Source organism: Sorex araneus, chromosome 3 (assembly GCF_027595985.1).
Source record: "Sorex araneus isolate mSorAra2 chromosome 3, mSorAra2.pri, whole genome shotgun sequence".
NCBI lineage: Eukaryota > Metazoa > Chordata > Mammalia > Eulipotyphla > Soricidae > Sorex > Sorex araneus.
In genome coordinates, this window is record NC_073304.1 from 217,641,816 (window position 1) to 217,780,568 (window position 138,753).

The window sequence follows — 138,753 nt, forward strand, 5'->3', positions numbered from 1 at the left end:
TTCTTTTACTTTTCTTTGGGTGGGGTCACACCCAGCAATACTCAGTCCTGGCTTTTTGCTCAGGAATTACTCCTGGCAGTGCGTGGGGGACCATATGGGATGCGGAGGGCAGGCGCCCTACCCGCTATACTATAGCTCTGGCCAGGACCTAACCCTTCTTATTCCCCTTTAAAGGCTAATCAGTAAGATGCTATGGTAAGGAGTGGTGCATTATATATATTTATATGGATCAGTTTCTCTAGGCAAGTTGTCGGGCCCACTACAAATATGGATGTATATACATACATATACATATATACATATATATATATATTCACATTTGGGGGGGTAATAGAACTATACCAAAAACAGGGTGAGTGGATAGAGCTGCCTTAAAAGGCCGAGCACATGCTTTGTGCTTTGCATGCGGGAGGCCAGTGTTAAATCCCCCACACCTCACGGTTCTTACAGCACTCTGGCAGCAATACCCCAACACAGAGCCAGCTGTCCAGCACCTCTGGGTATATCCTCCACCACTAATGTGCTGTGCTCTCTAATTCGGGTTCTGTGTATTTGTTTCGTGCCTTATAGGGTTGAGCATTACAGAAGTTTATAGGATCATGCCTGGCACCCAAACTGCCCAATGAATAGTAGGTGCTGTAGTAGCATCTCTGTTAATCTGGCCTATGAGCATAAAGAAAATAGACAAACGGCCGCCCAAAGGCGCGATCTCAGCTGCACACCTCCCTTCCGAAAAAGAGCGCGTAAACGCTCGGCGCGTTCAGCAAAGACTACATTTCCCGCCGAGCTGTGCGGCCAAGCCGGCTCGCGTGCGTGACCCAGAACGGCCGCTCCCGCGCGTCTCTCCGCAAAGGCCCCGGATGCAGTAGCCGACCCGGCTAAGTGGGCGTGGCTCTCGGCGGCGCTGAGACTCGGGGCTCTCCTATTGGTTGCTGTCCTTCCAACTGGATTGGACGCGAAAGAAGAGGGCGGGGACCTGTGTCGAGCCGCGCTCTATCGACAGCCAATGAGAGCCCGGGCCGGACTTAGGCGGGAGGCGGGAAACCGGAGCTGTGCGAATTTGGCGCGAGCCGTCCTGGGTTCTGCTGTTGCTGCTGCTGCTGCTGCTGCTGCTGTTTCTGCTGTTTCTGCTGTTTCTGCTGCTGCGGCTGCTTCTGCTGCGGCTCAGTGCGCACGGGGACTTGTCTGGAGAAGCTCTGTGTGCTAGAGACCCGAGCATTGAAGTGACGCACCTCGTGAGTTGTAAGAGGATTGCTCCGGGAGGCGTGAGGTCTGGGGTGGCCGCAGAGTGGGTGAGGGGCAGCGCGTCCCGGTGGCGCCGGAGGCGGAGGGAAGGGAGACGATCGATCAGATCTGCGGACCGAGGAGATCCGGGCCAGGGGCAGCAATAGGTGCACCTCGGGGCCAGTCTGGCCTTTGGGCATGGGGCAGAGTTGCTGAACATCTGGAGGCAGATGTTCGGGTGTGGGTCTGCAGTTGAGGGCGCCGAGAGCAGGGTCTCGGAGGGCTGGAAACGCGGGACCGTGTTGGGACCGGATGGTGCTGAAGCTAAACCCCATGAGTGCAGTGAGGGACTTCGAAGTATTACAGAAATCAAAGTAAACTTGCCGCGCCACTTAAGGGGTTAAGAACCCGGAGTGGAGGGCTGGACGGGGGTTAAGAACATGCCTTGCACGCGGCGAACCAGGGCTTGATTTCTAGCACCCCATTAGATACTCCCGAGCATAGAGCTAGGAATGATCCCTGAGCTCAGAGCCATGATCGTCCCCGGGTATGGAGTAAAAGTCCAAAACAACAAAAACCAAAGAATTCGGACTATGGAGCCAGAATGCTTGGAATTGTACCCCTGCTCTGGGGTGACTGGGGGCCCGTGTATCACTCAATTTTCTTTTCTGTAACTACCTCTATCACCTACCTCTAACATGACTGGAAAACTTTAAAAGTCAGTTCTTAAAACGCTGTCACGCTTCTTACACAGACGAAGCGGACAGGATTGGATATTGCTGTAATATGGATGTGAGCAGATGTGAAATATTTGTTGCAATAATTTACTTATGAGTGTTGCTTATCAGTCTAAAATTCCATGTGTTGGTTTTTTTTTTTTTTTGTCTTCCCTTTCACCTAATAACTATCTGGTTTCTTTTGTTTGTTTTATTTGTTCCCAGTTGTGCTGCCAGCATGCCTCGAACTAGATCCCAGTCGCAGGCAACGATCACTTTTCCAAAAAAGAAAATATCCCAGACACTGGACAAAGTTAAACTCTCTAATGATACCAAACGAGAACTGACAAATATCCAGGCTACACCCCGTTCTCCTTGTGAAAAAATTCTGCCTCTCAGCCCCAGAAAACGGCTGGGTAAGCTATCAGTGATCTAAGTACAACTTGTTTGTTTTTGGTTGGTTTTTTTTTTTTTTTTTGATCATTGATCCCTCTCTCTCTTTCCTGGATGAGATACCTAGTGCTTCGAGGCTGTTTTCTAAGTTCAATTAAAACCACCATTCATTTTGTTTATTTTCAGAAAGATTTAAAAAGCTTCAGTGTAACCCTTGCTGAGGTCACGATTCTGACCTAGGAATTACATCTGAACTGCAGTTCCTGCCTATGGAATGTAGATTTCTGTTATTGCAGTTATAGAGAGTTTTGAAACTCTCCTCAGTGGTGGTAAAATTTTTTAAAAAATGGCATTCTCTTTTTCAAACAGTGGTTGCTAATCTGCCCTTGCTTCAGAGCATTTGGTTTCATGGTGGGTGTTCTGGTGGTCTCTGGACACCTTTGTAGCTGCCCTGCAGGGAGAGTACACAAAGCTGCTGGTGATCTTCGTGCATGCTGCAAGAGGCAGTGCCCACAGGGAAGAACTTCTGGTCCAAGAGACCAGTGGAGCAATGGTGGAAAAACTCTTGTTCTGAATCAGTTTTAGGATTTCATCTCTCTGAAACACGTCTGTACTAAGGAGCTAGTGGGGCTCACTGTTGCCATCTGCTGGCCAGTTTGTGTTTCTAGAGAAGCAAAAACATTTTCCTGGGCTGTTTCCTGGCAGCAGTTAGAAAGCACCACCGAGGGCCTGAGGGATAGACCAGCAGTTACAGCGTTTGCCTTGCATTCGGCCAATTGAGGCTCTACCTCTGGCATCCCATATGGTCCCTTGAGCACCATCAGGAGTGATCCCTGATGGGAGAGCCAGGAATAACCATTGAGCATTGCCGGTGGTGGCCCCAAATCCGAAAGAAATGTCCCACCACTTTCTCAAGGAAGCAGGAATCTTCGTGATCTTTGTGAGTTCTTTCACTGTCCACTATGCTTGACGGCCACATTTTGGTTTGTGATGTTTCAGGTGATGACAACCTGTGCAACACTCCACACTTGCCTCTCTGTTCTCCGCCAAAGCAAGGCAAGAAAGAAAATGGTCCCCCTCGCTCTCGAACCCCGAAAGGACGCAGATTGGTATTTGACAATCAGCAAACAGTGAAGTCGCCTGGCAAAACCGATCAGACCAGGCTTAGCCCCGACAAAACCTGTTCCTCTGTTCAAAAAGATCAAGAGATTACCAAAACGGAGTCTGCATGTTTGAGGCTATTCCGGCAAGCAGGTGAGTTAACTTGCTGGCTGATGGTCCAGCCTTGGAAACGGGGCTGCTGACCCCGGAAGAAACTCAGCCTGTCTTGGTCACTTCTTTCGCGTCTGACTGTGCTTTCGTGTCTGGCTCAGGCACTTGCTATCAACAAGCCAAGTTGGTCCTGAATACAGCTGTCCCGGATCGGCTGCCGGCTAGGGAAAAGGAGATGGATGTCATCAGGAGTTTCCTGAGGGAGCACATCTGTGCAAGGAAAGCTGGAAGTCTTTATCTTTCTGGCGCTCCTGGAACTGGAAAAACGGCCTGTTTAAACCGAATTTTGCAAGACCTCAAGGTACATGAGTCTGAATTCGAGTGTGCTTGTTCAAACAACTCTTGTTTGTTTATTTTATTTTGGGGCCACACCTGGCGATGCTCAGGGCTTATTCCTGGTTCTGCACTCAGGAATCATTCCTGGTGATGCTGGGGGACCATATGGGATGCCAGGGATTGTACCTGGGCCGGGCGTGTACCAGGCAAGTGCCCAGACACGTGGTTGTTAACAGCTCAACATGCTTAGGGGATTGACGTTTTCGGCGCTTCTCCTGTCATTACATAAAACTTTCCATATAAAAGTAGGGCTGGGGGGCTGGAGCAATAGCACAGCGGGTAGGGCGTTTGCCTTGCATGAGGCCGACCTGGGTTCAATTCCCAGCATCCCATATGGTCCCCTGAGTACTGCCAGGAGTGATTCCTGAGTGCAGAGCCAGAAGTAACCCCTGTGCATCGCCAAGTGTTACCCAAAAAGCAAAAAAAAAAAAAAAGTAGGGCTGGTTCTCTGTTCTGCTGTGAACTCCTCAAGCACTTCAAGTTTCATCGAATTTGTACCAAAAACTAAATACCCATCTTACACTTTTTTTTTTTTTCTAGGACCAGCTGAAAGGCTTTAAAGCAGTCCTGTTGAATTGCATGTCCCTGAGGCGCGCCCAGGCTGTGTTCCCAGCCATTGCTCAGGAGGTCTGTCCGGAAGGAGCAGCCCAGCCAGCTGGGAAGGACATGCTGAAGAAACTAGAAAGCTCTATGACGGCCCAGAAGGGCCCCATGATGTAAGCATGACTCTTGCTGCCTTGTGGCTCTGGCAGATCTGCTCCCCACAAATTCCCATTCCCGGGGGTCGAATGGATGGGCTGTGTTTATGCTCTAAGCAGCGCTTCTGTGAGCTGAAGCAGAAAGGCAAGCTATACACCTTCTGATTTTAATTGAGGAAAAAAAAAAAGTCTTAGAATGAATTGCTTGGAAAGCTCGTGTGTTACTTATGTTTGGGCGTGGGGGAGGCGCAGAGCACTGGAGCGGTCACTGGGGCTGGACAGACTGTGAGCTTCAAATTGGTCTCAGCTGTAGGAATGTGACCTAGAGTTAGCCTAGCTAGCGCAAACAAGCCGGGGCGCGGAAAAGGTGCCAGGGACACTAATGACTGTCTTTGTGTGCAGCGTGTTGGTGCTGGACGAGATGGATCAGCTGGACAGCAAAGGGCAGGATGTGTTGTACACGATATTTGAGTGGCCGTGGCTGAGCAATTCTCGACTGGTGCTGATTGGTTAGTGCTAAATTGTTGCCTAGTAATTCTGTTTGTTTTTAGGGGCCATACTTGGTAGTGCTCAGGCCTTATTCATGGCTCTGCACTCAGGGATGACTCCTGGCAAGGCTGGGGGGGGGGGGAACCATAATTGTGGGGGGCCTGAAATGGTAGGGACATCCTATGGTGCTCCAAGCTGGCGTTGCTCAAGGACCACCACAGGTATGCCCTGAGGTGCCAAGTATTGACTCAAGGTCTTAAACAAGCAAGACATATACTTACCATGTGAGCCACATTCCTGACCCTTAGAAAAGAATTCTAAAGTCCTTTTTTTCTTTTTGGGTCACAGCAGCAATGCACAGGGGTTTCTCCTGGCTCTGCATTTAGGAATCACTCCTGGCTGTGCTGGGGGGGGGGGGGACCATGCTGGGGATCAAACCTGGATTGGCCACGTGCAAGGCAAACGCCCTACCTGCTGTACTATCACTCCGGCTCTTTTCTTTCTTTCTTTCTTTCTTTCTTTCTTTCTTTCTTTCTTTCTTTCTTTCTTTCTTTCTTTCTTTCTTTCTTTCTTTCTTTCTCTTCCTTCCTTCCTTTCTTTCTTTTTTTCTTTCTTTCTTTTTTTCTTTCATGAGCCACATTCGACTGTACTTGGGGCTTACTCTTGCCTCTGGGTTCAGGGATCGAGCCTGGGTCAGCCACATGCACTTCACCTACTATACTACCTCTCTGGCTCCAAAATAGCAGTAATCTTAATCCAGAGCAAGTTCATTGTCTTATGGCAGTTCAGAAATGACACATTCCTCTATTTCTCTTCTAGAGGAATTTGTTTCGCTTTTATGCTGACCTGGCCAATGATAATGAGTGTCACTGATTTCCTCTCCAGGGATAGCTAATACTCTGGATCTCACAGATAGAATTCTGCCCAGGCTTCAAGCTAGAGAAAAATGCAAGCCACAGCTGCTGAACTTCCCACCGTATACCAAAAATCAGATAGCCGCTATATTGCAGGATCGACTTACGCAGGTGAGTGCCAGCTATTGTAGCATTGTGAGGTCTTGGCTCAGTTGTGTTGGGAACTCCAACTATAGTTTTTTTTTTTTTTTCTTTTTGGGTCACACTCAATCATGCTCAGGGATTACTCCTGGCTCTGCACTCAGGAATGACTCCTGGCGGTGCTCGGGGAACCGTATGGGATGCTGGGGATAGAACCCAGGTCAGCAAGGCAAACACCCTCCCCACTGTACTGTTCCTCCAGCCCCCAACAATCGTTTTATTATTTGTTTGTTTTAAGGAAGCCAGGTCATCACACAGGCGAAGCTTGATCTTGATTACTCAGCCACAGTTCCGTAGCTTCCCTTTTTCCCCCCCCTTGGTTTGGGGGCCACATGTGGCAATGGTCAGGGCTTACTCCTGGCAGTGTTCGGGTCAGTATGTGACGCCAGGGTTCGAACCCGAGTTGGCTGGTGCAAGGCAACTTAGGCAAGCACCCTACCTGCTGTACTATCACTCCATCTCCCACAGTGAGAACATTTTTACATGAGTTCCCACCCATGGCTCCATTTACTGGACGCCTCTCTGTTGAAATAATAGAAGAGTCAGGTGCTTCCTTAATGGCATCTAGAGACAGGACCTGGGAGCTGGATAATCCGGGGTAGGGCACTTGCCCTGCACATGGCTGTCCCAGGTTTGATCCCAGGACCCTGAGCTCACCCGAAGTCATCCTCGAGCTTCGCCAGTGATGGTCCCAAAACAAAAAGAAAATTTAGTTTTCAAAAAGACCGGGCGGGGGGCTGGAGAGATAGCACAGCGGGTAGGGCGTTTGCCTTGCACACGGCCGACCCGGGTTCAAATCCCAGCATCCCATATGGTCCCCTGAGCACGGCCAGGGGTGATTCCTGAGTGCAGAACGAGTAACCCCTGTGCATCGCCAGGTGTGACCCAAAAAGCAAAAAAAAAAAAAAAAAAAAGACCGGGCAGGGGGCTGGAGCGATAGCACAGCGGATAGGGTGTTTGCCTTGCACGTGGCTGACCTGGGTTTGATTCCCAGCATCCCATATGGTCTCCCAAGCCCCGCCAGGAGTAATTCCTGAGTGCATGAGCCAGGAGTAACCCCTGAGCATTGCCAGGTGTGACCCAAAAAGTAATTAAAAAAAAAAGATCTGGCGGGAGGAATATTGGGAATATTACTCCATAGTTGGAAGCCTGTATTATGAGCTGGGGGAGAAGGCAGCTGGAATAGAGAGGGGGTCCCTAAGACAATGATGGTTGGAGGAATCATTCAGGATGGGAGATGTGTGCTGAAAGGAGATAAAGGACCAAGCGTGATAGCCTCTCAGTATCTATATTGCAAACCATAATGCCCAAAAGTAGAGAGAGAGTATGAGGGAAATTGTAAAATGACCTGGCAGGGTGAGAGAAAGACCCACGACCAAAGAGACAGTACAAGGGTGAGGCACTTGCCTGGCACAGGGTCAACCCAGATTCTACCCCCAACACTGCCCGGATTGAACCCTGAGCCAGGAGTAACCCCTGGGCACTGCCAGCTATGGGCACCCTTTCAAAAAAATAAAAATTAAAAATAAATTGAAATAGGAGTTATGAGGTGGTGGTGGTGGTGGTGGTATGTGTGTGTATTTTAATGATTAAGTAGACTTTTATTTTAGTTTTGCTAGTTTACAAAATAGTATGTTTAAAAATAGTATGTTTGATTCTATTCTGAGGCCACACTCAGCAGTGTTCACGGCTTACGCCCAGGGCCTTGGGAAGTCCAGATGCATAACTGGGATTGAACCAGGACTGCGTGCGTGCAAAGCAAGTGTTTTCACTCCTAAGTCTGACCCACTAATGGTGCTTTTTCATGAATTGACCACATTTCTTTTTTTTTTCTTAATTATGCTGTTTTGGGGTCACACCTGGCGATACACAGGGGTTACTCCTGGCTCTGCATTCAGGAATGACTCCTGGCAGTGCTCGGGGGACCATAAGGGATGAGAGGGATTGAATCCAGGTCCGCCGCGTGCAAGGCAGATGCCGTACCCGCTGTACTTCCTCTCGGCTCCCTCTACCGTATTCCTACAGCTTGCTTAAATGTGTGGAATTTGGGGCCAGAGCAACAGTACAGCGTGAAGGGCGTTTGCCTTGCATGTGGCCAATCTGGGTTTGATCCCCGACACCCACCAGGAGTTATTATTGCTGGTCCTCTGAACACCGCCAGGAGTAATTGCTGAGTGCAGAGCCAGGAGTAGCCCCTTAGCCTTGCCGGGTATGACCCCCAAAAAGCAAAAAAGAAAGAGAGAAAAAAAAAATTTGGTCTGTAGATGAGGCAGCTGAGACCCTCACTGGTGGCGACGGATGGGGTTCAAGTTTAAACAGGGAAATATTTATGTCTGGGACCTAAATGATGGGAAAAAAATTGTCCAACTGTTGGGTATTCCGTCTTGTCCAAAGGCCTCGCGCGACCAGGTTCTGGACGATGCTGCGATTCAGTTCTGTGCCCGAAAAGTCTCAGCCGTTTCGGGCGACGTTCGCAAAGCACTGGATGTTTGCAGGTGAGTTATGGCCCTGTGGGCTGCTTGTATTAAAAGAGAGAAATGCTGTTAATTGTCTCCCGTAACTTATGTGAATGTGGCTTAAGAGGCTCCATTCCGCCACTTTCTTCCGCCCAGAAAGGAGGACTTGTGTCTCAGCAGGGAGCCCTGCATTTCCACGTGTTAATGTCTGAGACATTATCAGTCCATTACCTACAGAGGGAGAAACAAATGAGATGTTGCTAGCACTCCCTGTGGTGATTATAGATTGGTTAATTACATTTGTATTAAAAAAGACTCCAGTTTACTTTTCCATTAGCTGGTCTCAAGCAGGTTTATTTATGGACCTGAACCATCTTTGCCTTTAGACTTTTTTTCCCCTCCTTCCTTTGCTTTTGTGAGCACCCCTTCCACCAGTTGGTGGTCCCCCACAGTTGTACTCCAGACCCCTCTCCCTTCCCTTCCCCTGCCCCTCCTGCTGGGGAAAGCCTTGTGCTGACTGATGAAATTTCTGCCTTCCCAGTAGGGCCACTGGGCCCATTAAAATGAGGCTTGCTGTGCTGGCCCGCTGGTCCCACCTCCCCTACTGCCTTGCAGAAGACCCAGGTCGGGCTTATGGCTTCCCGTGGGCAGAGCCCTTTGGAGCAAGCGGTGGGAGAAGCAGCTCTTCCTGTTGCCAGCTGACATAATCCTGGGTTTGAAAGTTTCCCCTACTCAGCAAACTTCGCGGGTAAACACTCCAGCCGTGAGCATCGTTCTGCCGGCTAGTGTGTGTGGATGCGACTGGCTCTCTTGGGTCACCCTACAGAACCTCTCTCTTCTCCGGGACGTTTTTCCCCTCATCTGAAATGTTAGCATCGGCTCATGTATGATGACCCACTTGGCATCTCCAAAGGGGAAAGGAAGCATGTAGTTAAGTTTCTCAGAGTCTTGGGTTCATGAATTATTCCAAGGCAATTAAGTCTGCTTTAGCTGAGACATAACCCAGTTTGGTTTGGGTTTTTTTTCTTTTTTTTTTTTAATGATACGGTATGGCTTTTTGTTGTTGCTGTTTCATTTTGTTACCATGCCTGCTTTTTTTTTTTTTTTTTTTTTTGGTGAACTTGGTGGTTTGGCGTGTTTGATTGTTTGATTTGGCTCAGCCTTAATTCATTGTAGAAATATTCTTTTCTAGGAGAGCTATTGAAATTGTGGAGTCAGATGTCAAAAGCCAGACTCTTCTTAAACCACTGTCGGACCGTAAGTAGTTTATCTCCTTCCTGTGCACCTTTCTAAACTGGAAACTTGGTTTCTGGGGAAAGAGGTAGAAAGAGGAAATGAAATGAACATTGTTCAATCCATTAAACCCACACAGGGCTGAGAAATTGTACAGCAGGTAGGGCACTTGGCCTTGCACGAGGCCAACCCAGGTTCAATCTCCAGCACCCTGTCTAGTCCCCTGAGCCCTGCCAGAAGTGATCCCTGCTTTACAATGGGGGTCCCTGGGACCCGATTTAAGCCCTATCACCACGAAAACCCTGAGAACTTCTGAGCATGGAACTAGGAGTGGCCCCAAGCATCACAAGGTATGAGGTATGGCTCCAAAACAGACAAGGACCAGAGTGATAATATAGCATGGGACACTTGAACATAGCTGACCGAGGTCCTATCTTTGACACCCCTGACGGTCCCTTGAGTTTAGAGCCAGGAGTTAGCCCTGAGCACTGCTGGGTGTGGTCCCCCCCAAAAAAAAAAGCCAGACAGAATCCAGCTGTAAGATTTGAGTTCAGATTAGGAGACTTCAAGCCTTTAAGCAGAGATAGGAGGGCAGTTCACTTCCAGTACACTGTATTACTAAAATGACAAAATTAGTTTTCCTTTCTCTCAGCCTTGTTCTCATATAGCCACATTAGATATAAAATGACCGTGAACTACCTATCTTGTCTGTACTAAGTAACCAGTGGGTTTTTATTTGCGTGTTTGGTTGGGGGGGGGTGTAATACTGGCAGTGCTTCAGGGGCTACTCCCACCTCTGCTCAGTTGGATCATTTGGATCATTTGTTTTTTTGTTTGTTTGTTTTTCTTTTTCTTTTTGGGTCATACCCGGTGATGCACAGGGGTTACTCCTGGCTCATGCACTCAGGAATCAGTTCTGGTAGTGCTCGGGGGACCATATGGGATGCTGGGAATTGAACCCAGGTCGGCCTTGTGCAAGGCTAACGCCCTACCAGCTGTGCTATCACTCCAGCCCCTCACTCCAGCCCTTGTTTTTGTTTTGGGGACACACCCAGCATTGCTCAGGGATAACTCCTGGCTGGCTCTGTGCTCGGGAGTCACCTCTGCTGGTTCTAGAGAGACCCTGCGGCACGCCATGTACAAGGCAAGCGCCCTCCCCAGCCCACTCAGGGGGTAGCACAGATAGAAGTGGCCGTGTGTAAGCCAGGTGCTTTAACTCCTGTGCCGTCGCTCCGGATCCTGAATAACCAGTATTGGTCTAAAAGTAGGGCAGGGGCTGGAGCGATAGCACAGCGGGTAGGGCATTTGCCTTGCACGCGGCTGACCTGGGTTCAATTTCCAGCATCCCATATGGTCCCCTGAGCACGGCCAGGGGTAATTCCTGAGTGTGGATCCAGGAGTGATCCCTGAGCATCGCTGGGTGTGACCCAAAAAGCAGTAAATAAAGTAGGGCAGTCTCTTTCATCATTCCTATTCTGGTGGGGGGTTAATTCAAAGAGTTCTGCAGGAAATGCTTTTTCTCGTCAAACTGTTGAAGGAAAAGTCATAAAAATATCGCACAGGTAGCCGAGTGCTCGGGCTGATAAGAGGTGGTATCAGCTGTCTGCTGACACGCAGACCACATAAGGGCCCCTCAGCAACTACTCAGGTTCTGGGCTACTCTGGAAAACAAAAATGCGGGGCTGGAGTGATAGCACAGTGGAGAGGGTGTTTGCCTTGCACGCAGCCAACCTGGGCTCGATCCCCAGCATCCCATTTGGTCCCCTGACTACCTCCAGGGGTCATTCCTGAGTGCAGAGCCAGGAGTAACCTGTGAGCGTCGCTGGATGTGACCCAAAAGGTCTTTTTTTTTGCCAAAAGGCAAAAAAGAAAAAGAAAAAAAGGAAAACAAAAATGCTGTCAGCTGTCATTTCTGAAGGTGCTCAGGGATCCATATGCCATGCTGGGGTTCAAGCCTAGGTTCGCAGCATGCTGTCTCTTGGTTTTTGGCTTGGTTTTGGCTTTTGGGGCCACACCCGGAAGTACTCAGGGACCACTCCCAGAGAGACTTGGGGAACCTTTCGGCGTGCCAGGGATTAAACCTGTGTCAGGTACATGGTAGGCAGGCTCTGCCCCCTGCCCTATTTCTCTGGCTTCTGGGTCACTCTTTCCTTTATGACATTTACACTTGTCAGTAGCCCCTGTCAACACCACCAGCGTGCAGACACGTTCCTGGCAAAATCTGTTCAATGAAAGGGTCAGCCTATGCCTTGCTGTTATCAGAACCACTATTCAGCTCACCTGATTGCTGTCTTTGGATACCTGTATGTGTGCGACTGACATTTGGGGCAGGGGCGTAGGGATGTGGGGCCACATCCGGCAGTGCCCAGGGTTACTCCTGGCTCTGCACTCAGGGATCACTCGCCAGCAGTGCTCGGGGGACCATTTGGGATGCCGGGGATCCAACCCGGATTGGCCACATACAAGGCAAGTGCTCTACCTACTGTACTATCTCTGGCTCCAAGGTGCTGGGGCCACACCTGGAAATGCTCAGGGGTTGTTCTTGGCTCTGCACTCAGGAATCACTCCTGGCAGGTTCGGAGCACTCTACGGGATGCTGGAGATCGATCCCGGGTCAGTCGCACGTGAGGCACTCGCCCTTCCTGCTATACCATGACTCCGACCCCACTAGGGTTGGCTTTAGAGGCTCCTGCAGAGCTGGCCGGTTAGCTCAGTGGCTTAGAGTGTGGTGCTGGTAACGCCAGAGTCGGGGGCTCTGAGCCTGTACGGACCAGCTGCATGTCACACGGGGGCCAGAGCAATAGTACAGTAGGCAGCGCGTTTTTTGCCTTGCATGTGGCCGACCTGGGTTCGATCCTCAGCATCCTGTACGGTCCTCCCAAACACCACCAGGGGTGATCCCTGAGTGCAGAGCCAGGAATAACCCCTGAGCAATGCTGAGTGTGACCCAGAAGGCCAAAACATTTTAAAAATGAATAAGTTAAAGGCGCATACAAGGGGCCAGACTTGGACCAGATACAAGAGTCAAAGAGCACGCTTGTTCTATAGCATATTTGCCCGGGGGTGGGGGGGGCTCACCTGGTGGTGCTGAGGGCATTGCTCCTGTTCCTGTGTTGGGGGGGTGGTCACTCCTGGTGGTACCAGGGTCAGCTGCATAGAAGGCAAGTGCCTTTACTGCTGTACTCTCTTGCTTGCCCAAGAAACACTCTCCCCCCGCCCCCCCCCCCCCCCCCCCCCCCCCCGTTTGGTGTCATTCCTGAAGGTGCTCAGGGATCCATATGCCATGCTGGGGGTCGAACCCATGTTCCCCGAGACTTAGTATCTCCCCAGCCTCAGGGAGCAGCGCCAGCATTGAAAAGATCCAAACAAAAGCTCATCCCATGACCGCTTCCTTGGGATTGTTTCAAAGGACCGGGTCTCTGCAGAGGGAGCCGACCTCGGCCAGCCTTTCATCTCTTGGGATTTTGTTACTTGGTTTCCAGTTTCAATCAGCTGCCTGGGTCCTCTGCTGGTAATGAGAGAGGAACAAATTGTTTTAGAGCCACGGGCACAGGGTCCCAGGAAGGAACTGGGAGGCAAAGATTGCTACAGAGCCGAGGCCCTCCTCTGTCTCTGAGTCAGGCAGCTCTGGGAACAATGAGGCCACAGTCCCGGCCGCCGCTCCGGCCTCTGAGACGGCGCTATCTGCCCCCCTATCCAATGCCGCTGTCTCGAGTGTTACTCCTCTGCGGATGGCTCGCCCAGAGGTCATGTGGGGCGGCTCCCGGGAGCACTTCTGTAGGATGCACTTTGCTGTCCACGTTTAGCCACTTGTTTGATACCAAATATTAGGTGATCTGGCCAACTTATTTTTTTTGCTTTTTGGGTCACACCCAGCGATGCTCAGAGGTTACTCCTGGCTTTGCACTCAGGAATTGCTCCTGGCAGTGCTTGGGGGACCATATGGGATGCCGGGGATCGAACCCGGGTCGGCCACATGCAAGGCAAACTCCCTACCTGCTGTGCTATCGCTCCAGCCCCAATCTGGCCAACTTTTTAATTTTTTTTCCCCCTTTTTTTGGGCCAGACCTGGTGATATGGACCATATGGGATGCTGGGAATACGAACTCGGGTCGGCCTCGTGCAAGGCAGACACCCTGCCCCGCTGTGCTCTTGCTCTAGCCCCATCTTTTGAGGGTAGCACTGCATCTTACCCTTGGGCTTCCAGCTGCACTGAGAACTGTGGCTTCGCCCGTCGCATGGTTGTGCTTGAATTGATTTAAGCATGAATGTTCCTGTATGGTGGGTCTTGATGTCTACCTCACTTCGAAAATCAAATGAAATGTCTGTCTGCTTTACAGGTCAGTCACCCTGCGAATCCCCGGTCCCCAAGCGGGTTGGTCTCGCCCACATATCCCAAGTCATGTCGGGCGTGGATGGGAACAGAATGGGTGTGAGCCCCGCCGGGACCCCCGACTCCTTCCCGCTTCAGCAGAAGATCCTGGTCTGCTCTTTGCTGCTCCTCACCAGGCAGCTGAGAACCCAAGAGGTCACCCTGGGGAAGGTTAGTTGGGAATCTTCGAAGATGGAGCTGGGGTGAGGAGACGACACTTTCCAGAGCAGGTTCCTGGAAACCTACCATGCTTCAACAGATCGGGAGTGAAAATGGATTCTAAGAGTGGGAGTAAATCCTGGGACCAGGGAGAAGGCTGCTGGTTTTATGTCCCCCGGAAAAGAACTGGGCTATTCATGTCATGGTGTTTTTGTTTTTGTTTTTTGTTTTTTGCTTTTTGGGTCACACCTGGCGATGCACAGGGGTTGCTCCTGGCTCTGCGCTCAGGAATTACTCCTGGCGGTGCTTGGGAGACCATATGGGATGCTGGGAATCGGACCTGGGTCGGCCGTGTGCAAGGCAGACCCGCTGTGCTATCGCTCCAGCCCCTATTTATGTCATGTTCTGTTTTTTAACCATTACGAGGTTAGACGGAGATAGAGCGCGGGGGTGAGGGGTGGGGCACAGCCCGCTCTGCTCAGGGCTTACTCCTGGCTCTGAGCTCAGGGGGTTGGATATGGTGTCAATGGTGGGACTCAGGTTGGTTGTGTGCAGGGCAAGTGCCCTACCCGCTGTAGTATCCCAGAGATAGGACCTTGAAGTGACATTTGTTTTCCTGCTTTCCCGCAGCTGTACGAAGCCTATGGTAAAGTCTGCCGCAAACAGCAGGTGACGGCCGTGGACCAGTCTGAGTGTCTGTCGCTTGCGGAGCTCCTGGAAGCCAGGGGCATTTTAGGACTAAAGAAAAGCAAGGAGACACGCTTCTCAAAGGTACGGCAAGGGGCCGGAGCGATAGCAAAGCCGACCCTGCATCTCATATGGTTCCCCCAAGCACCATCCGGAGTCATTCCTGAGCACAGAGCCAGGAGTAACCCCTGAGCATTGCTGGGTATGAACTTAAAAGAAAAGAAAAAAGAGTACAATGAGCTGCTAGTGTGTGCCATTGCTCTTTACCTGGCTTTGGAAACTTGAAACTTGACCTTTGGTTGAAATGAAGGTTATGGGGTTGAGAATATAGGAGGGTGTAGCTCAGTGGCAGAGCATGTGTCTCTGGTATGAAGCCCTGGGTTTGAACCCCGGGCACATGAGAGAGAGAGAGAGAGAGAAAGAGAGAGAGAGAGAGAGAGAGAGAGAGAGGGAGGGAGGGAGGGAGGGAGGGAGAGAGGGAGGGAGGGAGGGAGAGATGATAACGGGGCCTCACTTAGGTAAGCAGTTTGGAGTTTGTTCAGTCAAGTTACAGCTTTGAAGCTGGGATTGCAGTGTGACCGTAGAGGAGGCAGGGGTGCTCTCAAAAAAAAAAAAAATCATTTGGGGTAGGGCACACCCCCAGGTGCTCAGGACCCCTAGACGGTGCTGGGATTTGAACCACAGCTGCGTCTCTGTGCTGTCGGCCCGGAGCTGTGTGATTCACTGGCCCTTTGTGAGAAAGGCTGAACTTAGAAGTTGGAGTACTAACGAACTGTGGTCCTGTGACTTCACCATGAGAAGGTTTATTTTCTCTTCTATCTAGGTATCCTTGAAGATCGAAGAGAAGGAAATAGAGCACGCTCTGAAAGACAGGACTTTTATCGGAAATATCTTAGCTACTGGATTGCCTTAAATTTCTTTTAAACTAACCCCCCCATCTGAAAGTATCGGCCCTCTTTTAGAGAGCTGTGGAATCTTCGTTTTAGTGCTTGACACATATTCGGGTCTGGAAACAAAAATGACCTTTTTTTAAAAAAAAAATTGGAATTGATACGTTTAAATCTTTTGATTTGCCAATATTCTCAAAGGACTTTTACTGTTTTGTTTTAGGGCCATGCCTGGCAGCCCTCGGGACCTACTCCTGGCTCTGTGTTGGGGTGGGGGTTCACCTCCCCAGTGGTTCTCAGAAGACTGTGATACTGGGGATCAAACCCAAGCCTCCAGCATGTAACGCATGCACCAGGTCCATCGAGAGCACTCTCTGGCCCACAAGACATTATCTTTGGGTCTTCCTAGTTTTACACATTAAGATATTAACAAGCAGACCCTCTTATTTTATTTTTTTATTATTTTATTTTATTTTATTTTTGGTTTGAGGGCCACACCCAGTGGTATTCAGTATTGACTGCTCAGGAATCACTCCTGGCAGTGGTCAGGGGGCCATATAGGATGCCAGAGTTTAAATCTGGGTCAGCGGCATGTAAGGCAAATGCCTTTCCTGCTGTACTATCACTCTGGCCCCAGCAGACCTTTTTAACTAAATGTTCACTGCCACAGTCGCCTGGTGTCTGTCACCCGTGAGCTTGCAAATAGGAATTCATGTTGGTGGAATGTGCTAGAGAGTGACTTTCTATTTGCTCCAACATTGCTGTGGTTTTTGTTTTGTTTTGTTTTGTTTTATGAATTTTGAGAAGACTGGGACACAGGAAGGTAAACAAGTGCGCGTGGAGATTTGAAGGACACTTTGACCCAAACCTCCAGGCCAGAGCGGACTGTGCCTCCTTGCGGATGCTTCCACATTGTGACGTTTTTAGAGACTCGTGGTTTCTTGTTCACGCCCCAGGGTGTAGGGGTGGCGAAGAGAAAATGACTCTGTGGATCGTGAATATATTTATTTTCAAGTTGCGTTCTTTTGTCTTTTCTTCACAAGAGTACGAGTTTTCAGAAGGCTACGTGAAAACTATTCCCTCAGACTGCCCTTCGATAAAACCACTTGTTTCCAGGTGCCTGAGTCTGGGGCTGAGTTTTTCATCCTCACTTCCTGTGCTTTTAAGCTTATTCGCTAAATGATTCCATGTGGTTGACTCCAGTCTGGCTTCTTGGGGGTTTTGGTTTTCAGTGGCATCCCATGGCAATTTGAGACGCGGCCACCAGGGGGCACCGTTACAACACTGCCTGGAAGTGGCGGGGTGGTACTGGGGTAGTTTTGAGGGAAAGGGATAAAAATCTCCGTTTGATTCATTTGGGGGATTGCTGGGCTTTCTGGTTCAAGCAAATGCTTGGACTTCAAACCACGTGTGGTGTCTGCGAGCCCAGTGGCCAAGTCTCTGCCGGTTCATGCGCTCTCCTGCCCTGGACACAGACTTGAGAGTGGGAACTTGATACACCTTCAGGCGATGGATCTGTTGACCAGCGTCCATTCATGCAGCCCGCTGTGCCTTGCAATGTGATCTGGGTGACCACAGGTGGTCTGGGCTAGAGACCGGCACACAGTCCTGGGAACTGGACACTCCCCCATGGCCGTGCGGTACAGCCTGGGGGACGAGAGTCCGCATGTCCCAGGCCACGAGCTCCTGGCTCAGAATAGTTTATTCCCGGGGAGATTTGCGAGTGGGAGAACCCCGGTCCGGAACCCCAGAAGCTTGGAAAGCGTTTGGGGCAAGAAGGGTTAATGATCATAATTGCGAAGATTGTCCGAGGGCTGATGGAAAGCAGAGACGGAGCGGGATTGAGAACAGATGCGAGGCTTGATTTAAATTACATTTTATTGGATGCTGCAGCCTTAAGAGACGTGACTGCTTTACAGTTTGTTTCCACACTGTGGGCAGCTGCTGTCTGTTCTGTGTCCACAGTAGGATCCTGCCCAAGAAGGAGCAGCCGGCCCGCCTCGCTGTGTTGGGGCTTGGCGCCTTCCTCCTCTGCCCGGCTTGTGTCTTGAATCCGGGACAGGCTTGACTCGAGGTGGATCCTCCCTGGCCCGGCGCCAAGCTCCCGTGCTCAGCAGGCGCGGGGCTTGGTCCCCCCAACCCCCTTTCTCTTCTCCTGCCCTTTCCCCTGGCATTTGGGAAAATGGGGGTTTCGGTGTACTGGTTTGTTCGTTTCTGTTCTTCCTTCGCTCCCCCCCACAGTGGATTTCTAGGTCATTGCTGCTCTTAAGACCTCAGCAATTGGAACAGGGTTGGTTCTGCCAATGATGCGTGAAGCCGACTTAGAGTCCCCGCTTGGTTTCCGCTGCCCTTGTGGGAGCAGGAGCTGATGGATGTTTGTCAGGGAAGTCTTAAGTGTAATTCAGACGGCTGGGAGCCTCTGGAGAGAATGGCGGAGGCCCTTGACTCACGGAGGCCGAGCCCAGGAAGGTGCTAGGGTCTGTAGCCGGCCGGGCAGGGGAGGCCTTCCTTATTGCTAAGGCCTAGTGGAGCGGCAGGGAGGATGTCCATCCTGCATTCTCCTAGAAGATGGGTGTGTTGTGAATGTCAGTATTTCTTCCAAAGAAGCAGATGAAGCTCCTAGGGAACTTTTGTGGGTGTCTCCAGGGACAGACACAGACAGACACAAAATCAGCCCCTTGGTAAGTTTCAGCCCCAGAGCTGCCCACTGACTTTACCTGCTGGATGAAGACTTGCCTCCCACCCCCTTGGCAAGGTAACTGGCAGGAAATCCAGAGACCAGATCTGGTGCTCTCCCGCCCCCCATCGCTTCCCACCTTCATTCAATGCCCCTTTGTGTGTGATGGAGGGTGGTACTGCGAGGTCACACCTGGGAGTGCTTGGGGAGTGGGGGGTCACATGGTGCCAGGGATTAAGCCCATGCGTGCAAGGCATGCATTCTACCGCTTGAGTCAAACCCCCAGCCCCCGAAATGCCTTGTATTTGCAAGGCTTGCTTTGGGGTGCCTACTTGGCAGTGCACAGGGGTCTTTCCCGGTAATTGGAGCGGGAGGAACCATGCAATGCCAGGGATTGAACCAGGTGCTTCCATAATCAAAGCACGCACTGTAGCGGCCAGAGCCATAGTACAGTGGGTAGGGCGTTTGCCTTGCACGCAGCCGACTCTGGTTTGATCCTCGCCATCCTACATGATCCCCCCCCACCCCTCAGCACCGCCAGGAGTAATTACTGAGTGCAGAGCCAGGAGTAACCCCGTAACCCCTGAGCATCTCCAAGTGTGACCCAAAAAGAAAAAAAAAAAGCATGCTCTGTAGCTCTTTGAATTTTGAGTTATTTCTTTGTCCTCTTTTGGGGTGTTGGTTTGTTTTGTTTTGTTTTTTGTTTTTTTGCTTTTTGGGTCACACCTGACAAAGCACAGGTGTCACTCCTGGTGGTGCTCAGGGGACCATATAGGATGCTGGGAATCGAACCCGGGTCTGCTGCGTGCAAGGCAAATGCCCTGCCCACTGTCACTCCAGCTCTTTGTCCTCTTTTGTTTGTGTGTTTTGGGCCACACCCCTTGGTGCTAGGGTCTGACTCCTGGGTCTGGGTCTGTGTTCAGGGGGGGATCACTCCCAGCGGGGCTCAGGGTACTCGATAGGGTGCAAGGAAAACCCAGGTTGACCTGGTGCAAGGTGGGTGTCCTGCCTGCTGTACTGTATCTCCCTCACCCTTTTTTTTTTTTTAGAATCCCATGTGAAGCTGGTAGCATTGCGTGAAGCTGGTAGTATTGCGTGCAGGGTTCCATGCTAGGGGGGCGTGTGATGCCAGGGTCTGAACTTGGGGCCTTGTACCTGCAAGACATCTTTCCTACCCCTCAGCCCCCCAAATTCCCTTCTTTTTTTTTTTTTTTTTTGGCTTTTTGGGTCACACCTGACAATGCACAGGAATTACCCCTGGTGGTGCTCAGGGGACCACAGGGGATGCTGGGAATCGAACCTGGGTTGGCCTTGTGCAAGGCAAACGCTCTCCCCGCTGTGCTATCGCTCCAGCCCCTCTTCTTTTTTTGACCTTGGGTCACACCTAGCTGTGGTCAGGACATCTGGTGATGCTCAGAGATCACTCCTGGTGGGCTCAGGGGACCCTCTGGGGTGCCAGGGATCAAACCCTGGTCAACCACGTGCAAGGTAAATGCCCTCTCCTCTGCTAGTGCCTCATCCTCCCCGCCCCCAGTTCCCTTTTACTAAGATACACCGATAAGGATCAAAAAAATGAGAGTGAGGATTAAAAGAAAAAATCTCGCTGACATGATACCTTGGCAACTGAGGGGAAGACCCCAAAAGAGGGAAACTGAGATTTTTCAGGGCTGGAAGGGTGCAGGGAGGGCACTTGCACACGATTAGCCTGGGTGTGGCCCTCCGCACCCCATATATATGGTCCCCTGCATGCTGCCAGGAGTCATTCACCCCCCCTCCTCCCGATTGCAGTTGTGTGGCCCCAGAACAAAACAAAACAAAGCTTGAAGGGTTTTGTTTCCATTTGAGCACCAGCAGTTAGCCCAGTGAACAGACGATGAGCAGTTGTTGGATGGGCACTAGGTGCCCTGGCACACTGCTGCCCTTCTCGCCTCCCTGTGCCAGGCCTGCTCCCAGGCTGGGGGGCACGTGGCTGGTGGTCTGGTGTGGGTCCCTGTCTGCATGAGTCCGAGCGGGGAGTTGACTCGGAAGGCCAGAGCTCAGGTTTTTTTTTTTTTCCTTTTTGGGTCACACCCAGCGATGCTCAGGGGTGACTCCTGGCTCTGCACTCAGGAGTCACCCCTGGCAGTGCTCAGGGGACCACATGGGATGCTGGGACTCGAACACGGGTCAGCCGCATGCAAGGCAAACGCCCTACCCACTCTGCTATCACTCCAGCCCCCAGAGCTCAGGTTTTACCTTTGGGAACCCCAACTTGACTCCACACTCCCTCACCTGGTTCCACCACCTGGGCAGAGCCAGGGCCAGCATCTCCCTCCTCGAGCGCCGCCCCCCAGAGTGCCCCCCAACCAGAACAGCAAAGAGATTAGCCCACCTTGGATGCCCGGTTCAACCTTGGGAGGGGGACTTGGGAGTGTCGGGGTCCACCGGAAAGATAAGGAGCCCTGGGGCCTGAGCTGTGTGGTCCAGCGGGTCAGGTACCTGCCTTCACTGGCCAGCTTGGATGCAATCCTGGGCATTGTCTACAGTCCCCTGAGCACCCCGCGGGGAGTAGTTCCTGAGTGCAGAGCCAGAAGTTAAGTCCTGAGCATCTCTGGGTGTGGCCCACCCCCCCCAAAAAAAAATCAAACAAGAGATAAGGTGTTATCTCAGATGTTCTCTCAAGCACAAACTGCGCAGGACTCCCTGGCCTCTGGCTGTGAGGTATGTCCTGCAGGCGGGGAGCGGGGTGCCCTCTGGCTTCCCCTTGATTCCCAACCACCCCCCCACCCCAACGCACCGGCCACAGAAGCTAATTGGCTGCGAGGGGCCGGGGTAGAGGCCTTCTGAAGGCTGGCGCGAGGAGAGCAGAGAGCGGCAGGCAACTCCTCTTTAAAAAAGCTCTAATTGAGTTCTGAATCAGCCTCCCGCCTTTGATCCCTCCTCTCTTTCCCACACTGCCTGAAAAAGCCAGATCAGCACTTCTCAACCAGGGTGCGCCTGCACCCCACGCCCCGCCCCCCCCCACGCTGCTGCCGCCGCCGCCATCCACCGCTCGTCTCCTTCAGTTAAGATAATGAAGATGCTGAGAGATAAAATGTGTATTTAATAAGGGTGGGGGGGAGGGAGGCGGGAAGGGGCAGCCAGGGCCGTCCCCGGGCTGGGGCTGAGCCAAAAGACTCGGAGCTGAGAGCAAAGCTCGAGTAAGACTTGGCCCCGGGCGGCGGGGGTTTCTGGGCCTCGGTCCAGCTGACTTCACTGCTGTTTGCCCTAAATTCCCCCACCTCCACCCTCTCACCCCCACGCTCCTTGCCTCCCTCTTCCCTCGCTCCCCAGTGGGAAAAGGGAGGCTGCCCGCCTTCCACTTTATTGTCAGCGGGGATCTCTCGCTCTTCCCGGCGGTGCCCCCCTCTCCCCGCCCCTCGCCCCAGAGTCAGCTGCAAGGTCGGGCTGGGGCAGCCCCCTCTCGCCAGGCCTGTAGGAGCTGTGGGTTCGCCGTGGGGGGTGAGGAGCTGGAGCTAATGGAGACCAGCTGCTGTCTGCGTCCTGCCTGCCTGCCCGCCGCTCGCTGGAGGCCAGGCTGGCCTTGGGTGGTGGCTGGAGGCACCGGGGAGCGTGACCTCCCTTGCTGGGCACCCGGACATCCTGTGGCAGCGGAGGAGGCTCCTTGTGCGTCTCTCTCTCTCTCTCTTGAGAGAGAGAAAGAGAGCCGGGTTGGAGCCCGCCTGCGCCCGGGCGTCCTCAGTCTCCCCCGGGCTCCTCCCTAGCCCCGATCCCACTCGGCCCTGCCGGCTCCCTCGCTGGAGTGGTAGCCCAGCTGAGATCTGAGGCTCGCCAAGCTCTTTTGTAAACACTCATTAACTGCCTGGGAAGACCCAGGAGCCCTGTTTAACAGCTGGGAGAGAACTGAGGCACATTAGGGTGAAAGGCTTGACCTGAACTCACCCCTGGACTCCACCCTGGGGCTCCATCCCTACAGCACAGCGCCGGCCCCGCCGCTTCCTGCCTGCCATGAAGAACCCTCCCAGCCCCCGCCCCCACAACCGCTGCCCCATTGCCCCTTCTAAGGGGAGCCCCTGCTTCCCTCCAGCCTGGCCCCCGGCTTCCCCTGGCCCTTCACCCCATTGACACTCTTCCCTGCTCTGCTGCTGTGCAACTCTCCTTGTCAGATGCTCTCTCCTCTCCTCCACATACCTCCCCCCACATACCAGCAGGGCCCTGTCCCCCAAAACCTGGCCTCTCCCTCTTGGGCCCCCCTCTCCCCACGAGGGGGTGTGGTGTGCCCCTAAGCTGAGGTCTGTGACCTTGAAGCCCCCCCCCCGGGGGTCAGACCCTCTAACTTGAGCCTGGGGAAGTGTCCTCTCTGGAGCTCACTTCTGGGGGGAGGGGGGTTTGGGGTTCCACAAAGGGCTCTCCTTGACCCGAGGGTCCGCAGACTGTTGCTCCAAGTGCCTCCAGTCCTGCCAGCTACACCCCTCCATCAGCAGATTGCCCCGTCTCTGCAGCCCCTCTCCTCTCCCGGCTGCTGGAAAGGGTTTGACCCCACCCTGGGGTGACCTAGTATCGGGGAACACTGGGAGGGGACAGGGGACGGCTGCTCTCCTGGGGAGGTGGGTGGAGAGGACACCCCCTCCCCCAAATCCTCCCCTGCTGGAGAGATAGTGCAGTGGGTAGGGGAGGGCCTTTGCCTTGCCTGTGGCCAACCCAGGTCAAAGCCCCAGAATTCCATATGGTCCCCCCAGAACTGCTAGGAATGATTCCTGAGCCCAGAGCCAGGAGTAACCCTGAGCATTGCCGGATGTGCCCCTCCCCCCCAAAGAAACTGAAATCCTCCCTCGCCAGTGGCTAGGCAGGAGTGTCCAGAGAGCGACCCCAGACCCAGCTCAGGCCTTGGCACGACCCTCCCTCCCCGCAGCTTCTGGCTGCCTGCTGCAGGGGGGCAGATGAGATGTCTGTTTGGTCCTGTCCCACACCCTGCCGCCTCCGCCGAGCTCCCCCAGGTGCTGTGCCAGTCCCCCGCGCGTGACTCAGACCCCCGTCGTCTCTCTCCCTGTCAGCCCTGGCTCGTCAGTGGCCTCAGCCCTGCCCGGCTGACCCAGTCCCAGGGCAGGCAGAGGGCGGGGAGAGCCGGGCCGGGAGAGAGGGCTTTAGGACCCAACGGGAGCCCTGCCTCTTGCAGCAGCCTAACCCAGAAGCAGGGGGGAATCCTGAATCGAGCTGAGAGGGCTTCCCCGGTTCTCCTGGGAACCCCATCGCCCCCTGCCAGCCGCAGCCTGAGCAGGTAGGACCACGCACACCCCTTCCCCACTCCCCGCGGGCCGCCTCGCGCCCAGCCTCTCTGCGGGGGATCTGGCCGGTTCCCTGCTGCCCGCTCAGGCTTCCCCATCCCTCCTCCCCCACCCTCGCGGTGGTCCTGGGAGGGGGAGCCTGAACCTGGGAACCGGGGGTGTCTGCGAGCGTAGCACCCCTGCACCTTTCGTCCCCGGGCCCCCGCACTTGGCCCCCCGGGGGGCTCCCCTAGAAAGTGGGGGGCAGGTCTGCCCAGGCCCCACGCCCTTGCACCCTCCTTTGCAGTGGTGTTTCTTGGTACCCCTTCCCCCACCTCACTCGCCCGAATTGGCAGAGCTGTAGGATGGGGGGGAGCAGGGAAGGACCCCTGGCTCCCAGGGTGGGGTGCCTAGGGGGGGTGTTTCCTCTCCCACCCCCTCTCTGCCTCCTTGTGGCCCCAAGAGCTCAGGATTTCAGCCTGGGGGTGCGGGGGGGCTTCTCACCTTGTAGGGTGCTAATGGCCCTGTCAGGCCGGGCTCACTGGCCAGCTGGCCAGATGCTGGACACCAGTGGAGGCTGTGAGCTGGTTTACTGATGACCTTTTCTCCAGGGAAAGTTGTTTTCAATGTGGAGCCCCCTCCCTGCCAATACCTGAACCCCCTCATCACCTATGGTAAAGTGTCCCCGGGCCTGAATGTGTGTGTGTGTGTGTGAGTGTGTTTAGACCATGTGGCCGTGACAGCTGTGAGCTCTGCCTAGAGGTGGCTGCGTGCATCAAGGGGCCGGATCCCAGAGTGTGACTGACCGACCGGGAGCCAGAACAGGCCCAGCCCAGATGGCTGGGGCAGGGGGTGGACCAGAGTAGGGTGGCCGCCCTGTCCTGCCCGCCAGCTCCCTGGGCTCCTGGTGTTACCCAGAGCCTCTGCCTTCTTGCCGGCTCTCTGGGAGAGGCCGGCTGGTGCCAGCTATTTGCAATGGCTTCCTTTTCCCATGCCATGTGGGGCTGGCGGGGGAGCCCCCCCTCCCTCCTGGAGATCTGGGGCACCTCCGGCTCTGGTGGGCTAATGGGAGGGGTGGCACCTCAGGCAGCCTGTGCCTGGCCTCTGGCTGGTGGTTGGGAGGGGAGTGGAGCAGCGAGCGAGCGGCAGGCTTTGGGGGAGCCCTTCTTGCTCCGTAATGAGGGGGTGGCAGGCTTGTCCCCATCTGGGAGCTGTAGCGGGGGGTGTGCACCCCTCCATAGCTCAGGAATCCCCTGGGTAATAAAGTGATGTTAGATTCCGCTCTATCCTCGGCTCGGGGCTGAAAGTTGAGGTTCTAAGACTTGCCGGGGCCCCCTTAATGGTGCATCTTTCTGAGCCTCAGTTTCTCTTTAGGTAAAAATGGCCCGAGGAGACTGATGAGGCCCTCCCCCTCCCTCTATGCCTCTTACCCTGGTCAGCCTCTGCCCTGTTTCTGTCCCCCTGGGGGTGAGGGGGTGGAGACACCAGGCAGGGCTGCTGCTGCTTCGGGGGGTGGTGGGGGAGGCTCAGAATCCCCCTCCTGGGGGGGTCCTGGCTGCCCCCAGAGAGCAGGTCAGGAAGGACAGACGTGATCGTGATCTCCGGTCGGTCTCCGTCACCTCTGGCTGTCTCCTGGGCCTCCCCGCCTTCTCCCAGCACCCCTTCTGTCTGCACCTTCCTCTGGCCCCTCCTGCCCGGCGTCCTTGTCCCTGCGTCTCCCCAGCCCCGTGGCCTCCTTGTCCGGCTCACTGGGCAGGCGCCCTAATCGGACTCGACAGCGGAACTATGTGGGGCGGCTGGGAGCAGGCGGGCAGGCGGCGGACTGTGAGGGCGGCCCCTGGCACTGCCCAGGCCCCCCAGGTACCAAGGGCTGCTCTCTCCCCACTTGCCGGGCTGCTGGCAGGAGCTTTGCGGGCAGCAGCTCACCTCTGGGACCTCCCTGACACTCTGTCTCCCTCCTGTGTGTGGTGTGGCAGGACCGGGAGGACCCCCTTCCCGCTCCCCCCCCCAGCTCCCACGCTCCCTCGCTTGCTTGCTTCTCTCTTAGGAGAGATGCCCCTTCCCTTCGGTGCCGGGTCCAGCTGGGCGCCGCGGGAGGCAGGGCTGTGAGGTGGAGGTGGAGGCACTTCCCTTGCTCTGGGCCCAGGGCCAGCAGGCCTGGGCTTCCCGCCTGCCCCTGGCGCACGCTTCCCTGCAGGCCCCAGAGAGTCGCTAAGCTGGTTTCCTTCCTCCTTCTCCCGGGGCTGGGAGGTGTCTGGAATCCCAGGTGGGCTTAGGGTGGGAGCCCCTGAGCCCCTAAACCACAGCCTTCCCCAGCCTCCTCCTCCCTGCCCACCCCCCAGCCTCTGGCTCAGCTTGGGGGGGTGCACGTGCCTGTGGATGCCCTCTGCCAGCCCCTCATCTTTCCAGGAGAGTCGCCCCCAAGCTCCTGTTCTCTCCAGCATCCCCCCAGCCCCAGTACCCGGGGGTGACTCTTGAATCCCCCCCTTCCCTTCCCCGTGCTTGCACCCCCACCTCCTGAGGGGGAAGCAGTGGCTGCTCGGCGGGGTTGGGGCACTAGTTTGTCTTTGCTCCAGCTGGGCCGGGATGAAGGAAACTGGCACCAACTTCCCCAGCGCCAATTCCCTCTGCCCTCAAAAGACCAGTCAGCGGAGCCAGCCCTGCCCTCGCGGCGGCCACGATGTGGTTGGCACTGATTTGTCAGAAATTGGGAAGGTTTCCCTCCAGACCGCTCGCCTCCTCTCCCGGGGCCACGGACAGCTTTGGGACTTGTGGGCAGGCCTCCCCCCCCACCCCGCCCCGGGGGAAGGGGTGTGGGATACCCCTGAGGTGGCCAACTTGGCAGCGGCCCTGGGCTGGAGTGCTGGACAGGGCTCTGGGCCGGCAGTTTGTGGGGGAGAGGAGGACGGGGGCCTCCCTGCCCCCCTCATTTCCTGCACTTCGGGCAGCTGTGGGCGAGAAAGGCTGCAGGGATATTTTTAGTCGGTCTGTCCCCTGGCAGGAGGGACGTGCAGAAGAGCACGGGCAGGCGGGGGGTGGGGGGGGTGCTGGCCAAGGTGAAGGGGAGTGGGCGAGGGCGGGTGGCTGGTGGCACCCTCTGAGCTCTCTAGAGTAGGACCAGAAGGCACTCCAGATGCCAGGCAGGCAGCCCTGCTCCCCCCCCCCCACTGTCACGGGGAGAGAAACTGAGGCCCAGAGGGAGGACTTGCCCAGGGATGCTCCATCAGTTCTCATCTGCAAGGGGACAGGACCCCAGGCCTTGAGGGCCATTGTCTCCTCTCCCTACCCCTCAACCCCACCCTGGGCCCCTCAGCAGCAAGAGGACCCAGGCCAGGGTACAGGGTCCCCCAAACCCTCTGCTGGTTTGTCTGTAGGTCTCCACTGCGGGGCTGGAGCTGGAGTTCACTCAGGGGCCTGTGGCCGTTGACCCCGCAGACTGGGGCGCCTGGCTCGGCCGGGCCTCAGGAAGGGGCGTTGCGCTAAGTCCACCTTCGAGACCCTGAGTGCTAGGGATGAGTGGGGACAGGCCAGGATGAGACTTTCAGACCCCTCATGAGTTCCTGCGCCATGGCACATACCACCCATGCACGTATAAACATACACTCATACACAGGCACACTGACACACATAGTCATATGCATACAGGCACACTTTTCCATATACACACGTGTGCAGAATATATACACAGAATACACATACATCTCACACACACACACACACACAGAGTCACAGGGCGTTGGCTCGGAGGGAGGGAGTGAGTGGAGTGAGCACCCCAGGCGGGCTTAGATGGTCGGATGGTGGGGCGGATGGTGGGGCGGGCGCGAGTTCAGGGGAGGTTCGGGGTCCCTCACCTCTGCCCCTGGGTTATTGTGCACCTGCTGGAGGCGCTTTCCACAGACTACTGTGATGTGCAGGGCGCCCCCTGGAGTTGTTCAGGGCCTATTGGCCAAGGCTTCTGTCTCCCACCTTCTTGCGTCCGGCTGGAAGGAGGAGTCCAGAGGGACCTTCGTGCCACTCTATCACAGCCATCCCACCTTCTACCACTCACCAGCTTCGGTGTTGCTGGCAGCCGTCCCTGCCCCCGCCTTCCTCTCAGGGGGCCACTGATTGTGGCTCAGAGCCCCTCCCCCACTCCTACTCAGTGTGTCTGGGGCTCTGGGGCGTGGGTTTCTGGGGCACCCACCTCCACCAGGCCCAGAGCAGCCGCCGCAGTGAGAAATCAATAGTGCAAATGGATTGAGGTGATTCAGCCTGCAGACCCCCTCTGGGGCCCCAGCAGTTCTCCCAGGGGGCTGGCAGGGGCAGGGGGCGGGGTGGGGTGTCGCTGAGTCCCCTCTGGCGCTGCCTGTGCAGTGATGTCTGCCCTGTCTCGCGCCTGCTCCTCTCGCTCTCATCTCCTGGCCTGCTCCAAGCATGACAAATACTCTAGAACGTTTCTCTCTTCGCACCGGGCTGGAGTGGGGGTGTGGAGGGGCCCAGAGAGCAGCAGCAGGGAGCAGCAGGGCTGCCAACCAGCTGAGGGAGGGGAGCAGGTGGGTGAGGGAGGGAGCTGGTGCCCAGGGAGGACGAGCTGGGGAAGGGATTGGGTGACAGCCCACCCCATCCGCCTCTGGTAACTCAATCCCTGCACCCCACCCTCCCAGGCCCCCACCCCTGCTCCACAGCTTCAGCAGCTGCTGGTGTGTGAGAGTGTGTGTTGTGTGTGTGTGTGTGTCTGTTGGGGGGGCGGGGTGCTGCGGCGAGAGAGGGGCTGTGGGGGCAGGATGAGCTGCTGCCAGGACATGTTAAAGGAGACTCAGCCTGGGTACGACTTGGGTGGCAGGAGGAGGTGGAGCTTGGGGGCGAGTGGGTGGTGAGTGATGGACAGGGGGCCGGCTGAGGCTGAGGGGGGCAGGGCACCCCAGAGGTCTCACTCAACTTGTCAGCACTGGAGCAGCGGGGCTTGGCATGGTGGGGTGGGGATGGGCACCGCCCGGCCTGCCCCTGGGGTGTCTGTGCTTCCTCAGGGGGCACACAGAGCCAGGGAGGGCACCGCCTGCCCGTGTCCCCAATCCCAGGCTGTGCCTGCTGGGCACCACTGTCTCGGTGACTAAGTCACTTCTGTCCTGAGGCTGGCAAGGCGCCAGACTCAGCTCTTCTTGGTAGGTGAGTCACTGCCCTGGCATCTCCCCCGGATGCAGCTGAGTCACCCAGCCGTGCCTGCTGGGCAGGTGGGCACCAGGCTTGGGGTGGGGTTGGGGCTTATGTTTGTAGCCCCCAGTGTCTTCTCTGATTTCTCTCCCGGGGCCCCGGGCCCCGCCCACAGGCCTGCAGAGCTGCCAGTGCCCTAAGACGGTGTCTGCCACTGTGGGCCCTGGGGAGATGCAGGGGTGGGGAAGGGTTTGCTGTGGGGTGAGTGAGTGGTGGGGAGAAGGCGTTGAGGAAGGGAGGGCAGGTTTGAACCTCGGCTCTGCCACTGGCAAACTGTGGCCGCTGGGGCCAGGCCATTTCCTTTTGGAACCTCAGTCTCCACATCTGTAGAGTGGAGGCAGGCGCTGCCAGGGGACCCTGCTGTGGGGGTGGGGAGACTGTGGGGGGAGGCGGGGGGGAGGGGCTGTTCCCATACACACCCTCCTCTCAGCTGCATCCGGTGTGTGTGGGGGGGCACCTGCTTCAGACTGGACCCTGGATGGGTCTTCAGGAGCTGCCCTCCCCCCCCCCCACGCTTGCATTCATTGCTTTACTGGCAGAGTGGGCCTGCGGGGGGTGTCGGAGCTGTTCTGCGTGGCCGCTGCTGGGGGCGGGTGGCAGTCTCTGGGCCTGCACAGGGCACCCTCCGCTTTCCTGGGGGAGACAGAGCCTCGGCTTGGCAAGCCCAGAGCATCCCTCCTGGTCCACGTTCCCACGTCCAAGGATCCTCTTTTGGGGGGAGCGGCCCCTGGCCCCCCGTGGCTTTCCCCTGTCCTGAGAATCTTGGTGGCTGCTGGTGTGGGCTCAGCGAGTGTGTGCTCAGCGACCGCAGATGGAGCCTCCTGGCCAGCCCCGTGCCATCTCAGGCGTCCTGGAGTCAAGGAGGGGAGGCCCAGACCCGGACAGGCCGCCTGGGCAGAGGGAAGCTTGAACCCCCTGGGGGGGGCCAGACCCACATGAGTGAGACCCCCCCCGCTGTGTGGAGGGGCCCTGGGACTGCATTTCCTTCAGTATCCCTGGGCCTGCTGCTCTGTCTGCTGCTCATCCATGCACGTGTGTGCACAAAAGGCTGTCCTGTCCCTGTGCTCAGAGGCATATGCGTACACACCCGCGTGCCCATACCTGGGCCTCCGGGGTCTGCCTTTGCAGACCTGAGTCTCCGTGTTCAGGAGCGTCCCTGACCTCGGGTGCATGTTTAGACACCCCTCTGGGGTGTGCGGTTGCCCGGGTTCATGCACACTTGCAGTTTGCAGTTTCTTCCCGGCCCGCGAGAGAGCCTCAACATACATCCCTCCATCCTGTCTTGCTCCAGCTGGAAGACAGGTAGATTCTGGCCCTGGCGGCGGGGGGGGGGGGGGGGGGGGGAGCTGTAGGGGGTGGGCTGACTGACGCGGAGGGCCCTACCCAGGCTGGTCTCTCAGGGGTGGCGCCCCCTGCTGCTAGCTGAGCTCGGGCTGGAAGGCCACGGTGGTGGTGGTGGTGGTGTTGTAGGGGGTGGGGGCGGGGTGGGCCGGGGGGAAAGGGTTAAGCGTCGGCGTCCACATCTGGGAGCCATTGGCGCATTCCTGCCCGCTGAGCGCATGTTTGCGGATGGATCTGGACGGGACAGGGCGGGAGGTTCGCACCGGCGGACGGAAATCCAGACGGGAGCGGGAGACAGCCCAGCCCAGCGGGCGGGCTGCGGCCCGGGGAAGCGCGGCCCGGGGGGCCCAGCCCGCGGGTGCCGCCGCGCCGGGGCTGCAGAGACGCGAGCGCACAGGCAGAGCGCAGTCCCCCACCCCGCTGGGCCACCAGCTGTGCGAGTGGGGACACCACCCGCGTCTGCGCGCAGCCTCGAGGGAGGGAGGTCCCGGGTGGACCGCGGGGGGCGTCGCGCCGTGGGGACGGGGGGAGGGGCTTGAGACCCGCGCCAGCGGCTCGGGCCCCCGGTGGAGCCAGCCCACGAGGGTGACGACTTGGAAAGGGCACACTTCCCCTTCCAGGGGGAAGTCCTCCGAGGGCACTTGTGGCCACTTCTCTGCCCCGGAATGCGTGTGTGTCCCTGGTGATTCCGCTTCCCGGCGCGCTGCCCCTCCCCACTAGTAAACTGCTAGAGGTGAGGACAGACGGGGTCCCCGAGGGACCGGCCGGCTGGGAAGGCGGAAGGGGGCCGCGGCTGTGTTTGGCAACAGGCGCTGCAGCCCGAGGGGGACTCGGGCCCCGCTGGAGCAAGGAAACTCCAGCTTTCCCGGCTGGGGCCAGGACAGAGAGATCTAGAGAGGCCGGGGTCTGGGAAACTAGCAGGAGGGGTGCTCCTGGGCGCCCCCTACGTGGCTCTCAGAAGGTTCTAGACGGTTGCTCCTTGGGGCTAGGTCAGAATTCCTCGGACCCACTGGAGCTGGAGAGGGTCGGGGGTTAGGAGAGGGGACCGGGGAGAGGGGCACACTGGCCCGAGCTCTTGCACTTTTTTCTTTTTTTTTTTGCTTGCAGATGAGGAAATTAAGATTCAGAGAAAGGAAGCGACTTGTTCAAGGTCACAGAGCTCTCGGTTCCAAAGGTCTCCGGCGGCCGAGAGTTATAATTATGGGAATCTGGGGCTTGACAGCTAGGGCCGGGGACTCGGTGCTCGCGGCCAGATCACAGCTGCTGCCGCAGCTGCCTCCCTCTCGCGCTGTAGGTGTGTGGTGGTGAGGGCGCGCCGGTCTGTGTGTGCGCGAGTGTGCGCGTGCGTGTGTGCGTGTGTGTGTGTGTGTGTGTGTGCGCGCGTGCGTGCGTGCGCGTGTGTACGCGTGCGTGCGCGTGTGTGTGTGCGTGCGTGCGTGTGTGTGTGTGTCTGTGTGTGCGAGATACGTGCCCCTGTGAGTGGGGGGGCGTGGTTGGGGGGGAAGGGCGTCAGAGACCTCACCCCGCAGTCCTTTCTTTATCCACCAAGCCCTCTTTCCATCCTTCCCGTAGAACTTCAGCCGCTTCCCGCTCCGAGTCTCTCCTTTTTGGGCCAGAGGGAGGGATTCTCCTAGATTCCCACGGTCCAACCTCCTGTTGGGCGCGGCCCCTTTAAGACTCGCCCTTCCTTTAGGTCTAGTAAGGCGAGGGGGGGCGTGATCCCGCGGGCCCGCCTCTGCCTGGGGATTGGCCAGCGGGCGGCCGGGGGCGGGCCCGCGGGAGGGCGCCTCCCCCACACCCCTGCCCCGTCCCCTCCCCTCCGCCCCCCAGTCTGGGGCTCCGGGTAAAGTTTCAGCCTCCGCACGTGACTCGCCATGGCCGCTGCCGTCGCCCCGCGCCCCTGAGCCGCGGCCCCCCGGACGGCTCCTCTCCCGGGACCTGCACCCCTGACGCCGAGCAGCCCCGCGGCGCGGGCTCCGGGCGGCCGTCCCGGACGGACTGCGGCGAGGTAACCTCCTGCCCGGGGGCTTCGGGGACCCCCAGCCCCACCCCCACGCCGCTCACGCCCCGGCGGGCGGGCGGGCGGGCGGCGGGGTCCGGCGGGGTCCGCGCGCGCGTGCGGCCGCGGCGTCCCGGGCGCCCCGTCGGGCCGAGCGTCCCGGCCCGCGCCCGCGGCTGGGCTGTGCGCGGCGGCGCGAGGCGGGGGCAGCCCGGCACCGGCGAGCAGAACCGGGAACTCCGGCTCGCGCTCTCCCTCGCGTCTCTTCCCGAACGAGCAAAACAAAAAGACTTTTTCAAACCTGTTTGGGGAGAGATCGGGTGCCCAACGGACCGGCCCCCTCCTTCTCCCCCCACTGTTATCTGAGCCGCGCTGTGGTTTGGGGAGCCGCGGCCCCGGGGCCCACCCCCACCCAGGCAGTCGGCGGGGGCGGGGCCCGCTCAGCTGGTGTCCCCTGGTGCAGCGCGGGGCGCCCCGCAGGATGGGATGCGGGGGGGGGGGGGCGGGGGGGCGCCTGCGCCCACCTGGGTGGGACGTCGTTGCTGGTTCTGGCTACTGGGGAAGGGGGCGCGGGAAGGATGGAGTCGACCGGCTGGCTGCCCGCCGGGGAAGGGGGGGCCGTCTGCAGCATGGTGCCACCCTACTCGGGAAGCTGTGAGCCAGATGTGTATTTGGGGGGGTGCCGGAGCATCAGCTAGACTCTGCCCCCTGCTCTCTCTGGGCACTGCCCTCATGGTCAGATGGCTTCTGCAGAGAGGGACAGGCTTGAGTATGCTAGTTTGGGAATGGGTGTCAGCTCCTGCAGGGGAGAGGGCATTGGAGCCCAGACCCCAGAAGCCCACCTTGGAGACATGTCTCCCCGCCTGTCCCATCTGGGATGGGGTGCCCAGTGTGCCGGGCACAGAGGGCATCTCTGCAGCCCCCAGTGCTCCTGCCCGCTGGCTGTGTGCATGTGTGTGTTTGGAGGGACCTGTTCCTGAGACTGTCCCCGAGACTGTCCCCCCTTTACACCCTGACCAGGTGTAAACGACCCCCCCCCCCGTTTATACCCCATCCACTCTTATTCCTTATTCCCAGTGTTTCCCAAAGTGGGGGATTCTGCTCTCTCCACCAGTGCTGGAATGATCTGGAAGGGGGGGGGTCATAGTAGCCTTGGGTGTAATTTGGGGACTCTCAGTTTGGCTTGTTCCTTTAAAGCAGGTAGCTTTTTTTTTGGGGGGTGCTGTGAATTTTCCCCTGAAAAGTGTTGGTAGCCAAGAGGCTTGGTTTGAGACCCTGTGCACCCTTTTCTTAGCTGTGTTTGCAGGAGTGTGGGGGGCGGGGAGCAGGGTTGTTTCAGGGAAGGACACCAGAGCATGCTAGGAAACTGGGGTTCCAGCCCCAAGCCCCCCAGCAGGGCCTGGTGCTTGATGGGGAGTCAGACATGGGGGAAGCCCCAGGCTGAAGTCGGGGTGTCTGGGAGCTTTGGGGCTTCCCCTGTGAAGGATGGAGATGAGTCTCAAGTCGGGGGGCCGGACCAGAGGAAAGAATATTGGAGGAGCTTGAGGAAGAAGGTAGGGGGGGCGTGGTGTCAGGGAGCTTGTGGCGACAAAGGAGATGGGGGTGCTGCCTGGGGGTGGGGACAGCACTGGGGTCCGGTCCAGTGGGCCGTGGATGGAGGGGTCTCGGCTTTGGAGGGACACGGCGGGTGTGGGTGAGTGGGTGTGAGGTGGGCCCCGCAGGGCGCTCAAAGCAGAGGCTGTGCGGTTTGAGAAGAGCCAAGCTTCACCTCAGCCCTTCACTGATGTGTGTCCCTGCCACCACCCGGGATACCTCTCTGTGTCCCCTCCCACTCCCAGCCCTGGGGCAGCCAGCCTCATGCCCGGCCTCCCCCACTGGGCACGGCCGCCCTCCTGTGCCCTGATGGCCTGTGCCCGGACAGGACTCGTCCTTCTCAGCCTCCTGTGCAGGAGAGGGCATTGTCTGAGTGCTCCAGCACTCAGTGCTCCAGCAGGCCGGTTTTGGGGGGGGCTTGACCTGTACCCCAGTTGATGAGCTTCCCCCAACCCTCCCAACGTCTAGGAGCCCGGCCCTCCCGTCTGGGCCCGTCCGCGAGCTGCTCCTTGCTAGGAGACTCTTCGGGGCGGTGGTCCTGCTTCCCAGCACGGGCCTTCAGGCCGGCTCCTGGTCCCCCGGGAGGCAGGGCCCCCGGCAGGCCTCTGGGAGGAAGGATGTGGTGATGGCTGGCGGGAAAGGTAACCCTAGCCTGGATGAGCACACGGGGTCCTCGAGGCTGCCCGGACCCCACCCTCCCGCCTGCTGCTGGTGGTTTGGGAGTGTGGGAATCTGGCACTCGGACCAGCCTTGTCCTGACTTTCTGGGTTTTGGAAAAGGAGTGTGGCAACTGATACCCCGGCTCCCCGGCTTGGCTGCGCGTCCGCTCTGACGCCTGCTCGCCCGCCTCCCGCCCTGTGGCTGCTGTCTGGAGCCCACACGGTTCATGGGGGGATGCGGGTGGGGGCCGGGCCCGGATACTCCGTGTGTGTCCAGGGAGTGTGCTGGGGGTGGGCTGGCGTGCGGCGGGTGTCTGGGTGTCCCCGCCGAGCGGGCCGGCCGTGTGTGGGACTCCAGACGCAGAGGAGGGGAGCGTGTCCGTGGAGGTGTCTGTCCCCCCCCCTTGTCTGGTGTGGGTGTTGCTTGCTCTGGCTGGATCCCACTCCAGTCCCCGCCCCCCCCACCTCCCCCCAGCGGGACCGCCTGCCTGCTCGCTCTCCCGCTCCCTCTCTCCCTCTCCCTCTCCGCCACTGGAGCCTCCCTGGCCTGTTCCTGGAATTTGGAGAGGAGGAGGAAGAGGCAGGCAGACAGACCTCCCACACTCTTGCCCGCCCGCCTGGCATCAGGGGGAAATGAAGTAGGTGCCTTGGAGCTAAGGTTTCCCAGGCTTCCCCAGACGCCCCCTCCCGTCGCTCTCTGCCTCCTGAGTCCTGGCGGCCCTGTCTTTTACTGAGGGGCCACCGAGGGGCCACGGGCAGCCCGCCCCCCTCCCTGCATAACTGAGCTGATCGGCCTCATCTGCTCCAGCATCCAGGACCTCCCGACACCACTGGCTGCCCTGGGAGTGGGTGGGGGATTAGGCTGCTGCCAGCTTGCCCAGCACCTGTTGCCGACCCCAGCCCTGTAATTGGAGCCGTCTGGGGAGGGGCTGCTAAGTGACAGGTGGAATTTCTGCATCTAGGCACCCCCCACCCCCACATACACACATGGGCCCTGCCTTTCTCTGGCTGCGGGGACAAGGAGAGCCTGCACCCCGAGCTGGTGGGGATGGCAGCCTGGGCTGGTGGGGATGGCCTCTGCTTTGCCTTGCAGATGCGGCAGGGGTTGGCTGGTTCGGTGCCACTTGCCTAGTGGACCACCCCTCCCCGCCCCCTCCCGGCACAGCCTGCAGACCTGGGTTCCCCTTGGCCCCGCTGTCTCAGCCCGGTTGCTCTGGCAGGGCCGGGAGGCACGGGGGGCACGGATGGGGTAGTTCTCTGTTAATGTTTTAATTGCATAAAAACTGGGAGCTCAGCTCCGGGCCAGTGGGGAGTCTGGGTCTGGCTGGCCGCCCGGTTTGGGCTAAATATAGTCTGGGACATCTGCAGAGAAGGGGAGGGGGTGGGGGGAGGTTCCATTCCCCCCACCTCCAGCCAAGGTGCCCTCGTCTGGGCGGGCACCTTGGCGCAGGGAGGGGGGGTTCCTCAGCATGAGAGATTGGGGAGTGGCGGTGGGAGAGGGAGAGGGCGCAGCTGAGGTCCTGGCTGCCGGGAGGCCCGCAGACGCCCGACATGAACCTGGAGGCTGAGGACAGGGCCCGAGTGGGGTGCCCGGGGCTGCTCCCCTGCCCCCAGCACCGCCGAGTACAGGCGGTCCCCGCGTGTCCTGCGCGTGGTGTCACCGTGACCCTGCTCCGTGCCCAGCCTGTGCACACACACACAGACACACAGACACACACACACACACACACACACACACACAGACACCTACCTTGGAGCGCTCTGGCTCCGCCCCCTAGGCCACTGGGTCCTCTGGGTCCTACTGCGGGTCCCCAGCCCTCCTCCTTCCCTCTGTCCCTCGCCCCCAGTGAAACCATCAACCCAGGAATCGAGATTTGTGAAGGGGAAGCTGCGGTGGGGAGTTCTCTGATCTCCAGTCACGGCAGGAAGTGGAGGGGAGGGGGGGAGCCACGGGTGGCAGGCGCGGGAGGGACCCCAGCCATCAGCCCCAGGACCTAGTGCCCTCTGCTCCCCCCATGGAGGACAGGGACCCTCCCGCACCCCCTTTCCTTCCAGCTCCAAGGGAGGGGGGGATATAGAGACAGTTGATTCCCCTGGGACTGTTAATCTTCTTCACCCCCCCCAGCAGGGGGGGAGTCTTCCTGTCACATGACCATCACTTCCTGTCCCACTGTGGTTCCCGGGATGTTTGTTGTTGGTTGCCATGGAGATGGCCGCCTTGGGCACTTCCCTGGTTCTTGTGGGGAGGGAGCTCCCCCCCCACACACACACAGTTGGGGGGGTACTTGGGGGGCCTGCCTGCAGGGCTGTTTCGGGCCGAGCGTGTGTGGTCTCCAGTGCCCCAGATCCCCGGGGCCCCCAGACTTCTGTCTGTAGGAAGGAGTCACCGCCACCTACTCAGACTGAGTGTTGGGGCGTCTGTGGCCACGTCTGGCTGCCTGCGGCTGGCTGTGTGACTCCCACGGTGGGGTGGACCCTGCCCCTTCCCTCCGCTCGGGGTCCTTGGCTCCCCCTTCCCCTTTGGCCTCGGGGGCCTCAGCCCCTCCGCACGCGCACAGTATCCACTTTCCCCGCTGGGAGTTGCCGGGGGGTCCGGACCAGGATCCTGGGCATCTGTGTTTTGGGCTGCGGAGAGTCGGGGCGCAGCCTGCACCCACCCTGCCCTGGGGCGTTGGGACCCGGCCCCGGGGGCTGCTCGGGCTGGCTGGGCTGGAGGGGTGAGGGTGCCCCCGCCGCTGCCCCAACTGAGTGGGAGGGTGTGGTGGAGGAAGTTCCTGGGGGGTTGATGGATGGGAGGGGGGCCGTGGGGCGCGGCACAGTCTGACTCAGGCTAGGTCTGGGGTCAGAGCCAAAAGGATATCCTGAGGCAGGAGGGGGGGCCTCCCGGCTTCCCTGCACCCGGCTCCCCAGGGAGCAAGCTGGAGGGGGGGCTGGTAGCGGCCTGTCCTGCTGACTGACGGACGGGCTGTCCCGGGGGCCAGAGGGGACAGGGCAGAGCCGAGGGGACACACACGCAGACGCGTGCACCCACTCGGGGGTAGGGGGCCTCACTGTGAGAGATTGAATGGTGGGGTTGGTGCCAGGTGGGGGTGGGGGAAGCCCCATGCCAGGCTGGCGCGAGGACGGTGCTTTCCAGGCTGGGGGGGTCCCCTTTTGTCTGTGCCTCTCTAGTCGCCCACCGGACAGAGCTGCCGCTCTGCGGTCCATACCCGCCTGTGGTCGGCTGCGGCCTGGCAGGCCCATCTCTTCCTCTTCCTGTTTTCTTCCTTCCCGGGGCGGCCCGCTCCCCTCCCGAGGCCTGGGGTGCCCCCTGCCCTTTCACCTACTCTTCTGCGAAAGAAGCCCTGCGGGAGGCTGAGCCAGGCGTCTGCGTGGGCCCCTCAGCTGCTCGGGGCTTTGGAGGTCCTGGGCTCGTCTCCCAGGATGCTCTGGACACGGTCCCGGGGGAGGAGGTGGGGGCACCTCGGCGCCCGCCTGCAGAGCCCCCACCCCCACTTCACCCCCTGCGGGAACCCAGCTTGGCTGGGGTTTGGACTGTCTTGTTCTCCCTGCCTGCCTTCAGCCGCCGCTGAGACTGAGGGGTGCTTGGAGACTGGGGGCAGAACCTCGGGTCGGGGGTGCGGGGGTGAAAATCAGGAAGGTCTAAGTGCCCCCAGCCCTCCGGGACTCAGCACAGCATCGATCTTGTGTGTGTGTGTGTGTGTGTCTGTCTGTCTGTGTGTGTGTGTGTGTGTGTGTGTCTGTCTGTCTGTGTGTGTCTGTGTGTCTGTCTGGATTTGGGGCCACACCCAGCAGTGCTGGGGGCTGCTCCCAGCTCTGCGTTCAGAGCCACGCCCAGCCATGCTTTGGGGGACTCTGCGATGCCAGGGTGAAAACCCAGGCCTCTGCCCACGCTCTGCCTATCGCACCATCTCCCTGGTCTCTGGGCAGCAGGTCCTGAGGTGGCACCCTCAGCTGGGTTCCGCTTTATTTTATTTTTTATTTTTTTTTGCTTTTCGGGTCACACCCGGCGATGCACAGGGGTTACTCCTGGTTCTGCACTCAGGAATTACCCCTGGCGGTGCTCAGGGGACCATATGGGATGCTGGGAATCGAACCTGGGTTGGCCTCGTGCAAGGCAAACGCCCTACCCACTGTGCTATCGCTCCAGCCCCTGGGTTCTTCTTTAGACCGCCCCCCCCCAGGCCTCTCTGAGGTTGTGCTGAGGCACGTTTGCAGACCAGGTATCTCTGGGGCCAGGGGAGAAGGGGCCCTGGGGTCTCTTTTGCCTAAACTCTAGGGAGCAGGATGGAAGGAGGCCCCCGAGACCAGGCTGTAGACTTGCTGGGAGGGTCAGGGCTGAGAGCCTTGGCTCGAGGGGCTTTTGGAGAAAAGGAATAGTGGTCCCCAGTGGTCCGCAAGCCTCCTGCTGGGAAAGGGGACGGGGGGTGGGGGAAAAGAGAGAGGGAGAGAGAGTGAGTGTGTGTTTTCCTGAAAAGTGTGTAAGTTGTTCCAGCTCACTGTTCTGGTTCGAAAGCTGCCCAGTCCCGCCCTGCCCGGCGCTGCCAGCTCCTGGCAGGGTCGGGGGCCCCAGGGTCCAGGGCTGAGCTGCTGCCAGGGCGCTGGCATGCCCATCCCCCTTGAGGTTGACTGGAGCCCTGGGTGTCTTTTGCATATGATTCATTTGCTGTCTAGAATACTCAGGAAACCCCCAGCTCCCCTTCTTTTGAGCCCCCCCTCCACTTCCTAGCTGGTCCTGGCTACTGTAGCCGCCTACCTGCCCTCTCTTTCTGGGGAGCTGAGAGGAATGAATAAAGCAGGGGTCCCAGGCCCACGCTGGGCTGGGGGCCCCCTGCACATCTCCCCCGAGGATGGGGCGGAAGTGGCCTGCTTCTCCTGTCACTCCCAGAAGGTTGGATTGGCGGCTGGCCAGAGGGAATTTGGGAAGGGGGTGTGGTCAGCCCCGGGCTCACCCCTGGAATATCGGGGTGGGGGGTGTGGAGCCTGTGAGTGGGTGGAAGGGTCACGGGAAGGGTGGGAGGCAGGCCGGTGCCTGCCTAGTCGCTCTGGGGGTCCGGTGGGGGGTGCCCTGCTGGAGCTTGCTGGCTGTTATCTCCCCACCAATCACAGCCTCGGAGTAGCAGCCCCCTGGTGAGCAAACAGGTGCCTGGGGAGGTGCGTGGCCCAGGGTGGCAGCGCGGAGATTTGTCCCTCCCAGCCTCTGCGTCTTTCCTTTCTTTCTGCTGCTCCCGCCTTTTTCTCCTGTGCGTGTGTGGGGATACATGTCACAGAGGAGCGTGGGGGAGGGCCGGTGCCTGGTGGGGGGGCTGGCGGCAGGCGCCTCTCTGGCCTCCTCGCTGCCATCAGTGGTGCCCTGGGCAGGCCCGGGGTGGAGGTTGGATGTGGGTAGTTTGTTTTCCCTTTGGTGCTGGTTTCAGTTCTCTGGGGGTGCTTTCTGCTGCACCCCAGGGTTGGGGCAGGAGGTGGGGCCCAGGCGTCTGGCCCAGCGGCCCTTAGCACCGGCACACTCGGCCCCGGCCCCGCCCCGCCTGGCCCATCCCTGTTCCCTGACCAGCCTGGCCCTTGGCCCATTTCTCTGACCTTTACCCCTCCCTGGGCTCAGGGCCCTCCCCGGGGAGCTGAGGAACTTTGCACTGAAGTTTGCAGCTTAGGGAGTGGGGAAGGCCTGTGTGTGTGTTTGTGTGTGTGTGTGTGTGTGTGTGTGTGTGTAGGAATGAGTATGAGAGTGTGAGTGGATGTGTGTGAGTGAGCATGAGTGTGTGTGTCAGTGTGTTGTGTGTCAAGTATGTGTGAATGTATATGAAGGGCGTGTGTGTATATGAGTCTGAGTGTGTCTATAAATGTGTGTGAATGTGCAAATGGGCATGAGTGTGTGTATACATATATATGTGTTTGTGTGTTAATGTGGTGAATGGTCATGACTGTGTATGTATGTGTGTTTGTGTATAATTGTGTGTGAATGTATGCAGATGGCCTGAATATATATATGCATGTGTGTGTATAGTACATGCACATCCATTGTGAGTGGGTGTACGTATATATATATGTGTGTGTGTGTGTATATATGTGTGTGTATGTGCGTATAAGTGTGTGTGAATGTATGGAATGGGTGTGTGCGTATATATGTGTGAGTGTATAAGTATGTGAATGTATGTGAACTGATGCAAGTGTATATATATGTGTGTGTGTGTGAATGTATGTGAACGGGCATGAGTTGTGTAGGTGTGTGTGTGCGAGTGTGTGGATCTGATTTCCCTGGGCATGAGTAGGGCCTCTCGGCTATCGTGACCTTTTCTCTGAGGTGATGATGGGCTCCTGAGGGCTCTGCACGGCCTCTCCCTGCACCCCCAAACCCGGATAGGTCGCTTGGGGTGGGGTCTGGTGTGAAAGACTTTCCGGGCGTGGCGGGCTTCCTGGAGGGGCCCCGGTGTGTGGACTCTGGTGTGTTTGGGTTGCTGAGTGCCAGGGCGCGCAGGAGCGGCTGGCCCGGCTGTGGGAGGGCCGGGCACGGGCGTCTGGGAACCCGGAGGGGCTGTGACTGCGGGGAGCGGCGTCTGGGGCTCAGCGCGCCAGGCCTTTTGGTGGTGGGTGCAGCCCAGGTGTGGGGAGATGGTATCACGGGGCTCCCTCTCCCCACCTGCGTGCCCACACACAGGCCAGGGCGCGCCCGCGTGCTCCTGCCCACCAGGCGCTTTCTGCAGCGCTGTGTGTGTGTGTGTGTGTGTGTGTGTGTCTGGATCGACGCTGGTAGGACTCCGCCAACCCCCTTTGCCTGCCCCCTCCCTCAGTTCCCTGTGTGTGGGGCCCCAGCAGGGTAAGGGGGGTCAGGGTGGCAGCTGGCCCGATGGGTGTGGGCATTCCTCTGACGTCAGCTCGCTAGGCTGGGAGGGAGCTGAACTGAAGGGGGGGCGCAGGAAAGGGGGCACCTCCCGCAGGAGTCAGGGGGCCTCCGTGACGGTGGTTGCCCGAGAAAACAGTGGAAGTCATGGTCCTTGGCAAGGTCCCGTCCAGGGGAGCTGCCCCCTCCCTCCCCTCTGCACCCCAGCCCAGGGTCTGTCCCACTGGGGCCGAGACTGCAGCCTGGGCTTCCCGGAAAGGCTGGGGGAGGAAGGAGATGCTTCCTGGGTCTCTGGGACTCTCAGTGCTGCTTCCAGCTTTGCTTGGGCCCGGGGGGAGGGGGCCCCCCGGCGGGGTCCTCGACCCTTTGGGCCTCCCCCGGCCCCTTCTCCTTTCCTTCAACAGCTTCCTTGAGATAGTGCCGACCAGAGCACCCCTCCCCTCACACTACAGTCCTCTGCTTGGAGTTATTCTAGTCCTAGACCGTTTTCAGCACTCAGAAAGGATCGCCGTGTCCATCAGCAGTGCCCTCCCGTGCCACACCCCTGTCCCTGGTCACTGCCATCGACTGTCCATCTATGTAGATATGTCCACTCAGAACACTTCACGGAACTTGAATCTGGGCCTCTGACAGCTGGCATGCTGTCTCCAAGGTTTACCCTTGGTGTGATGTATATCCAAGCCAAACTAACTTCCTTCCTTCCTCCCTTCCTCCCTTCCTTCTTCCCTTCCTTCTTCCCTTCCTTCTTCCCTCCCTTCCTTCCTTCCTTCCTCCCTTCCTCCCTTCCTCTCTTCCTTCCTTCCTTCCTCCCTTCCTCTCTTCCTTCCTTCCTTCCTTCCTTCCTTCCTTCCTTCCTTCCTTCCTTCCTTCCTTCCTTCCTTCCTTCCTTCCTTCCCTCCCTCTTTCCCTTCCTCCCTCCCTCCCTTTCCTCCCTCCCTTTGCTTCCTCTCGCCCACTCTCCATCCTTCCCTCCCTCTCTGTCCGGTGCTCAGGAGCTACCTCCTCCCCCCCCCCCCCCGACTTGGTGCTTTTGATACCGGTGGTGCTGAGAACTGAACCTGGGCTCCGGCACGCCAAGGGGAACGCAAGCCCTCTCCGGGGCCCACATTGTCCATGTTTAGGACAATATAACATTCCACTGGAACACGTGAGACTGGGTTGAAGCTTCTGAGGAGTCATTGGACAGCTCTCCCCTGTCCCCCCAGGGCCCCTCCTGCCCTCCCCACCCTTGTCGTGCCTCTGGCGGAGGTGCAGCGCTGGGGGTGTGTTTCCACAGGCTGTGTCTGTCCCTCTCGCTCGCAGAGCGGCCTGTGTCACACCAGGTGCCACCCCTGGGCACCCAGCCCTGCTTCACTGGCTCTCGGCTCCCGTCTCTCCCGGCCCTTCATCGGACCCCCTCACACACGGTGGGGTCTCAGGGCTCCCCTCTGCCCCCTGCCCCTAGGCGGCAACCCTGCGTGGCCTCCAGTCCCAGCTGTGCAAACAGGGCGCGGCTTTCAGCCCACCGGGTCGGGGGACGTCGGGACTTTCATCTGCCGCCCACCTCGTGCCCCGTTCCTGTTCCCGGGGTGCCGCGGCGGCAGCAGGGAGGGGTGAGCTCAGATCTCGGTCTGCCACCCTTCTGCTGCTTGGAGTGGGGGGCTCGGTCCTCCTGATGCCACCCGGGGGTCTTGGTTGCCACTTCCCTATCTCCCCACCCGGCCTGTGGGAGCTAGCCAGCTGGGGCTCCGGGCCTGGGTTTGGGGGGGAAGTGGTGTGAGAGGGGCCCCCTGGCTTAGGAGTCATTTTTCTGAGAAGTGCCAGTGCTTTGGGGAAGCAGCTTTTCCTCCCCCCAGCGCACGTACTCTTGTGTTTCGACCTCAGTTAACCCACGCTAGACAGGAACAGGGCCCAGCTGCCGGGACCCGCTGGGGTGGCACCAGGGCCCCCTGCCCTGCCCTCGGGATTTCGGCTCCGGGCTCTGGCCTGGTCTCCCCCCGTCTGCGCACGCTCCTCTGACACCCCCTGCAGTGTCCGAGTCCTGCTCCCAGGCTGTCTCTGCCAGCCGGGCACCATGCCAGCTGTCTGCTCAACTGGGTGCCACGGAAAACTCTGGATGAGGGAGCTCCACGGGGAATGCCCCGGTGCCCGCTGCTCTGTGCCCGCTCACCCGTCTTTCCTCTTCCCGCAGCCGCACGGGACATGGCCCCCCCAGCCGCCTAGCCGGAGCCTGCCCGGGTCGCCCTGAAGGCCAGCAGAGGACCATCCCAGAAGGCCTGGCTCACGGAACCGCTTGAGCTCAGAACCCGGCGTTGGTACCCGCCCGCCCACCCGGCTGGCCCCCAGGGCTGCCCAGGAGTCTAGGGGCGCCAGAGGATTGATACTTGCCAGCCTTGGACCTCAGCACCAGGACCGAAGGGGGGGTGGGCCGACCACCCAAACCCCCAGCGGGCCCAGGCCCCATGCCCCGTGGAGGGGCGGCCTGAAGCCCCCTGGAGCGTCCTGCGCACGGCTCGCCCTCCTGACTGCGGCTGCTGGGCATGGCCAGCAACAGCAGCTCCTGCCCGACACCGGGGGGAGGGCACCTCAATGGGTACCCGGTACCCCCCTACGCCTTCTTCTTCCCCCCGATGCTGGGTGGACTGTCCCCGCCGGGCGCCCTGGGCACTCTCCAGCACCAGCTTCCGGTCAGCGGCTACAGCACGCCTTCCCCCGCCAGTAAGTAGCAGCCGGATGGCTCGTGGGAGGGGGCGCTGGGCGGGGGCAAACCAGGACACCTCCAGAAGAGGGGTCCCCCTCGATCGGGGAGCTGGGGGGGTGGCGGCGCTTGAGGGTGAAAGGTCGAAGCCCGCAGGCTGTGCACAGAGGCCGTTTGCTGTGGGGTGGTAGGGAGAGATGGGCTGGTCCCCGGGGCTCTGCCCTTAGGGACCTTACTGGTAGCTTCAGGGACCGGTTGCCTGGCCGAAAAGGCCCCGCTGACCTCTTGGTGTCGGAAACAGCAGGTCACTTGGGCATGGGGCCCTCCCGTGTCCTGCTCCATCCAGCACGGCTGAGACCGGGGCTGGAAGGAATAGACCAAGGCAGGCCCCGGGGGCCCCCTCGGCCTTGCCTCTCCCTGCTGGACCAGGCTTCCCGGGTGGAGGGAGGGACCCACAGATTGCCCGTATAGAGGGGACTCGTGTCTCAGGAGGGGGTCTCAGGAGAGGGCGTGTGGCCCCGCTCAGCTCCGGAAGGGCCCACTTTTTCTTTCTGCCCCCCCCACGCTACCCTAGGGGTCTCTTATGGGCTGGGCGGGGGTCCCTGTACCCTTCCCCCGGCTGTTGGCTGAGCCAGGTAATGGGAGGTGGCCGTTGCGCTGGCCAGCTGGCAGCGTCCAGGCCGCAGGCCTGCCAGGCCGCTTACAGTAACTCTGGCCCCCAGGGCCCAGCTGGGCTCCCGGCCAGGGCTGCGGGGAGGGGGGAGCGGGGCCTGGCCCGGGGCGGAGGGGGTGGATGGAAGCGGCCGAGCCGGGCTGTGGACACGGCTGGTCAGCTGCTGACCTGGGACCCGGGGCCCACCTCTCCTGGCGGGCAGGGGCTGAACCCCGTGGCCTGGGCCCCCCACCGCCCCTCCCCTCCCTGCTGGCAGGCTGCCTGGCACCCCGACCCGTGCGCCCGCCGGCGGGACTGGGTCAGTGCCCCCTTCTCGGCGTGGGGGCAGCACATGCGCCCCGGAGCCAGGGAGTCTCTCTGTCCCTAGGGCAGGCCCTGGCTGGGCGCCTCACTGCCCGCACTGGCCGGCTGCCCAGCGCCACCACCGCTTCCTGGCTCGCGTCCCCTGGCAGCGCAGGGAGCACTCGTGGGAGCCGGGCTCCTGGAGGCCCCCGCCCTGCCTCAGTTTCCACTCCCACCACTCACAGCCCCGGCCGTCCTTCCATCCGCTCGTGAGGGCAGCTGGCCGGGGCTGTGTGTCTGCGACTCCTGGGGTCTTTGGCGACAGGGCCTGGCACCGCGGGGGGAGTCAGGGGCTGCCATCCGGCCCTGGGGGTGGGCCCCGCGCCCCAGACGCTCTGCGCGCGGGGGACGGAGGGTTCGGGCTGGGCCGTGCCGTGCTGTGCCGGACGGCGGGGCTGATACCCTGCTTTCCTGTCAATGTTGCAAATTCCTTCCTCTTTCTCCGAGGTGGGTGGGGGCGCTTCTGGGTCCCCCACTTCCCACCCTGCTGGTGACCTTTCCCCCTGAGGGCGGGGTGCCTACATTTTGGACAAGTGGGGCCTTCCTTGGTGTCCCCCACCCAGCTTGGGCAATGCCCCCTTCCTGCCTCCTCCCTCTGAGAGCCCAAGGGTTCCCCCCTCCCCGCCGCCCTCTCCGCGCTCCCTGACTCAGGGCCACCCTCAGCTTCTGAGCCTCTCCCTGACCTTGTGTCCTGCTGGGAGGGACAGGGTGAGGGGCAGGTCCACTCCCCTCCAGGGCTGGCACCTTGGGGGAGGCATCAGTATTCCCGCGGCCGGCCGCCTGCTGCTCCGACCCTCCCCCCACACCTTTTTTCTCTTGTCTGTTGCTCAGGGCACCCCTTGGTGCTGGGCATGGATCCCCGGCCCCCCTCTTGCACGCAGTGCCTGTGTGCCGGTGGGCCCACCCCCCCACTCTGTGCCCAGGTGGGACCCCTCCTCCCACTTCCTCCCCAGGTGAGGAGGAGGCTGAGGGGCTGCCTGTACCCCTCAGAGCCTGTGTGGAGGACTAGGAATCCCCCTAATCTCTCAGGGAGCCAGAGTGGGAGCACCACCCCTCCACCCCTCCTTCCCCCCCGCCCCCCCGACAGATCTCCGGGTTGGTCTCGAGGATGGGGTTCATCGGAGAGCTGGGATTGTGTGTTTGTGAGGAGGGTCCGCGTTGTCCCTGAGTCTGTGTTGGGAAGGCTGGGGGTGAGCCCGGGTTGGGTGCGTGGCCTGGGCTGGAGGAAGCGGGTCTGTCTCTTGCCTCGCTCTGGCGGGAGGGGAGCCCGCCCGCCCGCCCGCCCGCCCTGGGTGCTGGCCTGGGGGCTCCTGGGCCTTGCCCTGTAGCATCTGGTGGCCCAGGTCCAGCAGGAAGGAGGCGTGGAGGGTGGCCTTGGGATGCGGGACCCAGGGCTCTGCTCGGCGGGACCCGGATGAGCTGCTCACCCTACCCCGTGCACCTATGGTGCGCTTGGGACTTGCCCTTTCACAGTCTTTTATTTATTTATTTATTTATTTATTTATTTATTTATTGGGGGGGGGCACCCCCTGGCACTGCCTAGGGTTTGCTCCTGGCTCTGCACCCAGGAACTACTCCTGGCGGTGCTGAGAGGATGGGGACCACGTGGGGAACCTGGGATCGAATGCAGGCCAAGCACCCTGCCCACGGTCCTGTCTGTCGGCTCCCCCTTTTGCAGATCTTAATCGTGCCAGTGCTGGTGAGGGGACTGAGCCCCAGGACCTAGTGGGGAACAGCGGGCCAGAGCCAGTGTTTGGCTGTTTCCGCCTGCCCAGGCGGGCCGCCCAGGAGGAGCACTGTGGGGGCACTCCTGAGTGAGGGGAGCAGTGCTCCGTCTCCTAAAGCCTGGCCCACGCCTACTGCAGCGCCGGCAAGAAGCCCCGACGCCCACACTGTCTCCCCGAAGGGGGCAGTTACTTGCAGGATGCCCCTTTTCCCCCCTTTTCTGTTTTGGCTCCCGAAGGCTGGAGGCCCGGGAGATAGGAGGCCCCGCCAAAGTCCCGCCCTGTCCTGGAAGTTGCGGATACAATCTGGGCACACCCCTCCCCGCCCCCGAATCTCAGCCAGCGGCAGAGCTCTGCGGACAGCGCCCGGCTGGCTGAGGAACAGGGTGTGAACCCACAGTTCTTACCTAGATTGTTTCCATTCACGGGGGCGCGGGGAAGGGCGCGGAAGCTGGAAGCACACGGGGTGGGGAGCCCCCAAAGGCGGCTGCCCGCCGCTCAGGCTCTGGGTCTTCTCCACGGGGCCCTGGAGGCTGAGAGTGGCCGGAGGGTCCGAGCAGCAGCCTGGGGGTGAGGGTTGGTGCCCTCCTTTGTCTCTCCCTCCCTACTCGGCCCTCTCTTTCCCTGGACCATAGGGGGGACGGCCTGGGAGGGGCCCGGCCAGCACCACCTGCCTCTCCCTGGGCCCAAGATGTCAAGCCAAGACTTTCACAAGGGGGTTTGGAATGAAAATGAAGCTGGGCCTTTCATCTCCTGCAGCCTGGGCTGGTGATGATGCTAATGCGGGGGTCAGGGATCCCCTGAGCCCCAGTGGAGAGAGGAAGCTCTTGGGGTGCCCCTCCCCCGCTCTGTGAAGCTGGGGGCCAGGCTAGCCTGGAGGGTCAGAATGGCTGAGATTTGGGGGGGACCCGGCTCTGGTGGTCCACAGAGCCAGTGGTGCCCTCCGCCCCGGACCCCCCCCACTCCACCCCCCAGGAGGTCTTCGGGGGCTGTGAACATCACAGCTGGCTGTATTCAGGGCTCTGAGCTCAGGCATCACTCTTGGTCGCCCTGGGGAAACTGAGCACTGCAGGCTGGAACCTGGGTTGGCCGCATGCACATGAGGGGCCTTTCCCCGCCTCCCCCCCACCAAACAGCCACGCTCCTGCCTGGTGCCTGGCTTGGGGAAGGTTTCCCGGCCCCCCCTGTCCCCTCTGCTTTAGAGCAGACTCTTGCTCTGTCCCTGCAGATCACTCAGAGGCCGTGAGCTTCCGAGAGCCCCCCGAGAGCCCTGCTGGCCAGGGTGTGGCACCGGCCCTGTCATGGGGGGGTCCCCATGTCCATCTGGTTCCAGGCCTCATGATTTCCTGTCCATTACCCCTCACAGGAACTGGAGCCATAGCACAGCGGGTAGGGCATTTGCCTTGCACGCGGCCGACCCGGGTTCGATTCCTCCGTCCCTCTCGGAGAGCCCAGCAAGTTACCGAGTGTATCCCGCCTGCATGGCAGAGCCTGGCAAGCTCCCCGTGGTGTATTCGATATGCCAAAAACAGTAACAACAAGTCTCACAATGGAGACGTCACTGGTGCCCGCTCAAGCAAATCGATGAGCAACGGGAAGACAGTGCCACAGTGCTGCCCCTTACAGATGAGGCCTGGGGAGAGTAGGGGGCCCTGCCTTGTGCCAGTGGGGGCTAGTTCAGTCCGACCCACATCTGCTGAGGTCCTGAAGGTACTGCTGGGGAAGGAGAGAGGAGTGGGGTGGACGGGCCTGCAGGCAGCCGAGACCCCCCCACCCCCGGCCCTGTGCCTTCTCTTGCCACCACCTTCCCTCTGCCCCAAACAGCCTCCTCACCCTGCTTCTCCCCTTTCCCAAATCCACACTCCCCTTAAGGGACCTCTCGAATGCCGCCTCCTCCCGGAGTCTGTCATGGATGTCCCCTAGCCCTCGCCTCCCCGGTTGCCACAGGCTGGTGATTTACCCCCTGCGACACCAGAACCTCTTCCTGCCGCATCCCCGCCTTGATCTGCCATCTCAGGCACTGGTCCCCCTCGTGGGCACTTCTGTGGCGGGGATGGACCTCACACCCCACGGCTGGCCGGCCTGACCTCTGTCCTGGTGATGCTCAGGGGACCTGGGGTGCCCGGGATCAAACCAGGGCCCGCCAAATGAAAGGCATCGTAGCCCCTGGACTGTCTCTCTGGCTCCGAAACCGTTTTACCTTTTTGCTCCTTTGGGGGCCACAGCAAGCGGTCCTCTGGGCTTACTCCTGGCTCTGCACTCCAACGCCACTTCTGGCCATGCTCACGATCCTAAGAGATGCTGCAGATCAGGGGCTGGAGCAATAGCACAGTGGGTAGGACGTTTGCCTTGCACGCGCCCGACCTGGGTTCGATTCCCAGCATCCCATATGGTCCCCTGTGCACTGCCAGGAATAATTCCTGAGTGCAGAGCCAGGAGTAACCCCTGTGCATCACCAGGTGTGACCCAAAAAGAAAAAAAAAAAAAAAAGAGATGCTGCAGATCAAACCTGGGTCGGTCGCTGCTGGCCTGTCTCCCGGGCCCTCCGCACACTAGTCTGCCTTCTCAGGAACTAGGCTTGTTGCACACGCCCCCCAGGGCTGCCTCCACTGCTGCCTCCTTCTCCCCCGCTGCACCAACTCTGAGCACACCCACTCCCCGCCTCGCCCCGCTGTCAGGCTCCAAGACTTAGCCCCCTTGCCCTGCCCTGCCCAGGCGGCTAACGGGAGCTTCTTTCTCTAGCTGCTCAAAAATTGTTAATCCCGTTGAAAATTAGATGGTCTCCCTTCTGCTTAGATGCCTTCTGTGTTTTCTTGATTTTTATTTAATATTAAATTAAAAAAAATAATCTGGGCCCCACCAGCAGTGCTCAGCGATCTTCCAGTGCTGGAGATACGCAGGGCTTCCCGCGTGCCGAGCCTCTGCTCCTGCTCCTTGAGTCTCTCTAGCTCCTTGTTTTCCTTTTCCAATTGTTTTTGTTTGTTTTGGCTCCTTGGGCCAACTGGGAGTACAGGTCAGTGCTGTGTCCGCAGGATGTGGACCCTGCAGAGCTGGGGGACCGTAAGGGCCACCCCAGCTGTGCTTGGGGGCTTTCAGGGCTATGCCCACAGCTGCTTGGGGGGCCGTACTATGCCAAAGACCAAACCTGATTGGGCGTGTGCTCTAACCACTGTACCATCCCTAGCCTCAGCCCCTTGATTGTTTTTGTTTTTTCTTTTTGGGTCACACCCGGCGATGCACAGGGGTTACTCCTGGCTCTGCACTCAGGAATAACCCCTGGCGGTGCTCAGGGGACCATATGGGATGCTGGGAATCGAACCCGGGTGCAAGGCAAATGCCCTACCCGCTGTGCTGTCACTCCCGCCTAGCCCCTTGATTTTTAAATTATTAATTAAAAATTTTGGCTACACCCAGCAGGGACACTGCTCCTGGCAAAGAGCTTGTACTCGGAAGCCTCTTGTCGTGGTGCCTGGGGAACCACGGTGAGGGGCTGCACCCTGGCCCCCCGCGTGTAACGCAGGCGTACTTCAGCCCACCAAGTGCCTCTCCTAGTGTTTTGTTTGTTTTGTTTTGCTTTGCTTTTTGGGTCACACCTGGCAATGTACAGGGGTTACTCCTGGCTCTGCACTCAGGAATTACTTCTGGCGGTGCTCGGGGGACCATATGGGATGCTGGGAATTGAACTCAGGTCGGCCGCATGCAAGGCAAACGCCCTACCCACTGTGCTATCGCTCCAGCTCCAGCCCCCCCCCCCCAGTGTTTTTGGATGAAATCCAAGTCCTAGTTTTGTTTGTTTCTGAGCCATACCGGGTGATGCTTAGGGCTTACTCCTGCCTCTGTACTCTGGGATCGTTCCTGGCAGGCTCCCAGGGCCACACAAGGTGCTGGGGACTGAACCCGGTTGACCACGGGCAAGGCAAGTGCCTTAACCCCTGAATTATCTCTCCAGCCCACCCAAACCTTTTTGGGCTAACAGGCCCGCCTGGCCTGGCCTCGGCCTACCTTTCCAGTCTGGTCTTTATTATTTATTTTTTAGCCACATCCAGTGGTGCTTGGGGGTCACTCCTGGTGGTGTTCAGGGGACCAGAGGGGACAGAGCCCATGGACCTTTCAGCTGCCTCTCCATCCTCACTAGCCTGGTATTGTACCCCTTTTTCTTTTTTTGGTGGGGGAGGAGGATGGGGCACACCTAGTGGTGCTGAGGGCTTACTCCTGGCTCTGCTCAGGAATCACTCCTGGTGGGACTTGGTGGGGAACCATATGGGGTGCCGGGGATTGGACCGGGATCAGCCACATGCAGAGAACACCCTACCCACTGTACTATCTCTCTGGCCCCTAGCTTGAAGCTTATGAGCCATCTACCCTAAGCAGCTGCTTGAATAGACTCAGTAGCTTCAGAAGCCCCAGGACCTCTGCAGGGACTTTCTTCCTGGGTGGTCACTTTTTCCTCTTTGCTTGAGTCTTTTAAGTCTTTGCTTTCTTTGAGGTCTTCCGGACCCTTCAAGCTCAATTGAAGGTACTTACAGAAATTCTTCAAAGCACACTGTTACTTGCATCATAATACCATTTATCTTAGTTTGCAATTAAATGCATGTGATTATTTGCTTAATGGCTGTTGCTCCTAAGATCTGCAGGGCAGGCTCCTCCCTGGGCCTGGGTCAAGGAGGGACATGGTCTCATGGGTTCCGGGTCTGGCCTGGCCTGGGAATGTGGACTTTGGTGGCGCGTGTGATCTTGGGTAACGCATTTAGGTAACTATGCCGGGACTTCAGTTTCTTCATTTGTTCATTAATAATGTTTCCTTACCCCTGGAGTTGCCGTGTGGATTAAAGGACTGTTCATATACATTCGCATACATGGCTTTTAGGGAGGTTCTCTTGGGGAAGCATGGGAATTCCCGTGCATTTTTAGAACGGGAGCGCGGGTGAGGGGGAGACATTGGATACGCTCCCAGCCAACCCTTCTTCCAGCGAAACCTGCATCCGAGGGCTTTCGGGGAGGAAGTGGCCAGCGGGCCTCTCTTCTCTCTCCGGGGCTGGACCTAGCAGCTGCCCCTCCCCCCCAGACACCCTGGGCGGAGCCTGGCCGGCCGGAAGAGCACACAGCCGAGTGCGCCGGGCCCCCGCTGAGCGCTGGTGCCCAAACACAAGCGGCCTGCTGGAGTCATACATGATGTCACAGACAATGACACAAGCCGGGTGTCTCATTCCGACACTGCAAGGAGCTGCGAGGTGTCACGCCCCGGGACAGCCCGGCACGCCACCTTCGGGTGCTAACCCTTGACCACGTGCACGCGCCCCGGCACACGGGTCCCCGTCCACATCTCTCTGGGAGCGGGACCGGCCGGGCGGAGGGCCGGCCGGGGCCGGCAGGCGAACCCCGCAGGCGGGCTGGCGAGCGGGTGATGTCACGGGCAGTGGTGGGTGGGTCACCCGGAGGTGAGGCGCCGCCGGGCGGGTTCAGCAAGAGTTCAGCCGCATTGCATTAGGCAAATGAGGCCCCGGCTGGGGCAGGGGGTGTGTTTGAGGGGGACGACTCTGGGACCACCCCGCTCTTTCCCGCCCGACACCTCCTCATCAGGATAGCCCCAGACCCAGGATTGACCAAAAACACGGGAGACTGAGCCTGAGCAGAGATGGGGGGAGGGCGGGGGCTCCCGCCCCTTTTCCGTCCTGGGCTGGGGGGGCTCCATCCCCCCCTTCCTTGCCCCAGGCTGTGCTCGGGTACCCCCCCTCCCGGGGTGGCCGATCCTTCTTCCTTCCCCTCTTCTCTCCTCCCCTTCCCAAGCTCCCCCCACTCGCTGCTCCGCACCCCGCCTCTCAGATCCCAGCCTTTTGCCAGCTGCAGCCAGACCTGCCGGGAAAGGGTTAAGACAGGGGCGGCGCCTGGATGGGACTGGGCGGAGGATCTGGGGTGGGAGTGCAGGGGAGGGGGGCGCCTCGGCTGGGGGGGGCCTGGGGGGAGCCCAGGGCGCGCACCGCGGGAGACCCAGTGCGCCCCCCGCAGCCCCGAGGCCTGGCGGAGGCGGAGCCGCACGCGCGCACGCACGCAGCCGGAGTCCTCGCCCGGGAGAAGCCCGGGAGCCCCGGCCGGCCGGGAGGAGGAAGTGCCCGGTGACACCCCCGGGCGCACGAGCCCGCCCCCCGCCGGCAGACTCGGGGAGCCGCGGCACGGCGCCTCGGACACCAGCATGAGCCTTGAGCCGGGAGCCCCCTCGAGGTGAAGCCTCCGAGCCCCGTGCCCCGCCGTGCTTCCCGGGGGCGCAGTGGAGGACCCCCCGGCCCGCGCACGCAACTTCCCCGCTTTCCACCCGGGACCGGCGGAGGAGCGGCGGCAACTTGGACACGGGACCTCGGGGCGGCGGGCGGCGTGGGGGGGCCCGTGCCCGCACCCCCAGCCGCCCTCCCGGATGGCGCCGCCGGCCGAGTGAGGGAGGCGGCGGCGGCGCGCGCGACTTCCCCGGCCGGACCTCTGGGCTGCGCGGGGACGATGTACGAGAGCGTGGAAGTGGGGGGGCTCACCCCGAGCCCCAGCCCGTTCCTGGTGGTGGATTTTTATAACCAGAACCGGGCCTGTTTGCTCCCGGAGAAGGGGCTCCCGGCGCCCGGCCCCTACTCCGCCCCGCTCCGGACTTCGCTTTGGAATGGCTCCAACCACTGTAGGTACCGGCCCTGTCTCCTATTGTGGGCGCCCGGCCGCTGCGGGTGTGGGGGGGGCTTCCGCCCCTGGGGTGCGGCCTGGGGCGTGGGGGGGTGTCTCGGCTCTGTCCTCGCTTACCCTCGTGTCTCGCTCTAAGGAGGTGCCTTTTATTGGACACTTGGCCCCGTGGGTATTGGACCCCGCCTGTTTGTTAGGGCCCAGGAACTTTGAGGGGGGGCTCCTCCCTCCAGGAAGTAGTCGTTCATCACGCCCACAGGGAACACCAGCCCCCCGCCCCCAGTTGGTACCTTGTTTGCAGTCCAAAGCTGCATGTGGAGGGGACCTTGGGGGGCTCTGGAACGTGGGGTGCCGGTGCGTCCGATCTGGGGCTTGCTTGGTCCCAGGAGGAGGCGCCTCTGCCCAGCTTCCACCCCAGCCCAGCCCGGGGGAGGCCCCCTCTGGGCCCCAGCCGTGGCCCCCAGCCTGTGCTCTTGTGTCATCAGAGGGGGTGGCAGGGGAGCACCCTGTGTCCTTCGTGTTGGCAGCGGGGTGTGGCAGGCGGGGGACACCTTCATCAGGCACCCCTCTGCCCTCCGGGCCGCCCTGCCATCGCCCCCCGCCGTCCGAGGGTCGCGGGGTTCTCGGGTGCCACTTTGGCCGGTACCTTTCTTTGAAGCTTCTGCCCCGGGAGCGGAGGTGCGGCCCGCCCGGGAGGACCCCTCCCCCCTTTCCCCACACCCTAATCCGTTGATTCTCCAGGGGTTGAGTTGTGTTTGTTGGGTGCGGGCCCACTCTGGAAACCAGCGCGTCCTTTTGTTACCCTGTTTGCTCCTGGGGGTGGCGGCCAGGGCGCCGAGGGGCACCCTGGAGCCGGGCCTCCCCGGCCCACGCCCCCGTCTGGGTGCTGGCCCCTGCGCGCGCGCGCAGCTGCGTGCGCCGGGGTGCCGGGGTGCGCACCTGGGCCTGCCCCGCCCCCGGGGCGCCCGGGTGCGAGAGGGCGCTCGGGGGTTATTGTTCCCCGGCTCGGGTTTCTTTCTCCGGCGCTCGCTCGGGCACAGCTCGTCCCCGCGCCCCGAAGGCGGCTGCAGTGGGTCTCCGGGGGCTTGGACGCTCGGGCGGGCGGAGGTGCACGGCGGCGGGAGCCCCCCGCCGGGGCTCCAGGAAGAGAGGCGGAGGTGGAGTCCGCCCCGCCGCTCCGGGCGCCACCTCCACCCCAGCCTCCCCTATTGTCCTGCCCCCTGACCTTTGGCCCGGCCTGGCCCTGCGCCCCGCCGGGAGCTGCTGACGCAGCAGCGGGAGGAGGGGGCGTGCGCGCCGTTGACTTTGGCTGCGGGAGAGGTGAGAGGTGTGCCGGGGACCCTCCTCCGGGCTCCCGACCCCTCCCACGCGCCTAGCGGGTTTCCGAGGACCGGGGGGAAGCCTCCCAGCTCCCGGCTGGGTGTTGCGTCCTCGCGGCCGGGCCGTCCAGCACCAGGGGTCGGACCGGACGCCGAGGCCGAGCCCCGGGGCGGGACGTGGAGGCCTGCCTGGGCCGGGGGCGCAGAGAGGCTGGGGCGCCCGGGCAGGCGTGTGTGCACCCCCAGTGCCTGGGGCCTGGGGCCGGGCTGGAGGGGGCTTGTTCCCCGGCGCAGTAAGGACCCAGAGCCCAGGGTGGTGATTAAGACCACATGGGGTGATCGCGGAGAGACCCTTGGAAGGAGCCTCTCGGGGCTACCAGGGGCCTTGGGGACCTTAAGAGCCCTCCAGCCCCCTCACCCCAGTTCTCTGCCCCGCCCCCAGGAGTGCAGCGGGTGGAGGGAAGAGGCGCGTGGTGGGCCCTGCCGGGTGCCCGCGGCTACTCTGCCCTCCCCCCGTCGCACTAGAGGACAAGGGGTACACAGGATGTGGCTCCCCATCTGTCCCCCACCAATCTCCGCAGCTCCGCCTCCGCCCGCTCCCAGACGTCCAAGAATGTGAAGCACGTGGATGCCCGTAGTGGGGGGAAGGGGAGATACTATCTCAGCGGGGGGCGCACGGGGCCTTTCGCGGCGCAGCGGCCAGGGCAACCCCCCCCAGGGGCGGGGAGGAAGGGCTCCGGGAGGACCCCCCTCCACCCTGCCTGGGCCGTCCCTCCCCCGGGGGTGCGGGCAGCGGCTGTGGCAGCTGGGCTGGGAGGGGAGCCCCGGGCTGGCTTCCTGCTGATCCCCTCCAGGAACCGGCCTCTCAGCGCGCCCGCCCCGCGGCGCTCCGGGGCGTGGGGAACCCGGCGCGCGGCAGCCCGTGCGCGGCCCAGCGGGAAGGGGGAGGGGACCCCGGCTTCCCGGGCCACTTCCAGCGGTGCATGGATGGCGCAGGAACTTTGAGTGGGGAAAGTGTGGTGCCCGGAGCAGGCTGGCCGCTGCCGGCTGGAAGGCGGGGCTGGAGGGGGCCTGGGGGAGGGGTCGGGCTGTACCTGGCCCTCGCAGAACTGGGGGGGCAGAGGGAGCAGAGTGTGCCGGTTCTTAGCCCCGTTCCTGGCGGGGTTGTGCCTGCTGTCCGGGGTGGGGTGTGGGGGGCTTGCTAAGGCCTCCTTTGGGGTGCGCTGCAGGAAGGATGCCCCTGCCCGGCCTTTAGCCCCCACCTTCAGAGCCTGCCTCAGGTGGAACCCCGTTTTCTCGGATCCAGGTCCTGGGCCTGTAAGCCCTTCTTCCTGGGCCCCCCTGTATCCCCTCCTCAGCACCCACAAGCTCCCCAGACCCCTCTACCGCCCGTGGGGCTCACCGTAAGGGTAGGGCTGGGGTGGATGGGGGAAGCCAGTCTTCTCTGGGGGACGGAGCCAGGACCAGGGCCTCTCCACATACCCCTTGTCCTTGACACCCCCCACCAGTCTGGATTGTCTATTGTTACTCCTTTTTACGTCTTGGAAAAAGTTAGCACAACAAAGGGTTCCTTTGTGGCTGGCCCCTCTGCCGCCAGGCCTCACCCTGGCCCCCCCAGCCGGCCCCCCCTAGCCCCCCAACCCCCCCAGCCGCAGTTTCCACCAGGCCCTTCTCCCCGCCTGGTCTGTCCCTGGAGTGGGGGCGGGGGGGGGGAGCGGCCGGGACAGGGCGCTGTGCTGGGTGTTGGGGTGTGGGGTTGCCCCCCCTGTTCTTCCCACTGCTTTCCACGGGGAATGGGGGGTGCGCAGCTGGCCAGGGAAGTAAGTGGGTGTGCAGGCCTGGTGCTGGGGAGCTGTGGGGCTTCCCTGCGCCGTCCCCAGCCTCCACTGCATCCCCGTCCCCCTGCACCCCTCCCCCACCCAATGCTGCTGCTTTATGTGCCTGGACTTGGGGGGGTCTTGATGAGGGGGTGTCAGTCCTGGCTCTGTGCTGGCCTGGGGGTTCAGTGTGCTGTTCAGGGGAGCAGTGCCAGAGCTGAACTCTGCCGGGGCAGGAGCTGTGTGGGACCCCGCCGCTCACAGACCCCGGGTGTTGGACTTGGGGTACAGGGAGGCCCCCTTGGCCCTGAAGGTCCGGGACAGGTGGCAGCCAGGGCCCCTGGGCACTCGGTGGCACATCACAGTTTGCCCTGCCGTCTCCGCTTCGGACAGACTGCCCCGCCAAGCCCCTCTCTCTCTCATGCCTGGGGCACTGGGCGCTGCCCCTGCTGCCTGGGTCACCCCTCCTGGCTGCCCTCTTGATGCTGGAGAGCAGGCTAGGGGGAGCACCCCGACAGTATTGAGGCCAGACAGACAGACCATTGATGGGAACAGACCCCCTTTGTCATGCTGCTTCCCCAGACATGGCACCCCAGCCCCGGGCTGCCGGGGCCCTGGGGACTCTGCTTCCTGTGTCCGGGGGTCCCTGCTTAGCTCGGGGAGGCACTGCCCCTGCTCTGCTGCACGGGGCCGGCCCTCTCCCTCGGGTCCCTGGCTGGGGGGCCCTGTCCGGGAGGGAGGGGCTGTGGCTGCAGAGGGGGTGGGGGGAGCGGAAGTGGAAGGGGTGGGGGAGTGGCCGGCTGTGAATATCCTGTTGACCCCAGTTTCCTCTGCCCCCAGCTCCTCTCTTTTCCCTCTGTTCACACTGGACCTTAACTCCTTCCTAGCCTGGGGAGTCTGGGAACACAGACACACAGATACACACCCGTTAACTCCTACCTAACACACATACACACACACACACACACACCCGTTAACTCCTTCCTAACACACATACACACTCACACACACACCCTCTTAACTACACACACACACACACACACACATACACACACACCCTCTTAACTCCTCCCTAACCTTGGGGTTCTGGGAAAACACACACTCACACCCATACCTACACACACCCCCATACCCCTCTCTCTCTCTCTCCCCCTCTCCCCTGCCCCCAGGTGTGCATGCACACACACATACACCCGCCCCCCCTGGTGTGCACACACATACTCCTGCCCCCAGGTGTGCACACACACTGCCATACACACCCACACTCCTGCCCCCAGATGTACACACTCACAGACACGCACACTCCCGCCCCCAGGTGTAGCTTGTTCACAGAGGAATCTTGAGGTTTATAATCTGGTCGTACTGGTTTTGAAGGTGGGGTCCCGGGGAAATAGTGGGGCATGATGGGGTGTGGAGGTTTGGTTGGCAGCCTCATTGCCCGGGTCTGGCTGGGGAACCCCAGCTTCCTTGAGACCGCCCCTGCAGGTTGGGTGTCTGTGGATGGTGCAGGGGTGAAGGGGGGCCGGGGGGTTGTCCCTGAGAACCGAGAGGGTCCCTGACCACCCTACCCCTCTTCTCCCTGCAGCCATCGAGACCCAGAGCAGCAGCTCCGAGGAGATTGTGCCCAGCCCCCCCTCGCCACCGCCCCTCCCCCGCATCTACAAGCCTTGCTTTGTCTGTCAGGACAAGTCCTCCGGCTACCACTATGGGGTCAGCGCCTGTGAGGGCTGCAAGGTGAGTGGACAGGGGTCCTGGGAGGGGCTGTGTTCCTGCCACATCCTGGGCCCCTGGCAGGGTGCAGGGTTTCCAGAAGTGGCCCTGCTCTTGCTTCTCTGCAGGGGGTGGCAGCGGCCTTCCAGGAGAGGGGACGCCTGCAGCAGGCCCCCAGCTGGGCAGGGGTCCCCGGAGCCCCAGGTCCCTCCTGCAGAGACGCTGCCCCTGTCTCCATCCTCCAGCTGGCAGGGCGTGTGCCCGTGCCGCCACCGCTGCCTGGGTTGCCATGGTGAGCTGGCGAGCAGCTCTTGGCCCGGGACCCAGGAGGCCTGCCCCCGGCGGCCCTGCCTGAACCCTGCCACGGCAGCCCGGCGCCCCGCCTCGGCCTGCCTTCAGGTGTGGGCAGTGGCTCCCCAGCGCCTGGCTGGGTGTCCCGGGGCCCCGCTGGGCTCCGCGCCCTCAGCACCCACCACCCCTCCAGCCACTCTGCCCCTACCGGGCTTCCCGCCGCTCCCCTGAGCAGCTCTTCCTGCGGCTTGCCCTCCGCGGGGCACTGAGTGTGTGCACGGCTTGGGGGCTCGAGTGGCCGTGCCCAGGTGTGGAGTCTCACCCGAGAGTGTCTGCCTGCCCTGACTGGTTGTTTCCCGTTGGTTCCTGGTCAGTCCGGGGGCCTGGCCATTCAGTCTGCAGAGCCACTGCCCAGCCTGGTTTGTCTGGGATCAGTGTACATGCAGATGGGCTGGACTGATAAAACAACAGGGAGCCCCCCCCACCCCACCCCGCCCCATGCTCAGTCCCCGGCAGCCCAGACTGTTCCCGAGCCCACCGGGAGTAAGCTGTGATCATAGCTGGGTGTGGCCCCAAAATAACAAAAAGTACGCACTGATCGGAGTATTGTATGTGTGGGCTTTATTTTATTATTTTTTTTTCTTTTTGGGTCATACCTGGCAATGTACAGGGGTTACTCCTGGCTCATGCACTCATGCACTCAGGAATTACTCCTGGTGGTGCTTGGGGGACCATATGGGATGCTGGGAATTGAATCCAGGTCGGCCATGTTCAAAGCAAACACCCTACCCACTGTGCTGTTGCTCCGGACCCAGATCGTTGTACATGCGGGTCACTGTACATGCAGATCAGAGTACAAATGGATCATTGTACATGCCTCAGAGTACATGCGGTTTGTTGTATGTGCAGATCAGAGTACACATGGATTGTTGTATCCATGGATACAACAGTCGTTGTACATGTGGATCATTGTACCTGCAGATTGGAGTACACGCAGATCATTGTACATGCAGCTCATTGTAGGCGCAGATCAAGAGTACACACGGGTTGTTATATCCACATATCGTTGTACATTCGGATCAGAGTGCATGTGAATTATTGCACACACAGATTGGAATACATGCAGATCATTTTATGCACGGGGTCATTGTACATGCAGATGATTGTACACGGAGATCATTGTACACGCATATTAGAGCACACTCGGATTGGTGTACATGCAGATCGTAGTACATGCAGATCAGTGAGCATGCCGGTGCCTGGATGAAAACATTCTCCTTAGCACACGGTGCGTGCATGCACATGGGGGAGGGGAGGCGGCTTGTGAGGGGGCTGGGGTGATGCCCTGACTCCTGCCCTCCACCCCAGGGCTTCTTCCGCCGCAGCATCCAGAAGAACATGGTGTACACATGCCACCGAGACAAGAACTGCGTCATCAACAAGGTGACCCGCAACCGCTGTCAGTACTGCCGGCTGCAGAAGTGCTTCGAAGTGGGCATGTCCAAGGAGTGTGAGTGCAGCGCCGGGAGCAGGGCCGGGCCGGGGTGCGTCCATGGGAGGCCTGGTGCCGTGTGGTCATGGGCCTGTCGCCTGTCTGTCCGTCCAGCTGAGTCCAGCTTCCCTGTGTCCGCCTGTCTGCGTGTCTGCTCCCAGCCGCCCGGCCCTGCTAGGCTCTCAGGCCTCCTGAGGGCCTCCTGATGGTGCCTTTTTTGGGGGTGGCCCCCAGAGGGGCCACTGGGACGTTTGTGCAGGGAGTCGCCTGCCCAGGGCCGGGAAACTATTGTGTGGGGAGCCGGGGGACAGGAAGGACGCGTCAGACCCCGAGGGACGGGGGTTCCAGTTGGGGCTCAGCTGAGGCCGGCTGGAGGCGGGCAGCGGGGCTGGACAGCAAGACCCTCTTGTGTTGAATCATGGGTGTTGCCGTGGTGACCGGTGATTGATGATGTCAGAGATAAATGACGCTGACAGACGCCTCCTTGTCTGCGTGGCCGTTGCCATGGAGCCGGAGCCTGGGGGATGGGGTGGGGGAGGGGCTGTGGGACCCCCAAGCCCTTTGTGGGGAGGGCAGTGGAGGAGGGAAGTGGGGTGGGGACACAGGGAGGACTGGAGGGACCCCAGACAGGAGGGGGGCGGCCCCGCAGCACCTTCCCACCTCCCGCCCTTCGCCGCCCAGCCCGGAAGTGCCAGCTCTGGGCCGGGGAAAGAGTGAGGGCGGGGACCTCCCCGGCAGGGCCCAGCACCAGCTCGTCCTCCGCTGCCACCTTCAGCTCCTTCAGTTCCCAGAGCTATGCAGCCCCGGAGGACCAGGGTGGAGACCTGTCCCCCCCCCCAGCTCCCCCACCCTGTCCCTTCCCTCCCCCCTTCTCCTCTGGCTCTCCCTGTGCCCCAGCTGAGCAGCTGCCATTTCAATAGAATTAAAGCTTCCGAATGATAAACGTCTTGTCACAGCTGCAATTTTCTCTTCCCAAATTATCCCCCCTCCATCCCTCTCCCTCTCCCTCTCTCCCTGGCTCTTTATTGAATTTGCAGAATCGACATGAGTGATCTCCAAATTATGCCAGCCGCCCCCCCCACGGCCCCCTCCCCAGGCCCCCGCCCCCACCCCCTTCTCCCTCTCCTCCGCGTCAGGCCCCGTGAGTGATTGTGTGTCTGGGATAATCGGCTGGTAACGACCCCATCGCTTCTTTAAAGCCGAGCCGTGTGTGCGCCTCAGCGCCCCCGGCGATTTGTCAGCTCCCCCGGCTAATGGGCCGAGAGACTCTCCCACCCGGGCCCCCTGCTCCGGGCTAGGGAGCTCTGCCCACCCCAGGAGCAGCGCCCACATCCCCAGGAGAACCCGAACCAGCTGGGCTGGGGGGCCAGCGGAGGCAGGAACTGGGCCGTCCTGGGAGGGGAGGGGCACGGAATATGGGGGTGATGGCACCCAGATCCTGGGGGGTGGACTGCAGTGGCGGGGGAGACTGGATAGGCCTGGAAGGGTCCGTGTGTCTCCTGGGACCCCCAGGTGGGACTTGGCCTGTGAATTGGTGACATGCAAGGTTGGGTTGCTGGTGGTCCCGGAGAGTTTGTGTTGGTGGTGCCTGTGTTGGTGGCAGTTGGCACATGTGGGCATGTGTTTCGGTGAGTGTTGGTGCATCTGTGAGTGTGTGTGTTGGTGCTTATGTTGTGAGTGTTGGTGCACGTATGTACTGTTGTGTTGGTGTGTGCATGTGGTATGTGTGTTGGCATGCATGTAGGTGCATGTGTTGGTTCGTGTGTTGTGCACGTGTTGGTGCGGGGGTGGGTGTGTGTTGGTGCATTTTGTGTGTGCATTGGTGTGTGTGTGTGTGCCTTGGACCCAGGAATTCCCAGGGTGGCTCCCAGGCACCCGTGAGTGTCGGAGGGTGTCCGCCGGGTGGGCTGGCCAGCCAGTGCTGCCCTGTGACCGGGTGCTCTGTCCCCAGCCGTGAGGAACGACCGGAACAAGAAGAAGAAGGAGGCCCCGAAGCCCGAGTGCTCCGAGAGCGCCACGCTGACGCCGGAGGTGGGGGAGCTCATCGAGAAGGTGCGCAAAGCGCACCAGGAGACCTTCCCTGCCCTCTGCCAGCTGGGCAAATACACTACGGTACGGCGGGGCCGGGCCCCCCCTCCCGCCCCCGCAGCCCTGCGCCCTCTGCTCCCCACGGGCTCCGGCCTCACTCTGCCCCGTCCTCCCAGAACAACAGCTCCGAGCAGCGCGTCTCCCTGGACATCGACCTCTGGGACAAGTTCAGTGAACTCTCCACCAAGTGCATCATCAAGACCGTGGAGTTCGCCAAGCAGCTGCCCGGCTTCACCACCCTCACCATCGCCGACCAGATCACCCTCCTCAAGGCGGCCTGTCTGGACATCCTGGTGAGGGCCCTGCCCTGCCCTGCCCTGCCGCTCAGGTCACGACCTTCCACCCAGACGCCGGTGCTCCCTGCCCGCACAGCCCCCCACGCCGCCCGGTGTCCTTCCCCTCCAGAGCCCTCTCTCCTGCCCCTCCTCCCAGGAGGGGGGTGCGCCTGAGACCCCGGCCAGGACAGGTGCTCCCCCCCCCACCCCCCGTTGCTCCCCCTCGTCGCCTCTCTGTTGGCAGCAGCTCTGTGAAGGGAGGTTGCCAAGCTGTGCTGCCTCCTGGAGGGAGAGGTGGGGGCAGGGCAGGCCCCCTCCCTGCCAGACATCCGGGTTGGGGGAACTCCCCGGAGGAAGTGGCGGGGAAGTGGCACGGAGGGCACAGGAGAGGCCTGGCGCGGCGTCCATGTTGTGTTGGTCTGAGTCCAGATGGGTGCAGGGCGAGAGGACAGTCAGGGCCGGGAAGGGTGGAGGCCACCAAAGCCAAGGCCTGAAGGCGTTCACCGTCCCCCTTGAGTGCTCCACCCGCCTCCCGGTGTTGGGGTCAGGCTGTGCAGGGTCAGGTCAGCGCCCATATGGTTGAAGAAGCCCAGGCACATTTATAGAGTATTTTTTTTTTGAGGGGTGACAAGGGAACCCTCACTTGGTTGTTCCTGACAGTGCTCAGGGGGCACCATGGGGCACGGGGCGCAGTCTTCCTGCCTGCAAAGCACAGCCTACCTCCCTGGCCCCTGAGTGAGCGAGTGTGGCGCCGACCAGCTTGCCATGGGCTCCCTGGGTCCCAGGGCCACACGGGGCTGAGGGCCTGCTGGGCAGCATGGCCGTGACCCTGAGCTCCCCTGTTCTCTGCGCCCAGATCCTGCGGATCTGCACGCGGTACACCCCTGAACAGGACACCATGACCTTCTCCGACGGGCTGACCCTCAACCGGACCCAGATGCATAACGCTGGCTTCGGGCCCCTCACAGACCTGGTCTTCGCCTTCGCCAACCAGCTGCTGCCCCTGGAGATGGACGACGCGGAGACTGGGTTGCTCAGCGCCATCTGCCTCATCTGTGGAGGTGGGTAGGGGGCTCGGGCCGGACCCAGGGGCGCCATGGACCCCCTCTCCCCGCCCACCCACCCCCCACATCTGCCTTAGGAGCAGCTTGGGGTCCCTCACCCGGGGTTCAGGGGATCCTGAGAGTCTGGGTCCCCCGGGAGAGCTGGAGCGGTGAAGCATGGCAGGTGCTTCTCAGTGTGCCCCTGGGCCGTGGGCCGTGGGCCAGGGGTCTCCAGCTGATGGTGCTGCAGGGCGCTAAGGAGGCAGTAATGAGACTCGTTCCGGCCAGTGGTGGTGCTCAGGTCCTGCTCCTGGCTCAGCACTGAAGGATCACTCCTGACCATGATGGGGGACCACCGTATAGGTGCTGGGACTTGAACCCAGGTCTGCCGCGGACCAGGCAAGCGCCCTCACCACTGTCCGCTGTCAGCAGTCTGGTGCCAGTCCCGTGATGGTGATGGGGGTGGGTGACCTGCCCGGAAATACCCTGCTGCCATCAGGGGTGGGCAGACTCCAGGGGCTCCACCCCCCCCACCCCCCTTTTTTTTTAATGACTGAAGAGCCTTTGAAAGTGTCTGGCAGCTCTCGCAGCCCTGGGTTCGGCTGGGGGGTGGGGAAGGATCCCCGGGCTGCCCGCTGCTGGGCAAGCGCGCCCCCTGGCGGCACAGCCTGGGCGCGCAGCTGAGGGGGCGTGGCTTGCTCAGACCGGCAGGACCTGGAGCAGCCCGACCGCGTGGACATGCTGCAGGAGCCGCTGCTGGAGGCGCTCAAGGTCTACGTGCGGAAGCGGAGGCCCAGCCGCCCCCACATGTTCCCCAAGATGCTGATGAAAATCACAGACCTGCGGAGCATCAGTGCTAAGGGTGAGGGGCCACCGCGGGAGGGGTTCACCTGCGCATGCCCAGGGCCAGGACCACCCGACTGGGCACCCTTGGACTGACCCCCAAAGACCCCGCCTGGGTGCCGTGAGGTGTCTGTCAGTAGTCGGGGCGGGGGGGCAGAGGAGGCGTGTCCGCAAGCAGCCCCGAGCCTCAGTTTCCCCTCTGAGGAGGGGAGGCTGCGATGGTGGTCAGTTGTGGGGGGCGGCTGAAGGGGGTCCTCTTCCCGGTGGGTCGAAGTCTGACATCCCCTCCCTGCAGGTGCCGAGCGGGTGATCACGCTGAAGATGGAGATCCCGGGCTCCATGCCGCCCCTCATTCAGGAGATGCTGGAGAACTCCGAGGGGCTGGACACTCTCAGTGGACAGCAGGGGGGTGGGACGCGGGACGGGGGTGGCCTGGCACCGCCGCCCGGCAGCTGTAGCCCCAGCCTCAGCCCCAGTTCCAACAGAAGCAGCCCGGCCACTCACTCTCCGTGACCACCGCGTGCTGTGGACGCTGCCCGCGCCCCGGCTTCTCTCTGCCTTTCAACCAACCTCGTGGCTCCCGGCCCGCCCGGCGGGTGTCTGCCTCCGTCCTGGGGGTCTGCATGGAGGAGGTGGCGGGGGCTGAACACCCGGTCAGCTGCGGCCGGCACAGACATCTGGGCCAGGCTGTGAACTGCGTGAGGACCCCCGAGTCCCCGGGCCTCAGGATGGAGCCGGGGGGCCTCGTTCATCAAGACACCCCACTGTCCATCTCGCCTCATCTTCATCACCAGCAAATGCCAGGACCTGGCTCCCCTGTTCTCAGAACTCGCAAGCCATTGCCCCCCTGCCCCCGTTTGGAGCCCCCTGCCTTGGTTGGTGACAGAGGGGTGGGCCAGGGGCGGGGGGTTCCCCTGTACATAGCCTGCCACACCAACCCCAGGTATTAATTCTCGCTGGTTTTGTTTTTATTTTAATTTTTTTTGTTTTGATTTTTTTAAATAAGAATTTTCATTTTAAGCACATTTATACTGAAGGAATCTGTGCTGTGTCTGGGGGGGGAGCTGGGCCTGGAGCTGGTGGGTCCCTGGGAGGGGGCCCGCCCCGCTCCCCACTTCCCTGTGCCCCCAGCCCTCCCTCCCCAGCCCTGTCCTCCCTCGCGTTTCTCTTTAAAACTGTGAAGTACTAACTTTCTGAGGCCTGCGCCCTTCTGCCCCGTCACGGGGTGTGGATGGTTTCAGGCAGCCCCAGAAGGAGGGGGCCCCAGGAGACCAGGACAGGAACAAAGCGGGGTGGGGGCCCTTCCCAGCCTAGAGGCTGTTTCTCAGCACCCCCCACACCCCGCCTCCGTCCTTGGCACTGTTGCATCCCCAAGGGGCCTATGTCATCTCTGCCCTCCCGCCCCCAATGTGTGTGCAGGGGCTGTCCATAGAATCCTCTGCCCTCACCCCAGCCTCAGCCACCAGCACAGACCACACACACACATACACACACACGTACACGTACACGTGCGCGCATACTCATGCATGCACACATACACGTGTATACACTCATGCAACATGCACTCTTGCACACGTGCATGCACACATGCGCATGTGCATACACACGCACACACACATGCACACACACACACACACTCATGCACACACTTGGCCTGAGTTCCATTTCCCTGGCCTGCCCCCCATCTCCACCAGCACCCCCTCCTTGCCCCGCAGGACGGGCCTATAGGGGGTCTCCTCCCCTCTCTCCGCACCCCCGGGTGGGGGAGCTGCTCTGCCCTCTGTGCCCTGGGGTTGGGGTCTCGTCTCCCCAGAGCCCATGGGTGCGCCTGTTACGGTTGGAAATCCCCCACCTCCCCGAGACCTACTGGATGAGAATAAAGTTCTATTTATTCTACGCATGCCTGGAGCCTCACTGCCTCCTGCCTCGGTCTGGGCAGGGCCCTGGAGACGGGCCTCAGATGCACAGATTTGAACACGCCTTCCTCCTGGGTCTTCGGGATCCTGTGGGAGGGGGGGCAGGCTGGCCCTGGGCCTAGAGACCCAGACAGCCCATGTCAGAGAGCTAAGAGGTTCGGGCCAGTCTGAGGGAGGAAGCTGGCTCCTCGGAAGCCCTTGGGAAGCTAAGGTTCCCTGTGGAGAGGTGACACCGATTCTGTTTCTGGAGTGGCCGCCGACAACCTTCCCAACTGGGGCCAGGGCTGCGACTTGGTGGCAGAGCTGTGTGTGAGGGCCTGGCTTTGATCCTTTTTTAATCTTTTGATTCTCCTGGGAAGAGAAGAGAAAGATCTCTTGCCTTTTAATGGCCAGAGAAACCTCCAAGGGCCAGGCGTCTGTGTACACAGGAGCCCTGGCCTTGATCTCAGACATTGCATGGTCTTCTGGCCCCCGAGCACTGCCAGGTGAGATCCGCTTGCAGGCAGTGGCCATAACGGCCTGGGGTGAGATGGCCTAGAGAGCATGGTCAGGACGGAGGCGCAGGAACCCGTCTGTCCAGCAGCCTCTGGAGACTGCCCTTCCCTGGGGGCCTCCTGTGGGTGGGTGAGAGGTACAGGGCACCTTTCATGAGAACCCGGCTGGGACCAGAGAGGCAGTACAGCTGGTAGGGCCCCTGCCTTGCACGCAGCTAAGCCCGATTCCATCCCTGGCATCTCACATGGTCCCCTGGGCACCACCAGGAATGATAGTCCTGAGTGCAGAGCCAGGAGTAACCCCAGAGCATCGCTGGGCGTGGCAAAAAAAAAATTCAAAAGCCCCCAACCATGGCTGCTCCTGGTTGAGAAGACAGAAGGCCGGCATTGGGGGGTGGCAGAGTCAGAACCTGGAGGGGACCAGACCGAGGGTCACATTGAGCTAGATCAGAGGGATCCGCGCTCTGGACTGTCAGCTCTCAGTAAGGCCCTGCCTTGGAGCACCTGGAGCTGCTTGGCGGGCTGGGGTGTGGGGCCGTGGGGACTGTGGGAAACACTTTCACGGAGACCCACCGCCATTTCCACTTTTACCACTAGGTGGCGGTAGCTCTTCACGTATCTCAGCGCCTGCTCCAGCCTGGAGGGAGTCTGAGGATTAACTGAGCGAGGCCTCATCCCCCAGGAACTATTTCCCTATCTTTTTTTTTTTTTTCTATCAGACTCGGAAATGAGGTTTCCGAGTTACAGGACCGTGGATCGGGAGTTTGCCTTGCACGTGGCTGACCTGTGTTCAGTCCTTGGCACCTCGTGTGTTCCCCTGAGTCCCGTCAGGAGTGATCCCTTAGCAGAGAGCCAGCGATAAGCCCCGAGCCCCGAAACTAAAATAAAAAGAAGGAAAACCAGCAAACCAGCCACCGTGAGCGCAGACTGCATGGTAAGAGGGAACTAGACGCTTTCAATGGTAATGCTCGGGCACAACCAGGCCTAAAATGAGCCTGTGCAACGTGATCAAAAAATCCCATAATCTGAAACTTTGATAGTTTGGTTTTTGAGCCATGCTTGGTCATGCTCGAGGGACCGTGCAGCGCTGGGGATCAAACCTTGGGGCTCCAGCAGGCAAAGTGTGTCTGCAGCCTTGGGAGCTAGAGTTCAATATCGCTGGTGCTATTTTTCACAAATGCATGTGGACTTAAAAGAGAGAAAGGGGGTTGTAGAGCCAGCACAGGGACTACGGCACTTGCTTTATGTGCAGCCAATCTCCGTACTGCAAAGGAAGGAAGGAAGGAGGGAAGAAAGGAGGGAGGGGAGGAGGGGAGAAAGAAGGGAGGAAAGAAGGAAAGAAGGAAGGAGACAGGAAAGGAAGAAAGAAGAGAAGGAAGGAAGGAAGGAAGGAAGGAAGGAAGGAAGGAAGGAGAAGGGAAGGAGAGGGAGGGAAGGCAGAAAGGATGGAAAGGAGTTGGAAGCTGTGGTGTGTAAGAAACTTGGAGGCTCGGAGGGCGGCGGGAGTGACCCCGCAGGTGAGTGCAGACTGTGTGATGAAGGCCTGGGTTTGAATGCTGCCTTACACGGTGCCCGGAGCACTGTCTGCCCATGGCCCCCAGGCACCGAGCTGGGAGCAGCTGCTGACCACTGGGCCGGATGTGGCCTCTCCCCGCCACAAACCAAGAGTAGGGGTGGATGTTGAATTAAAAACTGACAATGATTGGGGCTGGAGCGGTAGCACAGCAGGGAGGGCGTTTGCCTTGCACGTGACTGACCTAGGTTCTATTTCCAGCATCCCATGTGGTCCCCCGAGCACCACCAGGAGTCATTCCTGAGTGCAGAGCCAGGAGTAACCCTTGTGCATCGCCAGGTGTGACCAAAAAAGCAAAAAAAAACCTCAAAAAACCAAAAACTGACAATGAGGGGCCGGAGCAATAGTACAGTACTTGCTTTGCATGTGGCCTACCTGGGTTCGATCACTGACATCACATAGTGTCCCCTGAGACCACCAGGAGTGATTCCTGAGCAAGGAGCTAAGAGCAAGCCCTGAGCATCACCAGGTGTGCCCCAATACTCACATAAAAACAAAACAAACAAAAAAACCCCCAAGAAGCCGACAATGAAGGTCAGAGGAGTAGGGGGGCCGGGTTAGAGCCCCTGCCTGCAGGCTGCTGACCCCAGTTCAAATCCCCAGCACCACACGCAGTCCCTGCACACAGCCTGAGGTCACTGCTGAGCACAGAGCCGGAAGTAGCCCCTGAGCACTGCCAGATGCGGTCCCACCAGGAAGCAATAAACAAAACCCACCTGACAATAGTAGCAACATGCCTCCCCCTCCCCCGAGAAAAGTAAATTAAAAAAGCTGCCGCAGAGACCTTTGTGCTGTTCTGTGTGGACCAGGCGGTGCTGGGCATTGGAGCTGCCTCCTCCGCCAACGTCCTGGTGACGGCGTTAGGCCCCGAGAAGAGCACTTACTCGGGAGGACACCGTGGGATCGCTGGTCCGGCCCACTCGCTGCCAGCAGGCACCCTTGCTTCCTCGCTGCTGGGCTGGAGGCGGCCTGGGGGCCACAGTGCCCACTTGCTGGCCTGGCGTCCACTAGCCCCTTCCTCCAGGGGGTGAAAGCTGTTTGTCTGCAGACACTGTCGCCCAGTCCCCAGTCGCCCAGGGCTGAGCACTGGCAGTGGAGTCAGCTCAGTCACTGAGCTCACAGCCTACATGGGGCCCCGAGCCCCTTCAGAGGGAGACCTAGGACTGGACTGGCCTCCATCAGGGGCCGGTGGGGTGCAGAGCCCCACCTCTCACGAAGACCTGTGGGAGTGGAAGACAGAGGTGGTTCACCCGGCCTGTGGCAGGTCTCGGAAGGCTTCCTGGAAGAGGTGTCCCTGCCAACCAGGTGCTTCAGGGGCAGTGAGTGGGTGTGATGCCTTACTTTGCGGCTGTTACCAGTGCGTGTGGTCACCATCCTGGGTTTGGGTGGGGGGAGATGGGAACAGGAAAGGCCAGTGTGGGGGCTGGGTCTCAGCCAGCCAGCAAGGGGGGGGGGGTGTCAAGGGCACTGCAGGGACAGGAGTGGACGCTGTGTTGGGGACTCCGGCCTGGTGGCTGCCTGGGACGCTCCAGGGGAGGCAGAGGCAAGCGGGAGAGGGGGGAGGGGCTGAAGCAGGTTGAGCTGCCCAGAGCAGCAGCCGCTGGACACCAGAGGGTGAGGGGCGCACCTGAGGGGTGGGCGCCCGCACCTGCCCGGGGCCCTGCCAGCCCCCGAGGCCACTGCACACTCGGGCTTCAGGACGGAGGGGGCCCTGCCCCTCTGCCTGGGCACACTGCTGCCCCCTCATGGACATGCCCCTTCCTGCCCCCCAGTCCCGCCCGCCTGGAGGCTTCCTCCCACTCTACCCCCGAAGAGGGAACAGGAGGCTTCTCCCTCGCGCAGGCTGAAGGACGTCTCACTCAAGGCTCCGCCCGCCTCTGCTCTGCTTTTAACGTGGCCGGGGTTGGACTGGGGCATGCACAGCCCTTCAGCAGCTCTGCGAGCGCTACGGGACACAGCAAGTGCCACACAGCGTGGGCTGCGGACATCAGAGCCGGGCACTGGTCATTCCTGCCTGAGGACTCAGGGATGGGCCTCGGCCACACACATGAGGGCAGCTTTACAAGGGGCAGCTGGAGGGGACCCTAATGCCATCCGCTCAGAAGGCCTGTGCCTGGCAGGGGGGCTGTCGGGGCACTGCAGACAGGAGGGTGCTGGGCCGAGGAAGATGGATGGGCTTGTCCCACCACTTGGCAGCCAGGCGGGAGGGACAGTGCAGTAGGTAGGGCACTTGCCTTGCACACGGCCAGTCTGGGTTTGATCCCCAGCATCCCATACAGTCTCTGGAACCCGCCAGGAGTCATCCCTGAGCACAGAGCCAGGAGTCATCCCTGAGCGCCGCAAGGGGTGGCCCCAAACAAATAAACAAACAACAACTAAATCCAAAAAACTTGGAGGTCGTGTTGGGCACGTACTTGGTACCAGAACATTCCGCTGTTTGGAGGCACAGAAACCCTGGGGTCTGGCGGGGGGGTGTCTGGGGAAGACTGACATGGGCCTGACTCACCCCAGGACAGGGGAGCCCAGGAGGAGCTTCCAGGGGCGGGAGGAGCAGCCCCTGCCCGGCACACAGGGACGCGAGAACCAGGGAGAGCCCCGGCACTCAGCGGGGTTCCAAGCTGAAGCAGACGCGTCCAGCTGCTGTGGGCCACAGGCAGGAGAGGGTGCTGGGAAATGAGTGGGGTCTGTCAGTGGGGTCCATGGAAGCCCCAGGGTGTGGCCAGAGGGTAGCCCTGGTTTGTCACTTAGCTCCTGGGCCATTTTGTGGAGAGTGGCCCCTGGGAGGTGAGGGAGGACGGTCAGATGGAGATGGCGGCGAGGGAAGGGGCTGCTGGGGGCACGTTTCCTCTGTTTGGACCAGGAGGGAGAGCAGCGGGGGGCGGGGGGTACCACGGGGAAGAGTCCTGCTCGGGCCCCACTGACCCCCCCCCATGGAAGGGCCACAGGCAGCATGTGGGTGTGAGCACAAGTCCCAGCACACAGGCTGTGGGAGGCCTCCAGCTTCTCTGGGGGTCCCTCAGGAGACCCCTTCCTGCCTGCAGCGCCCCTGAAGGTAGAGAATGTCAGTGCACGTGCACACAGGGCTCACGGCTGCATTTGCTTGTACACACTGATGCACACATGGATGAAGATGCACATATGGATACACACAGATGTATACAAGTGCATGCACAGGTTGCACACACAAATGCACATATGTCCACAGTATGCACACAGATGCACACGGATAACACACAGATGCACAGATGCTCACATATGCACATACGAATGCATACACAGATACACATGGTGCACACAGATGCACACACTGATGCACACATGGATGCACCCAGATTCATACACGGATGCACACATAAATGCACACACGAATGCACATAGATGTACACAAATGCACACATGGGTGCATACAGATGCACATGGATGGACACAGATGCACACATGGATACATACGGCTGTAGACAGGATACATACAGATGCACACACATATGGGTGCACCCAGGATACACATGGATGCACACAGATGCACACACATGGAGAGAGACAGATGCATACACATACACACATACAGACATGGGCACAGGGAGGCCGAGCTGACGCCGCACTCAAGCACTAAGGGCTCCCACACGGCATAAGCGGGGCCCGCCGAGCCCACACCCGGTCTGCACGCCCAGTTCACACAGCACATCCACACATGCACGGGGTCACACGTGCACGCAGTGGCCTCGTGCGCACATCCACAGCGGCCGCGTCTCCATCGGACCACGCGGGCGAGGCCCTGGGGGAACGGGGGGGCCGCAGCGGGTCGGTCCCTCCCGCAGCCTCCGTCCTCCCGGGCCCAGCCCGCGCCCTCGGGCCCCCGGCGTCTCGCCCGGCGGGCATCCCGGCTTCCTCCCGGTCCCAGGCCCCGACGTCTGCCGCCCGGCCGGGGGCGCGGACCGCGGCGGGCCCCTAGACGGCCAGGTCGTGGCGGCCGCGGCCGGCGGGCGGGCGGTGCGCGTAGGCGGGCGGGGCGCCGGGGGCGGGCCCGGGGCGCCGGGCGGGCGGCAGCGGCGGCGGCGGCGGCGGCGGCGGCGGCGCGGGCAGCAGCTTCTGCGCCTCCTCGTGCGCGCGGTTGCAGCGGTTGTCGCGCTCGGCGGCGCGGCGGCCCTTGCACAGCAGGTGCGCCAGCTCGGCCACGCTGAGCAGCGCCGAGAGCAGCCCCACGGCGAAGTAGAAGAGCACGAAGACGGTCTTCTCGGTGGGCCGGCTCACGAAGCAGTCGACCGTGTGCGGGCAGGGCGCGCCGGCGCACGCGAAGTGCGGGGCCACGCGGAAGCCGTAGAGCAGCGTCTGGCCGCCCAGGAAGGCCAGCTCGGCCAGCAGGCGCAGCGCCACGCTCAGCAGGTAGCAGCGGCGCGCGCCCGGCCCGTCGGGGCGCCCGCCGCCCCCCGCGCCGCCCGCCTCGGCCGCGCCGCCGCCGCCGCCGCCGCCGCCCGCCGGCCCCTTGCCCGCGCGGTGCATGGAGTAGATGACGAAGAGCACGGGCGGCGCGGACAGCAGCAGGATGTGGAAGAGCCAGAAGCGGTAGTGGGACACGGGGAAGGCGCGGTCGTAGCACGTCTGGCGGCAGCCCGGCTGCAGCGTGTTGCACACGAACTCCTCCTGCTCGTCCTCGAACACGGCGCCGCCCACCGTGGCCAGCACCAGGATGCGGAAGATGAGCATGACCACCAGCCACAGGCGGCCCACGAGCGGCGACTGCAGCTGCACGGCGTCCAGCAGCGAGCCCAGGAAGGCCCACTCGCCCATGGCGCTGGGGACGCACGCGGGGCAGGGCGCGGGTCAGCGGCGGGCGGGCCCCCCGGGGGGGACCCGCGCCCACCAGCCCACCCGGCCTGGCCTCTCCCTGGAGTCGAGGGTGAGTCGAGGCTTGGGGGAGGGGGCTCAGCCCTTGGTGGTGGTGGGGGGGGGGGCGGGAGTCGCAGAACTTAGCACAGGTGGGTGGAGGCAGGAAGGGGTGAGTTGATTCTCAACTATGGGTGTCCGGGACACAGCCCGGGTCCGGGCGGTTGACCAGTGCTCCGCCGGAGTCTCCAGACCCACCTCGAGGGAGACGCCGGGAGTGGGGGGAGCCCCACCACCTCCTCTCCCCCTGCAGGGAACTCCACCCAGGATTGGGGGTTGACACGAAAGGAGTCCCCTCTTCCATCACGGTGGGGCTGGGTCCTGCGTCCTGGGGGGGTTCCCCTGCCACTAGGCCCAGCGAGGCCCGCTCCCTCCTGCCGCCCCCTGGCCTCCATCTCCTGCGACTCCTCACGCCTCCCTGAACCCCGACACTCACTGCCCCCCCTCGGGGGACCCCAGACTTCCCAGGCCCACTCACCCTATGGCCAGAGCCGGGGCCTCACGGCTGAGCGCGGAATCTTGGGAGATGGCCGGGACCTGCGCTCCCCAGCCCCTCTTTCATTTTCCCTTTCGGGTTTGGCGAGGATGGATGACAGGACAGGATGGCCGAGGGGCTCGCTCTCCCCCTTCTCTTAAAGGGACAGGGTGACCCTGCGGGGCAGCTCCACCCTGGGGAGCAGGCACGGCCACGCCCCCCGGCCCTTGCCCTTCCTTTCCATCCCTCTCGCCCCCACCCGCACCACGCCGCCCCCCACCCCTCCATTGGAAAACTGGGGTGTTGATCAGAGCCCCACCTCTCTGCTTCGGAAGCTGGGGGCTCTTCCGCACCGGAAGGTCCAGCTCTTCAGGGGAGCACTGGTGTTTGCAGAGGCAGCGAGGCATCTCGGCTCCCAGCCCGGCCACGGCTGACCTTGGGCAGTCCCCAGATTCCTCCGCGCCTGTGTCCCTCTCGGCCAGGGCCTGGCGACCCCAGACGTCCTCCCACGGAGAACGGATCCCCTGTGGAAGGTTCCCGAGCGGCTCTCTGGCTTCCTTCCTGTCCTTGCGGGGCCCCAGATTCCCTGTCGCTGTAGAAGGTGAAAGGTAAAGGGAGCCCAAGTGTCTCCTCCCCGTCGCCCCCAAGGGCTGTGGCCCTGCTGGCCGCCGGGCAGGGCTGACTCTGGGGGCCATGAGCGCCTGGGGAGGGCTGGCCCTGGGTGAGCACTGCCCGTCCATGGCTGGGGGTCAAGGCGGTTCATGCCCTGAGGCAGGAAGGCCGCAGCTTGCTCGGGCCACACAGTCGGGAGGGCCACCCATGCGCCTCGGGGACTGTCCCTCCAGCCTGACCTGGCCCTCAGGTAGTGGTGCAGGGCCTCTGGAGCCCACACTCTGGGGGCGCCGAGAGCTGGGGATGCTTGTCGGGCCCCTGGACTTGCCTCCGTGGTGCCATTTGCCCTCTGCAGCCCGTCTGTCTGTGCCGCCGGTGGGGGCCACTGCCTGGCTTCAGGAAGGGGTGGGGAGGTGCCCTTCGGGGCCTGGCCCTGCCTGGAAAATCCCTGTGTTGGTGCCCGGACGTGCTGGGGGGCCTCCCACCCGGTTCCGGGGAGTGGGCGCAGCTGGGGAGACGCTGACCTGGACACGGGCCAAAGGAAAGCACGTGCTGGGACCCCACACCGCAAAAACAGGAAACGGGGCTGGGGGCTGCCAACCTCCACCTGCTCCTGGCAAATCTGGTCTCCGACCCCCACCTGCGACGCCCCAGCCCCCCCACCCCCCCGCCCTGCTCCAGGAATTGGGCCTGCCCCGTCCCCAGAGCCCTTGCTGGGTCAGGCCATCCAGCCAGCCTGGAAAAATCCCAGCAGCCCTGGTGGGGGAGGAAGAGGAGGAGGAGGAGGAGGAGGGAGGAGGAGGAGGAGGAGGAGGAGGAGGAGGAGGAGGAGGAGGAGGGAGGAGGAAGAGGAGAAGGAGGAGGAGGAGGAGGAAGGGGGGAAGAGGAGGAGGAGGAAGAGGAGGAGAAGGAGGAGGAGGAGGGAGGAGGAGGAGAAGGAGAAGGAAGAAGGGGAGGAGGAGGAGGAAGAGGAGGAGGAGGAGGAGGAGGGAAGAGGAGGAGGAGAAGTAGGAGGAAGAAGGGGAGGAGAAGGAGGAGGGGGAGGAGGAGGAGGGAGGAGGGAGGAGAAGGAAGAGGAGGAGGAAGAAGGGGAGGAGGAGGAGGAGGAAGGAGGAGGAGGAGGAGGAGGGGGAGGAGGAGGAGGCGGCCCACCGTGGCCCCGGGCTGTCCCGTGTCTGATGCAGCAGGGACAGGAGACGCCACAATCTCGCCCGCTCTCCTTCCAGATAGCCCCATCCAGCCGGGAAGGTGTCGCTGAGGCTCCGCAGAGCTGCCGGGGCTCGGCCTCATTCTCCGCTGGCCTGGAGGTCGGGCCTGTCCCGCCCCAGCCACGGTCACACTCAGGCCCAGACCCCCGCCCCGGCCCCTCAGGCACCACAGACGGCAGAGGCGCATAGGAGTTTGTCCCCAGAAAAGACCATCTGAGATGCCTGGAGACCACCATGCGTGGCCTGTGCTTCCCCCCACCCTCGTATCCCTCCAACAATTTAATTTTTTTTTAAACTTCTGGTCTGGAGCGATAGCACAGTGGTTGGGCTTTCGCCTTTCACGCGGCCGACCTGAGTTCGATTCCTCCGCCCCTCTCGGAGAGCCCGGCAAGCTACCGAAAGTATGGAGCCCGCGCGGCAGAGCCTGGCAAGCTACCCGTGGCGTATGGGATATGCCAAAAACAGTAACAATAAGTCTCTCAATGAGAGATGTTACTGGTGCCCGCTTGAACAAATTCATGAGCAACGGGATGACAGTGACAGTGACAGTAAACTTCTGGCAGTGCTTGGGGAACCGGACATGGTGCTGTGGATCAAACTGGGATCAGCCGTGTGCAAGGCAAGTGCTTTACCCCATACTCTCTTAGTGTCCAGTGTGGATATAAGTAAAGCTGTTAAGACGAGCACCAGAATGCAAATACTTTTTTTTTCTTTGCTTTTTGGGTGACACCTGATGATGCACAGGGGTTACTCCTGGCTCTGCACTCAGGAATGACTCCTGGCAGTGCTCAGGGAACCATATGGGATGCTGAGGCTTGAACCCAGGTCGGCTGCATGCAAGGCAAGCACCTTACCCACTGTACTATTGCTCCGGCCCTGGGTGTTAAGCCTTTTTTATTTCAGCCCACACCCGGCAATGCTCAGGGCTCACTCCCGGTGAGGCTCAGGGGACCTTCTGGGGTGCCGGGGCTGGGACTGGGGCTACATGCCCGAAGCCCTGTGCTGTCTCTCGGGCTTTATAGTGGCGCATCATCTTACATTTCTCCTTCCCGCTTTTCCCAGGCTCCCAGGAGCCAAGGCTGCTTCTCTGAGGACAGCAGTTCTTGCCCGGTTTCCAGCTGCGCCCGTGGTGTGCTAGAGAGTGCAGAGCCTTGATTGCCCCTTCTCCAGGAGGGCAGGAGGCCTCACTCCATTCGTGACTGTGTCCTGGGTCCATGTCACTTCTGGCACTCAGGGCTTCCGGACACCTGCGGGAGTGTTGCCTCCAGGGAGGCCCAACGGTCTCCGGTCTCCAGATCTTCACTGGACCTGTTCCCACTTCTGTGCCTGGGCTGATAGAGTAAAGGCCGAAGACCACAGAATAAAGCAAGGTTTGGGGGCTAGAACGATAGTACAGGGAGAAGGGATTTGCCTTGCATGCGGCCGACCCAGGTTCGATCCCCAGCATCCCGTAGGGCCCCCTAAGCACAGCCAGGAGTCATTCCTGAGTGCAGAGTCAGGAGTAACCCCTGAGCATCGCCGGATGTGGCCCTCTCAAAAAGCAGGGTCTGGGCTGCTCGTACATCTGGGCCTCCACCAACATGAGCCTTCGATCAGCCGGGCAGGGCCCCCAGGTATGGCTCAGTGGTGGGACCACCTGCAGGGGAAGGGAGTTTGGGGTTTTTGTTTGGGGGGTCAGGTTGGAGGCGTGGGTCATACCCAAGGGTACTCAGGGTTTACTCCTGAATCTGTGCTCAGGGTCACTTGGGCTGTTGCTTAGGGGACCGTTTGTGGTAAGATGGAACGGGTCAGCAGCACGGATGGCTCTCCCAGCCCTGGGTCTTGTTTGGTTTGGTTTTGTGGGCCAAGCCCAGTGCGGGGGGATGGAACCTGGTTCTCCAGACTGGCTCTCCCGAGGGAGTCCCGCATGCCGAGCAACTCAGCCTTTCGAGTTAAATCCAAGGGTAAGGATTTTTGTAATCAGCCTCTAGAGAATTCCCAGATCCCCCCACGCCCCCATGCAGTTTCCCTCCTGTTACTTTTTTCCTGCGCTTCCAAGGCAAAGAAGGGGGAGCCTGTCAAACTGCGAAACCCCTGGCTCGTAGATGAGGCTGCCAGCAGAGCCCAGCCACAGACCGAGCCACGCTGCCCCGTGAACCACTTAAAAGTGGCCGAGACGGGCAGGCAGGACCTCCAGTGGGTGTAATTCCCCTCTGCTCTAGGACAGAGCCAAGAGGCTCGAGCATTATTGCCATGTGTGGCCCAAAAGTTTAACAGTGTAGGTACTGACCCCAGAGAATTGAAAAAGAAAACAAGTTTCTCTAAAAAAGGATTTGCCCTCCCGTGTTCACAACAGCTTTATTTATAATACATTCACCCTGGACACCACCCAGATGTCCATCAACAGGTGAGTGAATAAACAAACGTGCGCAATGGAATAATCTTTGGCCAAAAGAAGAGGAAAACGACTGATACGTGTAGCAGCATGAATTTCAAACACATCATGTGGGATGAGAGAAGCCAGATACCAAGCAGACATAACTGCATTTCATTCGTATCAAGTTCTGGAATTGCTGACGCTGACCTCCAGTGGGGAACTGAGGGCAGTGTCTGGGATCCAGGCCTGGAGAGGCGCTTTGAGTCGAGCACACAGTTTGCATGCGGGAGCCCTGGACTTGACCCCTGGCATTGCATGGCCCCCCCAAGCACTGCCAAGTGTGGTTTCTTTCTTTTTTAAAAAAAAAAAAAAAGATGAGGGGCTGGAGCGATAGAACAGCAGGTAGGGCATTTACCTTGCACTCAGCTGACCTGGGTTCAATTCCCAGCATCCCATATGGTCCCCTGAGCACCGCCAGGAGTAATTCCTAAGTGCAGAGTCAGGAGTAACCCCTGAGCATAGCCGGGTGTGACCAAAAAAAAAAAAAAAAACCTTCTTTGGGGGGGTTCTTGAACAGGGTCACAGGGCAGCCACTCCTGAAGATGCTGAGTGCTGAGCTGGTGGCTAACCAGGCCATGGGCATTGCTCAGTGACCACTAGGACCTCACCTGTGGTGTATGGTGCAGGGACGCCATGAAGGGCCTGGGGATAATCTCAGGGCCACAGCAGTTAGACAGGTGCTGAGAATTTTGAAATAAAAAAAAAACAAACATCAATACTGGGGCCGGAGAGATAGCACAGTGGAGAGGGCTTTTGCCTTGTATGCAGCCAACTCTTTTCCAATCCCTGGCATCCCATAAGGTCCCCTGAGCACTGCCAGGAGTCATTCCTGAGTGCAGAGCCAGGAGTAACGCCTGAGCATCGCTGGGTGTGAACCCAAAAAGCCAACCCCCCAGCCCCCCAAAAAATAAACAACCCCAAAACATCAATACTGAGATTTGGGGCTGGAGATGCCCGGTTGGGATGGGGGTGTAGGCTCACTTTTGAAGTTGAGCCCTGTCTGCAGTTGTGGTATCCCGAAGCCCATTCTTTGGGAGTTTTGTCATTCTTTTATTTTTTTTTTGCTTTTTGGGGTCACACCCGGCAATGCACAGGGGTTACTCCTGGCTCTGCACTTAGGAATCACTCCTGGCGGTGCTCAGGGGACCATATGGGATGCTGGGAATCGAACCTGGGTTGGCCGCGTGCAAGGCAAATGCCCTACCCGCTGTGCTATCACTCCAGCCCTTTGTCATTCATTTTGTGTCCTCGCTGGTGACTAGGTGCAGACTCAGTCTAATTGGACAGAACCCGCGCGTGGCAGTACCTTTGTCCCTTCCCCACATCCCACGCACATCATCATTTTGCGTGTTTTGTGGACCACACCTGGTATTGCTCAGGGGTTACTTCTGGCTCTAAGCGTCTGCTCAGGGATTACTCCTGATGTTCCTTGGGGGCCCTTAGCAGGTTGGTCTTGTGAAGTGCAAACACCTAGACCCCTATCCCTGCCCTGTGGCCCCACATGCTCATTTTGCCTTTTTTAGGCCACACTGGGTGATAGTAGGGATTATTCCTGACTCTGCACTCAGTAATTACTTTCGGAGGTGCTTGGGGGAGCATATGAGGTGCTGGGGATTGCACCAGACTGGGTAACTACCCACTCTACTCTGGTCCCTCACTGTGCCTTTTAGTCGCTGTGCCCTCAGATCTTCACTGCTGATAACATTTGGTTTTGTAATACACCAGAAGTATGTGCTCACGCCCTCAGTTTTAGCCTTTTCATTGTTTAGCGAGTCATGTCTTTAGCAAAGACAACTAATGATGCAGCACATAATTTAGGTTTTTGCTCCCCTGAATTCTACAAACATACTAATCGCAGTACAACCATTTCTTGTCCCGTTTGACAAGGCTCGTAGACTATGCTTTAATGAAAATCCTCTTTTTTTATTTATCTAAGAGCAGCCATTTTAGTATGGTGTGACTTTAGGGCCTGAGAACTAGGCACACTGCCATTGGGAGCAGAAAATAGATATCAAATGGAGCTCAGGGAGAGGGCAAATTCCTCCTTCCCTACTGTTTTATTTAGGCCCTGAAAGTATTAGATGACATTTTCTCCAAATTGGGAGGGGTTGTCTTTTTTTTGTTTGTTTGTTTTTGGGTCATAACCGGCAATGCACAGGGGTCATTCCTGGCTCATGTGCTCAGGAATTACTCCTGGCGTGCTCAGGGGACCATATGGGATGCTGGGAATCAAACCCGGGTCAGCTGTGTGGAAGGCAAACATCCTACCCGCTGTGCTATCACTCCAGCCCCCTTTTTAAAAAAGAAACAAAAACAAAAACACAAAACACCCAGTGGCACTCAGCAATGACCCCTGGTGGTACTCGGGAACCATATGTGGCTCTGGGATTTGAACTAGGGTTGGTGATGTGCAAGGCAAATACATGAAGTCCTGTACTCTGTCTACTACCCCCCAAGAACTATTTTTTTTTTTTGACGGAGTGTTTGTTGGGTCACACTTGACAGACACACCTGGCTCTGCATTCAGGGATCACTCCTGGTGAGCTCAGGGGATCATAAGCAGTGCTGGAGATTGAACTGGGTTGGCTGCAAATAAGGCAAGAGCCCAACGCACTGTACTAGTACTCTGGCACTGGAATTAAATTTCCTTCTCTTCTCTTCTCTTCTCTTCTCTTCTCTTCTCTTCTCTTCTCTTCTCTTCTCTTCTCTTCTCTTCTCTTCTCTTCTCTTTTCTCTTCTCTTCTCTTCCCTTCCTTTCTCTCTCTCTTTCTTTCTTTCTTTCTTTCTTTCTTTCTTTCTTTCTTTCTTTCTTTCTTTCTTTCTTTCTTTCTTTCTTTCTTTCTTTCTTTCTTTCTTTCTTTCTTTCTTTCTTTCTTTCTTTCTTTCTTTCTTTCTTTCTTTCTTTCTTTCTTTCTTTCTTTCTTTCTTTCTTTCTTTCTTTCTTCTGCCCTACCTGCTATACTATCACTCCAGCCTCTAGAACTAAATTTCTTAATGTAAGAATTGCTGGGACATGGGGCTGGAGTGATAGCATAGCGGGTAGGGCGTTTGCCTTGCACGCGGCCGACCCGGGTTCAAATCCCAGCATCCCATATGGTCCCCTGAGCACCGCCAGGAGTAATTCCTGAGTGCAGAGCCAGGAGTAACCCCTGTGCATCGCCAGGTGTGACCCCCCCAAAAAAAAAGAATTGCTGGGACAAAAAAAAAAAAAAGACCTATTATGGCCAGGCACATCAGGTATGATTAAAATAATTCTCTAAAGGTAATGAAGAGAGATATAGGTTAGAGGCTGTAGTGCAGGGGAAGAAGGGAATCCAATGGATACAATGCTTAGAACATTTTATTACAGTACAAAATTGTTGAAATTAAGCTAAATAGAAAAACATATTAAGTATATACAAAACATTAATAACACCACTCAAAGCACACACACATAACAAGGCAGAAAGGTTTACAAAAGGTTATGAGTGTTGAAAATAATGGAAATTTCCCAAAATAGATACAATAGCTCCCTGCTAAATATGGCATAAAAATAAGATCTCTGAGCAAACGTTTCCTATTTTTCAATCTAGAAATCAGTACTCTCCTGCTCCCACGAAACCAGCTCTTTGAGAGATCTAAAGGTTCAGAGGCAGCCAGAGGAGACAGAGCAAGAGCTGAGAATGTCACATTAATTTTCTTCATGCTGTTGATTATATTGTGGTTACAGACAAACAGCAATGGTGCTTTTCTGGGAGGGCGGGGACAAAGGGGGAACACACCTGGCGGTGCTCAGGGCTTATTCCTGGCTCTTCGGTCAGGGGATTACTCCTGGAGGGGCTTAGGGACTATATATGATGCTGGGGATAGTTAGCAGGGTAAGCACCTGTCCACTGGACTATCACTCTGGCCCCAGCAATGGTGTTTTTCTTGAGTCTGTAATAATGATCAAAAGGAAAGGAAGAATATGAGTAATTTCTCATTGCTCGAACAAAAATTCAGCACATAGAAGGCTGAGGGGCGAAGAATATTTGTATTAAAACTATAAAATGTATCTGATGGAAAATTACCTATAAAATCTAAGAAAAGAAAATTGATCATGTTCTATCTAATATTTGCTGAAACAAAAGGAGATGGAGTAGACACTTGAATATCAAAGTGCTCCCATTTTAGAGTGAAGGGTCAATAAACAAACGACATTATGTTAAAGTGACCACAACTCTCAAGAGTGCAGGAGAACATAAAATCAGTTCAAAAACAACAGACTCAAAACACAGACACTTTAAAGTAAGAAGAATAATGCCCAAAAGATGGTCATATGTTAGATAATATTGTAAAAGAGAAAGGGATATTTGGGCTTTACATGCGTGAGGGTTCTGGATTACCTTTACAACCTTGAGACTTCTGGATTATCTTTTCAAATTACATTCTCAGGGGAGGAAATTAAGAGCTTCAGGCAACTTTAAAATCAGCCTTGGGCTTAATAAGACCGTTACTCAAAAAACAGTCATCTCACATTTTAAAACAGATCATCGTCATCATCTGACTCTTCAAGGTACTTTATAGGCTTCTTTGCCCGTCCAGATTTTGCCCGTGGGGCGAGAGCTGAGTCTAAGTCCTGATGGAAGTCATTGGTCTCCCCCTTGGATTTCTACAAGAAATGACAAGTCCATATAATTTGCATAACGCCAACCAACAGCATAACTTAAACATAACAGCATAACTCAATGTAAAAGGCACAACCAGACTACAATTCAAGGTTTCCACCTTTATAAGGAGTAAGAAAGAGATTTAAACTCATTCACTAGATAAGTGGCACACTGAACTTGCTACAGCTACACAGAATACAGCAGGAGCTAATGGAGTATGAGTTGTTTTTTTTTTTTTTTGCTTTTTGGGTCACACCTGGTGATGCACAGGGGTTACTCCTGGCTCATGCACTCAGGAATTACTCCTGGCGGTGCTCAGGGGACCATATGGGATGCTGGGAATTGAACCCGGGTCAGCCGCGTGCAAGGCAACAGCCTTACCCACTGTGCTATTGCTCCAGCCCCTGGAGATTTAAATTAACTTTCTTAAAAAAGGTGCCAAATAGTTAAGAAGAGCAAAGCCTGGCTGTGTTTCAAAATACCCACCTTACTTGCAGCTGCCTTAGAAATTCTCTCCTCAAAATTAGAGTCAGAATCATCAGAAGAAGAAGGTTTCCTTTTGCGACGAATCTTCGTTTTAGTGGGGTCAGGCTTTTTAGAGGTTTCAGAATTCAAGCCAGAATCCTTTTTGGTTACTTTTGGTGCACCCCGTTTTTTGGTGCCTGCAGTGGTGGTGGAAGATTGACCTGCAAGACAACAAAATCATCATTACCACTTAGAAATGACTTATCCTCTGAATTTTTGTGTTCAGGGGCTTAGAGGCTCGTACAATAGGCAGAGCTCAGGAGACCCTGTGGTTCTGGAGACCAGGGCGTCCCACAGGCAGAACTAAGCCCTTTGAATTATTTGCCTGTTTCCTCACTAACATTGGGAAAGAAACTAATAGCAGAAAATATACTAGAGAAGGCTTTTTTGGGTTTGTTTTTAGCCATACTTGGCTGTGCTTAGGGCTTACTCTTGGCTCTGCCCTCAGGAATTACTTCTGGCGGTGTACAGGGGGCCATACAGGGTGCTGAGGATTGAACCCCGGTTGGTCGAGTGCAACGTAAAAATACTACTTGCTAAACTGTTCCTCTGGCCCTGAGAGAAAATATACGTTTTTTTTGGGGGGTCACACCCGGCGATGCACAGGGGTTACTCCTGGCTCATGCAGTCAGGAACTACTCCCGACAGTGCTCGGGGAACCATGTGGGATGCTGAGATTCAAACCTGGGTCAGCCGCATGCAAGGCAAATGCCCTACCCGCTGTGCTATTGCTCCAGTTCCAATATTCAACATTTTACAGGTGTATTTTTTTTTTTTTACATTAAACTTAGAAATCCTATTTCTGTCACAGAAATGAACTAGCTGATGCCTAGTCGTGGCGAAGGGAGTAGGGGGTACCAAGAGGTTTGGCCCATACCCAATGGTGTATATCCTCTAGTCCTTTGCGCTGTCTTTTTGGTCTGATGCCTAGCATTTGAGAAACATACTACTAGAAAATCTTTTGACCACCAGTTTCGAGCATAAGGATTTCTAAAGGTTTGCTTTCATTTAGAAAATACTTAATTTCAACTTAAGAGTGAAATCTGGGAATAACAATCAAAATGTACATGTGGCAGCCAGTTACTGAATCCCAATAATAACCCATCTCAAAGACTTCAGGCTCACTTTTTGCTGCTGTTTTCTTCACCGTCACCTTCTTTTTAGAAATAGGCTCTACAGTTTCCGTTTTAGCTGTAAAATCGGCAGCAGGGGGGCTTGGGGAAAGTGGTACATCATTCTTGGCATCATCAGCATCAATGTCCATTACTACAAATGAAAAGGCATACAGTAGACATGTGAAAATCCACTGGATTTTTTTTCGTGCTTATTTTGCTTTATGCACCTTAGCTGGCAGTGCTCAGGGCTTACTCGTGGCTCTGTGATCAGGGATCACTTCTGACAGGACTCAAAGGACCATTAGGGTGCTGGGGTTTGAATCCAGGCTGGCTGCGTGCAGGAGTCCTACCCACTGTACTATCTCTGGCCCTTCACAACTGTTAATTCATACATACAATCTTCCAGCACCACACAGCACTGAATTTTTATTGCTTTAAATCTCTAACATAGTACCCAGCAAGCAGATTTCACTGACTTCTCCTTTTTTTTTTTTTTTTTGGCCACACCGGGTTGTGCTCAGGGGGCTATATGAGTTGTCGGGGATTGAACCTGGACTTGTCACATACATGTAAGGCAAGCTTTTAACCGCTGTAGTATCTCTCTGGTCCCACACAGATTACTTAAAGAAAAATTTCCTTCCTTTTATCTCCTTTAAATTTATTAAGTATAAAATCTATCATGACATAGTCTGGCAAGCTACCTGTGGCATATTTGATAATGCCAAAAACAATAACAAGTCTCACAATGGAGATGTTACTGGTGCCCGCTTGAGCAAATCAATGAACAGCGGGATGACAGTGACAATGATAAAATCTATCTCTGAGCCAGAGTGATAGGACAACGGTGACAGCGTTTGCCTTGCAATGTGGCTTATCTGGGTTCGGTCCCTGGCACCCCACATGGCCCCAGAGCCCAGGCGGGAGTTATCTTTGATCCTGGGCTGAGGTTGGGAAATCTGTATATTTGATCATGGCTAATTGTAAAGTTGGGTGTTATGAATAACTTTGTAAATTATAGTACCTCAATAAAAATTAAAAAAAAAATCTATCTCTATGTAAATCTAAATCTAATGAAAAACATCATTGTGATGCTAAGAATGTAATTCTTTTTCAAATTAGGATTTGGCAAATGTAATCCAGATTAGAACCCAGCTGAAGACTAAAGTGTCCAGTGAAGCAGACATTTGACTTTTTTGTTTGTTTTGTTTTCTGTGACCACACCAGCAGTGTTTAGAACTTAGTCCTAGAGGGCTTGGGGGATCATACTGGGTGCTCGGGATTCAACCCGGGTCAGCCACTTCCAAGGTAAATGCCCTACTTATTGTTCTATTGCTTTGGCCGGACATTTAACTATTTTAAAGTTATTTTCACTTAAATACATACCCGATACGGCACTTTTTGGTGGTTTCTGTTCTTTGTTAGTTTGTCTAAAAAATAAAAAAAATAAAGTACTTATATCTAATTCTAATTATTTCAAACACGAAATAATTATTGCTTGACTATTAAAAAGAAATATAAAAATCCATTGTGGAGAAGAAACTTACTTTTGGGAAGTTTTGGTTGTAGGTAGACTGTCATCTGATGGAACAAAATCTCCATCATCTTCATCTTGATATTTTTCATCAAAATCAGAGAAATTTTCATCTGAATCCAAATCTACCATGGTTTTAGTTTTTGCTATGAAAAAATACATATTCCAAGAGTCAAAGAGAATAAAAGAAATAAGCAACCCCCAGATTGGTAAAATATTTCATAAAGATGTAATATTTAGGGCTCAGAGGGTTAGTTAGTTCCAAGAGCAGAAGCACATCTCTTGCATATGCTTAGGGTCCTGAGTCTGACGCCCAGCACTGCATGCACCCCAACCCCAGCACAGCCGTGTCCTCACAGTCTTGCACTGTGAGGCCAGAGCATGGAACCATCTAGTTCAGTCAGTTAGGTATAACTGGAGTGCCCCTAGAGCACTGCTTGAGAGGCAATTCTCTGCAACATTTAATATTCGGTTTAATACCCAAAAGAAGCTTTAGTTTTTCAAATCTTAAATAACTTAGACATAAACATTTCTGGGATTGTATTCCCTGAAATACTGGCCAGTGAAACCTTCCAGCATGTTTTTTTTTTATTTTCCCCTTCTCTTTTGGCATTGGGTGGGGGGTGCACATCCGACAGTGTTCTGCACTCAGGAATTACTCCTACCAACAGCTTTGGTCCAGAGACACAGCAGTGAGTCCTGGAAGACACCACATTGCTGGAGATCTCTCTGGGTCCTGTACCAAGCCAGTTTCACCAGGGTACCTCAGATGGAGCAGGTTTGCTCTTCCCCGCCTGCTCCAGATGAAGCCTGGTGACCATGAGCTTCCAGAAGCAAGGCCCAGGTATGCAGGTTCCAGGACTAAGACTCTAGGCCTCATGGCAGTGCAGCCTGGTCCAGGGACTCCCAACTGAATCCCAAAATGGATTTGCGCCCTACAGAGATGTCTCTGGACCCCAACCATTGACAATCTTAGAATTCCAGAAGCGCGTAGTCACTTTTGCAGCCACGAGACCTCCCATCATATTCAGAGTGAGCAATAGAAAATTAATTATCTAGTGTCTGCCCCTGACAGGAAGGTGTGAATGGGGGTGGGAAAATTCGAGCAAACTATAATGCCCAAAAGTAGAGAGAGAGTATTGGGGAATTTGTCTGCCATAGAGGCAGGGTGAGGACTAGGATGGGGGTGAGGGGGATACTGGAGACACCGGTGGTGGAAAATGTGCACTGGTGGAGGGATGGGTGTTTGATCATTGTATGGCTGAAGCTCAAACATGAAAGCTTTGTAACTTTATCTCACAGTGATTCAATTAAAAAAAAAATTACTCCTGGGGCCCATACAGGGTCCTGGGGTTAAATCCAGGTCGGCTGCATGCAAGGCAAATGCCCTACCCACTGTGCTATTGCTCCAGCCCACATCTATATATATTTGTTTTCCTTACTTGATGCTTTCCGTAGCTCTATTTCTCGTGGAGGGACATCAAAATCACTTTCATCACTGCTCATATCTGATTCTGAATCAGACCAGGGGTTTTTCTTCTTCCCTTTTTTGACTGGCTTAAAAGACAATGTAGTTTGTTTCATTGTCTTGGCACCTAGAAAAGGAGATAGGAAAACATGCTTTTATATATTCTTAGTGACGTCATTTGCCTCCATCTATCCTCTGGATATTTGGAGTTAGTGCTGAGTATACATGGGGAGTAGAAACAAACTTGGCTTCTCTTTTCTTGGGGCCACTGCTGGGGTGCTCAGGGAACCATGTGGCGCTGGTTCCACATGGTTCGCAGGCTCGCAGGCTGCAGCTTGAAAACGAGGTACTCCAGTCCTTTGAGTTTTCTCTCCAGCCCCATCCCTCTTCCTTATGGGGCTTAGAGCAAGGTAGTTCGCTCCTCTGGTCAAATAAATACATTGTAGGGTTTCTCTAGGCTCCATGGTAGTATATGCTTGTAAGTAGGGAGTGCCTTACCTACTGTACCATCTTTCAAGTCCATAGCATTATATTCTTAAAACGTTAATAATGAGAGTATTGTAAATCACACTGACTTATTTACTCTCAAATCCGCACTCAGGGATCACAACTGGCAGACACAGGGTGCCAGGGATCGAACCTGGGTCAGTTGTGTGCAAGGCAAATGCCCTACCAGCTGTACTATCTCTCTGGCCCCTAAACCATCTTCTTTTGTTTTAATACCTGGTTCTTTTTCTTTTTTCAGTTTCTTTTCTAATCTTTTTTTAAGGCCTTCTGCTTCACCATTCTCCTGTGGGCTTCCTTCAGTGTTTTCATTCTAAAAGACAGCGAGATAAGCAAAAAGGTCAAGTTCTGCCAATGTATTATTTGAAACAGTTTAGTCAACTATACTAATACATAACAAGAATACCAGACTTGTTTTGGAGCCACTCCTGACAGTGCTCAGGAGACCATATAGGATGCTGGGGATCAAATCTGGGTAGGCCGGGTGCAAGGCAAATGCCCTACCTGCTGAGCTCGAGCCCCTCAGTTATTTTAAATTTGGGCTTTGAGGGGCTGGAGCAATAGCACAGCGGGTAGGGCATTTGCCTTGCACGCGGCCGACCCGGGTTCGATTCCCAGCATCCCATATGGTCCCCTGAGTACTGCCAGGAGTGATTCCTAAGTGCAGAGCCAGGAGTAACCCCTGTGCATCACCAGGTGTGACGTAAAAGAAAAAAAATAAAAGGGCTTTGATTACTAGTGTTGAATAAAGGTAAAACTTTATAAAGTTAAAAAAAAAAGTCACGTTCAAAAGGAAAATTATGATTAGGTACAGGATATAATCCAAATGATGGGACTGGGCTGGATAGACACCTGAGTGAGCTAGTGCAGGCGTTGCATACAGAAAATCTGCTTCTCTTTTCTTTTGACCACACCCAACAGTGCTCAGGCATTACTCTTCTTGGCAGCCCGGGGAACCATATAAGATGCTGTGATCAAACCGGGTAGGCACTGTGTAAGGCAAGTGTCCTACCCACTATACTACTGCTTCAGCCCCAGAAAGCCTGGTTTTGATCCCTACTGACCACATAGTCCCTTGGACATAGAACCAGGTGGAAAAGCCTCCAAGCGCTGGTAGGTGTGACCCTTATCTCCAACAATAAGGTTGAGATCTTTATAATGTGACCATTTTTATTTTAAAAAAGTCTACAGGGGCCAAATAGTGTAGTAGGTCGGGTATTTGCCTTGCACACGGCTGACCCAGGTTCAATCCTAGCATCCTATATGGTCCCCTGAGCCCAGCCAGGAGTAATTCCTGAGTACAGAGCCAGGAGTAACCTCTGATTGAGCATTGCTGGATGTGACCCAAAATTCCAAAACAAACAAATAAACCAACCAAAAGAAGAGTCTACACCCAGCAATACTTGGGGGCTACGTGATACCAGGGATTGAGCCCAGGACTGTGCACATGCCTAGTAAGTGCTTGACTATTGCAGTTAGCTCCTCAGCCCTTATTCAATCTCAAAAGGAAAGTAAGCAGCTTCAGGGTTGGAGCACAGTATGGTGGGTAGGACATTTCCCTCGAACATGGCTGAACCAGGTTTGATCCCTGGCACCCCATATGGTCTCCCGAGGACCACCAGGAGTATTATTGAGGATAGTCAGGAGTAAGTCCTGGGCATGGCTGGGTGTAGCCCAAAACCAACCCCTTGCCCCCTGCCCCCAAAATATAAAGCAGCTTACCTTAATTTTCCTTTTATTTTTCCTTTCTGCCTCTGCTTTCATCTCTACAGTCACTACAGGGATGACTCTTTTTCCACTTGGAGAAGGCAAGACTTCGGTCATTTGGGGTTTTTTCCCCTTTGCTTTTCCACCTTTCACAGGTAATCCTACTTGTTCATCCTTTTTTTCCTTGGCTTCAACAGCCTATAAGAAAGATAAAAACCAAGTGAGTTTATAAACTGTTAATATAGATTAAAATATCAGTTACCTTCCAGAAATAGCTGGAAAGGCAGTTAAATTCGTTTCAATCTGTTACATCTACTTTTGTATTTTGTTTGGGGTTACTCCTGATGGTACTGGGGGATCAACTTCAGAGCTCCTACATGCACATGTGACCCAAAAACAAAAATTAAAGATAAAAGATCCATTTTGAAACAGTGTATCACTGTCATCCAGTTGTTTGTCGATTTATTCGAGTGGGCACCAGTAACATCTCTACTACACTCAGCCCTGAGATTTTAGCAGCCTCTCCTTACTCGTCTTCCCAATGATTAGAGGCTTTTTCAGGGTCAGGGGAATGAGACTTATTGTTACTGTTTTTGGCATATCTGCATATTTGCCATACTGCTCTCGCCCCTAGGAATAGTAATAGTACTGTAGCACTGTCATCCTGTTGTTCATCGATTTGCTCAAGTGGGCACCAGTAACGTCTCCATTGTAAGACTTGTTACTGTTTTTGGCATATCAAATATGCCACGGGTAGCTTGCCAGGCTCTGCCGTATGGGCAGGATACTTTCAGTAGCTTGCTGGGCTCTCCGAGAGGGACAGAGGAATTGAACCCTGGTTGGCCAATAAATGCAAGGCAAATAAATTGCACTACCTGCTGTGCTATTGCTCCAGTCCAGGAATAGTTATAACAGTAAATTATTACTATAGTAAAAAGGAATAGTAATGATAGTAAAAAAATCAAATTCATACTATTTCCAGGCCTTTTGTGTGAAACATGTGCCCCATGAAAAAGTGTAGAGACAGAAAATTAGTTTTTATTCTTAATTCTAGCACTAATTTCTATGAGAATTAAGAGGAAACTGAGAGGCCAGAGACACACTACAGGGTTAAGGCCAACCCCAGTAAAATCCTTGGCAATGTGTATGGGACCTTGAATACCACATGATCCCTGATCAGAGAATCAGAATTAGGCCTTGAGCACTGCTGCCCACCAAAGAAACTAGTGAAGTAAGGATATAATATATATATATACACACATAGAAACACAGAAACTTATAAATTCAAATAAACTAGAACATGATTCTAATAGTATATCCTTCTCCAACTTAACAAGAACAACAAGTTGGACATTCATACTAAAGTGTAATAATATAAATCTGCATGTTAAGTCTTTAGCTTACTTTATGAAATGCTTTTTCATATGTCAAGTGATCACTGTTACTGTCATCCCATTGTTCATCGATTTGCTTGAGTGGGCACCAGTAATCTCTCTGTTGTGAGACTTGTTACTGTTTTTGGCATATTGAGTACAGCACAGGTAGCTTGCCAGGCAAACCTGTGCAAGGCTACCTGTGCAAGGCAAACACCCTACCTGCTGTGCTATCATATCAAGTGATAGGGGGAAAAAATAAAACATTATTAGGAAGGTTGTAGTAACAAAGAATCTTCTATAACCGATTAGTTAGCACAGTGGGTAAATTGTCTATGTTCATTTAGGTTAAGGTGGGAAACACTAGGTTGGGTCTTCCACATTTAAATTCTTTGTTTCTCGATCTCATTATGTTCTTCCCTTTATTGAAATGCATTTCCTTCCTACCCTTTCCTTTCTTTCTCCATTAATATTAGAGTAGTATATTTCCTAGGATCGTTTATTTGAATTAGTTTTTAACAATCAGGGCTTTCTCCTGGCTCTATGCTCAGGGATCACTCCTGGCGGGCTCGGGGGACCATATGGGGTGCTGGGGAATCACACTTGGGATGGCCGCGTGCAGGGCAAACGCCAGGGCAATCTGCTGTAGTGTTGCTCCGGCCCCCAGTCTGTTCTCTGATGTGCTGTCTTCTTTCTACTACCAATTGTGAAATGGTTCTTTTCTTTTTCCCAGTTAAGTAAATACTCTTATACAGAAAAAGAGAGTCAGAGAAAGTACCCATTACAGATTGTGATCTGAGCAGCAGAGAATGTGTAGCCAATTATGAAATTTCTTGACAAAAACATTAAAAGATTACTTAATTCATTAATAGAAAATTCTAATGTAGGTAACATGAACAACAAACCTCCAGTTCTTCAACAAAAGCAGCCAAGTCTTCTCTCCATAAGTCTGCTGGGCTCTTCCTCTTTAATATTTCTAATTCTTCCTCCTTCATAAAATAAAAGATTAAGAATTAATTTTTGCCAAAGTAGTATTATTTTTTCTTTTTAGGTCACACCTGTCGATGCTTGGAGGTTGCTTGGAGGTTACTCCTGGCTCTGCATTCAGAAACTCCTGGCAGGACCATATGAGAGACTAGGGATTGAACCTGGATCAGCTGTGTGCAAGCCCTACCCGCTTGGCTGAAGATAGACTGGCCCCAGTTAGATTGGCCCAAGGTAGACTGGCCGAAGAAAGTTTGGCCCATGGAAAATTGTTCCAAGGCAGATTGGCCCCAGATAAATTGGCCCCAGATAGATCAGCCCAAGATAGACTGGTCAAGATAGTTTGGCCGAAGGTAGATTGGCCTGGAATAGATTGTCCCCACATAGATTGAGGACTACTTATCTCTGCAGCATAAGTAGTATATTTTTGTGCAGTGGTTGGGATCAAAACCAGGGTCTCAAAGATGCAAGGCAAGTGCTCTACTCTGAGCAACATACCAAACTCAACAAATAAAATTTTCACAAGGCACACAATTTTAATTCTTTTTTTCTGAGAGGCAGATACACCCAGAAATGCCTGGGGAATGATATGGAGTGTGGAAGTAGATGAAACCCACGTCAGCTACATGCAAGGTAAGCACTTTATTCGTTGTACTATCTCCAGATCCCAAGTTTTAATATTCACCATTAGAATATAATTAATCAACAGAAATCATCTAATAACTCACTTTTTCCTTTCTCAGTTTGCATAGTTCATCCTTCTTCTCCTTAGTTAGATACCAAAGAGGCATATCAAGAAGGTAATTGAAGGTTGGTCCAGAATCTGTCACAGAGTCACTTTTTTCAGATTCCTTTTCATTATCACTCTCTTCATTTTCTTCTTCATCTGGAATCTAGATGAAACATTAAAATACAATGTCAAAAAGAAATTTAAAACACCAATTGTTTGTCTTTAACAACAAACAAACAAAAGGCTAACAAAAAAAATTACCTTTTGCTGGGCTTCTTTCCAAGCCTTGACAGGATCTGAGTCATATCCCCTCTGGATCAAAACCTTAATTAATTCTTTCTTAGGTTTATTTTCTATTAAAAAAATGTAAAGAAAGGCAACAATTTTAGATACTTAAGAAATGGGATTAGGGGCTGGGGTGATAGCACAGCGGGCAGGGCGTTTGCCTTGCACGCGGTGGACCCAGGTTCGATTCCCAGCATCCCATATGGTCCCCTGAGCACCACCAGGGGTAATTCCTGAGTGCAGAGCCAGGAGTCACCCCTGTGCATCGTCGGGTGTGACCCAAAAAGAAAAAAAAAAAAAAGGGATTAAATTTCCATGTTAAGTCAAAATCTTAAAATTGGAAACCAAACTTTTCTTGCATATTTTTTTTGTACATTCGGGTTAATAAATGACTAATCTCTTGGGCTGGAGTGATAGCACAGCGGGTAGGGCGTTTGCCTTGCACACGGCCGACCCGGGTTCGAATCCCAGCATCCCATATGGTCCTCTGAGCACCGCCAGGGGTAATTCCTGAGTGCATGAGCCAGGAATGACCCCTGTGCATTGCCGGGTGTGACCCAAAAATCAAAAAAAAAAAAAAAAAAGACTAATCTCTAGTCACTGACAAGGGGGCAGACAAATCACCTCAGGCTGTGATCCATAATTCAAAACAACAAGATATCAAAATCTTTATCTGTGGGCTAGAGTGATAGTGTAGCAAGCAGAATGCTTGCCTTGTACATGATTTGATCCCTGGCCCCCCAGGAGTAATTCCTGAGTGCAGAGCCAGGAGTAAGCCCTGAGCACCACTGGGTGTGGCCCAAACACCAAAACAAAATCAGACCCCCCCACCAAAAAAAAAGAAACCTTTATTTGTGTAAGACTCTAACCTCTACCTCAGTTGTACATCTTATTTTGCTTAAATATTTTTACTCTCTTTTTGCAAGGGGTGGGGGTGAGGGGACGATGGCATAAAACAGCTGTGCTTGGGGAACTATGTGACCCTGGAACGTAGGGTCTCACACATGAAAAGCAAGTGCTCTACCACTGAGTCACATCCCCAACCCCTTTTTAAATTTTTGGATTTTGGGGCCATATGTGGTTCTGCCCTAAAGAGCTTACTTCCGACTATGTACTTAGAGATCTTCTGGCAGTGCTGAGGGGACCAGATGGGATGCCAGGGATCGCACAGAGTAAGCTGTGTGTAAGACAAGCACCCTACTCTGTTGTACTGTCTCACTGACCCAAGTCCCTGCTTTTATTCGATTTTACAAATTTTTATTCACTGGGGGTGGATACACCCAGTTGTATTCAGGGATTATTCTGTCTCTGTGCCCCGGATCACTCCTTGCAGAACTTGGGAGAACCATATGGGTTGCCAGAGATTGAACCCAGGTTGGCTGATTGCAAGGTAAATGCCCTACTATTGCTCAGGCTTGTACACAGGGGATCTCTCAAAATGCTTAAGCTAGGAAAAGCTAAAGCTCTTTACAGATATGTTATGTTTGAAACAAATGCTTGTAGAATTAACCACCAGCCAAACTAAATGGGTTTGCTCTCCCTCCCTACATCCTTCTCACCAAAAATGCTTCAAGGAAGTATGGTGTTAGTTTTAGATACAGGAATAAGTATTTTAAAAACATACCAATGATTATTTTGCCATCGATTTTCTCTAAGATAAAGCGAGCCTGATTATTCAGTTTAGCAGATTCAGCACCAAGCATTCCCAGAAGCCATTCTTTTCTCAGTCCATAATATTTAAGCCTGAGTTCATAGAAGTCTCTTAGAATATCTAATACGGTATCATATTTCTTTAAGCAGCCTACGTGGTCAAAAAGCACCTGGAAAAGAAAAACAAGAGTTAAGAATAGATAATTTGGGGGCCAAAGAGATAGGATAGTGGATAGGGAGTTTGCCTTGCACGTGGCTGATCCGGATTCTATCCCTGGCATCCCGTATGGTTCCCTGAGCATCACCAGGATTGATTCCTGGATGCAGAGCCAGGATCAACCCCTGAGCATCACCAGGTAACCCAAAAGATAATTTCAGTAAATTTCATTGAAAAGAATTTTAGAGAAGTGATCATTTTGTTTTGTTTTATCTTGTTTTGCTTTGCTTTTTGGGTCACACCTGGCAATGCACAGGGGTTACTCCTGGCTCTGCACTCAGGAATTACCCCTGGCGCTGCTCAGAGGACCATATGGGATGCTGGGAATCGAACCCAGGTCGGATGTGTGCAAGGCAAACGCCCTACCCGCTGTACTATTGCTCTAGCCCCAGAAATGATCAATTTTTGAAAATAAAATAAAAGTTAAGATAGCCTACTAACAATATAAACATCTGATAAAAAGTTGAGACATATACATCTTGCATAAAATGAGACATACCATAGAGTTGCATGTGAGACTAGATTGGAGTTTGAAGACTTTGTGAAGTCCAGCTCTTTCTGCTTGTGCCAGTTTTTCTTCTGTCATCTTCACAACAAACTTCACGGTGGTATCTGTGTGGTATTCTCGATAGTCTGTGATGAGTGGGGGAGTCTTCTCGGTTCCATTCAACATGGGCTCAAGAACTTGTTCCTTATATGTCTGAAAACAAGAGATGCAAGCTCCTGAATATTCAATAAGCAATGGTAGAAAAAGTATTGGCCTTATCACAAAATATAAAAAAGAGAAATCCACAGATTTACTTACCTGGGTCCATGTTCTGATGGGAAGCTCTGTGATTTCAATGGTTGTGGAATTAAGAATCGCCACTTCACCACTAATCACATATTGATTTGGAGCCAGCTCTTCGATTGTTCCCTTGAAGTTCTTGTAACCTGGAACCTAAATTGGCATTTTTCAAAAAGAACAAATTGTTATAAAGTAGTTTTTTGAAACAAAAAAAAAGAAAATGACACACACAAAAATCACTAGGGCCAGAGAGATGGTGCAGGAGGTAAGGCACTTGCCTTGTATGTGGCTGCAGAGGCTACATCCTGCTACTAACCTTAGGAACCACATATGGTCCCTAACACCAGGGGACACTCCAGAGCACAGTCAGGAATAGCAAGAGCATCTCTGGGTAGCCCCTCCAACAAACTATAACCTTGTATAATTGCGCTTTTTTTTTCTGTGGTGCCAAGGACTGTCCATCGTGTATTTTATGTGCCAAAAACAGTAACAGCAAGTCTCACAATGGAGATGTTACTGGTGCCCACTCGAGCAAATTGATGAACAACGGGACAACAGTGCTACAGTGCCAAGGATTGAACTCATGGCCTCACTCATGCACAGCAAGTATTCTAGCAGTGTTCGGAACTCACTCCTGTGCTCACAGATCATTCCTGGTAGTGCTCAGCAGACTGTATGTGGTACCGGAGATTGAACCCAAGTTGGCCATGTGCAGAGCAAACATCTTAACCTCTCCAGTCCAAGTTTTACTGAATTGAAACCCAACGTAAAACTAAGGTCCTTAATATATACATAATAGTTACCATTGGTAAAGGTTCTTCTCCATCCATCAAACGCCTGATGTTATTTACAACTTCACGAACATCAAAATTAGGGATTTTGCAGGACCACCCTGTACCAATTCCTTCAGCACCGTTTATCAGCACCATGGGGATAATAGGAATGTACCATTCAGGCTCAACACGTTGGTTGTCATCATATAAGAATCTTAAGGTATGATCATCCTTTGGTGGGAATAACAACCTAGCCAAAGGGCTAAAGAAAACAAAGAATGTTATCTTATAAAAATATTGCCTTTCATGATTCATGGGGGAAAAAAGGTGTTATCTCTTATCTGTGCCTGAAAATAATCTGAGCTTTACTTGCTAATATTCACATAACAGTATTGAATGCTCTTTATCTTCCAGGCCTAGTGGAAATGCACTGTAGGGTGATAAGCAGCATCCCTGGCTAATGCAAAGCAAATGCCGCCCTACCCACTGTACTATCGCTCCAGTCCCATCATTAAACTTTAACAAGTAGTTTTGTCTGCTTTTAAAAGTTAATTAATCTAGCATCTATGTCAAAAGTATCTTTTCTAAGTCATTAGAAGTTTGTAATTTTTGGTTACCAGGAACTCTCATATTATTTCAAAATTGGAAATGACAACTCACAGGAAATTAAAGCATACCCACCTGAGCATTGTGAAGATGTATCGAGGACTAGCAGAATCTTTGCCACCATGTAGCCTGGTACCAAACTGACCAATGGGTTGCAAGAGGTTTAAATTATTGCTCCCCACAAAATTTTGGGCCAAGTTGATAATGGTCATCATCAGTGACATCTGTGAGAAAAAGATTCATTAATCTGGAGGAATAGGTTTTTAATTTGCGTAGCTACATTATTGCAACGAAGTACAGAGATTTATTGATCTTTCTCAGATAAATATAAAAAATGCAGGCCTGAGAGATAGTATAAGCATTAAGGAGCTTCCCTTGGTTCCCCCACGGACCCTGAATCAAATCCCTCACTTACATAGTGTCTTCTGAGTTCTCACTTAGATGGCAGGAGCAGTGCCTAAACACAAGACTTCTTGGGTGTAGGATTGCACCCAAATTGTCCCTGTGCAACCCAAATACCCTACCTGCTACTATACTACAGTTCCAGCCCCAATAGATTTAGGACTCTTTTTTGTTTTTTTAGGCCTCAGCTGGCTGTGCTCAGGGCTTACTACTGGCTCTGCACTCGGGGATTACTCTGGCAAGCTACCAGAACCATATTGGGTGTCAGGGATTGAACCTAGGTTGGCTTCGTGCAGGGCAAGTGCCCTATTGCTTCAGCCCCAGGAATTTTATTTGAGAGATTTGTTGGGCCAGAGAGTAAAATCATCTTTACTCTTTGGTGTGTGCAGGCAAGTATGTCAGGGAGATGGGATCTAAGGTCTTTTACATCTGAAGCATGTGCGCTACCACTGAGTAAATATAGTTTATAGTTCAACAGATTTTAGCAATTTGTTCTTTGCTATACCAACATATACTTTCATCATGGTTTGGAAAATTTAACTGCAGATATTTCTGCTATGGTGCTTTTGGAAAACATTATACACTGTATATTTACCTCACCATGGTGATAGGAGGACATCTCAGCCACTGACCCAGCAAGCTGGGCAACTTTCACCTCTCGCTTGTCATTCCGTTTGAAACAAGTAAACAATACCTTTCTCTGCCCTGGTTTCAAACCTTCAAAATGAAATAAAAGAGCAAATATTAGTATCCTGGACTATTCTGGGCACTGTTTTCTGTATTATGTTAAAAAGACTAATTAGAACTCACCATCTACCATAGATGGAATAGATCTTTCATTATCAGAATTGGAAAAAAGAATAAGCTCCTTGTTTATGAAGTCATTATATGTCAGATACGTGGTAGTTTGTCCGTACAAGTAATCCTGTGGAAGCAAAAAGAGCATTATTTGTGGATCATTATTCCCACCATGATCCACAAAAGAAAAAGGCATCAATGGTTTTAATATAAGCTTAATGCAAAAAAACAAAGAAGTATTATTTCTATTAAGTTTTTAGGGGGATATCCCCCAATGATATTCAACCCATTGATTCTAGAGTCCACCAGGGTCATATCCAGTGATACTGGAGTACAGGGGTGAGAGCGATGTGAGAAATACTGGAGATTGAACTATAATTCTTGAGCATCTCAAACATATACATAATCTTTATTGGGTGATCACACCCAGCAGTGCTCAGGGCTTACTCCTCACTGTACGCTCAGGAATCATTCCTGGAGGACCATTTTGGATGTCAGGGATCAAACCTTCCGACTCACTGTACTATTGCTTTGGCCCCATACACATAATTATACAGAAGTAGTTTATATATTTTTTCTGGGAGGGGTCCTACTCCGTAGTGCTCAGGGATCACTCCTGGTGGTGCTCAAGGGATGATATCGGGCCCTACTATTTTATGTTTTAAAGATAAAAATAACTTAATTGCTGTACAATTAGAAAATAAGTGCACTGTCTTTGTAATTTCTTTTTGGTCTCCAACATATTTATGTAGAAGTCTAAATATAATATTTTATGTGACCAGCTATTCAATGTGAATTTGCTATTAATCCTAAAAGATCAGTAAGCAGCACTTTTCTGGGATATACTTAAAATTTTTACCTCAGGAAGACCAAGTAACTTTCGCTGCCTTCTGTCTTCCATGAAATGAGTTAACCATTCCTTCCGATCATCTGTTTGTTTTTTGCTGAAGGCCTAGAAATGAGAAGATGATAAAGATGATAGTAGAATTAGATAACCTCTAAGAAAATCTCTTCTTATACAAATCTAAGAAAATGTATAAAATGCAATTTCAATTCACCAGGCTGATGGCAGCATCATCTTCAGGTCCAGAATATTTGAATTGGATGCGATGTCTTTTCATATCTGAGAAATATTCTTTAGCTTCTTTTGATGTGCTGGTGCCCAAACCTTCAAAGCAGAGAATACCAAGTTACTTTTTAGAATCCTAAACAAAGGTATATAACAAGAAGTTCTGTATGGGTTTTACTACAAACCTTTGTAATACTTGACTTTCCATTTTCTATGATTTGGATTAGAACTCTTCCATTCTTCAAATTCAGGAAGGCTATAAAATGATATTTCTTGCTTGTTTTTAGACACCTATGAAAAAGAACGCCTTGTTGTACTTTTGTACACTGCTAGGTCAGTTTCCACTGTTAAGCCCCTGAACAATACTGCAATTATACCGATCCAGGGTCGAGAAGTAGGGCCTTAAAATATTCATATGGTACTTTAGGAATTAGTATACCTTTACAATGGGTGTGATAAATTCTTCCAGAAAACGATGACGTAGAAGAGACGGCCAATTGTGATGGATAAAATTAATCAATAAGCCTTTAATGTGGGAACCGTCTTGATCCTAAATATATTTGGAAAGTGACAAAAAAAATCGTTTAGAAAATAAAAACATGATTGACCTGATAATTTCTCAGAAATCTTACCATGAGGGGAGAAAAGACTAGTCAAATCAGACTTAGAAGTCTATATAGATAACATAAGATATAAGCATAATATATGATTAAAGGTTGACTAGAAATAAAAAAGAGCTATGTTTGAATACTCCTTTTATGCAGAAAACAAAAAAGACATATATATATAATTTGAAAATAAATCTGACCTGATCTGTCATGATCATTATCTTTCCATAACGAAGAGACTTTAATGAATCTTCATCTTCATAGTTTTTCTTGTACTGAAGACCCACAATTTTGATGATATTGTTAATTTCAGCATTTTCCATGATCTGAAATTAAAAAGTAATTTTAGATGAAACACTTGAATAGATCAAATCAACATAACAGAATATGTTGTGGTTTTCTTGAGTTTGTTACTAGTTTTTTTTTTTTTTTTGCTTTTTGGGTCACACCCAACGATGCTCAGGGGTTACTCCTGGCTTTGCACTCAGGAATTGCTCCTGGCAGTGCTTGGGGGACCATATGGGATGCCGGGGATCGAATCCAGGTCGGCCACGTGCAAGGCAAATGCCCTACCCGCTGTGCTATCGCTCCGGCCCCGAGTTTGTTACTAGTTTATGCATCAGTAAATTAGATCTGTTAAGATGGACACTCTGGCCAGAGCATTGAATAGTACAGCATGTAGGGAGCTTGCCTTGTTAGAGGTCAACCCAAGTTCAACCCCTGGCACATGGACCCCCAACCCTTGCCATGAGTAAGCCCCAAGAACTGCCTGGTATGGCTCAGAAACAAAGCACAAAGAAATGAAATCCTGATTATAAAACTACAGATATTAAAGAGAACTGTTGGTACTCTACCTGCTTATGAGAAGCTTCTCGAACATTGAGTATTTTTCCTCTAAGTGGGAAAACCCCATATTTGTCTCTTCCAACCACACCAAGCCCTGAAACAGCCAAAGTTTTGGCCGAGTCTCCTTCAGTTAGGATCAGTGTACAGTCAGTGGAGTTTCGGCCCCCTAAAATAAAAGTAAATAAATATTAGCATATTTATGTCATACAAAGTCAAATACATAATAAATGTGTGGGCACTGGTATCAGTAGTATGACCCCCACAGTGAATATGAGCACGCACAAGAGCAGTGCTGTTGAGTATTATGACCAGAATGTGTGAGCACATGAGGTTGGAGCTGTAGTACAGCTTATAGGGTGTTTGTCTTATATGCAGTAAACCCGGGTTTAATCCCAGGCATCTCATATGCTCTCCCAAGCACCACCAGTAATGATCCTTGAGCAGAGCCAGAAGTAAATCCTGAGCACAATTGTGTGTGGCCCAAAACCAAAAGAATGTGTGAGGAGTAAGTAATGTGTGAACATCTACATTGGCACTGCAGCTCAGTGTATGACTCCAGGTAATCACCTTCAGTAAGCAAGCGTGACCTTCAGGAATCTCAGTAGCATGCAACAAAGGGAAGGGGAAACAAACAAAAAATTGACTTAGGAGCTCAGGGATTACCCTGGCAGGGCTCAGGGGACTATATGAGGTGCAGGGGATCAAACCTGGTAAACCACATGTAAGTCATGTGTCATGACAGCTATATAATCTCCCTGGCCCAGGTTTTTTGATATTGGGGATCGAAACCAGGGAGTTGTGCATGGCAGAGTGACAGGTGCTCTGACACATCTTTGATTTTGAAACTAACTTCTCATATTTATACTGCTGCCAAACATTCATTTGATCATTTACTTCAAATAGTAGAGCCGTGTCTTCCAAGTAAGTATATGGTCACATGTGGAAATCCTCAGGGTCTCCCATACACTGAGTAAGATGTTGGCAGCACAGCACTGCTGCTGCTACCCGCATTCCGAATTCTGGTGAGTGTGAGCACCACCAAAAGGGATGCGACACTGATAACTAAAGAGATGTAAGCACCAAGCCCACGGAAGTGCAACCTTTAGTAAACATGTTTGTGATCAACATAACCCCACCATGAGCACAATTACCCATGTGCAAATACCACAGCTAGGTGTATGCAATCTCTGGTCGTTGTTACAACAGCAATAATGAAGAAAAAGGGCCGGAACAATAGTACAGCATTTGCCTTGCAGATGGTTAACCTGGATATGATCCCTGGCACCCCATATTTTCTCTGAGCCTGCCAGGAGTGATTTCTGAGTGCAGGAGTAAGCCCAGAATGTGGCCAAAAAAAAAAAAAAAAACCAATAAGTAAATAGAACTTAAAAGGGTGGGGGCAAAGAAGGGAAAGGGAAAGGGATGAGGGAATTAAGAAAAAAAAAAAACATACTAGGAAAAAAATTGTCTAGGGTACTTTTAGAGATGCTTCCAAAAAGATAGGGCCCCTGGTATATTGAATATTTTCAGCTAAAGGAGCTTGAATAGTGGTAATCAAAGTGTTCACCCCCAGGCTGTAAGACTGTCATGTGAAGTGCCCTCCTTTTACTGGGAGGAAAGGAACATTCTTAGCTCAGTCAGAGGAAACACAGAAATAAACTTCAACAGACAGGATTTAAAAAGTTTCCCAAGCTGGGGCTGGATAGTACAATGGGTAGGGCATTTGCCTTGCACGCAGCCGACCCGGGTTCGATTCCATATGGTCCCTGAGCACCGCCAGGAGTAATTCCTGAGTGCAAAGCCACGAGTAACCCCTTTGCATTGCCGGGTGTGACCCAAAAAGCCAAAAAAAAAGGTGGGGGGGCCTGGAGCAATAGCACAGCGGGTAGGGTGTTTGCCCTGAGCATTGCCAGGGGTGATTCCTGAGTGCAGAGCCGGGAGTAACCTCTGTGCATTGCCGGATGTGACCCAAAAAGCAAAAAAAAAAAAAAAAAGTTTCCCAAGTTTTGCTATACTTAGCTCATAATTTTTACCTTTATCATATCTTTCCCCAACTTTACAAACTCTAATAAAGTTAGCAGAAAATGGGGGCTGTAGAGATAGTATAGTAAGGTACTTGCCTTGCAAGTGACCTACCTGGATTTGATCCCTGGCACCCCTTGAGCAATCCTGGTTCTATGCTCGAGTTAATCCTGGAGCACTGATTCAGGAGTTAAGTCCCAAATATAGCTGGGTGTGACCCAATACTCTCTACTCCCCACCATTCAGGTGTAATGGTTTTGTTTAGTATACTTTTTCTTCTTTTATTTTTGATTTTTTTTATTTTTTGGGTTATACCCAACAGTGTTTGAGGGATCTGGTGCCTGAGATCGAACCCAGGTTGGACACATGCAATGCAAGGCAAATGCCCTTCTCCTTGTACTACCTGTCAGTATACTGCCCCTTCAGGCCTTCATTTCCTTTGTTATTTGGTTTTGGGGTCCATACCCAATGTCACTCAGGGGCTACTTCTGGTTCTGCACTCCGGAATTACTCCTGGTAGTGCTTGGGTTTCATATGGGATGCAAGGGATTGAACCCAGGTTGGCCATATGCAAGTATACTACCCAATGTACTATCCCTCCAGTCCCAAGTCTTCCTTTTCTTTTTTCTTTGTTTTGGGCCACCCGTGGCAATGCTCTGGGGTTCACTCCTGTCTCTGCATTCAGGAATTAGTCTTGGCAGTGCTCGGGGGACTATGTAGGATGCCAGGGATCGAATCTGGGCATGTGCAAGGCAATGCCCAACCTGCTTTGCTATCACTCCAGCCCCAGGTCTTCATTTTCTAATGAAATTCTAGGGTCATATAAAACTTACTATTAAACAAATTAATAAGTTTTTTTCCTGTCATTAAAGTAATAACTGAAGCATAAAACTTAAAGTTTGGAAATGTTATTAAATATATACCTGCATCATTGGCATCATCGAGTTTAGGAATTCCTTTGATTCTGTTATGTTTTACAGCTGAACACTTCTTGTTTAATTGGACCTGGGCTTTAAACTTCACCCAGTTTAATATGCTTTCTACGATACCACAGCCAGTTGCCTGAAAATGAGATTGTTAGAGAAGAAAATTGTTAGTAATCCAGAATACAAATGAAGTCCCATAAATATAATCCAAAAAGTGAAGAGTGGTAGAACAATTTCTGGATAGAGGGTGACACATCTTAAGTTATCACTGCTGAAAGAAATGGTTCATTTGGGTTTGTTCATTCAATAAAAGCTTATTGAATGTTCAATTATATTATACCAGGCACGATATTGGCAATTTCATGGCTAAAACAAATTAGACATGGCCCTTAGTCCTCCTGGAGTTAAGAAACAATGTGTAAGACAGAAATAAGAAATTATGGGCCAGGGATATAGCTCAGCATTAGAGCATTTGTCTTGTTTGTGTAAGGCTTTGATCCCTGACACTGGAGGAGGGATTAAGGCACTTGCCTCAGGGCCAGAGAAAGGGTACAGAGGATAAGCCTCTTGTCTTGCATGCTGCTGATCCTGGTTCAATGGCAGGCATCAAATAGTGGCCCAACACTCCCCAAGCTATGAAGTCTAGCTAAAAAAGTTTTTACTTCTGTCTCCTAACACTGTTATCAATGACAATTTTAGTTTGCTTTTTGTTTTGGCTTTTAGGCAACATCCACTGATGGGGCTCAGGGGCTGTTCTTGGCTTAGTGCTTGAGGGTGGCTCCTGACTGTGTGTGTGGGACTAAGTGGTGCAGGGGATCAAAGCCAGTCCTCTTCTATGCAAAGCACTCAGCCTATTGAGCTATCTCTCCGAACCCCTAAAAATATTTAAGCAAAGGCTAATGAAGACTCAATACTTTTTTTTTTTACAGTGAACTCTCATCATGGTCACTGTTCTGGGACATTCTAAGGGACACTGACCCTACGTTTAAGGTATCTTGTGTTGGGGAACTGTTTTTCCCCCAAGGGTGTCCAGACATGTTGCACACCGGGTCCAGGCAGACGCAGAGCAAAGGATGATGGGTGTGCAGAGAAACCATTCTGGGAGACAGCTGATGGCTGCTCACTTTATTGCCAAATATACACATATTTTATAGAGGGTCTTGGCTTAAGAGGATGGTCCAATCACATAAAGTTTAGCATCAGTGACCTTTCCCGCTCTGCTTTGCCCTGGCCCAGTCCCAGATAAGGCTAGATGCTGCAGTTAGGAATGCAGTTAGGTGATAATTCTTGGGAGATGGGACTCAACACCAGATACCTGGTGCTTGTAAAATGTACCCAGACACTGTCTACTGGGTCACTATGCAGGGACAGGTCTTATCTGCTCTGGCGCCTGTTGCCATGTTCCACATTGTTCAAATGGGTGTATTATGCAAATTCACTTTCCTGTAACTCTTTTGAAAGATTAGAGACCCCCAAGAATATGTGGAAGTGGGGGGCTGGAGAGATAGCACAGCGGATAGGGCGTTTGCCTTGCATGCAGCCGACCCGGGTTCAAATCCCAGCATCCCATATGGTCCCCTGAGCACGGCCAGGGGTAATTCCTGAGTGCAGAGCCAGGAGTAACCCCTGTGCATCACCAGGTGTGACCCAAAAAAAAGAAAAAAAAAAGAATATGTGGAAGTAAAACATGACAAACTGGAAAGATTTGTTGGTGCTGTGAGTCTAGGATCTGCCAGTTTTGGCTTCTGCCTGATAGTGTGGAGCTAGAGAAGCCTTGATGGGAAGCATTTGATTGGGATGTAAAAGGAGCCCTGGGTTTTAGAATGAGATGAATTAGAGTTTATGATTTTTTTTTCCCTGGTTCTTGGTCTCTAGAGAAAGATGGCTACTAGCCTGTAGCTGAGTTAACTAGGACCAACAAAAGTTAATCAAGAGCAAAGATTGGGCTGAGAAGTCTAGAGTTATGGAGATTTCTTTAGAAAAGAAGCAGAGTTGCCTTCACTTTGTAGGAATGGCCTTAGGTTTGGATAGGCAGTTCTCAAACTGCAGCTTCCATCAGAATCACCTGGAAGGTAGTACAGAGATTACTGCACTCTTTCCTGGGAATTTCTGATTCAGGTATAAGGTGGAACTTGAAAATTTACATTTCTAACAAGCTCCTTGGGAAACTGACGTTATGGTCTAAGGGACTAAGTTTTGAGGACTATTAGTTGTTGTAACTATTAATAACTAATAATACCATTAGTATTACAACCAGAGGTTGCAATGTCTAGGAATTATATTGTTTGTTGTAACTAAGGATGGTGATGATAGTGGTATGAGAATAGGGATAAAGTTATCTAGTATTTAATCTTGCCTGCATGGCAGAGCCTGGCAAACTACCTGTGGTGTATTCGATATGCCAAAAACAGTAACAAGTCTTATAATGGAGATGTTACTGGTGCCTGCTTGAGCAAATAGATGAACAACGGGATGACAGTGACAGACAGTGCCAGCGAACACTCACCAAACACAAACCTCCACCCAGTACTATGGGGTGTGGCCATGTTTCCCCCACACCCAAAGAAATACAAAATGAGGGCTTTTGATACAAAAATGTCCTAAAGAGGGAAATGTGCATTCTGATGGAGGCTGTGGTGTTGGAACATTCTACGTATGAAACCCTATCATTGACAGTACTGTAAATAACAAGGACTAAAATAAAATTTAAAAACAATAGGGGGGCAGAGCAATAGTACAGTGGGGCGGTGTTTGCTTTGCACATGAACTAGGGTTCGATCCCTGGCATCTCATATATATATATATATAGTCCCCTGAGCACTGCCAGGAGTAATCCTGAGCATTGCTGGGTGAAACAAAAAACAAAAATTTTAAATGATTATTTGATTTGCTTATTTACATACCACATGGGGAAGTGTAAAAAAATTTCAAGCAAAAAGCAGTTTTGAGTGGGAAGATTTTTAAGAAGTCCTGATCTAAAACAAAACAAAACAAACAAACAAACAAGGTGGGATGGGGGTGCATACTGGAATTCTTGTTGGTGGAACATGTGCACTGGTGAAGGGATGGATGTTTGATCATTGTATGACTGAGACTTAAACCTGAAAGCTTTGTAACTGTTCTCAAGGTGATTCAATAAAAAAAATTTCCTGGGGCTGGAGAGATAACACAGCGGGTAGGGCATTTGCCTTGCACGCGGCCGACCCGGGTTCAAATCCCAGCATCCCATATGGTCCCCTGAGCATGGCCAGGGGTAATTCCTGAGTGCAGAGCCAAGAGTAACCCCTGTGCATTGCCAAGTGTGACCCAAAAAGAAAAAAAAAAAAATTTCCTTCCTGGTTAGAAAGTGAGGTAAGCTGTGCCTCTTTACGCCCCCAAGTAAAAGCATAGGGGAATAAGAAAGAGTATTCTGCAGGACTGAGAAGACAATGAAAAATTATGTGCTTTGACTTTTATCTCTACTCACAGCTTTAATGAATTTTTCACTTAGTTGGCATGTTGATCCAAAACTCTTGACTTGTAAAGTCATGTTTTCTTTTGTCTGAGAGTCAAAGGTTGGATTTTCAATTAAGGAATTCACAAAAATCCACATGTGATTTTTCACCTGCAATAAAAGTTGACATCAAATCACTAAATACTCACACCTTATTTATAGCTTTTCCCTTCTTGACTTCTGAAAGAGAAACTTGTGCTAAAACACAATACCTGATGTGCTTTTACTGCAATACCACCTTTGTTTTTCTTCTTGACAACTTCAACAAGTTTAGCCACAATCTGATCAGCGATATAGTCTACATGTCTGCCACCCTAAAGAGAAAAAAATATCAGATTGTAGAACTCTGATTCCTCAAAATTATAACAACCAAAAATCCAGTCTAGAAAAGGGGATGTTACCCAGTGGTATCATATATATGTGAAGCCCTGGCTTTGATTCCCCAGAGTAAGGGTGGAATTCTAATTAAGCTTCCTTGTAGCCAAGATTTCCAGTTCATTTTATATTAAAAACAATAAGAACAGGGTAGGTTGTGTCTGGGGATGGCTCAGTGACAGAAGTAGCTGCCTAACAAGCTATAAGGTTGTAAGTTCATCCATCCATATGTGTGGAGTGTGGAACCAATCTCGGTGGCTCTGCCGCTTAGAACCATCGTATGGCAACAGAACTCAGTCTCTAGCATCACAGACAGGAAGGTGAGAGCACTGTAAGTAACAGGCGCAACCCCCAATTAAGTTCACTGCCAGTTCAATCCCCCAGTGAACACAACAACTAGAATGTAAGCACCACAACCAGGCATGTGACCTCCATGAGCACTACAACTAAGTGTCTAAGCATCACTAAGTGTGTGAGTGACCCCCAGTGATTCCAACAACAAAGGAAAGGGGAAAAACCCAGAAAGAATGTATACACACACACACACACACACACACACACACACACACACACACACACACACACTCACAAACGCAATTATTTAAGAAATGCGTTTCTGGGTGGCTGTAGAGATAGTTCAGTGGGTGAGGCCCTTGCACACTGCAGGGAGTGACCCCTCAGCACTGTGCTGAATAGATTCTGAAACATATGTGGGAAACAGTAAGCAAAATATATGGGAGAGGAAAAATAAATTTGCCCTTGAAATAAATGACCATAGAGTTCCTTATCTATATATAAGCTTGTGAAAAAAAAATACCCTTATAATTCAAGACAATTTATGAATAAAATTACCTTGGAAGTAGCAATGCTATTGACGAAGCTAATTTGCTGAAAGCCTTTTTCACTCATTGTTAAGCACACTTCCCACCGGTGATTTACTTGTTCATGAATAATTTTCAGTGGATTGCCAGTTTCATCTACCTTATCCTTCAAATACATATCCACATAGCTACGGAATCCTTTTATCTATACAGGAATGAAAAGGCATTAAAAAAAGTTATATAAAAATAAAAATATTCAGTGATATAAGAATTTTTCAAAACAATGGAATGGGGCTAGAGGCTGAGGAGCTAGCTTAATGGACGGGAGCATATGCCTTATAGATCAAGGACCAGACTTCAATTCCCAGGCACAGCATGGGCTCTGCCCCGCCCCGCCCCACCCAACCCCACCCCACCCCAGTTCCCCCGGCCCCCCACTATTGGATATGCTTCCAATGGCCCCTGAAAAATGCCATCCTGGTTGAACAAATATCCAAAGAATGGCTCTCAGGCCCCTTGAGTATCGCTTGAGATAAAAAAAAAAAAATTCAAAAAATTCAGTGTTGGGGCCGGAGCGATAGCACAGCGGGTAGGGCGTTTGCCTTGCACTCGGCCGACCCGGGTTCAATCCCCGGCATCCCATATGGTCTCCCAAGCACGCCAGGAGTAATTCCTGACTGCAAAGCCAGGAGTAACCCCTGAGCATCGCTGGGTATGACCGGAAAAAAAAAAAAAGCAAAAAAAAAAATTTCAGTGTTGCCTGATGAACCCAAGAGAATGGTCATGAAAGGGCACAAAAAGGGGCTGGAGAGATAGCTCAATGGGCTGAGCTCATGTTTTGCATGTGGCAAGCCCAGGTTCAATCCCTGGAACTATGGGGTCCCCAAAACTGCTGGAGCTGATCCCTGTGTAATGTTGGGAATAGCTCTCCAGCACAGCCTGGTATAGCCCCTGCACAACCCCAATAAAAAGGGCACAAAAGAGGCACAGGGTTGTATAGCAGTAACAGTTGTCTGCCTTGCATTTATGAGGCTGCAGTTCTGATCCCTAGCACTTCCCCACATGACTAAGTATCCTGGCATACATGTGTGACACTCCAACTAAATCACTGTCACAACAATGACAATGAAGGGAAGGGGAAGAAAAGGCCATCCCAAAAGGTTTATTTAAGAAAGGCACTCTGGGGGCTGGAGTGGTAGCACAGTGGGTAGGGCATTTGCCTTGTACGCGGCCGACCCAGGTTCGATTCCCAGCATCCCTGAGCACCACCAGGGGTAATTGCTGAGTGCAGAGCCAGGAGTGACCCCTGCGCATCGCCAGGTGTGACCCAAAAAAGCAAACAAAAAAAAGAAAAAAAGAAAGGCACTGTGGAGGGCTGGAGCTATAGTACAGTGGGTAGGGTGTTTGCCTTGCACACGGCCGACCCAGGTTAGATCCCCCGCATCTCATATGGCCCCGTGAGCACTGCCAGGAGTAATTCCTGAATGCAGAGCCAGGAGTAAGCCCTGAGCATCTCCGGGTGTGACCCAATAAAAGCAAAAATAGTCCAGTGGGTGTGGTGTTGGCACACTGCAGGGAGTGACCCCTCAGCATTGTGCTGAATAGCCTCTGAAACATATGTGGGAAACGGTAAGCAAAATATATAGCAAGGGAAAAATAAATTTGCCTTGAAATAAATGATCACAAAGTTCCTATTGTCTCTAGTACCCAAAAAGTACCTACTGGTAGCTTATTTCCATTGAGGAAGACTTTGACATCTTTAGTGGATCCAGCAATATCGTATGCTCTTCTAACCATAAGTGCAACAATATCTTTGTCTAGGCTTTGCATTTTAAACTTAGCCAAATCAGGCTGAAAGGTAATACATGTATAATCTTCTCCATTAAAGGGCTTGAGTTCCATGTCACCAGCTTTCCCCATGTTATTCATCCATGTCTGTGGAAATAAAGAGTAAGAAAGATAAAACAACTCAAGAAATGTCACAAGTTAGGACTGAGTAACATAAATGATAATGTTTTAGCAAATAACCTATTACATAACCCTGATTAATTTTCTGATGTAAGAACTTGTAAATTAAATACTATAAATTACTATTGTATAATTTATTACCAAGGAACAACACTTATTTATTTACTTACCTGTTTGAACATTTTCTTGTATTCTCTACTGGCTGTTTCCACGGTAAATTTGGTACTGAATATATTACACAACTTGGCTCCATAGCCATTTCGGCCACCTAGGCAAATAAATACAAAATGTTGTTTGATTGAAATCTTGGTATCAGCCTTCTTTTCGTTTAGCTTTTGGGCCACAGCTGGCTGTGCTAAGGGGTCGCTCCCAACAGTGCCCAGGAAACCAGCAGTGCTGAGAATCCAACCCAAGGTATCACACATGGAAGGTGAGTTCTCTACCACTAAGTCATATGCCCAGCCCAAAGCTTTAGTTCTTAATAAAATTATTGTTATTTTATAGGGATTCAGTCCTATACTTCTGTGTGTGTGGGGAGGTGATGTTGAGGATCAAACCCAGCTCATATGCATACATGTACTTTACTACTGAGGTATATCCCAGGCGCAAAAAGTGCTGGTATTTTTGTTATTTGTTTCGTGCTGTCAGGGCTCCGTGCCAAGGTCTCACACATGCATGGGTAGTGTCATTACCACTGAACTATATGTCCATGGCCCTTTTCTCTTTCTGTATCTTTAACTTTATACTAAAGACATATCATTAAAAAAAGATTACATAGATGGGGGTAGGGGAGTTGACAGACAATACAGTGGATAGAGTGCTTGCCTTGCTTGAGGCTGACCTAGATTCAATAGATACAATCCCCAGCACCCCATATGGTCCCTGGCAGGAGTGATTTCTAAATGCAGAACCAGGAATAATCACTAAGTACCACCAACTGTGGCCCTTCAAAACTAAACAACAACAACAAAATGTGCTAGGGCTGGGGTTGGAGAGATAGTACAGTGGGTAGGGCACTTGCTTTGCATAAGGCCAACCCAGGTTCAACCTCCAGTATCCCATCTGATCCCCCAGCCCACCAGAACCGGATTACTGGGCGCAGACCCAGGAGTAACCTGAGCATTGCCTGTGTGGCCCAAAAACAAAAGCTTAACGGGGAGGTGTTTAAATAACTCAATGGGCTGAGAGCATGCTGGCATTGCATGGTCTCCCTGAGCACAAAGCAAGGAGTAGCCCCTGAGCACTGCCAGTGTGGTTCCAAAGAATAAATAAAATATGTATTTAGGTAGGAGGGGAGATAGCTCAGGGGACAGGGATGTGCAAGGACCTGAGTCTGATCCATGATACTGCAGCATGATACCACCCTGCAACATGCAGGACCCAAACACCAAACTATCTGGCTAGGTTGCTAGAAATGGCCCTGGAACCCTTTGGGGATTGCTTAGGAGCCCCTTCCACAAAACAAAACAAAATAAAACAAAACAATGTATTTAGGGGCTCAAAATGTGGCTCAGTGGTAGAATATATACCTTGTATATACAAGACACAACAATTATGTAGTTTTCCTTAATACTTTACCTGTTACTTTCTTCTCATCATCGTCATAGTTGCTAGAGGTTAGAAGTTGTCCAAAGATGAGAGCTGGGACATACATCTTCTCAACTTTGTGTTCAACAACAGGAATACCTTTTCCATTATTCCATATACTAATTAAATTGTTTTCTCTAAGAAAAGGTGGAAAGTTTTATTATAACACACATTAATACTTGAAATTATTTAGAAATATATATATATATATATATATATATATATATATATATATATATATATATAGCTTTTTGGGTCACACCCTGCGATGCACAGGGGTCACTCCTGGCTCATGCACGCAGGAATCACCCCTGGCAGTGCTCAGGGAACCATATGGGATGCTGGGATTCGAACCTGGGTTGGCCGCGTGCAAGGCAAACAGCCTACCCGCTGTGCTATCACTCCAGCCCTTAGAAGCATATTTCTAAATTAAAATTTATTATTAAAATATTTGGAACCTTCACTATTTCTAAAATATATAAATTTTACAAGTCTTAATTTCTTTTATTCTTTTTTAAAAATATTTTTCTAAAAATTTTTCTAAAAATTCAGAATGAACTACTTTTCCTACCATGCACAGTTCCTGAAATAGAAGCAAAAATTAAAAAGTAATCTTTTGTTGGGGCCAGAGATAATAACAACAGGTAGGCTGCTTGCCTCACATGTGACCAACCCAGTTTCAATCCCCAGCATTCCATATGGTCCCCAATCAGTGCCAGAAGTGATTCCTGAGTGCAGCATCAGGAGTAAGCACTGAGCATTGATAGGCGTGGCTCAAAAACTTAAAGCTTTGTTGACACATGGGCAGACACATAATGGGGAAAAAATACGAAAGTTAAACATGTTAGGAAATGGGAATGGGAAATGATTATGTCCAAAGTACAAAAATTGGAAACATTATTATATTGATTTTATTTACTTACATGTTTATTTACCTATTTATTTATGCAGGGCCTGGGATAAAACCTAGAGCTTTACACATGCAAGGCAACTACTACTACTACTACTCAACTACTCAACTACTGAGTTACAACCCAGGTTCTTGTAATACCAAAAAAATTTATTTTGGCTTTTTGGTCACACCAGGTGATATCAGAGGTTACTCCTGGCTCTGCACTCAGGAATGGGTGTTGCTTAAAGGACCATATGGGATGCTGTGGATTGAACCCAGGTTGGTTGCATACAAGGCAAACACCCTCTCCACTGTGCTATTGCTCCGGCCTCTGTTATACCAATTATAAGAGGATAACCTATTAAGTCCTAGGCTCTTTAGCTTTTCCAGTCAGCAAAATACATTGCAAATCAAACATAAAAGGGCAAAACATCAGTTACAAAACTTCTTTGCCTGTTAATAAAGTGCAAAAACGTGAACTTACTCATTTTACGTTAATTTGAAGAATACATAGATGATTATATATTTTATCTGGACTATGCACTATGGTTCAGATTATAGATAGTAGTATCTGTTATTGACATTAAGGGGCCGGAGACATAGTATAGCTGGTTTGGTGCTTTGCCTTCCATGAACCACATCTGGTTACCTAAGCCCTGACAGGAGTGATCTGAGAAGGGCCAAGAGTAAGCCAGTAAACCCTGACCATAACTAGATGTGGTACCTCCCCCCTGCGTCGAAATTAAAAGTAGCCTGTCCCCACCCCTGCCTTTTTATGGTATTTAGGTCAGCTCGCCGATGCTCCGGGTGACTCCTGTCTCTGCACTTAGGCATTATTCCTGGCAGGGCTCAGAGGTCCATATGAGATGCCGGGATCAAACTGGGTTGGTCACATGCAAGGCAAGTGCCCTACCTGTTATGCTATAGCTCTGGTCCTTAATATTGTCTTCCTTTCTTTTTTGGGGAGGGCCACATGCAGCAGTGCCTAAGGGTCTTTGTGGAGTGCTGGGAGGAATCAAACCTGGGTTGGCTGCATGCAAGGTAGACACCTTGTCTCCTATACTATCTCTCAGGTTAAATCAATCTTTATGAGGGGGTTGTGTCATAGCCAGCTGTGATCAGGGAAACATATGTAATGATGGGGGCAGAGTTGCCCCCACACCTGGTGGTGCTCAGGGATCACTTCTGGCTGGACTTGAGGGACCATATGCAGTGCTGGGGATTGAGCCTTGGTTGACTTTGTGTAAGACAATTACCTGATGCACTGTCCTGTCTCTCTAGTACCCCCCATCAATATTCTTTAAAAGAATACTATACCAAGTCCATGGGACTGTAGCGATAGTACATTGAGTAAGGCCTTGCATGTGGCCACCGCAGGTCTGATTCCCCAGCACCCATATGGTCCCCCAAGCGCCACTAGAAACAATTCAGGAGTGGTCCAACATTACCCCTAAGGACAAATTATAAGGACAAGTATTCCAATAATAGTTATATTTCTCCTAAAAGAGCCCAAGGTCTAGTTCATCTAATGAATGATAAAAGTCAAAGAAGCATCCGGACAACTCAATTAAGGAACACTCAGCATTTATGATCAGAAATATCATATTTGAAAGGTCAAATTGATCTTTATCACCACCTGCTGGTTTATTACTTGAATGACATCAGAAAGCAGCTCTAGATTCTTAAATCGCTAGGGCATTTATTGAAGATACTTATCAGAGGGATTTAGAATAATAACGATAATTTACCATGAAATGATCAAAAATATAGACAGAGTAAATATATTAAAGAGTCTGGTAACTGTTAGATCTAGGTAGCAGGTATCACAGAATTGTTCTTTTTAATATTCGACCTTAACTTTACAAAATTTCACTCAGAAAAAAAGATCAACTTTGCTATATAAAAAAGTAAATGCAAGTAATAATAACAATGAACAATAACAAAAGACTGAGCAGGAGACTTACGGGTCAATTGTGACTCTAATGCAAGACATTTTTGGGTCCCTTTGTTTGTTGTCAGCAGCATTAACTGAAAGAAAGTAAAATACACACTTGTAAAAAATTGGAGTATTAAAAAAAATTTTCAAGAAACAACACAAAGCCCCATTAAAAAAAAGTTAATTTAGCTTTTTTTTTTTTTTTTTTTTTTTTGCGGGGGGTTGGCACCAGGGATCAAACCCAGTGCTCAGAGGCCGGAAAGATAGCACAGCAGGTAGGGCTGCTGTACGCACTGTCTGCCTTTCACACAGCAGACTGAATTCTAATCCCCAGCATCCCATATGGTCTCCCAAGCACCACCAGGAGTAATTCCTGAGTGCAGAGCCAGGAGTAGCCCCTGAGCATCACTGGTTGTGACCCAAAAAGCAAAAAATAACAGTAATACTGTAGCACTGTAGTCCCATTCTTCATCGATTTGCACCAGTAACATCTCCATTGTGAGACTTGTTACTGTTTTTGGCATATCAAACATGCCAGCCACTGGTAGATCGCCAGGCTTCCCAAGATAATAAAAATAAATAAATAAATAAACCCAGTGCTCAAGGACTGGAGTGATAATACCATGGGTAGGGTACTTGTATGCGGCCAACCTGGGTTTAATCCCTGACATTCCATATGGTCTACCACCAGGAGTAATTCCTGAGTGCAGAGCCAGAAGTAAGCTCTGAGTATTGCTGGGTATTGTCCCAAAACCAAAACCACGCCCCCCCCAAAAACACCCCAAATTAAAACAATTAACAAAAACAAAAACATAAACTCATGCAAGCAAGACATGGAGCTGTTAGTTTATTCTTTTTTCCCCTTTTTGGGTTACACCTGGCAATGGACAGGGGTTATTCCTGGCTCACACACTCACGGTGACCATATGGGATGCTGGGAATCGAACCCGGGTCGGCTGCGTGCAAGGCAAACGCCCCACCCGCTGTGCTATCACTCCAGCCCCGCGTTTGTTTATTCTTGAGCCACATCTCCAGCTGCCTTGGCAATTTTTGATCACAGTACTGACTTGAAAAAAAACAATGTGAATTTGACTTCCTAGGCTCCAATCGACTGCCTCACCTTTGCCTGCTATTGTTTTAAATGAAAGGAGCTCCAAATTTGCTAGAAATGAGCCTTTACAGGAAGGATCTGACTAGTTGATCTTCATGTGCTAGAACTTACCTAGAATCTCATCAAAGATTTTGTACAAGCCAGGAACAAAAGTGACTTCCCTGTAGTTGATGCCAACGTCTTCATCGTAAACCCACATTTGCTAGAAATAAGGCAAAGAAACACATTAATTTCTTTTTCTTCTTTTTTGCCTTTTTGGGTCACACCCAGCAATGCACAGGGGTTACTCCTGGCTCATGCACTCAGGAATTACTCCTGGCAGTGCTCAGGGGACCATATGAGATGCTGGGAATCGAACCCGGGGGTAGCCGCATGCAAGGCAAACGCCCTACCCGCTGTGCTATCCATCCAGCCCAAAACACATTACTTTCCAGCAGCATTTATCCTATTGTTCTGATCACTTCCAGACAAGCCAGAAACAGAGGGGCGTCCCTGTAGCGGATGTCTATGCCTTCTTCATAAAGCCACATTCACTAGAAACAGCAAAGAAAACTATTCCATCTACCCTGCAGGGATTCTGTTTTATTATTACATGATCACTGTATGGAAGCTATTTCACGGGCACCCTAGCTTAGGTCCGTTCTCATGAAGCCACGCACAAAGCAGAGAGAAAACGAAAACAGGAAAAAGCACACAGGGGCACTCGGTGGTCTCAACCCAAATTAAGTGCAGTTCCCCAGCGGGGCTTTTACCTGGGTCACTAGCTCCACGGAGCCAATGTATGTGTCTGGCCGGAGCAAAATGTGCTCCAGTTGTGTTTTCTTTTGATATATTCTTTCAATGGACAATCTTTTCTTGGCATCGTCATTTTTCTTGGTCTTGCTGATCTGCATATTTTCATCCACGGGCTAGCAAGTTTTTAAATAAAAAGCAAAGGTGAGATTTTTTTTTTTTTAATAGCAGAGGTTCAAGCAGAAACTAGAAACACTACTCCACCCCCTTAAAGATCCGCAGAGGCCACTGTCCTGCACCCTGCAGGGGCTGACCTGCAGGCACCAGACCGCAGCGCCCCCCCTCCCCCACCCCTCCGGGTTCGGAAACCGGCGGGTCCCCTGGGAGCGGGCGGGGTGGGGGTGGGGGGCGCCCACTTCTCCGGCTCCGCAAGGCACCACGCCGCCTCAGTCCCGCGCACACACTCGATTCTAGCGGTTTGAGGGGGCTGAGGGGACCCACCCCTCGGCGGCATTAACGTTTTTGAGCCCCGAAAGGGGACAGACAGACAGACACCCAGCGCCCGCCGCCCGTCAAGAACCCCGTGCAGGCGCGGTCCCCTCCAAGGTCAGCGCCCTCCAAGTCTCCCTGGCCACTCGGAGGGCCCCCACCTCACCGCGCCCCCCCCCCCACACACACACCCCGAGAAGCTGACCCCATCGCCGCCACCCACCACAGGGCGATTCTAGAAATAAGAAACGAACCGCGGCTCCCCGCCCCCCTCACCGGAAGTCACTTTAGTCCCCCCCAGACTTCAACATCGGTGCCCTCAGCAGGGGTCCCTCCCTCTCCTCACGGGAAACGAGGCCCCGCGCCGCCGCGGCCGCGCACCACAGTTGCTGGCTCCCCCGCCTCCTCTCTCTCAGCCTCAGCCCCAGAAGCGACCGGCCGCGCTGAGGGTCCCACAGCCCCTGGTCCCTTTCGCGAGCCGTACCTGCAGGGGTGACACCTCCATGGTGACGGGGCGTGAAGGGGCGCGAGAACCCTGCAAGCGACTACACCGGCGGGACCCACGAGACGGATCACGGAACAAGCCGCTTCTCCGCAGACTCGTCGGTTAGGCGAGCGACTAAGGTTCTATTTGGACCTTCGTCTAGCCCGCCCAAAATCTCTAAGCCAATCCCGGACTCGTGCTCATCGGCTCCGCCCCGCAGAGCCAATCACAACTGGCGTCTCATAGCCACTGAAAGAGCGCCGTTTCGATGAGCCTGTTCGAGTCAACCAATTAGGTAGGGGAGGCGGGACTAGAAAGTTTTCAAAAAGGCACCACTGGCAGCCCTGGGGGAGAGATAGACAAGGAGTCTGGCCAATGACGGGCGCCGGCTCGTTCCATCTCGCGCAGTTACCCTGGGGAGGCGCGCTGAGGTAGCGGGAGGGGTGGGGGGGGGTTCTGAGGGGCCTCCTGGAGGAGAAAGATAGACTCTGAGGAGCGGTTAACTTAGGTCGGGGCGCCGAAACCGGAAAACCGTCCAGTGTCCTGAAGTGTTTCGAGTGGGAGTCACGGGGTCGGGGGAAATCCTAGCTGCATTTTCCTGAGGGAACAGCGAACTGGCGTCTGAGGCAACCGATCCCCCTCACAACGCCCCTCACACAACCCCCCCGCACCCCCCCCCCGAGAATTTGTTCGCGAAGAAACGTGCTACTGTCTTGGTTTCGCCCGGGCAGGGAACTCCCGCCCTGTCCCTTGTCGAGAGGCGACGCGCCGGATCGGGTCCGCCTCAGAGAGTAACTGGGAGACGCGGCCCCGAGCCCAGGCTGGTTTTCGGGGCCCGCCTGGCTTCTCGCTCCCCACGGCCTGGTCCTCGCCGTGCCCCACAGTCGCCACCGGCCCCTACGGCTCTGATCCTGCGCCCCCAGGGGCTGGGTGGGTGTCTCTAGTTTCATTCCTGCCTTCAGGCCAGTCCTCAGTGTGAAAAGCGACCCCAAATGTTGCCCAAAGAAGATGCTAGAACAAATCCAAGAACTCTGCCATTTGACAATTTCACGTGTCCCATTTGACAATTTCACGTATCCAGGGGATAATGATAGCGGTCATTATCCCCTGCCCCCGCGGGTCACCCCGGCTCAGCCCTAGAGAGGACGATTTGGGGGGCTTTTGCTTCCTCTGCTGGGAAGCGGGGGTGGGGGGGTGGGGGGAGGGGAATGAAGGAGGTGGTAAGGGCTGTGCCAGTTTCAGCAAAGAAGCTCCCGCACCCGCTGCCTGGCACTTGGAGCTGTTAGAAATCCCCATAAAAGGAAAAAAGGGAAAGAAATCGTGATGCATACACCACCGGGCTCGGCTGGCAGGACAATTTGTGGACTTGCAATTTTTTTTATTTTAATTTGATTTTTTTTTTCCACTTTGTGTAAACAGCGTGGTTTACAAAGTTGTTCATGAAGATTTGTTACAGGCATTCACTATTCCAACACCAATTCTACCACTACTGTCACCTTTCCTGCACCACTGTCCCCGTTTTTCCAGCCACCCTTCAAGCCTGCCCCTGTAGCAGGACCATAATAATTTATTTCATATTGCTTGTTATCTACGATTGGAGCACAGCGGGTAGGGCGTTTGCCTTGCACGCCGGCGACCCGGGTTCAATTCCTACGTCCCTCTCAGAGAGCCCATCAAGCTACCGAGAGTATCCCACCGTAACAGCAGAGTCTGGCAAGCTACCCGTGGTGTATTCTATATGCCAAAAACAGTAACAAGTCTCACAATGGAGACGTTACTGGTTCCCGCTAGAGCAAATCGATGAACAATGGGAGGACAGTGCTATAGTGCTTGTTATGTGTACTCATTTTTTTATTATTAGGTTTTTGGGCCATATCAGGATGTGTTCAGGTTCTATGCTCAGGGATCACTGCTGGCAGGGCTCAAGAGACCGCATGCAGTGCCAGGGATTCAACCTGGATTGGCCATATTCAAGGCAAACCCCACCCTCTGTACTGTCTCTCCCACCCCAGATGCCACAGGGATTAACTAGCAGTTCTGACCCCATTTTCCAGGACCAGCTTTAAATCATATTAGTTTATGGGTTGGGTCTTAGTTTCAAAGACCCAGACGTAGAAGTGCAGAGTCAAAAGGACTGTAGAATCAGAAATTTCCCTGAGCCTATTTCCCTCTTGAAGGCACAGAGAGGTGAGTACAGAGAGAAGTAACTCAGTAATAGAGCATGTGCTTTGCATATGTGGATTTGATCTCCCATCCACAAAAAAAGTACAGAGGGCAAATAATATGCATAAAGGAAGCACCTAGGATAATCTTCCGTCCCTCTAGCATAGAAAGATCTTACTGGGGGGAGGTGGGACTCAAGGTGGAAGCTTCTTTTCAGATGAGCTATTTCTTCTGAACCCCCGCCCCCCAATCTTTCCCCCAACCTACAGCAGTCCGAGGCTTGGGGACAGCAAAGGACAGCAAAGGGGTGGCAGGATAGCAAAATAGTCTGGCTGAACCTGAGCAGCACTAATATGAGAAAATCCTCAATCCTTGCTCATCCCCCAAACAAGAACAACAAAACCAAAATTTTCTCCTTCTGGGAGTCTTCTCAGATGGCTTTTTTGGGGGGGTGGTGTGGGGGATGAGGCGTGGGAACCAGAGGATTTGGGCCAAGTCAGCAGTGCTCAGGATTTACCTCTGGGTCTGTGCTCAGGAGTCACTCCTGGCACTGCTCCCAAGCACATTTGTAGTACTGGGGATCAAACCAGGCCTGTGAGTACAGGCTTTACTCCCTGTACTATCTCTTGGCACCCCTCAAGTTGTTTGGAGGGTATTTGCAAGTGCAAATGAGTTTCTTTGATAAGTTTTCTTTTCTCCTCCTCCTCCTCCTCCTTTTCCATTTTTAAAAAAATTTGGTTTTGTTTTGTTTTCAGGCCTTATTTGTCAGTGCTGGGGTGAGGGCTACTCAGGGCTCTATGCTGAGTAGGATAGGACCTGGGCTTCCTGCATGCAAAGCGTTGTACTCCAGCCCTTTGAACTCTGGCCTGGACATGCTTTATTTTAATTTTTTTAAAGTTTGGTTTCTTTTGGGGGGCTCATACCTAGCAATGAGCTAGGTCTGTTCCAGGCTCTGCTCAGGAGTGGCCACTTGTGGTTCTTGGGAAACCATTTATGGTGCTGATGATTTGAACTGTGGTTGATCACTTGCAAGACAAGGGGACCTAATCTCCTGTACTATCTCTCTTGGCCCCCAAGTATTATTAAAATTCTCAAAATGTAAAAACTTAATTTAACTAAATAAAATTAAAAAAATTTTCCTCAGTGGGGGCTGGAACGAGCACAGCGGGTAGGGCGTTTGCCTTGCATGTGGCCGACCCAGGTTTGATCCCCAGCATCCCATATAGTCCCCTGAGCACCGCTAGGGGTAATTCCTGAGTGCAGAGCCAGGACTAACCCCTGTGCACCGCTGGGTGTGACCCAAAAAACAAACAAATTTCCCTCAGTAATTGTGGGTTGTGATAACTTCCTTTTTTGTTCTTTTTACCAGTGTGTGACTTTCTTGGTGTTCCTTTTCATCCATGCCCTACTCCTGTGGTGGAAATTCTTTTTTTTTTTTTTCCTTTTTGGGTCACACCTGGCAATGCACAGAGGTTACTCCTGACTCTGCTCTCAGGAATCACCCCTGGCAGTGCTCAGGGGACCATATGGGATGCTGGGAATCGAACCCGGGTCGGCCGCGTGCAAGGCAAACGCCCTACCCGCTGTGCTATCACTCCAGCCCCTTTGGTAGAAATTCTTACCAAGAGCCACCAAAGAAATCAAGCAGCATACTCTGAGAAGTGAGAGAGTTTAATTACTCCAAAGACTGGGCCCTGAACAAAGGTGAGAGCTGGGGCTGGAGCAATAGCACAGTGGGTAGGGCATTTGCCTTGCATGTGTCCGACCTGGTTCGATTCCCAGCATCCCATATGGTCCCCTGAGCACCGCCAGGAGTAATTCCTGAGAACATGAGCCAGGAATAACCCCTGTGCATTGCTGGGTGTGACCCCCCCCCAAAAAAAAGTGAGAGCTGCTTTAGAGACTAATAGGATATGGGGTATTTGCAGCATCTGGCAAAACAGTGCAGAAGAGGAAATTTTCAAACATGTTATTCTGCAAAACAGGGTCTAGACCCCCTCAAGGACACGAGCACATTTGGCGTACATCCCAGGTTACCACGGTTACAAAGTGAGACTGTGACCATCTCAAGGACATCCTTGAATGCTTTCTATGGTTATGCCGTGTTGCCCAGATTCAGCTGCCCGTTGGCAGCTCCTGCTCCCTGGTGTTAGCCTGCTGGAAGTGAGCCTGTTTGAAATGTGGGCAGGGGTCCACTTTCCTCATTAATTCCTTCTGTCCCCTGTTCTTTTCCCCTTGTGAAGGCAGATGTTACCGATCTAAATACGTTTGTGTGAGAATAGATATTTTATAACTGGAGATAGATTCTTAATACTTGGGGGAACTTAGAAGTCTAACTGGAGCAATAGCACAGCAGGTAGGGCTTTTGCCTTGCATGCGGCCGGCCGACCCAGGTTCAATTCCCAGCATCCCATATGGTTCCCTGAGCACCGCCAGGAGTAATTCCTGAGCGCAGAGCCAGGAGTAACCCCTGTGCATTGCCAGGTATGACCCAAAAAGCAAAAATTAAAATTAAAATAACCTAAAACATAAATAAATGAACCCACTGGAGAGGACTCTGCAGAAAAATTTATCTTTGGACCAAACCAAGGTGTGCAGTATGTCATAGTGCAAAGTCTAGCCTGTACTCCTGCCTCTTGTGGTCTTGGGTGGTTAAAGTCCCTGTTCTTCCCAGGTCTTCGTTTCTCCACTATAAACTGAAGTCTGGGAAACGCAGTTAGCCGATTGGCTTGTAAAATTACCTCCCAGCATCTAAGATGGTGGTGAACAGATGGAAAGGACGGGCCTGGGAGCTCAGGCCCAGGTTCTCCATCCCAGTCAAGCTCCACCTTCATCTTTTTTGTTTTGTCTTGGGGCCATACCTGGCAGTGCTCAAGGCTTTATCCTGGCTCTGTACTTAGATATTACTCTTGGCAGTGCTCAGGGGGCCATGTGCAGTGCCAGGAATCAAAACCGGTCTTTTGCAAAACAAGTTCCCTCCCCAAATTCCCTCCCCACTATACTATCTCTGGCTCCTCCACCTTCATGTTTTGAGGTCCTATGAAAGATGCCAGCTCTCTGCAAGATTTCTTTTGAAAATGGGGATCCACTACTTGTATTTGTTGTTGTTTTTGGCTATACCTAGCAATGCTCAGGGCTTACTCCTAGCCCTGTGCTCAGGGATCACTCCTGGTGGTGCTTGGTGGACCATATGGCATACTGGTGATCAAACCTGGGTCAGTCGTATGCAAGGCAAGCATCCTACCAGCTATGCTATCTCTCCAACCCCACTACTGACATTATTTAAAAAAAAACAAACAAACCAAAATATTGTTCATGGATTGATTTAAATCAGGGGTGATAGCTCAAAGGGGTATATTGCAAGCCTTGCATGTGTGAGGCTCCAGAACAACATGGACCCAGGTATCCCCAAGTGTGGTGCTGGTGGCTCCCAATACTGCAGTCTGAGAAGCAGCAACAGAACTAGGTGCTAGCAAAGAGCCATCAGGCCAGTGCCATTGGACCAAGTATTGTGTGAAGTTCCCAGAATAGCTAAGGGGCCCCACTCCCCTAATCAGGGAAGACCATGCACATCTTTGTTTTCCCCTTTTCTGTCAGTGCCTGGGCAGACTTGGACGGAGCTCAAACCCTCTGGAGAGGCAGATAGTGGTTTTTGATTCTTTCTTCACACCCCTCTCTCCCACAGCTTTTTTTTTTTTTTTGCTTTTTGGGTCTACCTGGCAATGCACAGGGGTTACTCCTGGCTCTGCATTCAGGAATTGCCTCTGGCGGTGTTCAGGGGACCCTATGGGATGCCAGGAATCAAACCCGGGTCAGCCGCGTGCAAGGCAAATGCCCAACCCCTGTGCTATTGCTCCAGCCCCTCATCCCCAACTTCTTGATCCTGTGTCCTGACTATTGTGACCTTAGGTCTCTGCCAGTCCCCGGGACTGCCCAGCTGCCTCTTTAGCATGGTGACTGCTGATGGCAGCTGCTGGATGTGGAGTTGGAGCTGATGTCCGTGCTGCTGGAGGCTTGGTCGGCAAAACCTCGGCCCATACAGCTGAGGACACTTCCCTACTTCCTCAACCCTAGACGCTCCAGCTCCCCACATCCTTCCTCTAGTACCCCCTAGAGTGGAAGTGGTGAAAGGAGCAGGGCAGGGAAGTCCTCACATTTGACAAAGGCTGGGCCCCTGTGCTCTGGTTCTTGCTGGCAAAGGGAGACTTGAAACTGGCTTGAGTACCGCCTTCTGGTGCTCCTTCTCCATGGGTGTCTCAGCACTCTGCCTGGAAGAGGGGTTGCTGAAGAACTCTATGCCAAAATCACCTAGAGAGGACCCTAAATATACATCTCAGCTGGGAGATAGCTTAGTGGCTAGGAGGGCAGGCTTTGTATGTGCCCAAACCTGAATTTGACCCTGGGTACTATGTAGTCCAGAAACACCACTGAGGTGGTCCTGGTGGTGCCCTGAACCTCAAGATCTAAGCAACTCCCCGTCCTGGGCTCCTAGCATTGAGTTATCTGATCTGGTTGGCTCAAAGGGGTCACCCCCTTTAGTCACTATGCTCACAGCTGCTATGCAGCTGGAAATCACCTGTGGTGCCCAGGACCACATAGGACAGAGCTGTCAGGATTATGCCTAGACCTACAGAGGCACCAGAGATCAAAGGCACGAGGGTTCAGATTTACAACCTCTGTGAGCGAGCAAGTGCGTTAGCCCCTGAGCCACTTCCAGCCTCCTGACCTCCATCTTGCCCCTGAGAGGAAAGAAGCCAGTTCTGCTGAGTACAGGGAAGGCTCTGTCAGAGCAGTGAATCTCTCTCACTTTCCTTCTTCCTTTTTTTTGGGTTACACCCATGCTCAGGGATTACTCCTGCCTCTGCACTCAGGAATCACTCCTGGTGGTGCTCAGGGGACCATATGGGATGCTGGGAATCGAACCCGGGTCGGCTGTGTGCAAGGCAAACGCCCTCCCCGCTGTGCCATCACCCCTTCTTCCTTTTTTTAAGCTAATGAAGTTGGAACCTGCAGTAGAAGAAAACTATATGGGCTTTCTCTCCAGACCCCCTAGTTATTTTTACTAAAAGTAATGCAATTTACAACAGTTTCTATAGTATTGCTGCTTTTTGTGGTGGTGATTTGTTTTTTGGGCCACACCCAGCAATGTTCAGGGCTTACCCCTGGCTCTGAGCTCAGGGGATTACACTTAGTGAGCTCATATGGGATGCCTGGGATTGAACCGGGGTCGGCCTCATGTAAGGTAGTCTTCTACCCATTGTATTATCACTCTGACCCTCTACAGTATTGTTTTATTTATTTATTTATTGCTTTTTGGGTCACATCCAGCAATTCTCAGGGGTTACTCTTGGCAGTGTGTGGGGAACCATATGGGATGCCTTAGAACCCAAGTCCGCCGTGAGCAAGGCAAATGCCCTACCCACTGTACTATCGCTCCGGCCCCTATAATATTGTTTAATACTTGCATTGCTACTATACCACCCCCACCATCAGAGGGTCTTGAGACAGGGATTTTTTAAATCATGCTCCTGGCTGAGAGATAGTCTAGGAGTTAAGGTGCTTGCCTGGCACCCTACTAACTTTGGTTCAATCCCTGGCACTGTGTATGGTCTGATGAGTACTACTAGGAATAACCCCAAAGCAGAATAAGGAGTACCTCCTGTTTAGGAGTAGCACCACTGGGTGTGGCCCAAATTACCTCCCTTCCCCACCCCTGCACCAACAACAACAACAAAAAAAGCAGTTTTGAAGCCCTCTGAATGTTCAAGAAGAGAATTCTGGCTTGATAAATTTGGGGGGATGGGGCTGGAACAATAGCACAGCGGGTAGGGTGCTTGCCTTGCACGTGGCCAACCCGGGTTTGATTCCCAGCATCCCATATGGTCCCCTGAGCACTGCCAGGAGTAACCCCTGAGCATCTCTGGGTGTGACCCAAAAAGCAAAAAAGAAAAAGAAAAGAAAAATTGGGGGGAAATATTAGGAAATATTCTATTTGAAGTTAGGGGAAAATAAAACAGGATAGATTAGTTTTTGATAGGTAAGAAGGAATAGGACAATAGAAGAGGTGTTCATATAAAAATGTGCCACATAAAGAAAAAGTCTCTAAACAAAGCTGCTCAAGAATGGACATTTTAGGGCTGGAGAGATAGCACAGCGGGTAGGGCGTTTGCCTTGCACGCGGCCGACCCGGGTTCAAATCCCAGCATCCCATATGGTCCCCTGAGCACGGCCAGGGGTAATTCCTGAGTGCAGAGCCAGGAGTAACCCCTGTGCATCGCCAGGTGTGACCCAAAAAGCAAAAAAAAAAAAAAAAAGAATGGACATTTTAGGAGACAGGAACTTCTCTCACTGGAAAGTTCGAGAAGTAGAGATGAGAATTTTTCAGGCGTGTTGTGAGAAGTGTCTCTTGAGGGTATGTATTAGACTCTAAGAGCTGGTGTCACTTACTTTGAGACAGGGCATAGTGATTTTACCCAGGAGTTTACACTTAACAAATTATGAGGGTGGAGAGATAGTAGAGCAGATAAGGAGCTTGCCTTGCATGTGGCGGACCAGGGTTCAGCCCTTGGCATCCCATATGGTCCCTGGAGCACCACCAGGAGTAATTCCTGAGCGCAGAACCAGGACTAACCCCTGAGCACTGCCGGGTGTGGCCCCAAACCCAAACCCAACCAACAAATTATACTATATACCTGCAAGATGACCCGATGGCATCAAGGCCTTGCCTGGCAAGCGTGAGGCCTAGAGTTTATGCTCAGAGGTGATCTGACAGCCCCGAAGTCTGGGATCTCTGGTGAGGGGGTGGAAATTGTGCTATAAATTATTTCTAGGAGCACAAGCAATAACTTATCAAAGTAGACCACATGCTTTGATGTTGGCCTGACTTCAATCCGCAGCACTGCATGGTCCCCTGAGCCCCACCAAGAGTGACCCCTGAGCACCAGCGGGCATGGCCCCCAAACAAACACAGTCATCTGGAGACTGGAGAGTTAACTCAAAGGACTAGTACACACGCTTGGCACGGGGAGGCCCTGGTTTGATCCTATGTACCGCGTGATCTTATAAGCACCCCTGGGAGAGACCCCTGAACACAGGGCTGGGTCTGGCTCTCAAGCTCTGCCCTGTGTGGCCCATGTTCCCTAACGCCTTCTCCCCAAAAGGGAACAGATTGTGAACCGACTTCAAGTCTCAGTCCAGTGTCACTCCCTTTGAAGCCCTCCCACTACGCGGGCTCCTCGCTCTTTTCCTGATACCTGCGCATCTCTCTCTTACACAGCTGGTGTGCTGGCCTCAAGGTCTTCCTCTGCCACCACAAGCTCTTCTGAAGGCATTATTTGCCTGTACCCAAAGCCCTTGCCTCTCAGGGCAGTGCCCACTCAGGAGGCCCTTGCTCATGACAGTACTCTCATTGTCCACCTGGGGGCAGCATATCCAGTGCTAGATCCCCAGCAAGAGCCTGCTACACCCCATTTTGCTCTGTGTCTAGGGAACTCTGTGAAAGAGATGGTGCCTGTGTTGCCATTGCCAGCTGGGGCTACTGGGGCTGTCTTACTGCTTTGTCCCTCGTTCTTGACCCAGCACTGTCGCACTGCAGTACTGTCGTCCCATTCATCGATTTGCTTGAGCGGGCACCAGTAACATCTCCATCGCGAGACTTGTTACTGTTTTTGGCATATCGAATACGCCACAGGTAGCTTGCCAGGCTTTGCCATGCGGGTGGGATACTCTCGGTAGCTTGCCAGGCTCTCCGAGAGGGAACGGAGGAATCGAACCCGGATCAGCCATGTGCAATGCCCTACCCGCTGTGCTAATGAAAATACAGAAGTGGTGGGGTGGGGGCAGGGACAGAGGGACAGATAGTATAGCAGGCAGGGCACTTGCCTTGTGTGCACCTGACCCGGGAACAATCCCCAGCACCACATTTGGTCCCCCAAGCACCTCCAAGAATGATCTGAGGGGTGGAGCGATAGTACAACAGGTAGAGTTCGACCCGGGTTCGATTCCCAGCATCCCATATGGTCCCCTGAGCACTGCCAGGCATAATTCCTGAGTGCACAATCAGGAGTAACCCCTGTGCATCGCCGAGTGTGACCCAAAAAGGAAAAGAAAGATCTCTGAGTGCACAGCCAGGAGTAAACCCTACGCTCTTGCCAGGCACTGCTCAAAACCCAAAACCAAATAAAGAACACCCCCACCACCACCAAATATAACTAAACTTCTACAGTGTTTGAGCATTGTATAACTGAGACTTAAACCTGAAACTTTTGTAACTTTCCACAAAGTGATTCAATAAAAAAATAAAATAAAATAAAAAAATAAACTTCTAAATAAAGACCACAATCTAACAATCATTTGTTGATTTTTTTTTTTTTGGTTTGTTTGTTCTGGGCCACACTCAGCAGAATTCAGAGCCTACTCCTGACTCTGTGTCAGAGATCACTCCTGGTGGTATTTGGGAACCATACGTAGTCAGATAGGCTACATGCAAGGCAACCACCCTATCCACTATACTATCACTCTCGCCCTCTCAAACAATTTGCATTCACTCAGTTTCCAACCAGCTTACTCTAGTCGGAGTCATGTAGAGGGAGATTCCAGCAGCTCAGGCACATGGAGGACCCCACCGTGGGCAGGATGCCTGCTTGGCAGACTCACAGGACATCTATGGAATGTGGCAGAAACAGGAGCACAGGAGCAAACCCGGGCAGAGGTGGAGAGAAGGGCCAAGCTCTCAGATAGCGGCTCCCACGAGAGAGGTGACTGGTATTTTTTTCTCAATGAGATCTTGAAATGAAAGACACCCCCCCCCCCTTAAGACAACTGTCATCCGGGATTCTGCTCTGTCGCCGGCTATCTCCCGTCTACTAGGATGCCCGTGCTTGGCTAGCATGTGTAATGCTGCTACTAACACTCTTACACTTGTGCTTGGGCAGACATCTGTGCTCAGGCTGTGTGGGCTGATGGAGAGTGGGGGAGCAGGCAGCCAGGGAAGTGGGACCTGGGCTATGGCTACTGGGGATTTCACTGAATGCCAGGCCCTTTCTCCGTGGGTTTGATGGAATCAGAGACCCCCGCTCTGTGGAATATCTTTAAACCTAGAGGCCACTGGTGGGTTAATCTCCTTGGGTTCAGGGTTCCCATAGGGAACCTTTTCTTTTTTCTTTTTCTTTTTGCTTTCTGGGTCACACCCAGCAATGCACAGGGGTTACTCCTGGCTCTGCACTCAGGAATTACTCCTGGCGGTGCTCAGGAGACCATATGGGATGATGGGAATTGAACCCAGGGTTGGCCGTGTGCAAGGCAAACCCCTACCCGCTGTGCTGTCGCTCCACTCCAGCCCCATAGGAAACCTTTTCAAAGAGCTAGGAAAGCAGGAGGCCTTAGTGGAGACCCAAAATGGAGATCCTGAGGTCAAAGGGGTCAGCTCTGAGGCAGGACTTCTGATTCATCAGGTCCGAAGGTGGACTGGCCACTAGGTATCCTAATTTTCAGAGATCAGAGTTTCAGAGATCAAACTCTGGTCAGCTGCATGCAAAGCAAGTGTCCTACCACTGTACTACTGCTCCAGCCCTAACCTTCTGTGTTATGTGCATTATATGATTCCATCAAAATGAGCCACTCTCCCAGGCAGGCCCTCAGCTCAGGTGCGGGGCGTGCTAGTGCAGGGCTGCATCCTTCCCCTGGGATGCGAGCTGGCTTTCTTCCTCTGGATCCTCTAAGAGGGACTGAAATGGAACAAAGAAGGCAGTTGATGAGTTTCTGTGTCTTTCTGAGCAACCACCCAGCAAGAGAGTGGGTGGAAGCAGCTGGGAAGAGGGGCGATTTTCTTTCCCTCAGCAGAAGCATCTTCTTGCATCCCTACCCCTCACTGAATCACTCCCTGTCCCCAGGGAGGTTTGGGACTGGCAGGAATGCTGAGTGAGGAGAGGAAGGACTTCTTTCTCTGCTTGTGTCCAAGGAAGATGGCAGGAAAGGAAGGGATCCTGTCAGTAGGGGGCTCCATTCCACGCATCCCGTCCACCGGGTGGCTGCAGTCAAGTGTAGAAAATCCATAAGCAGCATCCGCACCCCACTCCGCAGGTTCCAATGCCCTTTTCTGTGTGACCACATTTTTAGCTTGCCACCCGTCTGCAGGGGCGATTCTAATGCACTATTTTTTTGTTTGTTTGTTTGTTTGTTTCTGCTCAAAGCATACCGTGTTATAAGGAATCTGTATCCTCTTCGGAATTCTAAGGTGTTCGGGAGACATTTCCTCATAACTTTGGAACAAACGGACGGAAACATTAGTCATGAATGAATGCAGCTTTTCTGAGTTTGATAATGGTATCAGGGCTACAGAGAAAGTTATGTGGACAAAGACAAATGCTTGGCGTTAACAACTTTCTTTCAAATGCTCTTTGTTTATTTCCCCCGGAATGAAAAGGACCCCTGGGGCTGGAGAGAATGCAGGGGTTAAGTGCACTTCCAAGGTCTTATAGCGCTGAATTGGCTCTGCTTGCAACTTGAACTCCACCCTCCCCACCCCTTCCAAACCCTATGCCCTGATAGCCTCCGTCTGAGATGAAAGCAGACCGTGTATGTGTGTGTGTGTGTGTGTGTGATGACAGCAGACTGTGTGTGTGTTAAGACAGAAGACTCTGTGTGTGTGTGTGTGTGTGTGTGTGTGGTGGTGGTGGAGGTGGAGGTTTGATCGATCATCAGACCTGTCCTCCAAGTGGGGAAGCCCCAAGGTCTGCCAAGAGGAGGGCCCCTCCAGCTGCCAGCTGCATGCGTCAGTTTCCACCAGGAGGGAACAAATATTTGTTTGGTGCCTGCTCTATGTTGGGCATTTTGCACAGGCCACCCTCTCTGCTCCCTACTGCAGAGTCCCATTCTCCAGCTCACCCAGATTAGAACCAGGACCATGGGAGCTGTTTTCTCTTTCACAGTAGACCCCTGGCACAAGGCCGCCTCCTCCAAGATGTCTTCCCTTGCCCTCCATATAGAGCTGTCCCTCACAGAGTCCCCCCTCCACCCCCCCGCCCCGGGTATCTGCACACTTCTCAGGCTTATTAGGGGATGGGGCTCCCCTAATAAGCCTGAGAAGCATCTCTCTCACCTGGTGTGGGAGGAAAGGGGAAAACATACCTGACAGTGCTCAGGGCTTACTCTTGGCTCTGTGCTCAGAGATCACTCCCAACAGTGTTCAGGGGTGCTAGAGATTGAGTCCTAATTGGCAGTGTACAAGGCAAACCCCCTGCTGACTGTCCTCTTGCTTTGGCCCTTCCCAGGAGTGTTTGGGGGACTATATGTGATGTGTGTGTGTGTGGGGGAACAGAACCAGGTTTGGCGGGGTGCAAGGCAAGCACCTTACTTTGACTCAGAGATCTAAGACAGGCTGTACTCTCTCCACCTCTCTAGCCATTTCTCCCGGCAAGCAGTGGGGGTGGGGGTGAGGGAGGCAGACTGCTCAGCCCTCTCTGCTTGCCCTGAGGCTCACCGGAAGCTGAGCTGGTCCAAAGCTCACTGGAAGGGGATTGCAGGAAGGGTAGGAGGCGCATGACCCTTTCCTGACTGTTTGAGATTATCCCAGTAGGGGAGGGCGCTCCAGGGAATGGACGGGGATGGGGTGCTGGGGTAGGTGTATCTCTCTCACTTGGGGCCTTTGTGTATTGCCCACCTGCACACAGACTTTATTTATGACTTCTCTTGGCTGCAGCTGCCTCTCCTGCCTTCCCCCACCCCTCACCCCGGGGTCCAGCCCTCTTTCCTGCTTCCACTTTATTCGAAGAGTATGAGGAGGTAGAAGGGGTGGAGATGACCCACCTTCAGTTTCTAGCCAGGGAGCCTGGGGGGTCCAGGGGCAGCATTCAAAGCTTACACACGGTGGTGGCTAGAAGGGGGCTCAGTGATGAAGAAGAATCAGAAGGTTGGGAGCACTTTTATGAATCGGGGCAGGTGGGTTCCCCACTCCCCACCCTCAGGGACTTGGAGAACTTGGCTCCAGGATTCGGTTCGCTCTTCTCCCAAGTGGAGACCCAGGTTGATCTGTGGGCGCGCCTGGTGCGCGGACTCTTCACCCTCTGCACTCCTCAGGGTGGCCACTAGGGGCCGTCAGTGCGCAACTTTTGGGTTGGCCTCTCGGTCCGGCGGGCAGCCTGGGACCGAGTGCCCAACTCGGTAGAGGCTCCTGCACCCGCAGAGGAAGCAGGAAGGTCTGCACTTGGGCTGGGCCAACCTGCAGCTGTCCAGGCCAACAACCCCACCCCTTCGGTCCCCGCTCCAGCTCCCCAAAATATCCTCCGTAGGTCACCCAGGTCACCTAGAAGGCTCAGATGGGAGGCCCCAGACAGCTGCAGGCTTTGTAGGGGAGGATGGGTGACTATTAGGAGGCCCAAGAAGAAAGTTAGAGGGGCCCCTTCTCAAGCTGTTTAGGGGTCCTCCCAATGCCAGCGTGGCTCAGAGGGTCCCCGCAGGATTTAACAGAGGCCGTGCAAGCTTGGGTGAATCGGAGAAGAGGGACCCCCTTCCTCAAAACCCTCGACTGCCACCTGCTGGAAAAATGCCACAGCAACCGCCACCGATGACAGGGACAGAGAAATGGCGCCCCCTGGAGTTGTGCGCGGCGCAGTGGCACAGTGCGGGGGTGGGGGGTGGGGGGCGTCCATGTCGACCCCAGCTCCACCCAGGGCGGAGGAAGAGGCTGGCACGTCCCTCCACGGGAGGCGGGGTGGCTTCCCCCCAGCGGGGCATGACTGAGCCCCGGGGAGATTGGGGACGGGGGTGGCGGGGAGAGGGGGCGTGGAGGGCGCTGCGAGGGCAAGTGTGGCAAGAGGCCCTCCGCGGCCCTGGTGGGGTGCCCTCCCGCCTGGCTCTCCCGCGCAGAGTCTGGAAGCACCGAGCTGGGGGTGGGAGAGAAGCCCGAGGGGGACGGAACCCGCGGAGCGGGAAGTCGGGGCGAGGAGGGAGGAGGGCCGGGGGGCCTGGGCGGGGAGAGGGGGGCGGGGCTGGGGGCCCAGGGCCAGGCCTGTCGCTTCTCCCTCCCTCGCGTCCCTTCCCGGGTTCGGGCTCTGCGCTCGCGGCTTCCAAACTGCGCCGCCCCTAGGACTTGGCGGTGGAGTCGCGGCGGCGGCGCCTCCGGACAGCGCCCCCCTCCCCGTCCCGGCCGCCCCTCCCGCTCCCCTCGGCGCCCCCGCCCGGTGCCCCCACCCCGGGGAAGGCGCCGGGGGTGTGGCCAGGGGCCCGTATAAAGTCCGGGGGAGTCGGTCCCGGGCAGCCGCTCAGCCCCCTGCCCCCGCCCGCCCGCCCGCCCTCCCTCCGCCTGGGCCGGGCCGAGGATGCGGCGCTGCGTCTCGGCGGCCAGGCTCGCTCCCCTCCAGCCCGCTTGCTAACTTCCCCGGCTCGGTTCCTGCGCGCCCGCCGGACCGCCCCGTCTCCCCGCGCCCGCCTCCGGCTCGGGTCCTCCAGGCGCGTGTCTCCGGCCAGGCCCTGCGCGCCCGCACTCCCCGCCCGCGCCCCGCGCCCCGTCCTCGCGCGGTCATGCTGCCCCTCTGCCTCGTGGCCGCGCTGCTGCTGGCCGCCGGGCCCGGGCCGAGCCGGGCCGACGAAGCCATCCACTGCCCGCCCTGCTCCGAGGAGAAGCTGGCGCGCTGCCGCCCCCCGGTGGGCTGCGAGGAGCTGGTGCGGGAGCCCGGCTGCGGCTGTTGCGCCACTTGCGCCCTGGCCAAGGGGATGCCCTGCGGCGTGTACACCCCGCGCTGCGGCACGGGCCTGCGCTGCTACCCGCCCCGGGGGGTGGAGAAGCCCCTACACACGCTGATGCACGGGCAGGGCGTGTGCATGGAGCTGGCGGAGATCGAGGCCATCCAAGAAAGCCTGCAGCCCTCTGGTAAGGTGGCCCCGCCTGGCCCTCCCTTCCGCGGGGCCCCCCCTCCTAGAAGCCCCTTCTCCATTCCCACCGGGCCTGGAAGGTCCGTCCCCTACCAGTGGGGTGGGGGGTGGGGGCGAAGGGCCCGGCTGGGGTGGGTGGGGGGAACAGACTCATCCCTGGCCACGAGTCCCAGCAGCCTGTTGCCACCATCTCAGAGGACTCTGCCCCATCTGTCCATCCGAAACCTCCCAAGGTGGGGGCCAGACGGAGGGGGACAGTGTCAGAACCAGCTCCAGGGCCCTTACACATGCAAGACAAGTAAGTGCTTCCCCCCCCCCCCCCCCGCCTCCCCCCTCCCCGCGGCCCCTCAGAGTGCCTATTTGGGGAAAAATGGTGCGGGAGTAGCCCTGGAAGCTGGACAATTAAGTGATGGGGTCAGCCTGCAGTCCACGAGGGGGTGGGGTGCCCAGGCCAGAAAAGTAGAGGAGGTGGGGGGGCTTCTGTTCCTCTGGCGCCACAGTGAAATTCTGGGCTGGGGAAGCCAGGCTGGACCTGGGGTGGGGGGTGTGCAGTGGGACAGGCCTATTCTAGGGACTTTGGGGGGGGGGAGGGCGTCACAGGTCTCCCGTGTGACTCTGAGAGGTGCTAGGAGGTGGGCTCTCCCCTCTGGCGGGCCTGGGCACCCCCACCCATGCCTTTCTCCCACACGTGCCAGTCGAGGTGCCGAAGAGGAGTGAGTCTTGGCTTCCAGCCCAGAGCTGCAGAATCCTAAGTGGTGCGAGAGAGACAAAGACAGAGACAGGCTCCGAAGGCCTTTGCCAAACTTATTCTTTTCCCGCGTGGCGGGGGCGGGGGGGGCACAACGCTCACCTCTGGGCTCTGTTCTTAGCAATCTGAGCACATCAAGTGGGCTCAGGGGACCACAGGGGGTGCTGGGGGTCAAACCCAGGTAGCCCCACGCAAGGCAAATGCCTTACCCACTGTGCTATCCCTCGGCCCCGCACTCCCAACTCATCCTTAGCTTCTTCTCTTTTCTCCTCTTTCTCAGCGAGCGTCTAGATCTTGCCTGAGAACCTCTCTTCTCCCCCCCACTTCTCTTTCTCTTTGTTCTTTCCTGCTGTCTCTTTCCCTCAAGTCTCTGCAAAGGCATTCTCGAGTTCTCCTTTCCTGGCGGCCTTCAGCCCCTCCCCAGCTGCTCCCCTGCCCCCCACCCCTCACCCCCCTTTGCTATTTCTGCTGCCTCTCCCGCCTTCTGGCACTTTCATCTCCCAGGGCTCTCTGGCTCACGGCTCACGACTGGCTTTGTCTGGCTTTGTCGTCTGTATTTCTGTCTTCTGGGCCACTCTTAGAAGCTCTGTCTGCTCTCTGGGTGGCTGCCTGTGTCTCAGCCCCTCGCTGTGCCCTCCCCGTGCCTCTGTGGGCGTCTGTCTCCTTTCCTGGGCCTTGAAGCTGCCATTGTTGGGGCCCGGATGCCGGGACTCTGGCCCCAAGCTTCCTGCCCTGGGTCCCAGACGGCTGGCTCCACTTCCTCTCTCCGCCACATGTTCACGGGAGGAGAGCAGGATGCAGGGAAAACAGGAAGGAGGTGGACCCCAGGGGTCTGGGGCCTCCATGCCCTTCCGGCAAAGGGGCTGGCCGGGCGGCGAGAGATGGCTCAGCAGAAAACATCCCAGGAGAAATGCCAGCCTGCACCATCTTAAAAGGGGGTCCTGGGAGAGGCAGGGCTCCATGCCAGCGGGAGGAGAGGGCTGGCATCAGACAAACTGGGACCGTGGGCTCCCCAGGTATGAGCCGGGGCACGCTCCCTTTGTTTCTCCTCGACTGGCCAGAGGGAGCCTGCCCCAAATTAGGGTGGCCTCGGGCGGAGGAGGGGATTCCGAGTTGCTGGCACATCATGCACTCAGCCCTGAAAAGATGTGCTGGGTCCCTGCAGAGGGACAGGCCTAGGTGGTCCCTATCACCCCTCCTCCCCCCTTTCATTCTCCACCCCTGCAGAGTATCCAGGTGCCTGGAGAGGGAAGGAGGAAGCCTAGAGGACCCTCAGGAAATGTGGCGCCTGCTTGGTCAAAGCCGCTCTGCCGTGAGGCATCCTAGTAACGCTGGGCCCAGGGGCAGCAACTCTGGGAGAGCGCCCCCTTGAGTTGTGCGGCGGCCCTGTTTGGTTTCTGTGGGACCGGCTGGCCGGAACTGGGCCCTGGGCCTGTTCTCCACCGCTCATGTCAGCCTCCCCTGCACCAGGGCCAGGGGCTAAGTGTGGCCGCCTGGGTCCTGAGTATGGCCGTCCTGCCTGGTGTCGCTGGGTAGAGGGACCAGGTCTTCCTGACTTTTCTTCTCAGGGCTGAGCCTCTGCAGGTGACTGGGCCCAGCAGCCACTTGGCTGCCCCGTCCCCGGCCTCTGGCCTAGCGGCTCGCCAAGTGCCCCAAGGGAGTGTCCCCCTTTCACCTCCAGCCCTTGCCCCACCCCTAGCCCCAATCCTCCGTGCCAGCTTTCAGCGCCAGGAAAAGTGCCGAGAGCTCCTGAGGTCCGCAAAATGCATCAGAGAACCGGCCCCCAGCTCCTGTGATCAGGGATGGGGGTCCGAGGGGGAGGGTATGTGGGTGTCTGGGGAGGTCTCGCATTGTGCTCTGGGTCCCCGGGGGCAGCGCAGGGGCACTTGAAGGCTGGGTTAATTTTTAGTCAACACAGCAAATATCATGCCCCGACTTCAATACTGGGAATCGCTTCATGTCATGGGAACAGAAATTCCCAGAATGTCTCTGCTGGGGGAAGGGAGGGAGCTTTGCTTTAGCTGGCAGGACTCTTTCCCTTCACAGACCCGGAGCGGAGGGTGGCTCTACTCACTGCCCCTCCACCCCTTTCCTGCTGGCTTCACTCCCCCTCTGTCTAGGGTGGGGGTGATGCCAGGACCCGCCTCACAGAGTTGGAGGCGTCTCTCTCGTGTGGAGTCAGAACCCACTAGATCAGATGGAGGGGGCGGGGTGCGAGGAGGCTGAGAAGATCGAATCGAAGCTTTAGTCCTCTCTGATGCTGGGATTTGAGGGCACATGGGGCTCCCTTAAGCAAAGCCGGGACATTCAGAGGCATGGTGGGTGGGTGGACTTTGGACCCTTTTGCTGCCGTAAACATTGGGAGGACAGGTCAGCTGTCCTGTCTGCAGTCTGGGCCAGCAGCATGGCATGGGGTGAAGGGCCAAACCCCAGTGGCAGGGCTGGGCTGGGCTTCTCCAATCCAAATAGCAGACGGAGGGGCCAGAGAGACAGTCCAGGGGCCAAGGCGCTTGCCTTAATTGTGGCTGACCTGGGTTGATCCCTGGCACCCCATAATAGTCCACCAAATCTACCCCCCCTCCCCCACCGAAAGAGTGATCCCTGAGTACAGAGCCAGGAGCAAGCACTCCTCCCTGAAAATAAAGTCTTACTAGGATAGGATGTGTAAGTCTAAGAAAAATCCCTTTCCTGAATTCATAATACAGAGCACCTAAGTCCCGCCGAGTTCTGGGTTCACAGAAAGCAGGTGAACCAAGGTCTGGAGACCCACTGAGGCAGCTTTCAGGTGTGAGCCTGCACTCACCAATTCCCACTTCCTGAGGGGCCCCGCCTATCCATCTCGGTACCCCTCCTCAGGGCCTGTCCAGGCCTGTGTCTAAAGTATGAGCGGGACTGAAAGAAATTCTGCTTTAACGAGCTCACGGAACCGCGGCTGGGAAGATGGTACAGTGGGCAGGACTGATCCCGGAGCGCCGAGCCCAGAGTAAGAAGCCCCAAGCACAGCCGGGTGTGGTCCAGAAAACAACAAAAAACAAGTAGCAGATGGAAAAGGTCTTTATTTTTTTCTTGCTCTAAAAATCCCTTATGACCACAAGCAAATTCCAGATGGGCACCAGCTGCCGCCTACAAAGTGGAGGACAGATGCAGTGCTGGGGCTGGGGGTGGGGGTTCTCCCAACGCGGGGCTGGCGATCTTACCCAGACGTGCTGGGGGACCGTGTGGAGCTGAGGGAGAACGTGGGCCTCCCACGTGCCATGCATGTGCTCTAGCCCCTTGAGCCATGTCCCTGGCCCCCAAATGCTTTTCTTTCTTTCTTTTTTCTTTTTTTTTTTTTTTTGGGTCACACCCGGCGATGCACAGGGGTTATTCCTGGCTCATGCACTCAGGAGTTACTCCTGGCAGTGCTTAGGGGACCATATGGGATGCTGGGAATTGAACCCGGGTCGGCCACATGCGAGGCAAACTCCCTACCCCGCTGTGCTATCGATCCAGCCGCCCCCCCCCAAGAAAAAAAAGCTTTTCTTGCTGGGCAAATAGGTGCCCCTTCAAATCCTAGGTGGCACACATGTCTCTGCTCCTGGCCTCACTCTGGGTGTCTTTTTTGTTTTGGTTTGGTTTGGTTTTGGGGACACACCCGGCAAGGGCTCAGGGCTTACTCCTGGCCCTGCACTCTGGTGGAGTTCGGAGAACCGCATGTGGCGCCGGGTACCTAACCGGAGTTGTCCACGCACGAGGCGAGCGCCTACCTGCTGAATCACCACTCTAGCTCTCCCTCTGGGTGTCTTGATGGAGGGGGTGACCAGAGCTGAGGAGAAGTCAGGCCCATCAAACCAGGCTGCAAGGAAGGGGAAGGTGTCTTGTTTTGTCCATGACCCTTGCTGCCAGCGATGCCCTAGCTGGCTCTCGGGATGCTTCCCTCCCCCTGTGCCTGGGTGTCGCTGGCCTAGCTCCAAGCAGGGACTGGGGTGGGTGACCTGGTCTCCCTCAACAGCCCCTGCTCCCAAACAGGCCTTCCCCAGGCCCGAAAGTTAGCCCATGGGGAGGGGATTTTTCTGGAAGACGCCCCCGAGGAAGCAGCACCAGGGAGCTGAAACTCTCCTGTGTGCAGGGAGGAAACCAGGTGAAGATGCCAGGTCGGAGATACGAGGCTGCGACCCTCCCCCTCCCGCGCTCAGGCCTGGGGGGAGGATCCTGGGGTGGGTCCCCCCATCTGCCAGTGAAGCGAGGCTGGGCAAGGCCAAGTTACAGATTAAAGGGAGAATCAACAAGCTGCTGTCCCCCCCCACCCCTCCCCGGCTGTGTCTGGGCCAGGCCAGTCCCCAGTGCCCAAGGGCACGGGCACCGCGGCCCTACGTGTTGGCCCAGCATGTTGGTGCCTGAGCGGGCAGATCCGTGGTCCTGAGGCCCCATAAACAGGAAGCTTCTCCCACCTGGTGCATTCCACACGGAGCTCATCCCTCAGCTGAGAAACCAGAGTGCTGGACG

The 138,753-nt window shown here is 54.7% G+C and overlaps 5 protein-coding genes across 6 annotated transcripts in view; 3 read left to right on the top strand and 2 right to left on the bottom strand.

Moving 5' to 3' along the window:
* Nucleotides 1–215: 215 nt before the first annotated feature.
* On the top strand, nt 216–16,996 carry CDC6 (cell division cycle 6). The gene is made up of 12 exons (XM_055132845.1): nt 216–1,242; nt 2,166–2,356; nt 3,333–3,587; nt 3,707–3,906; nt 4,482–4,657; nt 5,042–5,148; nt 6,014–6,153; nt 8,578–8,678; nt 9,832–9,896; nt 14,213–14,415; nt 15,034–15,174; nt 15,914–16,996. Exons 2-12 carry the CDS (start codon nt 2,179–2,181, stop codon nt 16,001–16,003), a joined length of 1,656 nt encoding a protein of 551 aa, XP_054988820.1. The 5' UTR covers nt 216–1,242; nt 2,166–2,178; the 3' UTR covers nt 16,004–16,996.
* A 6,793-nt stretch (nt 16,997–23,789) lies between these two features.
* On the top strand, nt 23,790–66,362 carry RARA (retinoic acid receptor alpha). Of its 2 annotated transcripts, XM_004608744.2 has the most exons (9): nt 23,790–23,911; nt 43,688–44,214; nt 58,312–58,460; nt 60,096–60,237; nt 62,171–62,331; nt 62,424–62,600; nt 63,439–63,643; nt 64,329–64,487; nt 64,764–66,362. In XM_004608744.2, exons 2-9 carry the CDS (start codon nt 44,037–44,039, stop codon nt 64,979–64,981), a joined length of 1,389 nt encoding a protein of 462 aa, XP_004608801.1. In that variant the 5' UTR covers nt 23,790–23,911; nt 43,688–44,036; the 3' UTR covers nt 64,982–66,362. The 2 variants fall into 2 exon arrangements, with proteins under 2 accessions (XP_004608801.1, XP_004608802.1); XM_004608745.2 differs by lacking the exons at nt 23,790–23,911; nt 43,688–44,214 and adding an exon at nt 52,980–53,591.
* A 6,037-nt stretch (nt 66,363–72,399) lies between these two features.
* GJD3 (gap junction protein delta 3) lies at nt 72,400–73,870 on the bottom strand. The gene is made up of 2 exons (XM_055132238.1): nt 73,814–73,870; nt 72,400–73,243 (listed from the first exon to the last, which is right to left on the bottom strand). Exon 2 carries the CDS (start codon nt 73,237–73,239, stop codon nt 72,400–72,402), a length of 840 nt encoding a protein of 279 aa, XP_054988213.1. The 5' UTR covers nt 73,240–73,243; nt 73,814–73,870.
* Nucleotides 73,871–81,389: 7,519 nt separating this feature from the next.
* Nucleotides 81,390–117,592, bottom strand: TOP2A (DNA topoisomerase II alpha). Its single transcript, XM_004608752.2, has 35 exons — nt 117,489–117,592; nt 116,536–116,691; nt 115,895–115,985; nt 114,701–114,764; nt 111,836–111,981; nt 110,428–110,525; nt 110,012–110,224; nt 108,321–108,494; nt 107,306–107,407; nt 107,067–107,204; nt 103,598–103,736; nt 100,661–100,818; nt 100,007–100,132; nt 99,638–99,748; nt 99,384–99,489; nt 99,188–99,297; nt 98,989–99,081; nt 98,142–98,256; nt 97,927–98,048; nt 97,005–97,153; nt 96,354–96,585; nt 95,569–95,703; nt 95,263–95,463; nt 94,521–94,716; nt 92,873–92,964; nt 92,610–92,774; nt 91,803–91,886; nt 89,540–89,722; nt 88,037–88,130; nt 87,288–87,440; nt 85,859–85,991; nt 85,698–85,741; nt 84,325–84,465; nt 83,161–83,360; nt 81,390–82,676 (listed from the first exon to the last, which is right to left on the bottom strand). Exons 1-35 carry the CDS (start codon nt 117,507–117,509, stop codon nt 82,545–82,547), a joined length of 4,617 nt encoding a protein of 1,538 aa, XP_004608809.2. The 5' UTR covers nt 117,510–117,592; the 3' UTR covers nt 81,390–82,544.
* Nucleotides 117,593–132,594: 15,002 nt separating this feature from the next.
* IGFBP4 (insulin like growth factor binding protein 4) overlaps nt 132,595–138,753 on the top strand; it is a 15,418-nt gene continuing 9,259 nt past the window's right edge. The window contains exon 1 of the mRNA XM_004608753.2: nt 132,595–133,518. Within this exon, the coding sequence (XP_004608810.1) occupies nt 133,170–133,518 (349 nt within the window). The 5' untranslated portion in view covers nt 132,595–133,169. The remainder of the gene's footprint in view (nt 133,519–138,753) is intronic.

What these genes read in the sequence shown, in the direction of transcription:
- RARA (XM_004608744.2), top strand. Translation starts at nt 44,037, where the DNA reads ATGGCCAGCAACAGCAGCTCCTGCCCGACACCGGGGGGAGGGCACCTC. An exon ending in GCGCCTGTGAGGGCTGCAAG is followed by an intron (nt 58,461 to 60,095) that starts GTGAGTGGACAG and finishes CCTCCACCCCAG; the next exon opens with GGCTTCTTCCGCCGCAGCAT. An exon ending in GCGGAGCATCAGTGCTAAGG is followed by an intron (nt 64,488 to 64,763) that starts GTGAGGGGCCAC and finishes CCCTCCCTGCAG; the next exon opens with GTGCCGAGCGGGTGATCACG.
- TOP2A (XM_004608752.2), bottom strand. Translation starts at nt 117,509, where the DNA reads ATGGAGGTGTCACCCCTGCAG. An exon ending in GGAAAGAAGCCCAGCAAAAG is followed by an intron (nt 92,775 to 92,872) that starts GTAATTTTTTTT and finishes TGTTTCATCTAG; the next exon opens with ATTCCAGATGAAGAAGAAAA. An exon ending in ACCAAAAAGTGCCGTATCGG is followed by an intron (nt 84,466 to 85,697) that starts GTATGTATTTAA and finishes TTTCATTTGTAG; the next exon opens with TAATGGACATTGATGCTGAT.
- GJD3 (XM_055132238.1), bottom strand. Translation starts at nt 73,239, where the DNA reads ATGGGCGAGTGGGCCTTCCTGGGCTCGCTGCTGGACGCCGTGCAGCTG.
- CDC6 (XM_055132845.1), top strand. Translation starts at nt 2,179, where the DNA reads ATGCCTCGAACTAGATCCCAGTCGCAGGCAACGATCACTTTTCCAAAA. An exon ending in GAATTTTGCAAGACCTCAAG is followed by an intron (nt 3,907 to 4,481) that starts GTACATGAGTCT and finishes TTTTTTTTCTAG; the next exon opens with GACCAGCTGAAAGGCTTTAA. An exon ending in TTCTCGACTGGTGCTGATTG is followed by an intron (nt 5,149 to 6,013) that starts GTTAGTGCTAAA and finishes TTTCCTCTCCAG; the next exon opens with GGATAGCTAATACTCTGGAT.